Source organism: Medicago truncatula, chromosome 1, assembly GCF_003473485.1.
Source record: "Medicago truncatula cultivar Jemalong A17 chromosome 1, MtrunA17r5.0-ANR, whole genome shotgun sequence".
Lineage (NCBI taxonomy): Eukaryota > Viridiplantae > Streptophyta > Magnoliopsida > Fabales > Fabaceae > Medicago > Medicago truncatula.
This window is the reverse complement of record NC_053042.1, coordinates 32,140,005-32,261,922: the sequence shown is the minus strand read 5'-3', so window position 1 is coordinate 32,261,922 and position 121,918 is coordinate 32,140,005. Positions and strand designations below refer to the sequence as shown.

Sequence of the window (121,918 nt, the reverse complement as noted above, 5' to 3'; positions counted from 1 at the left end):
AAAAAAAGAAGAGGGTTAGAAAATGTGTGTCAAAGAAATATTCATTTTATTATAAATAGGATAAGATAATCACATGATTCGTTAATTTTTTTTTTTTTTTTTATAATTTGTTTTTGAGAAGAGCACACTTTAAAGTCCCAAACCAATATCATTAAACTAATCAAAACGAGTCATTCAAAAACTAAAATTAATTAAGATGATACAATCAGAAAGATCAATAATTGGGACATGTCACATTTCCATTTCGAGATAAATACTAGGTCAACAACACATCTAGAAATATTATGAGACAATATGGTGTTATCATAACCAAATTCAAAACCTTAAAACCAAACTAATTCTTTCAAAATGACTGAATGTTAATGATATTGCAAGATCCAATCGACTTAGATATAGATGGTCTATGAGATGATCAATTGAACCACATGCTAACTTATCTTTGGTGAAGGTAATAATAAACTTTGATCAAGGTTCTCTCGAACAATTCTTTCTTCATGAAGCATACAAGGTGGCGAGTTAAGACTTCATATATATAAGGTGGCGAGTTAAGATCTCTTCATTTAATTAACATTATTATTTGAAGAGAGATCTAATCAGATTTTTTTGTTAACCATCTGTTTCTCAAGAGAAAGAAACACTGAAGTTTGATGGTAAGTACGTAAAGTCTGACAAAAAATTGTTCATCATGAATCAAACTCAGGTTCTCTTTAACAATTCTTTCTTTGTAAAACTCATTAGTCACTTGAGTCAAATTGTTTGATTATATTGTCGTTGAATATATTAACAATATTTTAAAAATATTATTATATGAAAATACTAACAAGTGCTTTTGAGATACTAGTAAAACAAACAAATATATTAAAACTTGTATAATCAAAATTTTAAACGTGTAAAAACTATTTTATTTTCAATGCAAACTATTTATTTTTCCTTAATGACCCTTATTTTTTTTTTCCACCTATATAACTTTCTTTGTTGGACTCATTAAATATAGATCGAAGTTGATTCCAACCCATACATAGCATCATTGAAGAAGAACATTGAAAACACATGCATGTAGGAAGTTGTCTATCGTTCAAACCACCATCACTAAATATAATGCTCATGTTGTGTCTGCATATCGATGCTAACAGATCCTCAAGTTTTTATAACCCTTCAACCTAGGCGAATGAATTTACTCCATTTTAATTTATAGGGAACATTTTCCATCTTCATTGAGGGTGTGTCTGGAGGACTTAATCGAATAGCGGATGTATTGAACAGTGAAGATGTTAAAAGTTTAAGATTTTCACATACTTGGTCACATATTTCTTTCTCCTACTCCCTTTTTCTAAGACACATGTGGACCGGTAAAAATCAAGTAGTATTCAATCGAGACTTTTTAATGATTAATTTAGCAAGTGTACTAAAATATCGTTAAATAGTAAAAATTATAAAAAATTTATACACATGTGTTGTGAAATTCCTACTTAACTAATACGACTACGATCATGATGTGTAGCTTGGGAGTTGCACTTTACAATGATTGGTTTATACTGATGAAGTAAAAACAAATGAGAAAGTGATTAGATCAATATGTTTGATTTTTTTTCTTTTACTACTTAGTAATTGGGTCCAGAGTCTACAATTAATTACTTAGTTTCACGACGTTCTAACAAAAATAGATAAACTCAATGTCTTGGTACTTAACCCACTTCTTTGGTCACAACCCCCTAATATTTCAGGTGAGTCTATAACCATCAAATGTTTGACCGTATGTTAAAATTATTGTCACAAGCGGTAATAGGATATGTCTAAAGCTATTTTGGATTGACGATTAAAGTTTGGTTAAGTGCCAAAAGCTAAGGTTAATAGTATTTCGAGACCAAGATCGATGTATGAACATATATTCGTAAACGCATAATAAAACATTAATAACAAATATTAACCAAATAAAGCTAAGCAAGATCAATTGTATTCAAAGGTAACTCAACGTAATACATGGTTTAATTAGCTGCAGAGAAGGTCATCTACATCACCTAACCTAGGAAACTAACTACTCATGATCCCTAAACATAAACAAAGGAACATGTAAAGAAATGCATGAATAAAGGATCACTGTGTGATGAGTCCTCGCCATCGAGACATTTTTGGTTGCTCCTAAGTCCTAACCTTCTCAAATCGTGATTTCGCTGTGTTTTGATCCCCGAAGAGTCATTTTCCAATGAGGCGGGGATTTTCTATTTATAGGTACGCATTTCCAAACTTTTCGAAATAGTCTATGTGTGACGTGCACATCCTTGTGTACATCACACATGCATGAAGCAGTGTGTTCTTTAGAATTCTACCAAGCTGCGTGACACGCAACTCAATCCACGCATCACACATTTACCAATAGCTGACCACTTCTGAATTATCTTCAGTTGCACGTCGTGCAACTCATAGCATACATCACATATCTACCACTAGCTGAGCCTTCATATTTTTTTTTTTTTTTCATCTTTTGTCCCATTTCTTGTCACCAAAATGTCTGCGGCAACTATACCTTAAGAAATCACTTGACAAAAATTTATAAAAGAAATTACAATACTTAATCACACTTTTAACACTATCATTTTTCTTTAAATTCTATAAAATCTTATGATATAAATCATTTCAAATTCAAATTTTAAATCTTGATAGTCTTTTAAAATTTAAAAGGTCATTAAAATCTAACATAACCTTATAAAATCTACAAGAGTTTGTAAAATAAAAATCAAGACTTTTTCGTACAAAGTTGTCTTTTAAAATTTTAATTCAACACACGCATAATTCTACTAGCTAGTGATTATTTACTTTAACCCATGTTTTTTTCAACCTATGTATTTTTGGGAAATGGTTTACTACATATTTTATTTACTTAACTAATAAGTAATAACATTGGAAAAATATAAACTACACATGTCACAAATAACGTTGACAAAATAAGTGTCTGCGAGCATGACACGGTTGAATTATTAATTTGACAACTACAAGACAACAAAGGGAAGCAGTGCATGGACTGAGAGATGCTACGTTTCATTTCATGTCAATTTTTTTCTTATATCTTTTAATTATTGTGTTTTTGTCTTTGTATTTTTATTGTTGGATGGGATATGTTTGGAGAACAGTGAGTGAAACCAGTTGGAGGTGACAAAACAATCTTCCACGCGTTAGAATAAGGGTGTCCCATATTGAAGCCATTAGCATTCATTCATTTGAAATTATATCAATCTGGGACTTTGATTGTGACCTTTGGTTTTAATGTGAGGCAAGCCAGAAACCTCATATTTGGCAATGTCATTGGCAACAAATTGAAACATATTTTGTCACACAAAAAATAATAATAATTAATGTTTGAGGCAAATATGAGTAATAATATTTTGTAAGTCTTCCTAAGCCAAAATCATCGACAAGTGATGATCAAGATGAGATGAGTGGGAGGAAACCAAGCATTGGTAGGTACAAATGCAATGTTGATGCTTCGTTCTCTCAGTCTTTGAATAAGGTAGGGTTCTGTATATGTATTTGGGACGACGAAGGGCGATTTGTCTTGGTCAAAGTGTAATGGATCTCTCTAGTGCTAGATGTGGACATGGTGAGGCGTTAGGCATGCTCTCGATCAGGCCTCAACCCTTCGATGGGCTCGCGACCTCCAGTTGGTTAACATGGATTTTGTGACGGACTCTAAAACCATAGTTGAAAATATAGATGGTAATATGCAAGGCGTTTCTGATTATAGTGCAATTATCAATGATTATAGATCTTATAGTTTCTGATTTAATAAACTCTGATGTAAAGTTCATTAGAAGTCAAGACATTAAAGTGACCCATAGTTTGTCTAAGGAAGCTCCATACCATATTAGTTTCTGCATCTTTATTAAAATTCCATCGTGTATCTTTACCCTTATCATGAATGAAATGCATTATTTTTCCTTTTGTAAATTTTTTTTTGTTATTATTAAGGCCTCATAATCACAATACAACAACATAACTCCAAAATTGAAGAAAAATTATCAACAGTCCTATAATGACAACCAAAGAATAACAATATGTTTAAAACCACTATAAACATAATTATCATCGTTCTCAAACAAAAAAAAAAATTAGAATATTTATTTTTGTGGCTTCAAGATTTAAGTGAACATAATTTTTGAATTAAGTAAAAAAATCAACTCAGCTTCATTTTTTTACCTAAACATCTTTGTTTTCAAATTCAACTTCTAAAACCAAAAACAAGAAATTTAAAACCACTCTTAACAACCCCTTTTGTGTAAAAAGAACATTTACCTAAATTTGATTATGATTATACAATATCAACTACCAAAGTTTTTACTTCAGGTATAAATTATTCATTTTGCTTATTTATATGGTTAGATGTTGATGTGTGTAATTGACAGTATTGTAATATAGGCAGGTACTACTACTACTACTAGTTATGCAAATTGCAGACACCGCAAATGAAGATGAAGTATGGACCAACCTATAATACCTAAAGACAAGGTGGGTGCAGTAGGTACCACTGACACTCTGGCAGATCCAAAATACTACAATCAAACCCTTTCTCTCTGTACGTTTGTGGATAGTGATACTAGTACATTTCATGCCATAAAATCCCACTGAACAAGAATCTTGTTGTGAGAAGATATTTTAAATGTGTGTCTATGTATAAATGGTCATCAATAGTTTAGGGAATAACTTTTGGGATGTCTTTCATCTTCATCTTACCATTAATCACAGTAATTATTAATAATTTTACTCATGATATGTATACAATATTTTATTTACTCTTTAGTTGTGATTAAATGTAATTTGAACTCAATGATGGGGATTTGTGGCTTTTGTAAAACGTGATGAATCAATGTTTGAACTTTAGATATGAGATGATGTTATAATATATAATGTTTGGTATGTTTGAAATAAGATTATCTCTAGCGGAGAAAACTTGTAAACAAAACAAAAATGATTTTTTTTTTTTTTTTTTTTTATCATTTTCTTTTCAAAAAAAGGGTTAAATATGTTTTTGGTTCCTATAAATATACCAACTTTTCGTTTTAGTCCCTCTAAAATTTTCCTTCAACTTTTCGTCCTCCAAAAATTTTCCATCTTCACTTTTGGCCCCTCTTTTAAAGTAAACTCATATGTAGAATTTACATTTTTGAATAAAAGTTTGCAGAAAAATTATAAGAATCTCTCCTAAAAAAATTTAGAATCTTTTAACAAAATATGAATTTAATATGAATTTTTATATTTTTGATGGTTAAAAATTCATATTAAATTTATGTTTTGTTAAAAAATTCTAATTTTTTTTGGGAAATACTTTTACAATATTCTACACATTTATGTACAATTTTATTAAAAAATACTAAAATTAATTTAAAAATAGGGACTAAAAGTAGTGATTGAAAATTTTATAGGGACTAAAAGTTGAAGGAAAATTTTAGAGGGATTAAAACGAAAAGTTGGTATATTTATAGGGACTAGAAACATATTTAACCCTTAAAAAAATAAATGAAAATGATACATGTTGTGCATTTTTCGGTCTCAACTTTAGTGTAGTTGTGATAATTGATTTTGTTTAAAATTTAGGTGTTCGTAAATTTATTTATGTTTGGATACAGATGAACTAAGGAGCTTCGAGTATTTTTGGGCCCGATAGTTATTATACTTCTTTTTTCTAGTGTAGTCACCCATTGTCTTTTTCACATTTCTTAAGAAAAGTTGTCAGTGTAATTAATGTGTCTGTTTTGTGTGTTACGAAATTGTCCTTTGCTTATATGTGTATTAAATTTGAATTTTCATATTTTAAGGCAAGATAGTGGTATTAATTAGGGGTATGTTTAGGAAAAATAAAAATAAATGCATCTAGTAATTTGAAAAGGGGTTTACATTTAGGGACAAAAGTAAAATCAAATGGGTGTTTACATATAGGGACGGAGGGGAGTACAAGTCGCGGTAATCCTTTTATGTATAGATAGCATAGTTTTAATCCAATTTAATCAATGTTCCAAACAACATTATATGAGAATGATAGCATAGTCAAGTGACTTGGTATCAGACTAAATTGTTTCATATGTTTAAGAGCTGAAATGAAACAACTTCTATATGTTAAGGCTAGAACTTCTAGCCTAGAAGGGGTTTAAAATTCTTTGTATAGAATCCCCAAATATAGAATTTGTCAATGAAAGTAATTGTTTTGGGCAAGTTCTGCAGCTGTAAAAATGAAAATAGGTTGCTCAACTGATCAACTACTAAAGGAATATGAAAGCATTTGATTGCATCATATATCAAAACTTAAACTACACACAAAGAGTTACATTTTATATTCATATGCAGCAGGCATATATAGTACATAAAAAATGACAAAGACTTACTCATATGCCATGCCTCTCAAATCTACAGCAGGATTTCCGATTGATGTGGATCCACGACGAAGAGACCAATGCTTCATCGTCATTATAGCTGAACTTCATACCAATTCCAAACGGACAAGACTATAAACATTTATAAAACCATCGAGTATAACCATTGCAAAAGGATGAAAGGAAAAGAACAAAGCATACCGTCATTCGAGCATCCCCAAATTTCCACTTGTTCATAGATTTTTATTCCACTAGTCGAATAGTGACACTTCTATCTTTTATCATAGTACATAGGGGAATCAGCACTATCTCATAAGTTACAATTCAGATTCAGCTGTTTTTTTATCTGTCTTCAAACCACCTTGCATTACCATCTATATGAAGCTTCTGACCTAATGACGACCCTCGCAAAGCAAAAATTCCTAGCTGAAAAGTAGGTAGATACATACTGAACTATCGGGGCTAGTAATGTCTTGTATTAGTCATTAGACATAGGAAACGTTTCAAAAATACTGGATTCAAGTTTACTCAATAACTCTCAGCTTCAATAAAAAAATCATTATACCTTCAATGCGAGGAAGCACGACAAGTTAAGAACTAGTTATGACTTCTTCTCTCCCAAAGAAATTTCAGATCTGTCTATGACAATTATGTTATGAAATGTGCAAAACGAATAATTCTCATTTCTCATAGTTGAATCAACATGTACAAGAAGTATATATAGTGTTACACTTCTCCTAATCAACAAGCTAATCAAGTAATCTCATAGTTACTTGCAAATCAAGTAATCTGATTAACTGAACTAAACACAGTTACTTGCATATCAAGTAACTGCACTCATATCTTCTTCCTTATTCTCTAATAAATTATGTGCAATGCATAAAACTAAGAAACAATAAAATTTCAAAATAAGCAAAAATGTGAATGAAACATCAACTAAAAAACTCCTCCAAACATGGAGACAGATGCTGTCTAATAAGGTTTAGTTTCCAGAGTTGAACAAGAACGAAGAAAAATACGCTCAAAGCTCCCTGTAAGCTGTTTCTTGAACACATAAACATTAGTATTAAAGTAGGAAAAGGAGAATTGAGGTCACTGCTAGGAACGTGTAAAACTAACTTAGCAACTTGAATGGATAAAACATATATTTTGCAAATTTGTATAAAACGCCAACTACTCTATTGATTGAAAATCCAATTTAAGTTACTGAGGAAAATACTATAACTTAAATTTCCGCATATTACGCCATGATACAAATTTTACCATAAATATCATGTTTTGATGAAAAATTTGAATGTTCTAAAGTTTACCCAGATGCACAAATTAATGACAAGTGAGAAGGTTTAGGAGTCAAATAATTATGAATGGTAATTACAGTGATAGCGAGTTTCCTATGCATACTGAATATTTTGCATTAAAATGTTAAGCTTGCTTCCCAACTAGTACCTTGACTAAGAAGTCTCTATTTCAAGTTTAAACGCAATCTTGGCAGTCAAACTCTATGAAGCATCGATACTCACATGTAAACACCAAGAAGATTTTCTCAATTGAGAAAATTTGGTGAGAAACACAGTTCGGCACATTATTATGATCCTAAATGGGTCGTTATGCATTGAAATCTGGTGAGAAACACATATTTATATTTGACTTAGGATGCAGTATTTTAGCCGAGGTTACACAATTTGGTGAAACATTTTAATAATTCGTAAATTTTGGCATTCCAAAGCCAGATACTTGCAAATCTTGGACCCAATAGTGGTTTACTCTATTTTTTTATCATATAAAAAATTAATCATTAAATAATTTAAGAAATTGTTTAGGGGTGTAAAAGACAAAATCCACAACGTAATCCCTGCATCCTGGCTTTTCAAGCTCAAAACTTCGTTTCATTCAAAATTCAAACGCTTTTTTGACAATTCCATTCACACAAACTCCAAACCTTACCAACATCTTCATCAATGTAATCACGCCGATAGTTACACACACAACGTTTTCTGAGTTTCAGAGGAACACATGCTATTCCTTCGCCAATCATCTTTACCTTTCACTTCTCTGTCTAGGAAATTAGAATTCTAAAAAATTCAAATGGTTCAACTGAATTTTCTTCATTTCTAGTTTTGTTTAACTAGATCAAATATTTCGAATTTGATTCACAAGCAAAATCTATTATAGTACCAATCATTGTGGAACAGATAGTTACTTTCTTGAAATTGGTTGCGACCAAAGTCTGCAGGTTTCAAATCATTCAATTCCTCTACAGAAATTGTAGCCTATCATGCTCGCATTCAACTTCTACTAATTATGCATACTGATTAAGCCGACATTAAACTGGTCTTTTTGGTTTAATTTGGTAGTAAGCTATTATAAGTAAACCTCATTTTGAGACAAAAAGTAGAACACATAAAAGAAGCATCAGGGAAAATATCAGTGACATGAGGGAGTCACAACATATGTTAACAAATGAAAAACCAATTTATCAAAACGTTGTAGAAATCACATTTCAAATCAGAATTGAAGTTTTCCATAGAGTTTGAGTCACAACATATCAATATGGAATGCAAAAACCATGGAGTACAAACAAATTACATTCAAAGTTACCAAATAGGACATCAGACCCAGCAGAGATATACTAAAACTACTAAACTATTAACAGTGTGGTGTTAGTGGGAGTTGGCAAACCCTTTAGCTTCCACAAGCCTAAACATATACTAAGACCCCAAAAACTACTCTTGCAGCAACATCCATCACATGTTTTTGCCATCTTCCATAGACCAATTACTAGAGGAACCCCATACGGCTCATTTCATACACAAGTTTTGTAGCCTTTTCAATCTCATCGTTTTCAAAAAGAGCATACACGATTACTTCATAGATTGCCTTGTTGGGGGTACAACCTTTTTTTTTCATTTTTGACAGTATCTTTATTGCTTCATCAAACATATGATTTTCGCAGAGCCCCTTAAGCATAACATGAAAGACAGCCAAAGTGAGATCATACCCTTTTTTGAAAGCATCCCAAAAAGTGGCCTGTGCAGCTTCAAATCTTCCTGATTTCCAAAAGGCATCGATAAGGATTGTGAATGTGTATGCATCTAGCTGGATGCCCTGGCCACTGATTCTATTTGTTAAAGCAATAGCTTCATCAATTTTTTTCTCTCTACAGAGGGCCTTCAGTAATGGATTGTAGGTTGCTGCATCGGGCTGTATGCCCTTATCAACCATCTCACCAATAAAATCCCAAGCACAGTCCATCCTCGAAAAATTACACATGCCATGAATAATAGTGTTATATGTAATGAGGTCAGGGCTTACCTTTTTTGATTTCATATCTTCAAACAATGGAAGAGTTTCTTCTGGAATATTAAGTCCCTGGCTTAAAAGTCCTTTGAAAAGAATATTGTAGCTGTATATGTCCGGAGTAATTCCTCTTTGAGGCAATGAGTAGAATATTCTTTTAGCCTTTTGCATTTGATGAAGTGAGCAATGCCCTTCCATTAGCGTGTTAAAAATAGCAAGATCAGGCTCAAGTCCATCTTTGATCATTGTGTTAAGCAATGCTTTAGATTCTCTTACCCTCTTCCTTTTGCATAGATAAGCCATTAGTGCACTATAAGTATAAACAGTGGGGTTGATTTCGTTCGAGACCATTTCTTTAAAGAATTCAAATGCGGCCTTAAAATTGTCCGAAATGCAAAGGCCATGAATCAAAGTTGTGTAAGTGAAAACATCTGGAAAAATTCCACTTTCAATCATCTCAGTATACAACTCCAGAGCAGTCTCTACCTTTGAATCCTTACAGAGACAGTCAATTATAGTCTTATATATAATTGCATCAGGAGGAACACATACCTTCATTTTCTTAAGAACCAGCATAGCAGCATCATGACGGTTGATCTTGCAAAGACCACTAATCAGTGTCCCATAACTGACAATGGTTAGGGGAACTCCAGCTTTCTTCAATTTATCATGAAGATCTAACGCCATTTGAACCTCACCATTAAAACACATAGCTTTAAGAAGACTGTTAAAAGTGATAATATTGGGTTCATAACCCAGTTTCAGTAACTTCGCGAACATCGAAAATGCAAGATTAGCCTTCTTTGCTTGAGCGAAACAATTTAGAAGAATGTTGATTGTATGAAAGTTTGGCTTCATGTTGTTAAGTTCCATCGACCTATAATGGGTTACAACACTGTCAAAGTTCTTTTGCATGACCAGAGAGTGTAATCGATTGTTGAACTCGATTATGCGTGGAGAAGAAGACTTAACCGGTAGATTCTTGAAAGAATCAAGATCCTCATTCTGAGGTGATTGAAATTGAGTTGGAGCGGAAGGGCGAGCATGAGAAAACCGAAGAAACAAGGTTGAGATTGGACGGAATGTGTTGAATTTTCTGAGATACAATGTCATCTCGGAAAATGATGATCATTGGACAAGGAAAGGCTAAGTGGTTTCAGTGAGATGCCTCTGAAGAATGAGAGAAAAGAGATTGTTGGATAAGGAATAGCTAAGTGGTTTCAACAAGATGCCTCTGAAGAATGAGAGAAAAGGGAAAAAAGAGAATGTATCTCTTCTTATTTCACTAACTTTTACCAAACTACCATAACAAACTTCTATTATATGCTTCTAACTAACTGTTGAGCTGTCCTCTAACTGTTTGCTTAGCTGGCTTTGTTGTGAATTAATAACTTGCATTCCAAGTTATATGTGCTATGTTTAGTTTCTAATATCTCTTCTTCTGCTTTCTCCTTATGCTTTAATATTCAATTAATTTTTGTTTATAGCACGTATTGAACTGAAGCAATGATTATTTAGCCTGCTCTCAGTGCCTCATTACATTCTCTAAATAAAAAAAGAAAATAAAGTCTATACATATCGGAATAACATAACCTTGTATAAGAAATATCTTACAGAATTTAGGTTATAACCATGTTTACTTGCCATAGTCTCAGTGTCTCAATAAAATTTCAAAATTAGCAAAAATGTGAACGAAACATCAACTAAAAAACTCCTCCAAACATGGAGACAAATGCTGTCTAATAAGGGTTAGTTTCCAGAGTTGAACAAGAACTAAGTAGAATACGCTCAAAGCTCCCTGTAAGCTGTTTCTTGAACACATAAACATTAGTATTAAAGTAGGAAAAGGAGAATTGAGGTCACTGCTAAGAACGTGTAAAACTAACTTAGCAACTTGAATGGATAAAACATTTATTTTGCAAATTTGTATAATACGCCAACTACTCTATTGATTGAAAATCCAATTTAAGTTACTGACGAAAATACTATAACTTAAATTTCCGCATAATACGCTATGATACAAATTTGACCATAAATATCATGTTTTTTTGATGAAAAATTTGAATGTTCTAAAGTTTACCCAGATGCACAAATTAATGACAAGCGAGAAGGTTTAGGAGTCAAATAATTATGAATGGTCATTACAGTGATTGCGAGTTTGCTATACATATTGAATATTTTGCATTAAAATGTTAAGCTTCGATACTCACACGTAAACACCAAGAAGATTTTCTCAATTGAGAAAATTTGGTGAGAAACACAGTTCAGCACATTATTATGATCCTAAATGGGTTGTTATGCATTGAAATCTGGTGAGAAACACAAATTATATTTGACTTAGGATGCAGTATTTTAACCGAGGTTACATAATTTCGGGAAACAATTTAATAATTTGTAAATTTTGACATTCCAAAGCCAGATACTTGCAAATCTAGGGGTGTAAAAGACAAAATCCACAACTTAATCCCTGCATCCTGGCTTTTCAAGCTCAAAATTTCGTTTCATTCAAAATTCAAAAGCTTTTTGACATTCCATTCACACAAACTCCAAAGCTTACCAACATCTTCATCAATGTAATCACGCCGATAATTACACACAACGTTTTCTGAGTTTCAGAGGAACAAATGCTAGTCCTTCGTCAATCATCTCTACCTTTCACTTTTCTGTCTAGGAAATTAGAATTCTTAAAAATTCAAATGTTTCAATTGAACTTGCTTCATTTCTAATTTGCTTCACAAGCAAAATCTATTGTAGTACCAATCATTGTGGAACAGATAGTTACTTTCTTGAATTTGGTTTCGACCAAAGTCTGCAGGTTTCAAATCATTCAATTCCTCTATTGAAATTGTAGCCTATCATGCTCACATTCAACTTCTACTAATTATGCATACTGATTAAGCCGACATTAAACTGGTCTTTTTGGTTTGTTTTGGTAGTACGCTATTATGAGTAAACCTCATTTTGAGACAAAAAGTAGAACGCATAAAAGAAGCATCAGGGAAAATATCAGTAACATGAGGGAGTCTAAACCGTGCCTCAAAATCTTCTTTTAACTTAGTTTTCCAATCAGATCTGAAAAGTGAAGCATCAATCTTCTTTAAAAGGTAGAACGCATGTTAAATAGAAATTGAGAAAATTATGAACATCTCGTCTCAATTTTAAGTAGGTAGTAATTTAAAAGACTAATATTTCTCATTAAAATATAGGAGAAATGTATCATATCAACTCCATTGCAAACAACAATGCTAGAATTGATTCAGGCTTTCAAGAAAATGTCATCACTGGCATAAATAATCAAAGAGCATAAAACAAGAAACATGTGTACCTATCTGTTTGAAGGACACATATTGCCCAAATCCAGACATGAACGAATTAGAATACGCTAAACATTATTATTGTCCGCTCACTTGGCCACTAGCCTATAGAATAGAAGTGCAACTAAAAGCAAAAGCATAGTCCTTTAATTAGCAAACTAAAAAAGCATGTAATCTAAATTTCGCAAACAAATTCACCCTCCTTATTTCCATATATCTTACAGAGAGCCTAATCATCATCTGGAATGCAACCACTGTCTTTCGGTAACGTCAATGCTTCACCAAATAAGTTCATTTTAAATAGTACGGTGTTCATTGTAATCACATATAATCGTAGTAGCCATCGGGAAAAATTTTGGGGCGTACCAATGTATCCACCTTTTGTGCAATCTTATTCATAACTCTTCTTCGTGATTGACCTTTGTACAATCTATCAATAACCGAGTGATAACTAGCAACATTAGGTCTGAGACCACCTTTTATCATGACAGCTACTACACTTTTAGCAGATTTCACCTCTCTTTCGGTAACTGCTATAGTAAGAAGACATGGACGGATGTTTATTGATGCCTTGAACTCTTTAAATAAACGAATTGCTTGTTTAAATTGACCGATGATACAATAGCCAAAGATTAGATGATGATATGTGTGAGAATTAGGTGAGACATTGTTACCATGAAGCTTCATTTCAGAATATAAATCATAAGCTTGGTTTATAAGTCTATCTTTGCAAGCTAGCCTGAATATGATTGTGTTATAACAGCGCATGACAGTAAAAGCATGAAGACTTTCCGTGTCAATCTCAATCTGTAAAGCCTTTCTCAACAACTGGATGGCTGATTGAGTTTCTCCTATCCGACATAATCCAGTGATTAGAATAAGATAACTATGATAGTTCCACTTAAAACCAGCACCATTTTCATTTTTTAGTACGATATAATTGTAAAAGAGCATTGCTTTGTGAATCTGGTGGCGGACACAAAAACCATGGAGAAGAATATTCAAAGTTTCCTCAGCAGTAGGACGGTGACCGTTGTTTATGATTTTATGGAAGAAAGACATGGCGGAAAACATGTTACCATCGAAAGCGTGAGCTTTGATGAGGATTGTCCAAGTATGAATGTCTGGGAGAACACGTTGAAGATGGTTGTTGTGGGATTCCTCCAATTGTTGAGCAAAGGAAAGAACAGTAGGGTGATATCCCATTCTAAGAAGGGAAGATAAAACGGCGTTATATTCGGATATGGAAGCGTAACCATCAGAGAGATTGTTTTCAAACCAAGTAACAGCAGAAATGTACTTGTTGAAGCATAAGTAATCAGGAAGAATAACCCTAGACCCAGAATCATCATCATAGGGAATAGTGTTAGTGTTATTGTTATTGTTAGTGTTAGAGAGTACCTTTGATAACATGCACGTCGAAACGGAACGACCAGGAGGGAGAAACTTGTTGTTGCTGGGAATAATAGAAACAGCACCACCGTATCTTCTTCTTAACATTGATAACAACATTGTATTGCACTGCACAGCACAACAGTTAGAAAAATGTAACCTAAATAAATATATATTCAGTCAGGGATATATTAGGGTAAAAGAAAATTACAAACATAACCTTGTTTCAGTTGTGTTCAAGCGACAGGACAGGACATGACACTTCCCAGTTCACTTGAGTTTGAGTTTAGTTTAGGGCACCTTTAGGGTTTTCCAAAACAAATTAATATTACCCTCTTTCGATGTTTTGAGTTTGAATAACAAGAGTGAAAATAATCAAAAAGGGTGTCCCATATTGAAGCCATTACCATTCATTCATTTGAAATTAGGCTTAATGATGTGTTTCGGCCTTGCAATTAGGCGTCATTTAAAAATTAGTCATGTAATCGTTAATTATGGCAATTTACCCTTGCATTGTTTAATCATTTAAAATTTCGTCTTTTGACCAACTTAATCACTATCAAGTCATCAAATTAGCAAAATGACATAGGAATGGACAAAAATATCCTCGTCTTTATTATGAGAAGAAGATGAAGACAGGGGTAAAAATGTCATTTCACGAATGGATGACGAGGGTATTTTTGTCCATTTCCATGCCATTTTGCTAATTTGATGACGTGGCAGTGATTAAGTTGGTCAAAAGACGAAATTTTAAATGATTAAATAATGCAAGGGTAAATTGTCAGGATTAGCGATTACATGAACTAATTTTAAACGACGCCTAATTGCAAGGAGGAAACACATCATTAAGCCTTGAAATTATATCAATATGCGACTTTGATTGTGACCTTTGGTTGTAATGTGAGGCAAGCCAGAAACCTCATATTTGGCAATGCCATTGACAACAAATTCAAAGGACGTACCTAGGGAATATCGGGTTCGATTCCCCGGGGAAACAACACTTGGTCAGTGCGCATGCCTCTACGCATGAGCCGGATTAGTCACTCACCGGTGCGAAAGCTAAAAAAAAAAAAAATCAAACATATTTTAATTTGTCACACTAAAAATTAATAATTAATGTTTGAGACAAATATGAGTAATAATATTTTGTATGTTTTTAAATTTCACTCTACTCAATAGCTAAAAAAAGGTGAAGGTCATCACAAGCCAAACTCATCTACAAAGTGATGACCGAGATGAGATGAGCCGGGGGAAACCAAGCACCGGTAGATACAAATGCAATGTTGACACCTCGTTTTCTCGGTCTTTGAATAAGGTATACTCGGTATGTGTAGGACTCGGTATGTGTATTCTAGATAACAAATGACGATTTGTTTTTTCTTGGTCAAAACATAATGGATCTCTCTGGTGCTAGATGTGCACATGGGTGAGGCGTTAGGCATGCTCTCAACCATTCAATGGGCTCATGACCACCAGTTGGTTAACATGGATTTCAAGACAGACTTTAAAACTATAGTTGATAGTATATAAGGTAATATGCAAGGCGTTTCTGATTATAGTGCAATTATCAATGATTGTAGACGTCTTCTAGTATCTGATTTAGCGAACTCTAATGTAAAGTTCATTAGGAGTCAAGGCAATAAAGTGGTCCTTAGCTTAGCTAGGGAAGCTCCACACCATGCTAGTTTCCGCATCTTTATTAAAATTACATCATGTATCTCTACGCTTATGATGAATGAAATGTATTAATTTCTAATTTCATTTTACAGGAAAAAAGGAATAATATATGTTGACAATTTGATGAAAAAAAATTATGAGAAATCATTTAACATCTTAATTGTTTTTCATAGATCAAACAACTAAAAATATTGATTAATTTTATTTTTTTGATTAAATATGTTTTTGTCCATATAAAAGTGCAAATCTTTAAGCCTTGTCCCTGCATTGATTTTTTCAATTTTAGTTCTTTTCTTAATTAATTTTTACAACAACAAAAAACATGAACTTAGTCTCTATTTAGTCCTAAAATTATATTCAAAGGATTTTGTTTATATGTGTTTGAGTCATTTGAAAGGAAAATAATTACCGCTGTTTTCATCAAAAGGTGGAGACAATTGTTCATTTGTTTGATAAAGCAAAATTGTTATCATTTTAGTGGTTGAAAGCTAAGAATCTATCTTTTACTTTTGATCTTAGTCACTCGTGGGTAAATCCATTGATGTGCATGGGTTTAGTCCCCTAGGTGATGTGTTGTTTTGGGCAAAAGTTATTATGCATAAGTCATTTTTTTATGCACCCTCCATAAACACTACACAACCATCAGATTTGTGTAATGTTTTACACGTGTAATAATCCTAGGTTTATCAGCTCGCACTCTCACAATCTGATCACACACATGCAGAAGCTCATCGTAGCTCTGACGCCGACGTGATTTTCACCCTTGCTCGCCGCTTCGACGTGATTTATCCGGCCAGGTTCACAGCGACGTGATTTCACCGGCGAGGTTGCACGGATTTCTCCAGGGATTGCGACATGATTTTGTTGTGTTTGTGTTTCTTCGTCTTCTCTTCTTCACGTTCTCTATCGCGGTTTCTTCGTTCACGATCTCGGTTATCTCTGTCTCTTTCCCTTTCCCTTTCCCTTTCCCTATCTCTTTCTCTGTCTCTATCACGTTCTCTTTCTTTGTAACTGTCTCGATCGTGACCACGGTCACGGTCCCGATCCAGGCGGTCGGAATCAGAGGGTTTGGGATCGGAGGAGCGGTTGTTGTTATTAGTGGAAAGGAGAAGTTCTTCTTGGTCGCGTTTGTGACCGGCGACTTGATTGTGGCGGCGTTTGAGTGCTTGATCGAGGCTTGAATCCAAACTTTGGGTTTGGTTTAGGTGACCTTGGCAATAGCCGATGGTGGCCGCCTCCTCTACCCGAGGCTGATTTTCGGCGGTTCTGTTTTCAATTGCACCCTGCTGGATCAAAGAAAACCATTAAGTATATCTAATGGTTTTGGAGTACAACTCACAGAAACCATTTCCACAGCAAAATGGTTTTGGAGTCCAACTCACAGAAACCATTTCCACTGCAAAATGGTTTTGGCATAATGGGCTAGGATTTATGTAGGGTGCATAGGGATTCGTTATGCATGATAACCGCACCCGTTGTTTTGTTCTCTTTGTTTCTTCTAATGGAAATAAAATCAGATTTTGTTACTTTTTAGTTTTTAAATTATGTGATGAAATCAAATTTTGTCAATTTTTTTAATAAGAAGTATACCAAAAAGTGTGGAACCATATGTTTCTGTTATTTCAGTTATGTTAACATAAGACTCGCGATTTGTGTTTAATGTTGTGGACAATAATCATTAATCACAAATCACAATGTAATAATTCCACTATGCTCTCATCTCTCACTCCACAACACAATCTCAACAATTTTCCTAATTCTCTTGCATGCATGTTTTTTCATTTCACCTTTCTGTTCTTGATACAACAATTATATGTCTCAATTTCACTCACATTTCAATCTATGTTAACTAAGCTGCAATAAATGGCATTGTTGAAGCTTGGATCTAAATCTGATATATTTCGTCGTGATGGCCACACATGGTAAGAATTTTTTTTTTGTATGTATATGATATGGTACTTTGTATATCATATTGCTTCAATAGAGAAAAAAAGTTACGTTCAAATAGGTTCAACAAATAGTTTTTCTTAATGGTTCAATTAATGATTATTTGATCATATTTTATCTTGCTACAGGGTTTGTACAACTGGACTTACAAGTGATGTTACCATTGCAGTAGGGGAGACATCATTTTTTCTCCACAAGGTGCATGTTAACATTAAATTTTTATTGAAAATGATTATTTGATGCACAACACTATCTTCTTAGGGTTTTTTCCACACTTTCCTTCTGTGGCCCGTTTGTTGCAATTTTTTTTAAAGAATATCAATAGCTTTTCTTAAAAATTAGTTTCAATGGATGATTCAAAAAAGAAAGATTTTCATTGTGATAAGCAAACACAAAATAGGTTATGTTTTTCTTAGAGAAAAAAAAAACTTTAAATATTCAATACTATGATCTTAATATGTAATTTTGATTTTGATATTGTAGTTTCCATTGCTCTCTAGAAGTGGATTACTAAAGAAACTTTTTGCTGACTCCACAAATGAAGATGGATCAAATTCTATTTTACAACTTCATGATGTACCTGGTGGAGACAAAACATTTGAGATCATAACAAAGTTTTGCTATGGTGTAAAACTAGAAATCACACCATTAAATGTGGTTAGTCTAAGATGTGCAGCAGAATATTTACAAATGAATGAGAATTATGGTGAAAGGAATTTAATAGAAGTGACAAAAAAAATTCTTGATGAAGTTTTCAGCAATTGGCCAGACTCAATAAAAGCACTTCAAACATGTGAAGAAGTTAAATCTTATGCAGAAGATCTTCACATTATTTCAAGATGCATTGATTCCTTAACCATCAAGGCATGTTCCGAGGATTTTTCGGCCGAAACTAAGTCACAAGCTTCAAGTGATGATTGGTGGTATGAAGATTTATGTTTAATAAGTTTGCCATTATATAAAAGACTTATTGTATCAATTGAATCAAAAGGTATGAAACCTGAGAATGTTGCTGCATCATTAATATGTTATCTTAGGAGATATATACCTTTGATGAATAGACAATCAAGTTTCAATGACAAAACTAGTGTTAGTCAAGGGACAACACCAAGTAGAAGTTCAGAAGGAAATCAAAGGGCATTATTGGAAGAAATTGTAGGGTTGATTCCTAATAAAAAAAGTGTAATCCCTTCTAAGTATCTTCTTAGGTTGCTAAGAACAGCTATGATATTACATGCAAGTTCATCATGCATAGAAAATTTGGAGAAAAGGGTTGGTTCACAGCTTGATGAAGTTGAACTTGTGGATATTTTGATACCAAATATGGGATATTCAGTTGAGACACTTTATGATATAGATTGTATTCAAAGAATTATTGATCATTTTATGTCAATGTATAATCCTGGAACAACATCAACTACTCCATTATGTATAACTGGTGAAGGATCCTTGATTGGTGGAGTTGATGCATTGACACCTATGACAATTGTGGCTAATTTGTTGGATGCATATCTTACTGAGGTGGCTCTTGATGTTAATTTGAAGTTGCCTAAGTTTCAATCTCTTGCTGCTTCAATTCCTGATTATGCTAGGCCATTGGATGATGGTTTATATCATGCTATTGATGTATACCTTAAGGTGATGCTTGCTTACTTCAATTTTGAAGAAAATTATCACATATGCCGATATTGTCTGACAGGAGACATGTTTTCAATCTGACGTGTCGCTACTACATATCCTAACCTCGTTTAACTTGTACTCATCTTTTTTTTATATGATGATTTTAATTAATGTAAGAAATTTTATGTCAATTGTAGGCACATCCATGGCTAATAGATTCTGAAAGGGAACAATTTTGTAGACTCATGAACTGCCAAAAGTTGTCATTAGAAGCAAGCACACATGCTGCACAAAATGAACGGATACCACTGAGAGTAATAGTGCAGGTCTTGTTTTTTGAACAACTTCGACTTCGTACATCAATTTCTAGTTGGTTGTTTGTTTCAGACAACCTTGAGACTTCACAAAGTGCAAATTTTGGATTCTCAAGGAGTAATGGAAATGGTCAAGTGGACCCTACACAAGGTGGTGAAAACTTGAGGGATCGTGTATCAGAGCTAGAGAAGGAATGTTCAAGCATTAGAAATGAGCTTAAGAAGCTGACTAAAACTAAGAAAGGTTGGAGCATTTTTCCAAGAATTTTCTTAAGAAGAAAATCATCCTAGTGTTGTAATTTAGTTGTAGCTAGAACATCAATTAATAGGTCCAATTTAATTCACACCATATGAATGGAAAACCAAATCATCGTACTTGTTAATGCTCACTGAAGTATAGATGAAGTTGAACAAAATCTCCACTTGTGATCACATTTCTGAATTACTAATTGTGAATAGCATATTGACGATAAATACCTAATTTGTAGTACTCACCCAGAGATTGAATGAGTGTCTTTGATGTTCTTAGCTAAGATCATAGTTGACCTGACCACAGACCTTAAGTACTAAAGAAATAAAAATAAAAAAATATATGCAGAAAGAAATTTCTTAGTCTACTTTCACATAGTACATTAGATTCAAGGGTGAATTTTTCTTTGGAATAGTAGAGCTATATATGGAGAAACATAGCTTGCTAAGTTGAAAGCATGGCATATGCATATACAGGTTTCACACTTTGGTTAGGATGACTTTTTTGGCATATTTTTCAGTTTCTTGTACAAATTTTACCCTCTTGTTCTTTTTCTTTTTTTTTTTTAAATTAATTTTACCATCTTGTTCTTAAATAATAGCATCTCAAGCTCTCAATAACTTGAATAAGTTCACAAACTTTTAGGAATTGTATATTTAATTAAGGGGTTTACTTTTGTGTATCTACTCTTTAACTTGAAAAGGAGTTCCATTGTTTTTATTCTTCGTAGTTGTTGTTTTGCACAACTCATTGTGCTTCAAGTACTTGGTACTCACAAAACATGTAAAGCTTGCAAAAGGCTCGATAATTTGTGCTTGTTGCTAAGGTAGCAGAAAGAATGAAGTTTGGTCAAGCATTAGTGCTACAACGATCATAATTCCATATATTGTTGCTTCTTTTGTCAATTTTTAGTTCAACGATAATATTTTTTTTTAGATAGACGAATTTGTAATAGTTATTGGAAACTTACACAAGATAAGGTTCGAAAGCCGGTCAAGACGTACAACTTAATAATAATAATTTTGACATTTTTATCTATAATATATGTGGACAATGATATTTTTATTAACAAAGATTAAAGTTAAGGTACTCATGCTCCCCTTTTGATACTTGGTGTGTCTACTTTAAATGAAATCATTAAGCGTCAATATTGAAACAAGAGGGGAGACTGAGCTTCCAAAAAAATTATCCTAGCATCAAAATCCAATGATTTTGAGCAACGAAAATTGAAACAAGACCATCAATTTGTATTAAAAAAAATTGGCTTGTTGACATAGTAAAAGTCATTCCAAACTAAGTTTAAGGAATCTTTGTTCCTTTCATCAATGGAGTATATGTTGGAGATTTTGAAAAATCACGGCACTATTGAAAGCAATCGCGACACAATTTGGTGATGATGGAAGTATGTTTTGATTTGTTAAAAATCGCGTTAAGATTTGGTAAATCGTGACAAGATTTTTCCTGTTGGCAGCAAAATTATTGTACAAATCGAAATCGTGGCGCGATTCGGACAAATTATGGCACGATTTGCTCGGGATCTGGACTCTATATAAGCTACGTTTTCATCATTTTGTTGGGTAATCTCATGAAACCAAAGAATGGAGCTTTTAGGGAACTTGGAGGCTAAAAGTTGAGGATCTTTGGATGAGTTTCAAAGGGGTCAAGATGTGAATTTTGGATAACCAAAAGAGAGGGGTTCTTGGGAAAGGGTTAGTGCATTTTGGGGAGAGATTCATGGGATGAGAAACATATGAGAGGTTAAGTTTTTGTGAGCAACTTGAGTGAATCTATCAAAACCAAAAGAGAAGATTCCTTTTATGGTTAGATTCTAGATATGAAATACTAACGAATGCCCTAAGGGCACTCTTTAACAACCTTTAGATAATAAGTTTTTTTTTTATAGAAATCGATGCATTGAAAATTGAATTATTTAACATTTTCTATAAACATTTTATTAATTAGGAATCATTAAAGAGTGTCATTAGTTAGCAAGACCCAATCTAGATTTGAAAAACAATTGGGAAACACCTTGGGTAGTGAAATCATCTTTTGGTCACAAGAAGAGATTCATGAAAAGGGTAGAAAGTAAGATTGTTTTTTAAGAGTTCGTTGAAGTTAATTTCTTGTAACTATTTATATCTTTTTATAAAGAACTCGTTGATAGGCAAGTGGTGAGATCTCTCTCCTTAAGATGTTGGGTCGAACCAGATAAATAAATTTTTTATTTGTTCTCTATTATGTACTCTCTTTATCATGTTGATTCAATTGTGATTTTGCATTACACTTGATTGTTTGATTAAATTTATATATGTTTTTCTTTACAAATTACTCTTTACACTTGGTTGCTTGTGACTGTATGCACGATAGTGATATGTAATTTTAAAAAACTCAAAATTCTAAAATTGACATTTATTATAAGATAGAGTAATTTTTCTTTGGAATAAAAAAATATTAATGGTGACATGCTGATGAATAAATTTGTTTTATTCCTTTTCTTTATTATGGAGAAAACATAATTTTTTGTTTGTCAAACAGTAGCTCACACGTTTTAATTTTAATTAAATGTGGAGAAGTGGGATGTCCGGGGTTCGAACCCCAACCCCTATATACAATATCTCTACCATTTTTTTTGGTGGCAGTCGGAGTTTGAACTCCGAATCTTACATATTTTATACAATCTCCTTACCATCTGAGTTAAGCTCAAGCTAAGCTCAATTATCCTATGAATTTTAAAATGTTGTCTCTTTGGCTGTTATTTTTAAAACTTTTTAGAATGACTCTTAACATGATTAGGAAGGTATACCGAGCATTCTAATCAAAGTTCATATATCCTTTTATTTCCATATAATAAAATTAAATATGTTTTTTTTATCATGTTATAGGTACGAATTTTCTACATTGTCAACAAAAAAAAACGGTATGAATTTTTTACTGTCATGTACGGCGGCTAATCTTTATTAGAGAACTTGTGAGGCAGATAAAGTAGATCTCCTATGCCAACGATTTTTGTCATACGTTAAAGTCAGATGTCAAACCCCTAATTACTTGTTTAAAGGGTCAAAATCTCTTATCACTTGGATTACAGTAAATAAAATATGTTTTTTAAAGTTCCAAACAAAAACAAAACACCAATTTAATCTTCTACAAAACTAAAAGTAACTATCTGTCCACGAGAATTAAAAAAATGAAACACGTTAGTCCCTTCATTTACTTGTATCTATAAATGATTACTAAGATACTCCATTGGTCATTTCTTTGTTTTCAATATCATATTTATTTAATAAAAAACTATGATACGTGTAGTTAAAAATGTTTATGTTGGTTCTATTAATGATTCACCACCCCTCGTTCATAGAGTAGTCTTCATTGGTTGACCTTAATTGGTTCATGTCCTAGTTTACTTCCTCTTTGTACATGAGATGAAGGGTGTTGTTAGGTTTGAGACTTCACCATTACTCTCCAAGCGTGAAGCAAGTTGGAATGGAAGTGTTTCAAATGTTGATACTTATGAAAGTGCTGCTCCTACATGCAAATGTGGGAAAAAGTGTATCTTATACATCTCAAAAACATCTAAGAATCCTAACACACACTTCTATAGGTGTCCTTATTTTAAGGTAAATCATCACTTGTTTTGAACACTCTCCACGTTATTATTATTTTTTGTTAATGTTGCAATTTTTAAATGTAGTATTTTTGTTAATTTTTACAGCAACAAAGACCACATTGTAACTACTTTGTGCAAAAGGATAAATTTATTGAGTCACAAACTACAATGGTTGATCTCAAGTCAAAAACTACAATGGTTGAGTTGCTTGAAGCCAAGATTAATCAATTGGAGAAAGATGTGAAAATTATGAAAAGTAAGATAGAAGATGATATAGAAGTGAAAATTAATCAATTGGAGAAAGATATGGAAGTCAAAATTAATCAATTTGAGAGGGATATAGAAGTTATTAAAACTCAAATAATTGAAATGCAAGTAAAGATGGAACAAGACAAAAATTGGAAACGATGTGTAAGGGCAGTAGGGGTTGTGATTGTGGTTTGGTTATATCCTTTTGTATTTGGGAGTAGGAAAAGATTGTCTAAGTAATATATGTATTAAACTTGGGTGGTGTGTATTTTTCTGTTGTAATGTTGCTTTTGGGTTGTAATAAATTGTGTTAACTTAATGGTTGAATTGGTTTACTTGTATTTGAGTTTTTAAATGATTAATAAATATATTTTGTCTATCTAACAAAAAATGATTGAATTTGTCTTTTTCTTCTTTTGCATTGTTTTTTTTAGTTTGTTTGGTGTATAACACAATTTACAAAGGAATGATCAAATTGCGTTTGCAGGAAGCCTTCTCTTGTATGCTGAAGCATATATAAGTTGGTCAACCCAAGAGCAAAGAACCTAAGCTAGTATTTTATGTTTCAGAATTTTGTGTTGGATCGTTAATCTAACGTTGACCTATATGTGAATCACTATGTGTCGTGTTGGCTAGGTTCAATTAAAGTGATATAATAAGATATGACTAAAATGAACTAATGAGTATTCAATAAGGTGTGAACGTTTAGTGTGTGAAGACTAATGACTAATTCTATTTTTATGATGGGCTAAAATAGAAATATCAATAGTTAACTCTAGTTTGTGTTCTATAAATAAAAAGTGATGTCGACAAGAATAACAAAGGGTTCTCTACATGATAGTGTAAATCTAGAAGTTCATAATGTTGAAGACAAAATTCTTATTTGAATTTTAAAGATTACAAACATTTAATATTTGTTTTTTAACTTGTTATCTATTAATGAATTTTGTGAGAAATGTTTCATGAGAATGTTCTTAACATAAGAAGAAGGTTCTTTGCTCACAGGACAAGTTAAAAACGTCCTCATCAAAGCAAATAAGGCTGTGTTTGGTAACCCAAAAAAACTAGTTTATAATTTGTTGGATTAACTTATAAGCTCATTAGATAAAAACGTGATGTGTTTGGTAACAAGCTTTTTTCATGAGCTTATAGCGTTTTTTGAAAAGCTATTTCAAGTAGCTTTTTAACTTATAGCTGGTAGCTTTTTATATTTTCTTCCAACTTTAACCTTATTAATTTAAATTAATTATTTTTTTAATTAAACAACTATTCATGTTCATCTTTATAACCGCCCCATTTTTTCGCTTAAAAAAAATGCCACGTTTTTTTTATTTATAAGGAGCACTTTATATATATATTAAGGAAAGGGAAGGGATATTTTGACTCCAAGAGTAACTCAAAAGATTTACTCCAAATCTAAACCCTTCATCTTAATAATAGTTAATAGCTAAGATTAACTCTGAATAATCCCTAGGTGTGGCTAAATCAGGAGCAATGCACATGTGTGGCTTATTCATCCCTTTCAACCTAGCAGTGTTCAATGGCAATGGCAAACGACTTTCTCTACAAATGCCATGCCTTTGATTTTCAATTTCGGATTTCTAAGACTTCTGTTTTTCAATTTTAGAATTTCAATTTTCAATATCGTTTTATTCTTCATTAGAAAATTGATTCATTCATTCTAGGTTTTCTTTTGATCCATTTCTGTATTGATGAAGCACCATCATCCATCAATTTAATATATGAATCGAACCTTTTAACAAAACTGCACCAAATTATTGAAAATATTGTGTTTCAAAACCCGTTGATTGCAAATTAAAAGGTCCTAGTTTGATGAGTGGCTTCCGATTATACATGGAATTTTGATGAAACCGATTCCTTGTGCACAATGATTTGTAGCAGTAAAACAACATAACAAAATTGTGAAACCGTACCTCTAATAATTCTTTTGGATTGAATTCAAGGCAACACATGTATCAGTATGTATCAAAAGCCATTTTCCAAGTGTTTTGCCGTCGGAATTAGGAAGAAAGTATAGAAAGATCATGCTATAGGGATGATTAAGAATCAATTATAGCCATTAATTAATATTAGGATGAAGGGTCAAGATTTGGAGTAACTCTTTTGAGTTACTCTTGGAGTCAAAATATCCCTCTCCTTAAGGAATATATAAATGGACTTTTTGGTACAAAATCAAGAAGCAAAATATTCTCTCTATCTCACCAAAAGAATATACTTTGGACTTATGATGTAACGCCCTAATTGTTATTTAATTATTTTTAGTTGATTTAAAGTCTTTCATATGATTTTAAAATGATTTATGTTGATTTTGTGGTGTGGTGTATTTTATTAAATGGCTATTTTCATTATTTAATAGAATAAGTGGAGAAATAGAATTATTTTGGAGTTTGAGGATTTAAATTAGAATTAAGAGGAGTTAAGAATGTTTTGGAGGTTACAATAGGTTGGAAAAATAGAAACTGAGAGTCAGAACCAGTTTCACGTACAAACAAGGTTTTGGGAGAAAACAAAAGAAAGTTAGGAGAAGAGCCAAAGGGGGAGAATCTGATTGTGTAAGAGTTTGTTCATCAAAACTAAGGTAAGGGTGAAGCTAACATTCAGTAATCATAGCGTATAAATTCTGAATTTGTGATTTAACATGTTGTTGTTCTTAGGTTGGATAATTGGGATTAGGTTTTGATTATTGATTTTTGAATTGAAAAGTGTAAAAACCATCGAAATTGTGTTAAGAATTGATGTTCAGGTTGTGGAATAATCATAGGTTAAGTTTCCTATCAAATTTGAGGTTTGGGTGGATGAAAAATTACGTTTTTGGCTAGAAACTGGTCTGTTCCCGTAGAGTTGTCTGTTGCAACTCGCCACAGCGAGTAAACTTACTCGCCTCGCGAGCTGCCTAGTGACAGCATACCCTGTTTCGCGTTCTTGCGTCTTTTTCACACGTTTCTGTTTTGAATTGGGCTTTGGTGTAAACATGAAAGTTTTAGATAATTTTGCTAGCTTTCCAATGGCTTTGGTTTGACTTGAAAATGACTTTTAGTTTTTGAGTTATGATGGAAATACTCCAAGTAGGTCTTAGTGAAATCTTATGAAAATTCAGCACAACCATTTCTAAGTTAATCCAAAACTTATGGGATAATTTCAAGGCTCAAAACTAGAAGTAATATGAGTTCAATTAAGGTGTTTAAGAGTATTTAACCCATGTTGTGAGTTGACCCTTGGGGTAGGAATGGAGGTTGATTATAGTACTGTTGATGTTGAGTGAGCCAGATATAATATGATTTGATGTTTTTAGTAATGAGATATATTTGTATATACATTATGTGGATTTTATAAGATGTTTAAGTTGATGTTGATTATCATTTGATATTGTTATATCTTGAGATGTTTATGTGCTGTCTATGTTGATGTTGTAAATTGATTAAGCTGCATGTGTCGGTCTAAGATGTAAGATGTCGTTCCAAAGTATTGGAGTCTTAAGTTGTTGATGTTGACCAAGTTGTGGAGTAAGTCATAATTATTTATGCACAGTTGTCGTTGTCTACGTTGTCGTTGATGTTGTCGTTGTTGAGTTGTATGTGGATATACACAGTTTAAGTCCATTGCATACTCATAAATTGTTGAGGGCTCATGCCCTGGAACGCCTTGTCGTTCAAAGCGAGAGGACTCATGTCCTGGAACACTTTGTTGTTCAAAGCGGTGAGGGCTCATGCCTTGGAACGCCTTGTCGTTCAATTGGTGAGGGCTTATGCCCTGTGAATGCTTTAACCATTCAAATCCGGGAGGGCTCATGCCCTGAAATGCTTTGTCATTCAACTGTTGAGGGCTTATGCCTTGGAATGTTTATCATTCAAATTGTTGGGGGCTTTTGCCCCGGAATGCTTAGTCATTCAACACGTTGAAAATGGTGTCACGTGCATATTGTAGTTGTCGTTTTTCTTGAGAGAGGTGTTGTTGTTGTTGTTGATTAAGTTGTTGTTGTTGTTGTTGATTGAGTTGTTGTTGATTAAGTTGTTGTCGTCGTTGTTGAGTGAGTTGTTGTCGTTGTTTTTGAATCTTGTTGTTGTCGTCGTTGTTGGTTGAATTAGTAAGTGTTACTAAAGTTAAAGAAGTAAGAACATTATTGTTGAATATATGTTGTTGTTTATATTATTATGATGTGATGATTATGTTGTCCTTTATATTATTATGATAAGATGTTTATGATATGATGAATTATGTTGTTATGATGTTGTTTATGATATTGATTATGATGTTATGATGACTGTTTATGGTGTTGAATATGAGGTTGTTATGATGTTACATGATGATGATTATGAATGTTGTGATGATGATTACATGATGTTATCTATGAGTTGTTAAATGTACTTGATGATGATTATGCTAAGTTGATAAGTTGTCTTTTATTCATGAATTGCTAATGAAATGTTTGATGAATAATTATTATTATGAAATGATGATGTTACGTATAGTTGCTAAGTTGTCTTCTATTCATGAGTTGTTAATGAGATGCTTGGTGGATAATGTTAATACGAATTAATGATGTTGTTATATTGTATATGAACTATGAATATGATGTTGTTACGTTGTTTATGTCATTGATTATGAAGTTGTTATGTTGTATACGAACTATGAGTATGATGTTATATGATTATGATTAAGATGTTGATTATGATTAAGATGTTGATTATGATGTTAAATGATGTTGTTTATGATATCGAGTTATGACTGTTGATATGATGAGTACATGATATGGTTTAGGACTCGTTAAAAGAATTATTATTACTAATTGATGGAGTTTAAGTTGTTAGATGCATTTGATGAATTATATGCTTATTATTATTGTTTGTGAAATCTCACCCCTTCTGCTTGAAAACGTTGCCCTTCGTATGGGTAACTTGCAGGTAATAAAGATTAGTAGGAGTGGTGGCTCAAGTGTCTTAGGGCTCTGATACATAACGGGATGAGAAATTGTTGCTAAGTTTATTATTCTTTTATGTATCAATTTTGGAACATGTTGTTGAAGCTTTTATTGTCGTTGAATTAATTCCGCTGCAAAGTTTTAATTATTACGTTGTTGAAATTTGAAGGATAATTATTTAATTATTCCATTTGTGATTTTTAAGAAAAGAGGTGTAACATTCCGTTTAAGGTGTTTTACTCTGATTAATTTATGAAATTTTTATGTTGGGAAAACGGGGTGTTACATATGACATAAATGGCAAGAATAACATATGATTACATAAATGCCTTTGCATTTATAAAGGAACTGAAAAAGCATGTGCCTCAAAGAACATGGGTTGTTTTTTACGTACAAGCCAACAGTTGTATGTTCATGTACATTTCAAGTGAGCTTCAAAGACACAAGCCTCTATAAATACAAGCATACCTCAATGGTAATTGGCAAGAGTTTACACACAAAGAATTCAATTCTCTCTCTCTCTCTCTCTCTCTCTCTCTCTCTCTCTCTCTCTCTCTCTCTCTCTCTCTCTCTCTCTCTCTCTCTCTCTCTCTCTCTCTCTCTCTCTCTCTCTCTCTCTCCTCTCTCTCTCTCTCTCTCTCTCTCTCTCTCTCTCTCTCTCTCTCTCTCTCTCTCTCTCTCTCTCTCTCTCTCTCTCTCTCTCTCTCTCTCTCTCTCTCTCTCTCTCTCTCTCTCTCTCTCTCTCTCTCTCTCTCTCTCTCTCTCTCTCTCTCTCATTTAAAATCACTTTGTGATTCCATATTCTACAAACACCCACCACCATACAAAGGTGTAACTAGGTCTCAAGTGCTTAATAGTTTGAGATAGGGTTGTGTTCAACCTTTTTTGAGTGATCAAGAAGCCTGTTAAGGGTAATAATACAGACTGTAACGGACTGATCTGGTGTGATCAACAACTTATAGTGTTATTCGGAAGTTTTTGATAGCAGGATACTATAGTGGATAACCACACGTAGTGTGGAAACCGGAAGTAGCCGGTTAGGTGAATCAGGATAAATCTCTTGTGTTCTTTCTCTTCTCCCATCTCTTATTTTTTGTTTAACACACTTCACACACTATCACTAATAATTAACCGGCTTAATACATGTTTTGGTCCCTTAACTTTAAACCGTCTCAATTTGGTCTCATAACTTTGCCTTCGTTTACCTAAGTGGTCGACCACTTAGGTAAACGAAGGCAAAGTTATGAGACCAAATTGAGACGGTTTAAAGTTAAGGGACCAAAATGAAATTAAAAAATAAGTTAAGGGACCAAAGCATGTATTAAGCCTAATTAACCATATTAATTTATCCAGAGTGTTCTGGTCCCTTAACTAAAATTAATAACTAACATACTACTTAATAACTATCCATAAATTTCTGGTCCTATTTATTTATTTATTAATTTTTTATTCTTAATATTTCTAGAGCTCTCTGGTCTTTTATCGCTTTATTTATTTCAGTTATATATCGAGAGTTTTATGGGGTCTTTTACTGCTTTATTTATTTCAGCTATATATCCAGAGTTCTTTACTGCTTTATTTATTTCAGTTATATATTTTAGAACTTTCAGTATCATAGCCAATCATGTTTAATCATGATCTCTTCCTGGTGTAATGGGTTCAAATATAGCCATGAAAGTGATCTTATAGTAAGTGGTGGATCTTGAAAAAATCTCTTGGGGTACCAAAATTGTATGTAATATAAATTAAACAGTCTCATAAAACAATAATGAGTAATCAATAGTGTAGTGGTTGATCATTTTTTATTTTAGTATGTGGGAGCTTGTTTGATTCCCCCAGGAACGTTTTTTTGAATAAAATATAAAAATTACAGTTGAAATATTAAAAACTAGATGGAGGCAGGACTCGAACCTGCACACTTTCTAAGAAAGTTCAGCACCCCTACCATTGCAACTAAGGTAAATTTGTGATACATTTTTGCCTAATATCATATATGGATGCCATGGCATCTGGGGGGTCTCAAGAAAGATCCGCCATAGGCTATAGATAAGTTTTACTTGCTCGAGTGATTAAGAAGAAGAAAAAAAAAACTGATTTCAAACTTTTTTTTCATCATAGCCGCCATTTAAACCTATTTTGCATCCATGTGTGAAAGTTGAAATAAGTTGCCACTCTCCATAAATACACAAGTGACAACACTGTTTGTCTTCTTTAAACACGAAAGTAACAATGGTTTCTTCTTATTTTTCGATCTCTCTCAGAATCTTCACTATTTCCGTTTCCATTTCTCGCCCCACTCAGGTAAACACCACCACTATCTCTTTCCCGCAAAATGTTGATTAATTATATCACTTTTTATGTTCATGGAATAACAGATGTATCTGGTCTCTATTATAGACGAAATACATATGTTATTCGATGAATATAAAAAATGATTTTTTTTTTATTGTAATAATAGGGAGTATTACCACTTCCACCAATAAGTTATGCCAAGCTTGTTTTCTTGTTTGCATAGTATTTCACATTCAGATTGGTATGTTTTAGAGCATAATTTCTAACAATTAAATTATCGATTTAGTCCTTTTTGGGGTTGGGTTGGGTAGCTCAACTAATTTGAGCTAAGGGATAAAGAGATGGAGGTTTCAAATCCGCATGAATAAGATAAATTAGTTTAACAACTAATTACTAACATTTGTCATTAAAAATAATCAATTTAGTCCCTTTTGCCATTTGGAACAAGAGTTAAGAGACTGAGATGAGGCAGAATTTCTTGCTATTTTATGTTGCGTAATGAGAATGGATCGATATTGCTATGTTCTAAGCTTCGGTTGGTATTAGAGACTCAAATCAGGAAGAATGTTTTGTTATTGTGTTTGCGGTTGCGATATCTTTAGACCATAGAAATGGGCTGCCTCAATCATTGAATCGTACTCTTTAGCCAAATTCGTTAAAAATGCTATATCGTGGGTTTCCAACCTTGATGCTTGCTTGCCCGTTGGAGCTTTGATTTTTCAGAAATAAATTAACTGCAGAATATGCTGCCAGTTTTGGGCCATGTATCTTTTTGTCATATCAACAGAGAAGCTAATGAGATAGCGGACTCTTTAGCCGAATTCGGATCAAGTATGGAGGGTAGATGGATCAGTTGGGATGAGCCATTGTAGCGTTGGTTTTGGTGCTTTATTTGATACTAAAAACTGCTTGCGGCTAGGAGTTTTTCTGGTGTGCCTTAAATCGACAATAATAGTATCAGTGCTGCAGTTTTGTTTTGTGAATGTTTGATTGATTTTGCCTGGCTTTGGTGTCGTTGAGCTTGTTGATTTGCCGCATAATCGGCGGGTGATTCTCTTTATTTTTGCGACTTATTATGTGCTTTGTTTACAGAGGTGTGCGTTAAAGAGTTACCAATAAGCCTTGTTTCTTTTCGATTTAGAATTGAATACTGTGTTAAGTAGAGATGTCATCTGTGTTTGTTGTTTGCGAAATGGTGTTGGCTCGGATTGAGGCATTCGGAATAAGGGGCGGATGGTGGAGTGCACCTTGCTTGGAGTGGAGTTCTATTGTTGGTAAAAGACAATATGGAAGTGTGTTTGGCATGCGGTTCTTTGGTTGTGTTTGGTCTCTATTGTCATCACAGCTGGAGGAAATGTTTCTGGCTTAAAGGGAAGTATAATTTGATTTGATTGGGTCTTCAGTAGCAGAATGTTGGAATGTGTTGCCGCTGCCTGGAATGATATGGATTCTGTGATGCTGCATGTTTGAGGTCTCTTAAGGGGTCTTCCTGAAGGCTTTGGTCCATGTGACTGAATCATCTTTGTGGAGCTTGATTTTGTTTCCTTTCTGTAGTTTATCTTAGGTGTTCTAAACTTTGTTTAGTTTAGACCTCTCTGTTTGTGATGTTGTGTTGTGGTGTATTATGGTTAGATTTGATGGTAGTAGTAGTGTGTTTTCCATCTGAGTGATGTGCATTGGCAGTAGAGTGCCATCACATATCATTGCACTGAGATGTTGTATGGTATAATTTTCTTAGTCCAGCTTTCGAACAGATGATTTGGTGGGGTCTCTGCAACCCTTCATAGAAGGTAGGTAGAGTTCTCTCATTGTGATGCTGGGTCTGGATTCTTTTTTCCAATAAAATTCTAATTATAAAAAAAAATATTATAAGTAGTCCATAAAGTACATGAAATTCATCAATTTATTTGCTAACATATATGAAAATCCATTAATTTAGTCCCTAACATTTTAATATCAGAGACTAATTTGACAGATTTTATATACCTTATGGACCACCTATTGTATTTATATAGTTTAGAGACTAAGTTAAAGAAAAAGAGATAGTTTAGAGACTAAATTGATGGTTTATTTCCGTAACTCATTGATATAGATATTCACACTTCTCTCTTGAATTGGTACATTTTATTCAGGATATTAATTTTGTGTGTTTGACTTTGATATTGATATGCATAATGGTTCAATTATAGAGCACAATTTCTGGAAAGACTTGGGATAGCTTGGTGATTATCAAGTCAGCAAATTTCCGAAAAAATAAACTGTTGTGTGCGAACGACGGGTTCAAGCTCCGTTGCTCGGTTGATAGAGAGATGGATGTGAGAACTTCTGCTTTGATGGATGATGAAGTTGCTGACTGCTTAAATGGTTTGTTTTGTTGTGATCTTCCAAGATGTAGTGGTTTTTGTTTGATGGGTTTATATTCTGCTGATTTTCGCTGTTTGTAGAAGAGGAGCTATGGGAGCCTAGCATTTCAACAATGGTGATGAATTTCGAGTATAAGTTTGATCCTTATGGTGCAGTTAGTATGCCGCTTTACCAGACTGCTACTTTTAAGCAGGTGAAAATTTGTGTGAAAGAATTTTTTCGTTGTTGGACGTGTCTGTTTTTGTGAATTTGAATGATCATTTGGTGCCTAGCACATGTATATTTACTATCTCTGTTGTGTAGTATTTTACAGTATTCATGATAATTTATGTTTCTTGGTGCAGCCTTCTGCAATAGAAAATGGTCCCTATGATTATACCAGGAGTGGAAATCCTACTAGAGAAAGTTTAGAAAGGTTTGATGTGATTTGTTAGTTTATGTTTTGTGTACTGCAATTGTGGATCTGTTTTGTTGAGCATATCGTCTTTAACTTGTCATGTTTTGCATTCTCAGCCTTCTTGCAGAACTTGATAAAGCGGATAGAGCCTTTTGCTTCACCAGTGGAATGGCTGCTTTAAGCACTGTGGTTCACCTTCTTAAAAGCGGTCGGTGCTTTTCTTTCTTATGAGTGATGACACCCAATCTCAATTTGTTGTATTAAATATATGTTTTTGTTTGCTAATAAGTAGTGATGTACATATGCTATGATCAGTTGTTATTTATTCACTGAATGTTTATGAAAAATATCTCTATCTCTTTATGTTAGTTATAGAATTTGGTTTGATTAAATAGTAAGTAGCGCATCTAAATTTATTTCATTTAATGTTATGGTTAATATGTAACTTTACTAGAAAAACAAGTCATGTTAAACAAGTATTAGACTAGTGAATTTACATGAACTAGTGAATTTACATGATTTTATGCTTTTATCATGAAGTTTGGTCGCACCAGCAGTTATGCACATTGTTTTCTGACCAAGCTTACATGTTGCATGGGCTCTATTTTTGACAGAGACTTGATAATTTTTCTTGTTGTTTAATATGTATTCCTAAAATTATACTTATAGGTGACGAAATTCTTGCCGGTGATGATCTTTATGGTGGAGCAGATAGGTTGCTGTCTCAAGTAGTTCCCAGGAGTGGCGTTTTGGTGAAGTTAGTGTGATTTATGTTAGTCATGCATATTTATTTTCTGTACAATGATTAAGTATAGAAACAAACCAGCCAAGTTTCTTGATTCTGTGTAGTGTAAGTTCATCATTGATGGGATTGTAATTTTTTGCATCTGCAGACGGGTAAATACATGTGATTTAAATGAGGTCGCATCTGCTCTTGGACCCAGGACTAAGCTTGTATGGCTGGAGAGTCCAACCAATCCCCGGATACAAATTTCTGATATTCGAGTAAGAATCTCAGTTAATTTATTTTGATTTTGTTTCTCTGTTGATGTTTTCGTTATGGCAATGGTATTGTATCATGTCTTTCTTTTAAAATAGTCCTTCACTAACTAATAAAATATTCTTTTTCTTATTATTTTTAATTAATGTCCAGAGAATAGCAGAGATGGCTCATGCACATGGTGCTCTTGTGTTGGTGGACAATAGTATAATGTCACCTGTATTATCCCAACCATTGGAACTTGGAGCAGGTATATGCATAGTATAGCAATGAAGTATAAACAGATTACACGTCACTTAATTTAATTGCATGCTAAGCTGGCCAAAAATTGAGATGAATGAGGCAGTGTTTTAACTCTTTAGTAGTGAATCAGTACTGTACAATAATGATCTGCATTGGTGAAGTTGCTATAAATACTTCCTTATTTTCAGAAAGGCTATGTTCTGATGTCATAGTTTTGAAATTTGAAATGTGCAGACCATTTTTCAATGGACATGATAGTATATTAGAAGAAAAAAAGGATCAACTCCTTTTAATTCAGGTGTACAATCAAAGGAAAAGATGTCAAGTTACAAATAGTGAAGAGTAACATTTTCGACTTTTGCTTTACATTTGAGTAGAAGTACTTGTCCGTGGAAGATGGATGCAAATTCTCATTTTCTCTCTTCATTGTATGTTCCTTTATGTATAAAGAATTTAAAACTTCCGAAGGTGCTAAGCCTTAATTTCTATGCTAAAGTATACATTACACGGACCCTAAGATTCACCTCCCAGCTGATTCAGCTTTAAATCAAATTTCACCCCGGATTTCTATGTCAACCCGGCACCCACGCACCTCAAAAAAAAATAAAAAATGAAAGTTAAACATTTGTCTTTATCATTATGTCCCAGACTTTACTCAAGCTGGTAAGTTTTTCCTGCAGATATTGTCATGCACTCAGCTACCAAGTTTATTTCTGGACATAGTGATATTATGGCTGGTGTGCTTGCTGTGAAAGGTGAAAGGTTGGAGCTCTTATTTTATATTTATAGGATCTTCAGATTTTAAATATATTAGTATAATTTTGACATTGTTACTATGTAGTCTGAATTTCATTCATCCATTGGAAAGGTGCAATTTAAATTTTGATTCTATGGAAATTTTGGTTGCTGAGTACAATTGCGTACTGTTTTCCGTTCATTTATTGAACAGGTTCAAAAAATTTGACAAGCTCTTCTGTAGCCTATGAAATAATGCATGATTCAATTGCTTGTGAAACTAATGCATGTTTTAATTACTTTTGTGTAAATTACTTGACAAGATTTGTTGTGAAAAAATTCGTGAGCTGACTGTAAACCTTGACTTTGATTATGATCTGCCATCTGCGTATTTTTGATAGAAAATATGACTGGCTTCTTACAAGTAGAGAGAACAGAAACTTGTAGATTTCCTCTGTTAAAGCCATGTCCTTGATTCAAAATTACTCTTGCTGCTCCTTCCTCCTTTCTGTCATAAACTGCGAGTTACTGTACTTAAAGTATATTTTTCATTTTTATATATTCTTTGTTGATTCATTGTTGTACAACAATTTAGATGGTCCATGCAGTTTAAATACATGGTTAATTATGTTTTGTAGATGTTAATGAATATACTGCAGTGTCACAATTCATTAACCGTCCACAGAACATTACCACAATTTTGAATGTTATTAACCACAATTATCATGTGTATATTTGAACACAAATTGTGGTTAATAGATATCATGTATATTTGAAAACTTGAAAATTATATATATTTGAATGTAATTTGGATAGTTATTCTGAAAATCATGGCTGCTGATGTTCAAAATCGTGGATAATTACGCTCAGTGGATAGTTAGTGAGTTGTGACACCTTGTTACATTAAGTAACCACCGACTCACATATTCGAAGCATTGACTTACTTGAATATTCAAATTGTTGCCGATCGTAGTTGTCTAATTTGTGTCAAAATATCATTTATGTTTCACAAATCAAACACGTCTTTCATTTTCCTCCTATTTTCAGTAATCTTGCCCTTGAAATGCTTACCTCCTTTCTTGGTTCTCTTAAGGTTGGCAAAAGAAATATATTTCTTACAAAATGCGGAGGGTTCAGGCTTAGCTCCAAATGACTGTTGGCTATGTTATCGAGGAATCAAGACAATGCCCCTTCGAGTTGAGAAGCAACAGGTGCTCTTTCAAACAATATTTCAAGTGCTGCTATTTATCTAATGACACTGGTGCCATGTCTTGTTTCCCTCTATATGTATATTTTTGTTCAAATAAGATTTAGCGAAAGCACAGATGAAAGAAAGTTGTCTGCCAATGACATTGCGTAGGAATTTGTAAATTTAATTGTCGAGCTGATGTTTTAGGTCCCTTTACTGTGCTCTTAAATCTGTCAAAATATTGTAGCTTTTGTAGTGATATTTGGTTCTTCTTTTGGAGTTTTGAAATTAGATTTTAGTCTTTCACACCATTTCCCTTTTCTGTTATCATTATGCGCAATCTTTTTTGAGCACATACACATTATATATCTGAAGAAGCACGCTACATATATATCTGATCAATAACCATTTATTTAATTCAATTTTTTATTTTAATTTGGGAGCTAAAACCTCTTGCAGGAGAACGCACAGAAGATTGCTCAGTTTCTTGCTTCCCATCCGCGAGTGAAGAAAGTAAACTATGCTGGTTTGCCTGGTCACCCTGGAAGAGATTTACATTATTCTCAGGTGTTTTTTGATAAATTGAAATTTCAGATAATGTTTTAATATGCGTCACATTCATTTTCTCATATATTTATATGGCCCCTTTCCAGGCGAAAGGTGCAGGATCTGTGTTTAGCTTTTTGACAGGTTCACTTGCCCTATCAAAGCATATTGTTGAAACCACCAAATACTTTAGCATAACCGTTAGTTTTGGTAATAATTCTTCTACCCTATGTTCGTTATTTTTAACAACATTACTAGATCTACCTTATGTATGATTAAGAATTACGATTAAAATGTGAAGTTTGACATGTATGTGTATTGGTTAATTTGATTGAACCTATATGAATGTAGGTAAACAAATAACCAAAACACACTAAATATAGATCATATTTGTTGAGTAAGGAGTTAGTAGTGTAAAAAAAAATGTATTTTCTATTGTTAACACTTGTATACTTAACTCTGAAGAGCACATGTTCTTGGGTCATGCTCACTCTTGATCTTTCATTTCACTATGTCACTTTTTCTTATCTACAATGGTGGTAGGAAAAGGCAAGGTAACTTGCTTACAATAGGTTACGTATGCTGGTTACAAACAAACACATTTCCCCAATTCCCTCCAGTAACTATTAGAAGTATGTATAGTCATCAACCACTTTTGTGATTCTTCAATTCTCCCTCTAAGCAACAACTCTTATTCTCATCCCAGCCTGTTTGTAATATTTTGAAAATTTTGTACTGTTTAGTTCTTTTTGCAAACATATTAACTATTTTTTTGTAAGTATTGACTTCTTCTAGTACCAATATCTCATGGGTCCACCCACAGTCTTGATTCATTCCTTCTTCTACAAGGCTTCTTTATATGCCATGGCTGTTTCAGTACTTGTGAAACATTTACATTCTTAGGGCTCTATTTTGTTTGCTTTGTCAATCTTTTGAGTTTGTGTCAATTTGTTTGTATGTTGACACACCTGTTCTCTTTGATATAGTCATATCTTACTTAATTTAAAGTTCTTACTGTTCTACTATCTTTTCTTTAACCCCATCTTTAATCACCTTTGAATTTCGTGAAGTCATTTCATTGTGGTTTCCGCAGAAACATTTCTAGACCACATTGCTCAGCCATACATTCATGACACCCACATCCATTTCTTCAATGTAACACTGAGCTTCTTCCTCGTCAAGGCCATTTTGTAGGGTTTATAAAGGGCTGGATAACTGATTCATAAGTACGAGGGGCTATATTAAACAATACAGACTGCAGAGAACCGAGAGGGAGGGAAATGTTGCCTGCCAATAGAGCACTGCAATAGAATGAAGAGTGTAAAATGTTGTATTTGAATGTTGTCTGTCATATGACTATGCAAGGAGTGTATCTCTAATTACAGGAATGTATCTCTCGGTCAAATCACTAATTATATCCTCAATTATTACCAAGTACTATTTACACAATAAGCATATGTTAAATGTGTTTTCCAACACTCCCCCATCACTTGAGCTTGTTAGAAAAATACCCTTTTATGAGGGGCCTAGGTGTGGCTGGATGTACTGTAGGCACGGCTGCACTGCAACGAAAATTGGGCTTGCTTATGGAGGTGACTGTGGTGGTTGTCGGGGACGGGTCTTACTAGAGAAGGAACAACTAGTTAAATTACAACTGAATGAGGAGAGGAACACATTGACAGCAAAACAAGCACGGGATGAAGCACAATGAATGCACACAGTGGGACAGAAACAATGATAGGAACTGTAGTGGTGATCAAAGCAGTGTAGCACAACCAAGAGTACTATTGTGGTGGTTCGAATGAGTGCTAGTTTGAATGGAGCTGTTTTGGTTAGTGTCATGTGCTGTCATGGATGCACTGGTCATTCTCTCGAGTGCTAGTTTGAATGAGGCAGTTTCTGTTAGTGTCATGTGCTGACATGGATGCACTGGTGTGGGTTAAGGCTGTGGCTATATGCAATTCCATTTCTTTGCACAATCTTGATGAGGTCTTCTTTAGTAGAAAGACTCTTCTTGTTCTCCTGGTTGGGTTGGTCTCCTCCTCATTATGAGTCTCTTGTACTAACCTTATTGCCACACAATACTGGTTTCCTGTTAAGGCTCCACTTCTACAAGATTTTGGACAGTGACTTTTGTCTGTTGAATCCTCCTCTATTAAAGAAAGCTTGGTCATCTTGATTTTTAAGCAATACTCCATCCTTTTTTTTTTTTGGCTAAGACTATTGATCAATCGATAGAATTTCCTAAAGCTTGTGTTGACCAACTTTGTATAATTATTTAGGCTTCAATCCAATTATAATTTCTCTTTTAATTTGATTCTTCAAAAATATTACTTTCAAAATATATATATCAAAAAATCTTGGTAGAGGAGTACTTGCTAAGCCATTTGGCTTTCTCATTATAGCCTACCATCCTCCCTAGGTTTTTAACTTCTGTAACTGAATACGTATTCAACATTTTCTTCATTATTGTTGATCTTTGTTGCTTTGGCCTGATGGTAGGGATTGGGAGTTCTAATTTGGCAGTTAAGATTTCTTAAATAGTGGTAAACATGATGAAGCCTCTATATGTTTTTCTGCTGACCTGGTTATTTTTCTGATTGGCAGGGAGTGTAAAATCCCTAATCAGCCTGCCTAGCTTTATGTCACATGCTAGCATACCTGCTGCAGTCCGCGAGACCAGAGGTTTAACAGAAGATCTTGTTCGTATATCTGTTGGTATTGAGGATGTGAATGATCTGATTGCTGATCTAGACAATGCACTTAGAACTGGACCTCTGTAATTTCATTTTAAGTATCGACCTGTGAGCAATGGGATGAACTATTTGCTTGTTTTAAATGACGAAAAGTATTTATCTGTTATGATGAAAAATATTTATTTGTCACATTTAAAAGTCACCGAATCTGTATCCTCTGTAGTATTGAGATGTAGTTTGATTCTTATGTCTTAACCAAAGCTCTGAACGTTGATTTTTTTCAGAAACACTTTCTGTATCAAATTCCATTTAGGTAGTCAATGCTGGCTGGCTCATAACTTAATAAGGCTCAAAGACTTCTGGATAAGGTTCTACATGCTCATGGGGTTCAATTATCCCCATGATCAAACAGTACCTATTGACGGTCCTTTCTCGTTAAAGAGATTCTGTCTGAGTTGGTCGATTTAAATTTTATAATATTGGATACACTTATTAATTCATATCCAAGTTTCAAATCATTAGATACATTGCTTTTGGGAGAATACTTATGTAAATGTTGTCTGTGCAGGCAAGTTAAATATACTCACCATGAATTGTGGTTCTTTGTGGTTTTGCAAATTTGTTTGTGGTGCTATATGTTTCCCTCTGCCAAACAGTTTTATCTAGATTACATAATTGATTCCTTTATCACAGCTATCTTTGGACAAACGAAAATCCTATTAAAAGGAAAGGAAAATCAATCTTCAATGTATATAAATAGTTTAGAAAATATACTTTTAAGAAAAAGAAAATTCATATTAATTGATCATCAGCCAGACCGATAGGTTTATGGAGGCTAGAATAATGAATGAATCTTTAGTTTATTCTAGGAGATCATTTAGTTTGTTCTAAAAGTGGATTTTTTAGGCATATTCTATTAGTTTGTTTGGTAGCATTGTTATTGTGCGGTATTTTTTTATTTTTTATTTTGACAAAATTTGTTATTGTGTGATTGGCGTAGTTATCTACCATGTTTATGCATCAACTTATATAAGCATTGGATGTCTCATGATTAGAAAACCAAAAAAATGCATGGAAAACTTATTTTATTTCTATAGTTAGTCTCTATCTTCTTGTTCCTTTAACTTAGAATCTTAGTTTCTTATAGTTTCATTAGTGATAGATTTTGAATTCTATCACAGACCGGACCTACGACCATATCACTAGAAATTTATTGAACCGTATATATTTGATAATTGTTTTTTTTTTTTTTTTTAAAGAACGTATTTGATAATTGTTGTTTAGCCCCCCAAATTGCTGGAAAATTGTTGTTTAGCCCTGCATTTATCGGAGGATAGTTTCCGATGAAACAAACATATCAGAACATAAGTTCCGGTCGGTATTTTTTGTACTAAAATGTCTCAGGTTCCTAGATTCCAATAGGTTTTTTTTTCTTTTTTCTGAGCTTGAGCAACATGGGTAAAAAGTAGTCCCCTATTTTTGGCTTGCTAAGGCTAGTAGGCATGTCAACAAAACTCATATCCGTGGTTACCCACCCGAACCAAATCCAATTTGACGGGTTTTCCCTGTTTTGATTGGATTTGGGTATGGGTATGGGTATGGGTATGAGTTTTCCCCGATCTCGAAACACGGGTATGGGACGGGTAACGGGTATATAGGTACCCACCCCGAACCCATACCCAAACCCGTCCCAAATGTAAAAAAACTATTTTATGTTGATATGTTATGTTATTTTGTTTGATAATTGTCATGTTAATAAAAACTACCATTGATATTTAAAGGATCAACTAAATAATTTTGTCTAACAAATGTGAAAGTGAGCTTATTGTTGGACAATGTATTACAACGTTGCTCTTGGGGATGCAAAAAAAACTTATATTTTTTACTAAAAAAATTATTCAATGCGGGGACAGGGATGGGGCGGGGATACCCGAACCCGTCGGGGACGGGGATGGGATTCAATTTCTCATTCCCGTTGGGTATGGGTCGGGTAACGGGTAAGTATATGAGAATCGGGTATGGGGACGGGGAAGGTAAAACCCGTCCCCACCCCGCCTCATTGCCATGCCTAAAGGCTAGCCTTGCCAACCCAGGAGCATCTCAATTGGCATCAAGTTTAACAAAAACAAATGAAGAGCTCTCCTATTCATTTATAGCATTTCAAAGTCACGAACAAGCTCATTAGAAAAATGTTTGATTGTCATGTGAATTTCAAGAGTAAATAGTCAATTACTCCCTGAAATTGTAAGTTTCGTCAATTACCCCCTTAAAATTAACAAAATGTCAATTACCTCCCTGAAATTGCACAACATTAATCAATTTAACCCCTCCGTCAAATTTTTCTGTTAGTAAACATGACGTTTTGCAAATACCCCCTTGAAGTTTTACAGTTATGTGCAAAATGCCCCCTGAACTTGAAAATTTATATATTTTTTTCTTATCCTTAACTCAAAGATATTAAAGACAAGCAATTAACGGTTAACTTTAATACTTTACATGGCTCTTTCATTCTTAAAGGGGTCTGTTATTTTATTTTGTTTATGTTATGCCATTTGGTTGTTCAATTCTCCATAAATTATGACTTATTTAGATAGAGACACGCCAATTCACAACAAAGTAAGCTAGAGACACTCATTCCTCATGAATAATTAATTCTAACAGTTTCTTAAGATAAGTTTGAATAAAATTATTTTATCTTAAAAATTGAACTAAACATGCATTTTGTTAAAGTAATATGAAGTTGTTAATTATGCGTTATTTTTAGAGGATATATTCTTATTTTAAGCTTAAATATTAAAGTTAATTGTTAATTGTTAATTGTTTGTCTTTAATATCTTTTGAATCAAGATAAGAAAAAAAAACATAAATTTTTAAGTTTGGAGGGCATTTTGCACATAAGTGCAAAACTTCAGGGGGGTATTTGTAAAACTTCATGTTCACTGACAGAAGAATTTGACGGAGGGGGTAAATTGATTAACGTTGTGCAATTTCAGTGGGGTAATTGACGTTTTGTTAATTTCAAGGGGGTAATTGACGAAACTTACAATTTCAAGGGGTAATTGACTATTTACTCGAATTTCAAAGATACAAAAAGTGTGGGGTTCCAAATATTATGTATAAGTTTTCTATGCCTCCTTATTATAGATATAAATGTACTTTTATATATAACTCTTATGTAATGAACACTTAATGAAAAAGTGGTTAGTTAAATTATTTATCCAATTATATCTTTCTAAACAAAAGCAATAAGGTGAAAGTAATCTAACTTTAGATCCACTACCTACAAACAACATGATAAAATGTAGAACCGGCAATCCGAGTTCTAAGTGAAACATTACATATAAAAAATTTATTTTTCTAAAAAAAATTTACGATTGTTGTTAAACCAAAGGAAGCCATTTGTATTAACAAACAAAAGGAGGAAGCCATTTATACTTTGGATCTCCATGCAAATAATAAAGTGGTCCTCTCTGCGTTTCCATGAAAAAAAATAAGAATATCATCTCAATCATGATATGGTATGGAAGTAATTGATGAGAATAGTGTAGAGTACGAGTGATATTATCATTTGATGCCACGTGGAAGGACGGGATTGATTGAAGGAAGGATGATGATGATGATGAGAGTATTGGCAAGTTTAAATGCTTACCATTTTCCAATGGCAAAGAGGGAACATAGAGTCATGGGATATGTTTGTGTTGACCTCAAAGTCAAACTACTGGATGCATATGTAGCAGGCTTTTGTCTTTAAAAAATATTTATACGACTATTTTGTGACAATTTTTATATATTTCTCTTACATAAACATAGAGCAACTTGACAGAATGCAAACTTTGGTTTCCCACACAGTCTTTCATCTAAGTTTATAAAGAATGTTCTCTTATATTTAGGGTCAGAGGGAGTACTTAACAGACACATAAACATCCTTGGTGTTTAGAAGGATGAATTTGAGATACATTTAAAAGTGCCAGTGACTAAAGTTGAAATAATCATATTCTCAAGAACAAAATTGATAGTCACTTACAAAGTAATGGACCATTGTGTTTCTCTCCTTCAAATAATATGTGGGGATCGAAAAACTGATGTTCTAGTCTCTTTAACCAACATTAGTATTCAAAAAACGATTGCACAAAATTGATTAATATTACAATTGCAAGAAAAGCCCCACAAGTTTTAACATTAATTCATATCGATTTATCTACTTCTCTTCTTCCCTTTTCCTAGTTGTCCAGATTTGAAAGCATGTTCTTGCTCTTGAAGGAAAGCTTTAGTCCTTCCATACTTCTCAGCTCTTGTTTTCTCCATTAAAGACCTTTCTTTTTCCTTCACATCAAGCAAGAAGTAGTTGTCTTTACGTATTTCACGAGCAGCCCCTTTAGCTTCACGCCTCACCTCTCTCTTCAATTTTTTTCTTTCAGCTCGCACACGGTCTGGATCATAATCTCTACCCTTAACATAGCTGCATCAAGAGAAAAAAAAATGTCATTAGTGCTCAACTCGAGTTCCCTTTCTGATCTGACTGGCTAAGAAAACATATTACCGAATTGAAACATGGAAAACGGAAGGACTTACTTTTCCTCAAACTTAGGATTCAGTAATTTGATTGGAACTAGCTTTTGTTTCCGCATTTGAAGTGGTCGCCTCAAAGTATGATGTTCATCCACTTTCAACTTAATCAGCTCAGCCACATCTTTAATTTTATCCCGTAATGCATTTGGCATATTTTTCTGTTCAGCTATCTCAAGTAGTAATCTCAAAATTGGTAAAAATATTTCTGGGAACGAACTCAAGTTATCATAGGCATTGATATATCCTTGTAGGGTTTCAACAGAGGTAACTAATACACTAGCCCTGTAATCGAAAAATCATAATTAGAATAGATATATGAAACCACAGTATTTGAAAAACATTTCATCGATCAATGCTCTAAAGATAAGCCTCAACATTCGCTGCATCCATATCAGTTATAAGATCATAGCTATGATAACAAATATAAATGGCAGGCTCTTGACAGTACAAATCAAGATAAAACAATACCCCGCTGCTATTTTCTTTGTTCAAATTCAAATACGAAGATTGACTACAAAATATCATGGTAGTAACATTTTTCTTGCAAAAAAGGTGGTAATAAATTGGTTTACCTGAAACTGTCAGTAGTGAAGAATGGAGAGTCTTCAGGCATGTTTATTAACTTAAAGAAATTCAAAGTGCTAATCTTGTCTACTTCCTCATTAATGCGCAATAGTGGCTTGAGATCTTTCAGTTCCATAAGATGATATAACTGGCAGAAAACAAACAATATGGTCACTCATTATCCAACCATAACATTCTGGTGCCATCATGAAGTACAGCAACATATGCATGATATATAATATCATGCAGGAACCAGCTAAGGTTACAGAATTACTCGAGCAAACCTCAAATACAAGAAAGCGAAGAGTTTTTTGTGAACTTAAAGGTACAGACTACAAGCAAAGAAATATCTTATCTGTATTTTAAGGGAAACACATAGACAGACTTGCACGTTTCAAAACAACATTAAAGGTAGGATACACTGTTTTTCATCCAATGAAAGGTTTTATGAAACATTCATCCCTTCATCCTCTTTTTTTTTTTTCGGACATCACTTCATGTAATGAAACACAATTTGTTGGGGTAAAAGTTAATTAGGTTGTATATTTGGAACAGTTTTTTTAATATTAAGTGCGAGGTCTTGGCTACAGCGAAGCGTAAAAAATCAATATAGAATACACTGTCACAAGAAAAGTTGAATCAACTTATCAAAGATACATCATTCAATAGTCAATAAATTTTGTAGAATGAACTTATTATAAAATTCATCATATGACCAGAAGTCCATATCATTAATATTATGTTTATAAAACCAAATTAGTTTGATATTCATCATTTCTTCAAAACCAAATTCCCAAAAACTAACCCGATTGTTTCTTAAAAAAAAAAAAAAAACTAACCCGATTATTTCTTCAAAAAAAAAAAAAAAAAAAAAACTAACCCGATTTAATATTCTAAAATCTTATCCCATTTAAACCTTGCACAGCCTGGCTCTGCTCCCCTTTTTCAGTAATTAGTTTCTCCTTAGCAAAATTTCCATTAGAGACGTAGGTTAAGCAGAGATTAGGTAGTAAGGTACAAATGAGAGAATTCAGCAAGCAAATCAAAGAGGATATTTTTCCCACAATAAGACAATGCACCTTTCCTCATTATTTGCTTCCGTAAACAGCATTTTCTTTTTCTACTGGCTATTTTTAATTTTTATAGTATACATAGTATAGGTTAGTACACATGACAACACTAACGAAAAAGATAAAAGGGGTGCCAGTAGAATATACAAGAAAATGATTGACATTTCTCACCAAGCAGCACCAGTTTGTTCGACAACAATGATTAGCACTAGTGTTAAGGAATTTGGTTTTCTATGAAACATGTGTCATCTCATCCAACTAAGTTTGGAAGACGCTAACACACAAGATGAGGAGGTTAGTATTCACCATACATAAATAAATACAAACATATGAGCATGGAAACAAACAAGAACGTACACACATAGGATTTCAACTGCAAATGATCAATGACAAAATCATACCTGAGAATTTTCGCATGATATATGTTTACTTTCAGTGGTTGCTAGCAGCAAAGTTTGAATAAATACTATTGGTTCTGGACAGAACTTTCGTGACTGTTTAAATACCTGCGTTTTATATTCATTGTGTGAACAAGGTATGTAAATGCCATCAATGAAAAACATAGGTCAAAGGCTATTAGTGAACAGCATAGAAAGCAGATTTAATCACCAATAAAAAAGATCTTAGAAAGCAGAGACCAGAGGCTAAATTCATTAGTAGAAACAAATCAAGCTTATAGATTTACATAAAGAATTGGTAGGATGCCACTTTTTAATGGTAGAAATCAGACATGCTTTCATCAGATCCTTATTGGTGAATGGTGATAACATAAAAAAAAAAAAGGGCCAAATACCATCTGCAGTCCTTTAAGTTAGATGTTTATAACAAGTTAGTCCTTTAAGCTTTTTTGTTACAAATTGGTCCTTTTAAGTCATAAAATATCTGCACCATTATCATATTTTCATCAAACCCAGTTAAAAAGTGTGCATGTGGACATTTAATCTTAAGTTGGCATGTCCAACTAGGGTTCATAGGTGTAATATACAGTTTTGATTTGAAATGAAATTGATCGAACACTTGATTTATAATACTATTAATGAAATATTTATATGTAAAATTAGGCTTCAATTCAAAAATTAGAAGAATAAAATGTGCGTAAGTAATCATGTTTAATAAGGAAAGCACGTTTAGACCTACCACCTTAATGTTAAATGATCCATAAGCACTGTTTAACAAAGTTGGTTGAAAAAATGGGTAACAGTGTAAATATCATACGACTTAAAGAACTAATTTGTAACAGAACAAAACTTAGAGGACCAATTTGAACAAAAAACTTAAAGGACTTATTTGTTATAAACGTCTAACTTAAAGGACCGCAGAAGATATTTGGCCTATAAAAAATTTAAAAGTATAAAACGAGAAAGTAACTTGCCACACGAGGTACTTACAGAGAGAAGCATAGAACATAAGAAAGAACCAATGGCAATATCACGGCCAGATGTTATTGGGCAACGCATCAGATATTCGCACATCAATAGTATCACAGGAGTCATAACTGGATGTCTAAAATCGGAACATGGAAATACCATGGACCACAATCGCAAGAGACACAGCGTCTTTGAAGAAGGCCAACTGCTACTTTCTGTGATAGCAGAAGAATTTTACATCATTTGCTGCTTAAACATCTACCAATTCATAGTTCTTGATAAAAGTTAAGGCAGAGACGGAAAGTATTCAAGTTAAATTCATTCTGACCTGCGTTTTTTATACTCTCAACAAATTGCTTTCTAGTGATTTCTATTCTGCGACGAGCACATATTGCAGCAAAGTATGGGATTTCTGTACTCATCTCAATCAATGGTTTCACTAGCATGTTAATCAATTCAACGTTCAACATTTTCTTATTTGCCAAAACAGCAAAATACTGCAATAATACTCCATAAAATACCTGAAAAGAGAAATAAGGTTATAAATACATATAATTAGAAGTACAAAAATCATGAGCACAAGTGCCTCATAAAATATTTAGGAACAGAATGTAAGAGAGTCGTTCATTAACCAACTAAGCAAATTAGTCTATTAAATCTGAGTATTGCAAACTGGATTGGGCTACAAAAGAATGCAAACAACCACAGGCACGTGCTTTCTACATACTTCTTTACACTCCATGAACTTTTTCAAATTAAACCATGCAATACATCAATGACAACATAACCAGCCTCTATTAACTAAATTATATCAATCTAATGAGTTAGAACTTGTTTTAATTAGTTTTAGGTGCTATATAATGGGATTATTCAGATGTTCTTTATTACAAAATGTTTTCTTGTATTTTATTGGTTGTTAAGCAGGGGAGCAGTCTCCTCCAAAAAGAAAAATAACAGGGGAGCAGTCTCCTAGAAAAAGAAAAAAAACAGGGGAGCAGTAGGTATGAAGCAACAGTAAACAGTCTCCTATAGGGAATAATTGTAGCACCAGCAAAATTGTAAATGGAATATAGTTTGACAGCAATTTTAGAAATTGAAATAAAGATTTTTCAATGATTGTCAAAAATGCCACAAAAAAGTTCAATATAACAGTTAAAACTCGGGTTGAAAAGTCCAAGAGATCACACTTCTCGTGTAAAACAGTCGGTGGATTTAGTAAACATGAATACAAGCACCAAGGAGATATGGATCAAAACAATTAGTTAATATAAATATAAGTTTCTTACTTGTACTTTCTTTCGATTTTCTGCAGCAAGTGTGATCGGATTGCTTTTCCGTATCCGATTGATGATTAAGATAGTGTCAGAATTTGAACGTTTATCCACCAGTGAACATAATTCTTCAAAGGTCTTCGGAGCTTCAATTATATAAGGAATCTCTAACTCTTTCGACATTTTCCCTCCAATGACTATCTTCTTGGTATCTGAAGAACCATTATCTCCCTTTACACTTTCAACAGAATCATTTCTCTTTGCTTTTTTATGAATCCCAACATTCAATCCTTTTACCTTATCAACTTCTTCTGCAGCACTTTCTTCGTCCTCGTCATCATCTTCATCTTCTGAACCAGCACTGATATCATCATCTTCACCTTCTGAACCTGCACTGATATCATCATCATCACTCTGTTCCCAATCTTTCAAAGTAGTATTCTTATCGTTTTCATCAAGATCACCCTCAGATCCTTCACCAGAATCTTCAGACCTTTCCGAATCATCAGAATCTTCACCATCATCATCTTCACTAGAAGAACCCTCCTCCTCATCTCTTCTCTCAAGAATCTCATCAACCCAACCCTTTTTAGTCATAGTTTCTTCATCGACAGAGAAGGAATCTCCAAGGTCATCACCAGAGAGAGATCTTGGTTTCTCTTTTGATGGCTTTTCTGATTCTTCATCGTCTTCTTCACTCGAATCTTCAGCAGCGGCCATTCTCTTCTGCCGTTTTTTCTGAAATTATGGATAAAAGTATTAAGTATCTGACTCATAAAAAATAAGTATTTCCACAATTTTACTCCCATGTGCAGCGGGCCCATTTTCATGACTATCACCAAGATCCACAGGGTTACAAGCCAACAACCCTGCAAGTGACGGCATTGCCGAGGCTCACTCGTTGTCAACATTAGTACACTATACATATTACAATAAAATATGAACATCAATCCTACATTAAGCTAGGTAGTTTTGGGTTCATCCCAGTTTATACACTTTGGCCAAAACAAGTCATCTAAACCATCTTAAAACGAAGCTCAGATATACAACCAAGATTGGAGATCAGTTAATGTTTAAAAAATGTGATAAAATACTAAAAGTAATTTATTAATTGTATAATAACAAACTTATATCTAAAAGTCATGTTATCATACCTCCAACTCCTCTAGACGTTCTCTTTCCTCCTGAGCAATCTCTTCCGTTGTCTTCAGCCTATCTGAAGGACGAGCACGCATTTCAAATCCCATTTGTCTGACAAGTTGGTCATATTCATCTGGCTTTTCCTGCCATAAAGAGAAATTTGGAATATAGGATGTTCTTATAAAAAGAAGATATCAGGGCAAGAAGAATCCCTCGAGGATAAATAATGGTACCTGGACAGAATTATTCATTGTCCGTTTAGCAGACAAGCTATCTTTATCACTTTTTTCATTTGAAATACTACTGTTCACCAGAGCCTTCAAAGCTTTCATCTTGTTTGGTTCAGTCAGAGCCAACAAGGCCTCGGAATGAGCCAGAGAAGTGAAGTCCTTATCTAATCCTTCCAGCAGGTCTTCATCTTTTTCCTTTTCTTTTGCTTTTTCAGCCTGGAAAATATTAGAGTGAAAGAAAAGAAAGTGAACAAGTTGTAGAAGACAAATAAACTAACAGAGCCCTGATTTAAGAAATATCGCACACCTTGTAAAACTTGCTTTTTGCAATAACTTCGTTCATCACTTCCTTCTTGGTTTTATGTCTCTGTAGGATAAGTCACCAGTCAGAAACAGCTTCAAAGCATTTTAAATAAAGTGACATTTGTGAAAAATTTAAAAAGGAATTGATATCGAGACAAGATTACCTATAGTCACTGAAACAGAAATAACTGGTAGATTACAGAAAGCACTCATGATTCATAATGCTTCCCTAAAGTCACAGTAATAGAAGAAAAATATATATAAGAAAATAGTAAGGGAGCCATCATTGACAGCATAACAGGCCTTACATTTTCCCCACCATCAGCTAGGCCAGCTTCCCCTGGACTATGCATACCATGAGCATTATGACGCCGGCCCAAATCTGAAATATCTGCAAAATCAATATTCAACATAACTTACATTACAAAAATAACACAACAGGCACACAAATAAAACTTCAAGATAGAGCAAAATAGAAGACAGCTAAAACAAACAGTATAAACATGGTATGTATGTAGAGCTCAATAGCTAATTAATCATCCAAGTTAATTATCAAATTATCAGGCATCCAATAGCTAATTAGAGTTCAAAACATCCAAGTTCCAATCAGCAAATAAACCATTAACATGTTATATTAGGTAAACAGAAACTAATATGAATTCTACGTACCATCAGTTTCATCATCATCTTCCCCAAGCATCTCATCTTCAAAGTCATCCCTTCCAAGACCATCAATTCCTTCAAATTCATCATCATCTTCTTCTGACAAGTGATACTTGCTTTTCTTACTCGATTTCACATTCAACTACAATTTCAACAACCATAAAACAATCATTAATTCACAAAATTTTCGAGGACAAAAATTCAAAATTAAAGACTGTTTCAATTCTCTTTTCAGAAACAGTTCTTAGTTAACAAAAAATTAAAACTGAAAATTTCTTACTTTATAGTTTTATACTAATGCGCAATGAGAATCAAGTATTTGCATGTATTTTTTAAATTTGGTTACAAAGCAGATATGCAGGTTTATGTTGCAAGATAAATTCTTGTTGGATGTTGATTGAAAGGGCATTCCCATTAAACTCAAAACGATAACAGATAATGCTTGTGATTTTAAAAACTAGTAACAAAAATAGAATCAAACAATCACTTTAGGACCTGTTTTTTTTTTTTTTTTTGAATAAAGTTTAGGACCTGTTTGGATTGGCTTATTAGAGTTTATATATTGGCATAAGCTTTGTGAGACTATTTGGAAACATCTTATGACATTGTTCATAACCTGTTTTCAGATTATTTACATCAATTACCCCGAGATATGTTATGAAAACAACTTATAGCTTATACAAAATAATTTAACTATATTATTGCCCTGATTGGATAAATAGCTTGTTTTGAAGCTCATGCATAGCATAAGCACTTATCATATAAGCGCTTATCAAATAAGATATTTCTATTATACAAGATAAAATAAAGTCAATTTGTTTTCTTATAAGCTTTTTCTATTATACAAGATAAAATGAAGTCAATTAGTTTCCGTATAAGCTATAAACTGTTATCTTGGGAAACTTACGGAAATAAGCTGAAAACATTCTTATGAACATGTTATAAATTGTTTTCATAAGTTATCCCACAAACATTTATACCGGTAGATAAGCTCAAATAAGTGTATGTTTGGTTCCACTTCTAGACTTGATTCTGACAAGGTTGGTTGCTTTTGAGTAGAATTGGTTCTACTTGAAGCAAGGATTTGTAGCTTTTGATTTTAGAATTGATTTTAACACTCAAATTTATTGTTCAACTAACTTTTACTACATAAATATATCTAAACATAAACTAGTTTCCATTCAACTCACTTTTAGCTAGAATCAATTCACTCAAAGTCAATTTTGGTGGATGCAAAAGCAAACATACATTAAGCATGATAAGCTTTTAAGCTATAAGCTGTAAAAAAAATATATGAATATAGCTACTACCTGACGTTCCCGCTGCGATCTCAAAATAGCTTTACCAAAATCATCAAGCCCTTCATCATTCTCACCAATTCTTCTATCAATAAACTCGGAAGATTTCGTACTCTGTTCATACTCTTTAAGCAACGTCTTCTTCCTCTTCTCAATAGCAAGAGAACGTGCCAACCCCATTCGTTTGGTATCTCCTTTCCGCTTCTGACCCATTACATCGAATTTCCTACGTGACCAGATTGACTCGAATGGGTTGCTGTTTGTTTTTTGAGCTTTTGCTTTCATGGCTACCGCTTCGGGACCCATCTTGTTGTTCTTCTTCTTCTTGCTGGTGGTGGTGTTGTTGTTGGTTCCGTTGGCGATGCTGCGTTTCGATGATTTCGCCATTGTTGGGTTTGGTTTTGAGAAGAAAACTAGAAGTGGGAAACAATTGGACGAGGTAGAGAAGAAAGAATTAGGGTTTTTCTCAACAAAAAAAAAAAAGCAAAACTAAAGAAAGAGTGGTTTTTTTATTGGCTAAAACAATTCTTTTTAAAATTTTTGAAAGGAAAAGGTTATGTAATTCATAAAAATGAATCAAGAATATTAAGTGAGATCTTGGTTGAAATTAAAAATTGACTTGAAAGCAAATAAAAAAATTAATGGGGTTCGAATCCAGCCTTGACATGCAGAAATGTGTTAAAATTTTTAGGGAGAGTCTGCCGCCCATTTAAATCCCACAATACCCGATGAATTAGTCTCCGTGTTGAGATACCCAGTTTACACCAATTTTCATTCATCGTCTTCAATCTAATCTTCTTCATGAGGATCATCCACTAGCCTCGACTCTGAATTCCCTGCATTGATTACTTCATATGTTCCTTTCTACTACTTCTGCCAAAAGCTTGTTGCTTTGTTGGTTAACATGTGGTCGCATGTATTTTCACATGTTTTTCTAATAACACGGAAATAATCGGTAAGCATGCGTTGGTGACAAGAGCTTGTTTGTGGATACCACCATACATCAGACCATTCGATAAGAGTTGCGCCATTTCATTAGCTTCTAACTTCTTGGATGTGGTTTTCAATTGGTTGCTGAGAATTTTATTACCTGTAAGCAAAAGCATCATGAGTATCAATATCAATCACACCTTTCTTATTTTGGATATTCACCTAGTTGCTTTGTGGTTTGTAATTGTATTATTAATTGAGAGACATGTTGTCAGTCAGCTCTCTTACTTCCCCAACAGTCTTAATGCATCAAGCAGCATACGATGCAAAATAAAAAGAATTTGCCTTGTTGAAAAGATCAACAATAATTGGCGACGATGCAAAAAAATTGGTGACAAATTTGGCAAGCACGCCAAACTGTTTTAAGTAGTAAGTAGTTTTTCGTCTTCACAAAGATTGTCATTTTAAATTAGGCAATTTACTAAACTTATGAATTAAATTGTACATCGAAGGTAGTTTATAAGTTTTGTTTGATTGCACAAAACAAGTTGATTTGATTGCAGAAATAAATAAAATGGTTTTATTTAGAGTTTTATAGGTGATTAGTATTCTTTGAATCTCCTCAACCTCTTTGCTAAACTAATGCAAATATATCTACCGATGATGAACTTAGGATTATATAATAGTGGTTAACTTTGTGGGATAGAATCTCTAATGATGTCATTTTGAACCTTGCACCTAAAAGTCATACGTGCAATACGAGAAAGGGTCATCGCCCATCCATGCTTTCAGACACATTGATATCGTTATTAAAGTTGGGACTTACACTCTCACAAATAATTGAAACGAAACAAATGTTAAAATTCCTAAATTGTCATAATGTCATCTAGGCTTTCACACACATTAGTATCGTTATTAAAGTTAAGACTTACACTCTCACAAGAAAACTTTACTCACCTTCTGTAAAGGAATGTAAATGACCGAGCCTATCATTTGTTAGAAAATTGGACAATAAAAATACAACAAACAATGTTTACAAACCAAAGCTACTCCATCAATGGAACACACCACCAGATCAAATATCCTAGCCAAAATTACAAACAAAAAAGCCATGGTACAGAGGAGAAAATCTAATCAACTTGGCCAAAAAAGAGAATATTGATAATACATACTCTTATCCTTTTCTCCCTTATTTATTTTACTTAAGCAGTAAACAAGCTTGAGCTTAATCATAGTTAAGACATCAATACAATATCGATAGTTCCGATTCCAAAAAGTAAAATAAAATAAAAAACTTTATTATGATCATTTCTTTTATTTCATTATGATTATTATCTTTCTGCATGGTCTCATAAAGTTGGAGATATGGAAAGGCCCTCCTAATTGTGCCTGTCTCAATATGTAAAAGTCTTTGATTACGCTTACTAACACAACTTATGGTTCTTGTTTAATTTGGACATTAGTTTAGTCCTTTTGGACCTTGTTCCTATCGAATAAGCATGATTCGTAAGTTTAAACTTCCAATTAAGTTGACATGTGAAGCAAAGTAACATGCTGACTTATGGATAGTGAGTGATTTTTCTAATATTAGTTTTGCTTGTTCTCACTTCTCGGCGAGTTTTAGCATAATTGCCCCATCTTAGATCAATTTTGTTTTATTTGCTATTAGCTGTCCACCTTGCATTTTTATATTTCAATTTATAGACATGTTTATTTATAATATATCAATTTTAATTTTAATTTAATGGGGACTAAAATATTTTGAAAGGACAAAAACATGTCACTTTTTATAAGAACTAAAAACAAAATTTATTATATTTATAGGGACAAAAAAATTTAATCCCATTAAATTAAAATTAAAGCTACATGCTAAAAAAATTTAGAGGGACAAAAACATGTCACTTTTTTTATAAGAACTAAAAAAAAAATTCGTTATATTTATAAGGACCAAAAATATATTTAACCCTAATTAATATTAAAAAGTTTTGTGGAAGGATTAATATTACAAAGTTAGATACAAACTAAATTTATGTCATATTTAACCCTAATTTATTTCTTTATAAATAATGTAGTAAATATATATATTTACGTCATATATTTTTTTAGCCCAGATTTAAACATGTCTACGTTTTCAAATTAAAAAAAATTAATGAGTTGGACATATTAGATTTTTAAATGGGAGATTAAAAATAATGTATCTACAGTTCTCGTGGGCATAGCTCAGTTGGCAGAGACATGCATTATTATGTAAGGGTCGGGGTTCAAACCCCAGACTTTCCACTTATTCACCTTGAAAAATCTAAATTATAGTCAGTAGGCAATCTGACAAAAAAATCAAAAATAATGTATTTACAAGTAAATTAATTTGAATCAAATTATAATTGAGTAGAGCTATAAATTGGAATATAAAATGCAGGATGTACATGTAACAACAAATAAAATAAAATTGATCTAAGATGGGACAATTTCACAATTGCCCCATGCTAAAACTCGCCCTTCCTATTCTTACTATATGATCGTAATTACTAAAATTGGAGATACTAATTAAAAATTAAGGGGTTCCATATGTGACTCAATGTAGAGAAGGTAGTTATGTTATGGTTTTTTTTAAGAAGTTAAATTAGACTACATAAATTGACACCAGAGAGAATCGAACCTGAGACATCAAGGAAGAACACACTCTCAAATCTCAAGCTAATACCACTGTAGTTATGTTATGGTTATCAAGCTTTACCTAGTCCACAAGATGGATAAAAAGGACAAATTGATCACTTTTTTATTTAATCCTCGATTCATATTTCTCCAACCCTTTGTTTCTACTTTAAGGTCATACCAATATTTAACTACTTTTGATATGTAAATCAAGACATTTTCTTATTTTAAAATTCTTTGAAATGTAATATATTTTAAGTTCAGTTATAAAAGTTCTAAAATTCAATTGTGTTTGGTTTTTTATATTTTTTCAATGGTATCAATAATAACAATTTGGTTCGGTTCGAAACAGTTTGATTCGGTTCAGTTATTTTGAATTTAGTAAACAATCCAGTTTAACTCGATTCAGTTTTCATCCCGAATCAAACCATATCCACCCTAATTATAGTCTTTTTTCAGTTGATAGAATAACAAATTTGTACGTGTTTTCACTTAGAGTTTTGTTAATCTTAAGTTAATTAGGTGTTTTATGTTTGATAATTATTTTCATAGTTTTAAAACCCGAACCGGATCGGCCGGTCCGACCGGTTTAACCGTGAACCGGTGACATGACCGGTTCGGTCTGCTTATTGGATCGGGCATGCAATTGAACCGGTCAAAACCGGCATGACTCGCTAAAAACCGGTAAAAATCGGCCGCTCGGTTTAATGAACCAAACCGGGTCATTAAAAAAATCAGAAAAACTGGAAAAAAAATCACATATCAGAACGATTGGCAATACAAAATCAGAAAAGTTGGAAGAGAAGAAAATAATAGAGAGATCGACGACGGAAGGAAAGAAGATAAAGATGGCATGAACAGATTGAAACTAATCAACTTGTTTTAGATCTAATATGTGCTTTCTAATTTGATATCTACTTGTTTGGATGAGTGTAGATTTTGATTTAGAGAGAATAGAAGATGAGTGTAAGGGAGGAGCGGCTGCAAGCCTCCAACATAGAAAAGTAGGGTTATGTTTTTAACTTCACCTTTATTTGATATCTAAGGGTACCATTTAAGACCTAGCAAATTTTTATCTCCCTTTCTTTTTTTAATTTAATCGTAAAAGTAAACATATGGGAACTATGTTTGTACAATTAGTGTTACTTGACCTTTTCAATTTTGCTTCAAGAGTCAAGACTTTATTTTTTAAATATTACTTATATTGTACACCTTTCTTCAAAATAATTTTATACACCTATATCTTTTATAATTATTACGTTATTGATTAATCATAAAATATATTAAACAAAACTAACAAAAAGATAGGGAATATTTTACATACTTATGTTATTTTATAATGAGATTGTAAAATTATGTTAATTTGTCAAAAAAAAAAAAAATTTGTATAGATGTCATGAGTTTTTTTTTTTTTTTTTTTAAATAAATTTTTACATGTCAAGTCGCTCAATTTGATGTAGTTTAATATACATATAATTTTTTTTAATGACCGAGTTATAAGACCGAGTCATCCGGTTTAATCAGGTTCTATCATGCGGTTCAACCAGTGACCCAATGGTTCAACCAATGACTCAGTGACCCAGTAACCTCACCGAGTCAATGACCGGTCCGAGTTTTAAAACTATGATTATTTTTCCTAAACCATACAATTCTTGGAGTTTATTTTTATTTTTTTTTATTTCAATTGTTTAGTTAAACAAAAAGTTGATCATTTGGAGTGGAAGGATACAAAAAAAAGTTACATAATCGTTGCCTGCATATGAAGAACACCTCACCAAGTATAAATTTTGTTGTCCATGCCTAGTGTTGATACTTTTATACTTAGCGAACCGTCTTTGCTCCTTTGCTTGTTAAGCACAAGAGTTGTCTTTAGCAAATCAACTTTGGCTCAGATTTTCTAGAGTTCTCTATTTAGACTCGCTTTCACTTTGTGATGCATGCTTAGCGAATTGTGGTTGTCTTCACATTTATTTATGATGATGCTTTGGCATAACTCTAGCGCGTGTGCTCGCCTTTGATTACTCTGCATTAGGTGCGATCACTGTTTTAAACTTATAATTATAAAAGTCTATAGAAACTGGACATGCTTTTCTGGCATACTATACTAATATAAGCAATAATTGTATTAAATTGATGGTTTTTAAGATTGATTTCTTGCAAAAACAAGTCGATAAGTCCTAAAAAAATAACAGTATTTTCAAGCTAGGTATATATGTCCCAATTTTTTTTATCTTCACAGCCTGAAACTTATTTTTATTTTTCCTAGAGACCAAAATAAATTTAAAGTTTTTCTCATAGAATAAAAATGGATCTTCAATCGTAAAACAAAGCCATGGTCTCAATCATATAAATCTTTCTTTTTTATATAGTCGCCAAAAGAAATTGTGGTGCTCACAAACACAGGTGACTTATTTCTTACTATTTTGTATCCTTACCTTTTGTAGTATGGCTGGAGAGTAGTTTAATTAGGCCCTTGACTTCCTATGATATGCATATATATAATTGAAGCAAAAAAGTCATTTCTATCATTTTTTGGAGAAGATTCTCAAATAAATGAGTGGTCATTTTCTGTCCTGTTTCGGTTTTATGTTTGATTTAAGATCTCATAATGTTGTTAGTTTGTGCCACGCAATCCCAACACCGATGTAACTCAAAGATTTCATTGTTCTCCGGCTATGAATTCCACCACCATATTTCCTTAGAAACCTTTGATTGCTTTTGTCACTTTGTGAAATTTCCACAGCACGCCTAGAAAAATATACAGGAACCTCTAAGTCTACAGTGAGTGAGGAAAATATAGGGTTTCCTGAAAAATATTTAGACAAAGATAAGGAATTCGAAAGTTGTTTGGCGAGGGGTGATTGGCATCTACCTAGAGCTGGCACATAATAGATGGGTATAACTATGGTGGTAGCAATGGAAGACCAACCTAAATGATATTTATACAATTATTTTTAAACAATTTTTAAAACAATTATTTATTTCGTACTTTATTATTTTAAAACAAACACAACCAAGAGCTAAAAGAGAAAAGAAAAATATAAATACAATGTAACTGTAAGAGAAATATATAAAAATTGTTACAAAATAGTCGTATAAATATTTTTTAAAGACAAAAGCCTGCTACATATGCATCCAGTAGTTTGACTTTGAGGTCAACACAAACATACCCATGACTCTATGTTCCCTCTTTGCCATTGGAAAATGGTAAGCATTTAAACTTGCCAATACTCTCATCATCATCCTTCCTTCAATCAATCCCGTCCTTCCACGTGGCATCAAATGATAATATCACTCGTACTCTATACTATTCTCATCAATTACTTCCATACCATATACTAATCACCATGATTGATAACATTCTTATTTTTTTTCATGGGAAATGCAGAGAGGACCACCTTATTATTATTTGAATAGAGATCCAGAGTATAAATGGCTCCCTCTTTTTGTTTTTTATTGTTACAATATAACAAAGCAAAAAGAAAAAGGAAAAAAGAGGAAGAATAAAAATTAAGTTTCAAACGTATTTTTTAAGATGAGAGATTCCATGCTAGACGGAGGATAATTTCAGTGAATAGAGCAACTTGCATGTGATCATTTTTAACCATAAAATTGCACACATATTTTGTTCCCTAAGAATTCCTCCTTTTGTTTGTTGATACCCTTTGTTTTTTATGAAAAATGTTATGAGATTTCAATCCTAAAGTTTCATGATTTTTGATTTGGTCACATTTAAAGAGAGAAACTACTCGCATAATAAAGCGAACTATATCGTATGTAATATAGATTTCAATCTCAACTTTGTACAATTTGAAAAACTCAAATTTAAAATTTTTAGAGAGACCAATTTGTACAATTTGAAAAATATAAGGACTAATGTGCAATATTCAAAAAATAAATAGAGACTGTTGTGAATTCGTTAAAAATCACACCAATAAAATACTTGATGTGTGGAGCAAGTTAAACAAACAACCAAATCAACGTGGGTGACAATTATAAACACAAGCGAAAGTAGAAAACAACGAAAAAAAGGGAGAGAGAACACACAAAAATTTGTTTACCCAGTTCGATCTAATACTGACCTAGTCTAGGGGGAAAGAACAACTCTCAATTCCACTATAATGATGAGTAACTTTACAAAAGAGATGCCAATGAGTTACAAGAATTAGTCTTCAAACCTAATTCTACCAAAAGTCCCAATCTCTTCCCGTGACCAAGAAGCTCAATCCTAATAGTGTTTCTCCAAGGGGAATCAATCCCAACCCTAGTGTTTGTTGTCAAGAGCAAACTCTACAAACCCTAATTTTGTTATTGGCTTCTAAACCATGATTTTGTGGCTCTCTACTCGTGTTTACATCTGATACAAGGTTTATATTTATAGTGAAAACATCCTTAAAAAAAGTGGAACAAATCCAGACCCAAAAATACATTTTTGTTTTTCTGCTGTCACGCAAAATCGGGCGCCGTTTTTAGCAAATCAGACACCATTTTTTTACGAAATAGAAATCTCCAAAAGACAGCCAAAATCGGGCGGTGTTGTGCACAAATCGGGCGTCAATTTTGGCCTTCTAGCAAACTTCAATTTTGAATCATTTTCAATAGAGACAATTGTGTAAAATTCTTTATAACATATGAGCACCAATTTGAGATACACATGCAAAGAAGGAATTTTTAAAACATATTCTTGCCCTTTATGTGGTATTTTAAATTCTCCCAATTTGATTTTGATAAAATACTTCGCAAAATCCAAAATATGAAATTTACATTGAAGAAATTAAATTACCCTCTAAAATTACATTACTTTAAAAATTATCTCATTCAAGCACACTCTAAACCAACACGTTTTGGTTGGCAATCACCTCACTCCCCCCATGTCCTTCATGACTCATGATGCAGGCATGATCGGTTGGTAAAATTGTTCATATTCCAAAAGCCTGATTTCAAGGAGTTTTCATGTTCCTCTAAAATGGTAAAGTGATAGCGTAATTGAGCTTGCATTGTTTTTCTGGAGCCACATTGGTCAGTTTTGTCTGTATGTTATAGTGTTTCATGGTGTTTATATATATGGCAAGAAACTATATAAGCTTTTTACTAGTTGATTTTGGTGTCAACCAAAGAGCAAATGTTTAAATTTTGACGGTAAGAGCATTGTAGCTTCTTGGTATTTAAATGTGTATCATGTGTACACATCACTCATTTATAAAAAATTTTAATAGTGATATTTAATAAACATTCAATTTCTTCAACTCAGTATCTCACAATTTTTTTTTTTTTTAAATGAGACTTACTAATATTAAAAGAATGTAGATTCCACTTAAGAATGAGGTTTTAAATGAGACCTTGTGTCCTAAAAGATCCCAAAAATTTATCTCCTCAATGGAGTACTTAATAGATATCGAGTCTTAAAAGGTTAAGACTTCACCATTGGAGATGATCTAAGACCCACTAATCAACTAATAATAATTTTATAGCATTGCATTTCAAATTTTTAATATTAAAATAGTGTGAGTCCCGCTTATGATTGATGGTCTTAAGTGAGTGAGACTACATATCTTATAAGACTTCAAAAAAAAATCTCCCTAATAAGGATACCTAATAGATACCGGGTCTTAAATGTTTAAGGCCATCCATTAGAAATGGTCTAAGATGTGTTCACATTTTGTGGTTAACAATACTTTAAATATGATTATATTCAATTGAGAAAACATGTGAAAAATTAAAAATAAATAAAATAAGATGATTTTTTTTAAGGAAATAAAATAAAATGATTAAAACTAGATTTGCCGATTGCTATACAATAGTACAAGACATAACGCATGCATTTAAAGTTCTTTTTTCACTTTTCCTTAAGGTATTTCAATTTTCTTTTTAAGGTAAATTTTTTCCCAATCGAAATTTTTGTTTCTTTCCTTCTTTGGAAAAAGAATAAAGATCATTAATGCTATCATTATTAGATTATCTTTAAAAAAAGGTCTTGCAAATCATATACATTGGTTAAGGAAATCAAAAGTAACATGTTTGCATTGTTTTCAACAACATTTTAATTTTTAAAAAGTTAAATTTATCACTTTTTATCATTTTTCAATGTTATATTTCTATTTTTATCCTCTTATCCAATACTCCTAAGAATAATGGTTAGCATTCTCCTTAAAAAAAATACCACTTTTTTAACTACAATTTGAGAGTAACTTTTTATTCTTTCTAACAAAATTTACATTGAGTAAAAACAGAACTTACATACGACAAAACAAATAAAAGGTTCTTTAAATTGTGGATAGTATAGGTGGGAACATGTTTTCTTTTCCTTTTTTAATTAACAAAGTAACAACTTCATGAAACTAAAACGTGTTTCCTCCGTTCCATAATAATCGAGTCATTTCCAGAAGAAAAAAAAAAGTCCTAAAATAACTGAGTCATTTCATTTTTTAATACAATATTAATTACTTTTTTCTCTTTATAACTCTAATTAATACCACTTTCATCATTTTCAATTCAATATATTTCACTTTACATTTATGATACTGGAGAATGCACCAATACTTAACAAGTGCACTTAAAACTATTTTTTTTTTCTCTCCTTCATTTATACATTTTTCTTAATGCGTGTGAAATGAGTTTTTGGCTCGGTTAATCCAAAATAGAAAGTAATTGTGAAATGAAATGAGTCTGAATATAGATTACTTTTACCTTATTGCTTTTGTTTAGAAAGATAATTGGGTAAATAATTTAACTAACACTTTTTCATTAAGTGTTCATTACATAAGAATTATATATAAAAAGTACATTTATATCTATAATAGGAGGCATAAAAAACTTATACATAATATTTGGAACCCCAGACTTTTTGTATCTTTGAAATTCACATGACAATCAAACATTTTTCTAATGAGCTTGTTCGTGACTTCGAAATGCTATAAATGAATCGGAGAGCTCTTCTTTGAAATGCTATATAACTAATTAGGTATGACCTGTCCCTTGATCATATACATATGTCTAAAATACCAATTGTAATATACAAAAGGAATGATTGTGTGTGTCCACTGGTCTAATCAACTTGATAGTCACAGGTACGACCTTAGTAACAGATTTACTAAAAAATATCCAAAATACATGACCCCAAAAAGATAAGCTACGTCATAACGAATATAAACAGGTAAGCCAATAACCCTATGTATGTACCTCTAACCAAGTCAATCAACAGAGGTGGTGACTTTGGCTACATAATTGTCATCCTGAAAAATAACTACCATATATTATCTTCAGCAACCTCTCCTATAGATTGATCTACATGTCCTACATCGTCAACATTGATATATTTAGTATCCTTTAAAATTGTAACAGTTGAAGCATATGGTCTGCCATTGCCAGAGGGCAAAGCCCATATATCCACAGGTAAAGTACGTAGCGAGTCATGATCTAAAAACAATTAACATAAGTAAAAGAATACGACACATATGGAGTATTACATGGCATAACATAAACATAACATTTCATTTCACAAATAAATGCAATGCACATTCCGCCTAACAAAGCATAGTCTACATTCCCAAGCTTAATTTGTCACATTCATATGTACAAAAGTAAAAATGTATTTGCCCCAACCCTAATACATGGCTCAAGCCATTCTAGGAGAAAGCTTTCTAACTTTTTTCTTTCTTTCTAGACGTCTATGTCATCAAACTTTTCTGAGTGTGTATATATATATCGTGTCCAAATCTGTGTACACAGAAGACCTCCTTCGATATGTCACCTCCAAATTTACTTAAGTTCCACATACTATCAGTTTGACCAAGTTAATTTAGCTTCACTAATGTTAAAAATATGTGCAGACCAAAACCTAAAAAATAGAGAAGACTGAAGAATAATTTAATAAATCCTAGAGTATATTCCTTGAATACTGTCCCTTGTGTGTATTATCATGATTAAATTAGACAGTTTGAAACTTTGTATTCCTTTTATACTATTATTACCTTAAGGTTAATCATGCATATGTCTATATGAAAAATCACAAACACACAAAAACATGATTTTAAACGCGCATGCAAGCACGCGGGAGGTTCACATGAATTTTTTATATAGATATGAGCTCAATTCCATTATGAAATTGTCATTATTAATTTTGTTTAGTATAATCTCCAAAGACACGTGAGAGGGCAGGAAGGAAGTAGACAAACATAGGTGTTAATTAATCAAAGCTAAACAAAGAAAGCCAGAAAGGCTATATTGGGATTAGAGCTCTCAAACTATCAACTTAAAGGCATGGGTTCAGTGACAGTATAACCCTGACAAAACAGCTACTACTACTAACTTAAACAATTTTGATAGTAATGTACTCCATATTGAATTATAAGCCAAATGACAATTGGCAAAAGAGTTTTTAATATTAAGAATGAACTAAAATTAAAATATATTCACGGGGTTGAATATAAGCTAAATTGTTACGTCATCAGGGTGTTTGGAGGATCATCATATTTGAGTATTGAATAATAATATGAATGAGAAAGACATCACACTTTTTAATTTAAAATCTTAAGACATAATTTACGGGTTCTCTCATTTATAACGTGTTTACCATTTACTTTTCCCCATCCAAGGTGTGACATACTACTCCCATTTGCTATACTAGCAAGAGTAGTGCTAGTAACACTCTCTTTTCAACACTCTCTTAAACACCCACTTTATTATTGGTTTAAATCAAGGTGGGTCTCACACATTGGAAATGGGTTCCACTTAAGGTGATGGGACATACACTAGTTTCATCCAATAAGAGAGTGAGTGTTAGAGAGAGTGTTGAAAAGAGAGTGTCCCTAGTATTACTCATACTAGCAATATCTCATTCAAATGTCAATCCATCCATTCTATATGAGTATGCTACCCTTGAAACATAACCTTTTCCATCCATATCTACTTGCACAGGCGTTGCCACATTCAACTGAACACGTCGCCTTAATACCATTGGGAAGGAAGACTCCGACACATGAAGCCAGTTGCACGATTGCCAAACCTCAACTTTGGTACCACTGTTGGGCATGAGGTGGTCCGGTGGATCATCATATTAGGTCTTGAACAATCATACAAGTGATAAAGACACCACACTTTAACTTACAGAGATAAGACAGTAGACTTCGATATTATATCAAATCAATGTTCAATTCAATTAAGAAATATATTTCTTAAATAGGATAAATACATTATTCGATGAAGAGGACTATGAGAAATCAATATAATAAGAGAATTTTTGGGGAATGAAATATTTGATGGGTGGAGAAAGATGAAATTGAGATGAGGACAAGATGTTTAAGGAATTGTGGAAGAGAGAATATGGGTAATGGTAATGGAAAGGGGCGTGTGAAATAAAAATGATATGTTTCCTATGTGTATAACAAGTGTGTCGAGTAAGTGAAGTTGGATGGATGAAGTGATATAGGGCACTACCAACTTACACTATGTTTTCTTATTTAATCAATCAATACACATTCCTCAACACCACTATAGTATAGACCACCATCTTAACTAGTTTCTGTTTATTATTACCCATAACTTGTTCAGCATAAACAATTTTTTCCAACCCAAATAAAATATAATAATTTGTCAGAATTTCCCATCCACAACGATTATTAATTGATCAATACAACCTCAATTTTTTTTATAAAGTTTGTGATTTTTTTCCTTTGATGGTGGAGGGGGTTTAGTTAAGGTGGAAAGTTTTTGATGAATGATTTGGTTAATGACACATTCCTCTTATGGATAGAAACCTTTTTCTATGATTTGTTGGACACTTTTGAGTAAAGAACCAATACAAAACAAAAGAAGTGGAAAGGAGATGAGGGGAACAAAAATACCAGTGTTGCACTTGTACACATAATTGGCACTATAATGACTAGTGACTGGCCTTGTGTGACAACTTATTTTCTTGGATAAACTCAAATTCTTCTCTTTCATGTTAACTGTCTCAAGACACATTCCTCCCCATTTATCAAAATTTTTAGATATTTTTCAAAAACTTTGGTTGGTGGGTTATTGGCTGTATTCCAATTGTTTCAAAGATTGGTATTCACACGTGTAATAACAAACATCCTTGCATTTTGTCAACACATCTAAAATTAAGAGTTCTATAAGACCTGCTCTTATATGGTTTTTGTATTTGTCCGTAAAAGATATTTGATTCACATAAAAAAAATAAAACAAATTAGATTGTAAAATAGAATCAGTAAAATTTCCCTCCTCCCCTCCAAAATTCACATCAACGTGCATATTTACGTTGTGTGTAGTATGCATCTACGCTAGACGCCCAACCACATTTGAATTGTTTGATTAAGAACATACGGTTCTTTTAATATAGATTTTGGGTTTTCTTAAATATGAAATGTCTAATTGAAAATCTGATAGAATGGATTAAATGTGGCTGATCCTATGAAGCACGGATACGGACATGACAAGGACACTGACATGCTGACACAACTAATCATTTGAAAAAATCATATAATTCAGTGTAATTACAAGTGTCGGTGTCCTATCGATGTCGGACACGACACGTATCTGGGATCAGGACATGTATAATCCGAGGAGTGTTCGTGCTTGATACTGATCTCTTGCACTCATGGGGTTGACATTCAACACAACTCAATCCTCCAAATACACCCTTAACTTAAGCAAAAAGAAAACAATCCCAAAATTTAAAGTCAGTCCTGCCCATGACCATGCTTCACCCGTATCTCTTTCTTTGTTGTTACTACCTTAAGTTTATTTCACTCCACCTAAATCAAAACAAAGAAGTGAGGCAAGTTTATTTTCACCACCATTTAACAATAACTAATTTTCGTCGAAAAATATATAAAATACACAAGGTGGATTCTCCCATTTCAATATAATTTTTCCTATTCGCAAAAGTTGTTTAAAGAGTAAAAAAAAAACTCTTAACATTTAAATATGTCATTGTTGATTATTATTTACCGGTAATATTTAACAACAACAAAAAAAAAAAACTTGATATTGTAATTAAGAGTGTTTAGACGACAAATAGAGTCATTGTTGCATGTATGATTTTATAAACAACAAGAACAAAACGATGATTACGTTACATGTTAGTTAATACTAATTATGTTACTAGCACTAATGTTGTTTGTTACTAGAAAGAAAAGAATGTTGTGACCATGTTGATTAGGCGGAACAGAACACAAGGACATTGTGTAGACCCCACAACAATAGTTGTCTTGTTCGCGCGTGCTTCCAACTCACTCACGTGCGATTGCTTAATGAAATTTTTTGTTGTTTATATAAACCCAATGGCCATTTTGATAGATAGTGTAGCGGTGAAGCAAGAAACAAACCAAGCAATAGCATTTCATTTCAACTAGTTATTAGTCATTGAGTGAAGTGTGTAGTTAGAGTTAGTTCATCTTTCATTTTCATAATATTCATTTTCCCTTTTTATATATATAACATATGCTTATATAATCTTTGAAACCATTGCATCATCACATAGTGTGAGTAGTAGTACAAACTAGTTGATATAGCTATAAGCTTTACTAAGTTGCAAGAAACAAATACAAATGGAGACAAATGGTGAGATAAGAGTGTCAAAGTTCAAGAGGGTTTGTGTCTTTTGTGGAAGTAGTCCTGGCAAGAAAAGTAGTTATCAAGATGCTGCCATTGAACTTGGAAATGAATTGGTATATATTAATATTAATGATTTTCCCTTACATTATGATTTTTTTTCTTCTTTTTTGAGAGAAAAAAAAAAATCTTATTTGTTTTTTGTGGATGGAGTGGAAATGGTTAAACTTTATGATATGACATGTTGAATATTCTAATTCCTTTCTAAATTTCAGTTGGGTCAGTTCCTTGTGTTTATAACATGTTTGTTACTTTGTAACTTGAAACTATGTCTCTCTATTTGATGCAAAATATAATTTTTTTTTGTTTTTTGGATCATTACTTAATCACATGTTCTTAAGTTTAAACTATCCTAAAGTTTTTTTCATATTTTTTTTATACCTATGGTCTTTGACCTTTCTCAGCTTTTTAAAGTATCCATTTTTCATTTCAAACTTTATATTATGACTTATCACAATCAATCATAATGGTTTGTGAAGGTGTCAAGAAATATTGATCTAGTTTATGGAGGAGGAAGCATTGGTCTAATGGGTTTGGTTTCACAAGCTGTTCATGATGGTGGAAGACATGTCATAGGGTATGACCCTTTATCTCTTTTCCTCAAAGTTTTCATTTTTATGAAATAGTAAACCATAATAGTCTATTGTGCTTGATTATGTTGGTCTCTTTGTCCATTCACACTATTTATTTGTCATGTTATTGTCTCTTGCAGAGTTATTCCCAAGACACTCATGCCTAGAGAGGTATGTGAGAAAAGCTTATAGTGTTTTTAATTATTGTCTCTTCTTTAATTTAATTATTTTCCTTTATTATTCACTTTTTTCATTGATACTATATTCTATTCATATATACCTATTTCCCTGTTCTGTATTTTAAGTTAAGCTTCTTGTTAATTACACAGTTTTTTTTTGTTAAAGTTATTTTCTTTTGGGTAGGAAGAAAAAAACAAAGTGAAAGTAAAACAAAGTGTGATAAAAGTAATAATAAACAAATGGATCTTTCACTCTTTTGTTTTACTTCAGTGGCTTCTACTATGCTAGAATTTTTCTTCACTTTTGTGTTTTGTTTTTCTCTTTATTATTATCTCTTCACTTTTTGATTTTTTTTTTTTGTTTTGTTCTTATTTTCTGTTCCATTTTTTGTCCATTGGATCCTTTTTGCAGCTAACTGGTGAAACGGTGGGAGAAGTAAAAGCTGTAGCAGATATGCATCAAAGGAAGGCAGAGATGGCTAAGCATTCAGATGCTTTTATTGCCTTACCAGGTTAGTCTGAGCCTGAGCTAAAGAATAGTACACCTTACTTTGGTTGCATTACAGAAAGTAGTAGAAATTTACTTCAAAAGTGCTTCTAGCTTTCTTTAGTTTTATCATGTAGCATTGACCATATCTCAGTCTTTAATGCTTTCTTCAATAAGCTAACAAACTTGTTTTTTTTTAATCCTTTTGACTTAAAAGGTTTACCATGCCTAATCATGAATATTGTTGCTGCCAAGGTAATTTTGATACACTGTTGGTGTCATATTAAAAAATTGTACACTCTCAACAAATCATAATTAGTCAACTAAATGTGACACTGCTGCTGCAATGTGACTTCATATATCCTAATGCTATGATGATTAGAGAGTCCTTCAAAACTGGCTGATCCTGACTTTGCCTGAGATCCTTAAACATATTTGGCTAAAATGTTGAACTGCTTTGACTCTGAAAAACTATGGTTCTCTTGTTGAAGTACCATTTTTTGCATCTACTTTCCTTGGAATCATGACGTTTTTGTACCAAACTTACTCATGGTTTTGATATAGAAAGGAAAGTAAAGCAAAAGAATAACTGTCACAAGATAATGTTTTCAAATAGCACCTGTACATGTCATGAAATAGTGCTTCTTTTCAAAGACTTTTGTTTCTGGCAGTACTTATCATTCTGAGATGCTGAAAATTAGTGACTGTTGCAGAAGGCAAGGCACACAAAGACAAAACTTGTCATTCACTCTTTCTTGGGATCCCTTGCAAGATAGAGGGAAGAGAGAGGGTGAGAAGGGATCTTAATTTGGTGCAGTATGTAATCAATCTCGGCCATTGATTTGAAATCGGACGATTTAGATTACTCATTCACTATATAAAAAATGATCTGACCATTGGTTTAGATTGAAGGGTCAAGATTAGTAACTGTGTGCCATAATTATTGTAGGGAATCTGTTTCGGATGCGAAGCCAGTTTATTAGATGACCTTAAATGTTTCTGCTCTCCTATGTTTTTTGCATTAAATTCTCGTAAAACTTATGCAAATTGCATGCAGGTGGTTATGGGACTCTAGAGGAGCTTCTTGAAGTCATAACCTGGGCTCAACTTGGGATTCACGACAAACCGGTAATTGACTTGTACTATTTTGTTAAGGAACCTAAATATTATTAAGTAATTCACGTTGTGCTATTACTAGTTTAACTAGATTTGACATTCCACAACTCGCAGGTGGGATTAGTAAATGTTGATGGATACTTTAATTCGTTACTTTCATTCATCGACAAAGCTGTGGAAGAGGGATTTATCAGTCCAAATGCGCGCCACATAATTGTATCAGCACCTACATCAAAAGAGTTGGTGAAGAAATTGGAGGTAAAATCAAAGTGTATATGCAATCACATTTTCTTCTGCAGAATTAAGAAACAAATTATTTATAGTTATTATGTTTGATTCATCTCAGGACTATGTTCCTTGTCATGAAGGCGTTGCTTCGAAGTTGAGCTGGCAGATGGAACAAGAGCTAGCCTATCCTGAAGAGTATAACATCTCAAGGTAGCTGAGAGTTTAGGTTACTTGATGTGCAAGGAAGACGAGACTAGATAGAATTTTGGAGGTGGAAAGAAGCTATTGTGGAATATCCCTATTCTGTTTTTCTTCCTGGAAGAAATTTCATTTGTAAAGTACTGGGATTGACCTGAAAAAAAATGTGAAATTACTTTGTACCCTTCTTTTGAAAACTGATTTCCCTTCTAAGTTGTAAGTACTAGGGGCTTCTGAACTTATTAGTCAATGACAACTAATTTTACCCCTTTAAGTAATCTATTTCTAAATATGTAGCACCGATATTTCAAATTAAAGCATGTCCAATACATGCGGTTACGTTCAATTATCATATCTTCCTAAATTATTATCAATGTTGTGACTCTGTCAATACTTCCTTTGCACACTAAATATTTTATGCCTTTATCCATATACTTTTCAGTGCTATTAGACTGAGCAAAGTAGCAACACACAAAACCAATCAATCATATCATACACATCGTATTCAACATAGCATTTTCAGCAGAACCTATATGACCTTAAACCATTTTTTGAATAGCATGTTCACCTAACATATTATTCCAAAATAAACCTGGGGGAGAGGGGGGCATACTTCAGTTTGTAGGTCCTTTTGTGTTCAATATTGACATGTGTTATAAAGGGACACATGGGATTCAAAGTAGAAGTTAATGGATCATGTGTCACATGCATTTGAGGACAATAGGATAACCAGTATCATGGTCCTGGTGTGGTATCATCTATCAAATGCTAGTGGTTGAAAGAACTCCTTGTGATCCTCGTGGAGAAAAGAGAAGGAGGAGAGCATGAGATGGTAGGGTTAGCACTACTGACAAATTTTGTCCTGAAATTAACGAACTTTTAAAATGATATCTGAAATTAAAATCATTGATCACATTAGTCCATTTAGAACTGTCATAGACAAAATTGATCTATAAAGCACATATACGGACACTAACACATCGACACCACTAAAAATTTGAGAAAATCACATAACTTATTGTAATTATGTCGTGTTTGACACCGGGATACGCCTAATCCGAGGAGTGTATGTATTTCATAGAAATGGATTAATCAAAAAGGAATGTGGTTTCACTTTTAGATGTCTTAGAAGTGTTTTTCAAGTGTCAAAAGCAATTCTAACTCCATAAAATTTTGTTTGGCATTTTTTTAGAAATCAATTTTGGAGACTAAAAGGAATTCTACTTAGGTACTTTTGTAGTTTATGATTCTAGAATTAATTTTAACGCATAAATTTATAATTCAAGTTACTTTTACATGAATGTATTTAATCACGAACTACTTTATCTCCAACTCACTTTAGTCATAATCAATTTTACAAAATTAATTCGCTCGAAATCAATTCTTATTAAAGCAAAACCACTTTAAAATCAATTTTACAAAATCAATTCACTTTAATTTTATGATAATTTTGTTAATTTAAGAGATTAAATTACTTGAGATCAACAATTTGAGAACTAGATCTGTGATTCACTCAATAAAGAATAGTGCCATAATTTTGCACTTTTAACATTTTACTCAAAAACTTAAATACACTTTTGGTTCTCTATTTTCAAAAACTAAGTTTTGATTTCTCTATTTTAAAAATCGTTTTTTTGTCACAGCAGGAAAACAAGATCTTGTTTGGTTCCTTTTTTAATTTTTTCTTCTTCTGAATTTTGGTCTTCTATCTCATTTTTTATCATATGGTCTATTCCCTTATGATGTAATGGCACTTATTAGGCCACACTAAATATCCATGTTAAAAAAAAATGTTAAATAAATGTTCTCACGTTATAAATGAATTTGCATCGTCATAAAAAAACCAAAAAATGAGATGAATTATGACCAAAATTTTGAAAAATATTAACTAGGGAAACAAAAAATGGATTTTTAAATAAGAGGACCATGAGTGCATTTTAAGCAAAATAAAAATAAAAAATTACTCTAAAATGTTTGAGAATAAAGATAGGGTAAGCATGAAGTTGCTTTCTCCAAATCAGTCAACTTATCTTGTAAATAAAAAAAATCTAGTTTTGGCAAATGACTATAGCACAGATTGTTCACTGTATTTGCTAGTTTTGGCTAACATTCACATCATGGACCACTAAACCTTGTAGCAACTTTAGGAAGATATTCATGTTACGTAACATGGTTTGTGAATTTGGACTCACATTTTTCTTTCTTTTAAGTTAAAAGGATCAGTATTATCCAACTTCCATTCCACATAGACAGTTCTTTAGCAATGTTACTGTCTGTTGGATAAGGAAGTTATCAACATCAAATGTTGATCATGAGTGTATGCTTCACCACACCACATACAAGCTTTTGTATGTGAAAGTGTCATATTCCAAGAATAATGTTATTCTATACACTTATGTCATTTTGTAACTATGTAAAATAATAATTTGCATTTTCCTCTAAAAAAAGTAATAAATTGTATTTTGGTTTAGTCAACAAAAAAAACTTGTTCTTTGGTGGTTAATGGGGTACTTTAAGTGGTTAATAAGATATATATGAAATAGGAGGTTAATAACATATATTTTTGTGAGTCGATATGAACTTGACTCAGTTGGTAGGGACCTTGTATATTATATGCATGGGAGGGGTTTAATCCCCGAACACTCCACTTATTCACTTTAAAAAATTAATTTTTAGTACTAGATAAAAAACATATTTTTGTGATTAAAGAAGTAGTCGAAGTGATTAATGACACAACCATGTATGTGTTACAAAAATACTCCTCTTTAAACATATTTTTTAAAATTTAACTCTTAAAAAAAATTAATCAAAAAATAAATTGTTGTTTTACAATGTGAACAATCATTTCTTCCATTTTGCTTTTCTCCTTCTCTGTAAAATTTTGTATTATGAAGAAAATTAAAACCTTCTATTCAAGTTGAGAGACTATCAATCCTTCCATTTTGCTTTTATTCTCCTTTCTTTTATCCAAAATTTCCCCCTCAGAACTCACAAACATAACCTTAACGATTGAAGTTTGACATGCTCTACTTCCAACTTAGAATATATTGTTGAAATGTGTCTCAAAATTGATGTGGAAGTTTGAAAAAATCATGGCACGTTTGCAGGGCAACGTGGCACGATTGAATGGTTCAGATTTTGGGTTGCCACTGGAAAAATCGTGGCACGATCCAAGAGGAACATGGCACGATGCAGGAGCAATGTGGCACCATGCAGGAGATAAGATCAAGTATTGTACTGCTACCAACTCCATCGTGGCACGATGGGCTCAAAACGTGGCACGATGCTGCGTATTCCTGAACACTATTATAAGGCTTCATTCTTCATTTTTTGGGAAGAGCTTCAAGAGAGAGAAACTAGGGAAATCAAAGGAGGTAACTTTAGGGTTGAGGGTCTTTGATTAGGTTCTCTTGAGGGGTTCTCTTAGGTTGGGAAACATTGTAAACACCTTGGGTGAGTGAAAATCATTGAGTGTCTTGTTCATTGGCGAGATTGGGAAAATAGGTAGAAATTAGGGTTGTTCATTGTGAGCTTGTTGAAGCTAATTTCTTGTAACCCATTTGTATCTCTTTGTAAGAACTCTTTGATAGTGGATTGGAGAGATCAATCTCTCCCCCAGATTAGGTCAAGTTGGACCGAACTGGGTCAACAATCTTTGGTGTGTTTGTTTCTCTTCTCTCTTTATCTTTTGGTTGTGGTTTTGAGCTTTTTACTTTGATTACTAGATTAGATCTAGATGTTGTTATTATTGTTGTTGCTTGTGTTCACTTTGATATTGGCTACTATTTTCCTTTACTCCACACATCATAGTTTGTATTGGTGTGATTTTGAGTCCGAATTCCCAACATATATATCCCGCCTTCAAAATCAACTCATTTGTAAAATGAGAAATATAGTCTATTTATAAATACTTTTTCAATTCATATTACATCTAATACAAAACTCTTAATAGCCATTGTCAAATGGTTTATTCATGCAAAAATTTCTCCTAATTCCATCATTGACCCTAGCCTAATATTGATATAAGTTCTGCATAGTTACAAAGTATTACTATAACTAATTTAACTAATAAGCAGAACAAATAATCTGCTACCAATGATGCTAATTAATACTAATCATTAATAAACATTTTCCATACAAACAACTTTTCATTCCTTAATTTCCTTTAATCACCATCATCATTAAAATCTGGTTCAATAGGCTTCCTTAATGTACCAAGCATATCAAGTTCAGAACCATATCTCATGCTTCTTCCTCTCCTTAGACTACCTACTAGTTTTCCAGAATACATTGAATAACTTGATCCTTTTGGCACCTGCAGAGGTGCAGAGAAATATTGAGAATCATCATTTCCATAATATTTCACATTTGACATCATCATAAGATTCTCCTTTTCCTTAACCTCATTTGTCTCTTTCATTCTCTTATACCGAAACCAAGCTGCTTGTATAAAACATGCAGCCCATGTCCTCCACTGATGTGAATAGAATCTAAAGGTTTGTCTCAGTTGTTTGCTATGTAACCGGCGGAATTGTGCTGCTACAAACTTTAAATCCTCGGCAATGAGTGCAAATGCTTCCACTTCGGTGATGGCTCTCACTGTGCGAGTTGATGAAGGAAGCACAGCGGTCGGACGAGGGTCTAAGGCCCATGGTAAAAGCTCTTCACCGCAGAAGTCGCCTGAGCCTATTCTGCAGGTGTTGAAAAAACCAGTTCTTCCACCGTTGGTCGTGCAAGAATCTAAACGTCCTCGAACGATGAAGAGCATTTCGTCGACAGGATCGCCTTCGCGAACTATGCAAGTTCCTGGAGTGCATAGAGTTGGTTTTAGCCTTTCACATATTGCATCTAACATCCTGTCATCCATCTGATCGAATAGTGGTACCTGTGCAAATAGTTTCCAGTTAGTACTTCATTCTTATTTTGTATACTTGTTTCCCAAGCAACATGTCAAAAACATAAAAAAATGTCGCATGCATGGTTTCTAAATAAAAGGTATGTGATTGTCAAGAGTGGAGACATCAAGATTCTTTATTTATCAATGATCACATTTATGCAACCAAAATTGTGATCGCATTGATCAAATTTGACCATGAATTTTTGGAATATCAGAGATTGAGACCACAATTGTTACTGTGAGCGTGATTTTAAAAGTTAAAATCTTATTTGCTCGTAGAGTAGTGCGGAAACAGATTCCCAACATAACCGTCTAATCTAAATCAATTGTCGAGATCGTTTAAAATTGACATAGTGAATGTGTAATCTAAGTCGTTTGATTTCACAATCGCAAACTGCGAAATAAAAAGCACATACAGATGCAAAGATGAAAACAAAGATTTACTTACCTGTCTAACTAGATTAAGGCAAAGGTGGCGTTTAATGTCTCGTCTTAGATCAACAGGAAGGTCTCTAAGAATTGCTTCCTCGTCAACTCCACGAGTAGCTACCCATCTAAATTGGTCATGGCGTCGAACATTTTCCTTCAGGTAATGAGGGAGCTGTCTGTGATGCATCCATCTTTCTGTATCCGTCCTTCTGATTCGCCACTCTTCCAGCCGTATAGTGGTGGATTGAAGGTACGTCTGTTAATGAGAAAAAAAATAAAGTAACATCATGTTTGGACCGAGTTATTTGAGTTTAACACCCGGCATAAACACTTGTAAGACTGTTTAGGAGAGCTTATGAAAGCAGTTTGTAGCATGTCCATAAGCTGTTTTATTTTCATATAACCTCTCTAGTATAGCTTAAGCTGTTTTATCTTTTGTAGTAGAAATTGCTTATGCAAGCACTTATATGATAAACATTTAAGTGAACCGTTTATCTAAGCAGGACATACATATATCACTGAAAGGATCATGACACTAATTAATAGACTGAAATCATTATACATACTTGCATATTTCCTATGAGCAGTGCAAAAAGGACCAATCCAAGAATTGCAACAATCACAGCGAAATTTATCTCTGCAACATGTGTACTTGTTAAGAGATTCTCTCCTGAAGAACTGCAAATTTATCGTAGAATTGGTTAGAATAAATATGGACAAAGTTTTTGCTTCAAGAAATTATCAAACTTTTTTCATCCAAAATTTGAGTTACCTTAGATTCCTTAATCCCCACCAAAGACAATAATAGTACTTGGTTAAGAAGTTTGAGCTAGTTATTTCCAAAGTCACAGCATCATCAAAAATTCCAAACTGAAAGAAATGACTGTTCTGATCACATAGACCTGATAGATTGCTTGATTTAAGCCAAGCATTCCTATTTGGATCACTTAAGCTTTGACAATCAAGATAATGATACTGACAATGTGGATATTGAAGGGTACATGCTTTCTTCCAACATTCATCTTGTCTTTCAATTGATAACAGGTACCAAGTAGATCCTAAAACCTTTTTGAAATAAAGAAAAGGTTAAGAAATGAATCAGAAGCAAGGAAGTGCGTATAGCATAAGTGTGTATGTATCATCTAAGTGCTTATGTATACACTATTAAACTCAAATTGTTTTCATCTAATTCTAAGCTGTTTTCATAAGTTATCCTATAGAACTTATGGAAATAAGCTAAAAACAATTTATGGACATGTTATAAGTTTTGGTAAATTCTCCCAAATAATCGCAAAAATACTGATGTTAGTAAATAAGCTCAAATAAGTACATCAAACAGTATCACAAATGCTCGTACCAGTACGTAAGCTCAAATAAGTCAATCCAAACAGACACAATGTCCATTTTGATCACAAGTATTATGAAAAACATTTTTCGGAAGAGTGACTTACATGACTAGCAAGCATATAGAGTGTCAAATAATAAGCTGCACCAGCCCAAGCTTTTTCCATCATTACTCCACTTGCCTTGGTTATCTTAGATGATAGAGGATAAATAAGATACAGCCTCAATAGGTACTGGAAAATGGACACCAGGCGAACTACATGCCTTGATGCAATCATTTCTGACCCCTTTATATTTGGAATTACAGCCCAAATGAGTACCTAACGTTATATATGAATTATCAAATTGTTAGCCATGTTTGGAAACCATAAAATTCATATTTTAATTATGCGAAGAACGGCTAATACATTCTTTCAGGATTTACAACTGTCCCTACAAACAAACACATAACATTTAAACATGTTTTGTACTCACTCGCACTTTATGGACGTTTTCAAACATATTAACTATTTCTTCAATGAATAAACACGATTTCCGAATTTAAGGTGTAACTTAGGCATTATTGCGACATTCTTTGGCTGGTTTACTATAAGTAAAGATAGAAGTGTAGAAAACCACTTGTGACGATGCCCTTTGAGGGTGAAATGATTCATATTGATAATTAAAAATGAATATCAGGAATATACCTGAGGAAGTGGTAGTGCTGCAACAAGATCAGACCAAAGTTCTTTTTTCATGTAGTTTGATGCAATCTTTGAGGAATCAATAATGAGTTCTCCTCGACCAGAAACACGAGATGAAGGAGCAATATAAGCAGTTTGAAACCTAATATAGATATGAATAATGTAAAATGCATCAACAAATGTTCTAATTATAGTAAGTGAAACTTCAAGACCAATTGACATATCAATACACTTTTCTTTCTTAGCAACTGGTAAGTAAAAGAAAAGTGGATCCACAAACAATGAAATCAAACAAGCTGCTAAGAATATTTTGTTCCATAAATTTATTCTTGGTCCTCTAGGATCGAATACTAAAATCTCTCCTGCATCATAATCTTCAGAAAAAACTCTTGAAAGTCCTCTTCCATTTGATGATGGCTTGTTTATTGCATCTTTTCCATGCTTGTATTCACTACTCATCTCATATGCCCTCATTTCCATGTGACTTTCTTCACCTTCTTGTAATTTCTCTTTTTCAAGATCATCATGAAACCTGATCGAGTTCACAATAACACTCAACTTTAGCACCAAACAAATTTTTTTTGGAAAAAGAGATATTGAAACATAGTTTCTTTAATAGGCAAATGTATGTGGTTTATTCGTTCGGAGAGAGTAAAACATTAGAAGCAATGATCAAACCCTAGACCGTCTATATAGAACTCATTCGATGTATCAACTCATACCACTGGGCTACTTCATCGGAATTAGAAATAAGGAAACGAAGTTGAAAATAAATGATATAGTACAATAGAAATATAATTTCTTAAGCTGATAAGTCATATTAATTACAATGTTAAAGGGAAGATTATGCAAACCTTACGGCTCTTGATATAACAGAAGCCATTTTTGTTGTATAGCTCAAGTTTTACCCTGCAAGGAAAGTAGGAGATATAAGAAAACTTATATACAAGTGCAAAAAAACACTATTTGAAAAGGGTTTAATTTAAGAGCTCAACCACAAAATCTCAAAGCTAATTTTCTGTACCATATTTTTTTTTGCCGGAATTCATGTGACTGAAAAGTGTGACAACTACTAAACTATAGGTACCATAGTCTTTTTGCTAAAACCTGTGAATTTGACACTATATTCAAAGTCACAGTTCCTTGGACTTCATGGTTAATTTGATATATGGACATTATTTTTTGTGGAGTTAAAAAGATGAAACTAATGAAAAAAATAATATGGTCAATTTGATTTATCGGTGGGAAACGTATCTGATGTAGGCAAACTGGCTCCACGATTCGAAGATGAAGTGGTGCGTAAGAAAGACTCAATGAGAATAGTGCAGATTTGACATCCGGTGTCACCTTTTCGAAAAGGAAATTCTCTCACAAGCATAACTCATCTTTTTGCCATGATGTAGGCATTTCTATTATTTCAACAACTTTATTATTTTTCTGGTTTGTTTCGGTTTGTTATTTTCGGTCCATTAGGGTTTGTTCTTTCCCTAGTATTTAAACTAAACTTTCGTAGCCTAAAAGGCAGTTTTGCATTCAATAAAAATATCGAGAACTTTTTTCAATTCTAGTGGATTCCGAAAACCTCTTTTGACGGGTTTGTCGCTTTCAACTTGTTTATTTATCTTTTAGATGTAGTGCTTACTAATCCTTGCTTCCGTTCTGCATTAGCATCAATGAAAAAGGAAGATCACATTCTGGTTTAGTAGAAATATTTATGTATAAGGGAGATATAAGAAAATAAATTTAACAAGAAAAAGTTTAAGTGATGTTCAATATTTGATTTGTTTTGTTTGAAATATAGATAGTCTTGGTCATTTAGCTAGTTATAAGATAAAGGGTTAATTAAGTTTTTAATCCTATAAATATTTACAGTTTTGTTTTTAGTTCCTACAAAATAAAATCATACTTTTTAGTCCTCGTGACATTTTCTTAAGCATTTTAGGGACCAAAACTGTTGATGGAAATTTTTGACAGGGACTAAAAGTGCTGATGGAAAAATTTATAGGGACTAAAAATGCTGATGGAAAATGTTATAGGGACTAAAAAATATGATTTTATTTTGTAGAATTAAAAACAAAACTGCGAATATTTATAAGGACTAAAAACTTAATTAACTCTAAGATAAATAGATAAATGATACTCTTCTGTAACAATCAATCATTCATTAATATCTTTCCCTATTATTAATTATTCATCTGTGGCCATTAAGAACATAATCTGCAGTTCGCCACTATTTTTAAGTTGAAACTCTTGTTGTTTCAATCAATGGACAAAAATTAACGTTGTTTATAGAATATGCTTTCATTCATTGTGACTATTGATACTGGTGTTCACGTGTATAATCTGATAGCTTATAACTCAACGCAGTGTTTGGTCTTTTTCTTAAAACCAAACCGACCAAATCCAAACAGCGTTTTGTTTCGGATAACAGAGTTCAATTCTTTTTGACAAGAAACAGGTTTACCATTTTAAATCCAATATTTCACAAATCCGAACTGTATAAACAATAAGCTCTTTTTTCATATATTTTCTTCGTCGGAGATGATTTTATTCAAGACACGACACTAAATGTGGTAAGAGTCTAACACATTTCGGAATACCTAACTCTTGTTGCTTTGTTTCCAAGTAATATATGTTTAATACAATTCTAATTCTTCTATTTCTAGTTCAATTTTTTTTTGTAAGTTATAAATACCATTTAAAACTAAAACACGATTGCACCGAAAAGAAACTCAGTTGTGACAAAATAAAATAAAAAGTAGTTGTCAAGAAAATTGCAATATGTAGAGTCGGATTTGAACGGATAATAATTCATCTTAAGGAGTGAAATTTTGACTACTTGATCAAAAAAACTCAATAATAATGCATGCAAATTAAGTTAAAAAATTGGTAATAATTGATTAATGAGTCTGGTTATTTGGCATTAAGCTTGTCATTTTATCCAAGTTAAACATTAGATTACCTTTACTTTCAATTTAATCCCGACGGAGAGATTAATTGATATATAAATCAATTTTACACTAACATTCAATAGAAGTCTTCTATTTATTTCATATAAAAACATGAATTTTGAGGACCATTTTCATTAGATAGATCATAGACATATTACTAATATAAAACCGACTTATACCTACAATGTGTAGACTAGGCTTTAAATCCCTATTCCAAATATCATTAATTATTTATGCAGCTGAGGAGTTATAAAGCCAAGCAGAATAACCGTGACTAGGCTGAGACAAAATTAAGGGTGAATTTAGAGGTTAATGGTATAGGGGAAGATTACAAAGGCTGTATTACAGCATTGAAAGCATAGCTGGACTTGCATCATCATAGTACAATACAACTACCCTAACCAAACATTTGTATGACTCAGAAACTATCACAAATAAATGCATAAATGCGTACGAGACCAGCCACACACAAGACAAGTGTACAAAACTCAAGTTTGAGTTCGATCTTACAAAAAAAATTGTTTGGTGATTTATACAGTACTATCACATTTCTTTTCAATTATTGTCTTCGGTCTCTTTTATAAGAAACAATTTATTTTTTTAAGTTTATTGAATTGTTTCTTGTATAAAGAACCTGGAATATCTACTAAAGTTTTGTTTGAATAGAACCAGGGAAAAAAATATTATTTAGATATTTTAAAATCTTAATGGCAATAGATTGATGTAGAATTGTACCCAAAAAATAGGACGAAGCGGAATGCCTAATGGAATAAGTATCTATTATTTTGGATTTTCTTTTTCTTCATATAACCTAATGACTAAAAATACACTCTTAAGATGAATAAGTACCTAAAGTTTCACTCTTAAGATGAATAAGTAGAAAATATAGGAGTCGAATTCAGACATCCCTACCAACTATATGCTCACACGGACATTTTGGTACTTTACCATGGAATAACTTTTAAAAAAATTATTATGAATGAAAAATCGAATAGATGTATGCAGAGCATGGCTTAATATTCAATCTTATATTTTTAAAAATGTTAAGCAAATGTGTACAGATTCAACATTGAACATCAGCCATTGTTTTTTTAATATCTTTTTAATATCGTTATTTATTTTTTTGATGGTGAAACCCCGAACCTTACATATATTATGCATTGTCAAACATGGTGAAGAATTATCAAACATTTCATTTACAAAACATTTAATATCAAACATGATGCAAGCAGCAGGGCAAAGAACATTCCTTGCTGCATGAAGAAGTTGGATGCGATGGAAGCACACGATGAAGAATTGAAGAAGAACTAGATGAAAAACAATTTGGAAGGTAACAAAAAAACCAAAGGTAAAACAGTATTTAAGATGATTCCATTTCTCTCAAATTGGATGGGTCATGGAACAAAAAATGATGGTAAGAAACCAAAAAAAAAAAATGATGGTAAGCAATGGAATGTGATGGAATGCATTCCATAATTTATTTAAAATAAAATAAAATAAACAATGGAATACAACAACAAATCAAAACTAGCCAATTTCATTTCATTCTCTTACATTCTATCCCATACCACCACCAATCAAAAAACTAGCCTAAAATGACATTAAAAATATAATTATTTGCTTGGTTATGTTAATATTATTTTTCCCTTCAAACATTGTTAAATTGGTGTTGCATAACCTAAAAGCATAGTTTCAGAAATACATTGTTTGGGGCGGGGGAAAATTATCATGGAAACATATGAAAACTGCAAACACACAAGTACTCAACTTGTAAACAGAACTAAAAACATCACCAAAATCCATGCATAATATTTTCCAACATAATGAGTAATCCATAACATAATACTGGTTGATGATTTTCCAGGCACATTCGCAATGGTAAAATCATTCCACAATATCGTTGCAAAATTGAATCACGGTAACTACTGAACATCGAACGGTCTACTCTAATAAAGCAGTAAAATACAGACTACAACAACAAATCAGTTTAAAATAAAATCTATTTAATCTAGAGCACACGATCAAATTTCAAGAGAGTATTATCTCTTCTACAGAATGAAGCTTGTTAGGTACTGCTACTGTGTGTAGATACCAAGTATGAAGTGCATTCTTTCACAAACAGTTGGAAAACATAGATGAATTGCAGCCACATACTCCCAACTACCTGCTAACAACAACAAGTTAGAACATTCGGTCCAATTCATGAGGAAAATAAACACCATGATTCTAAGATGTCCTGCATTAGAACATTGCATATTATATAGGTAAAGGATGGTACCAAGTCCTCTCTTGATCAGGTATAGATGAAAGGCAAAATCCTCAAAATTGACGCTTTGGTCTACTATCTGCCGGTGAGACTCGGATAGCTCTGCCATTCAAGTCCTACAAAAAAAAAAACCAGATGATACAAGATTTCGGTGGTTAAATACATAATTGAAGATACATAATATAGCTTTACATAACACCAATTCACACATGAAGAGTCAAAGACACAAAATTACAACTCAATGACTTTGAAACCTCCAAGGGACTTAACCCCTTCATAATTAAAAAATTAGGGTCCCAGAATTCTAACTCATAATCTAAAAGTAACATAAAACTAATTTGAATTATGAAATTAAAAAGTGCATCATGTTGCATAGAGGAGGGATTTGCATGCATACCGCGCCATCTAAGGTTCGAATAGCACTGTCGACCTCATCAGCGCTACTGAAAGTCACAAAGCCAAATCCTCTAGATCTTCCACTTTCCCTGTCATAGATTACCTTTGCTTCCAAAACCTGTCCTTGTTCACCAAACAATGACTCAAGTGCCAAGTTGTCAACACCCCAAGCAAGGTTACCAACATGAACACGGTTGTCACCATCTGAAGAACCACCTCTTGGAGGACCTCTTGGACGATCACCACCAAAACGAGGATTCTCACCAAAACGGGAGTTCTCACTACGAGGAGGAGGTGGTGGTCCAGCATTCACTCTCAATTCTCTTCCATCCACCACCTGTAAATTTCAAAAAATGTTTCCTTAGATGTTATAAACAAAACGGCCAAAACCATTCATAACACAGCAAAGAATAACAAACAATAGCAAAACATATTCACTTTTCACATCATGCAAACTCAGATATAGGAGTTACAATGGGTAGATGTGGATAAGGTACTACCATAGTTATCACCTTATCCACATTTTGATAAAATACCTATACAAGGGGTATGCCTAATTACTTGTAACTATTTAAATTCATCAATACATAATTAAACCATTGATTAAATTAAATTAAAACATGTTTGTGTGAGCAAATTGTGTACTATTATGGTACTGCAGTCACATTCATACCCAATAACATTTGAACTTAATTTAATTACTCATACACACACAACAATTACCATACTCAATTTCAAACAACTAACAAAAACTGAAATTCTAAAAACAAAACATCTAAATAATCATCAAACAAATGATGAAAAATAAACTCACATAGCCATTCAACTGCTGAGCAGCCGCTTCAACTTCAGCTGCAGAAGACATAGTAACAAAACCAAATCCTCTGCTTCTTCCAGTACTCTTATCATAAATCACCTAGAAAAAACACAAATTTCAAAATTTAACACCAATCCAATTAAATTCACCACAAGCCCATTATTTTTCATCCAAAAGGGTGCTCAATTAAACAATAAAAAACCAAACTTTGTAATAAATTAACCTTTACCCAATAATTTTCATCCAAAAGGGTATCCAGTTAAACCATAAAAAACCAAACTTTATAAGAAATTATCACAAACCCAATCATTTTCATCCAAAAGGGTATCTAATTAAGCAAGTTACCTCGACCATTTCAACATCCCCAGCGTTTTCAAAAATCTCAGCAAGTTGAGCACTGTCAACACTGAAAGGAAGGTTACCAACAAACAACCTCTGGTTAGGAGAATAACTAGGGGTATCATCACCATCATCAAAGGTATCTTCTTCCTGGTCAAATTCAGAAGAAACAGCGACACGAGAAATGAAACGATGGGAAATAGACAAAGATGGACGAAGAGAAACAGAGGAAAAGGAAAAGGGTTTGAAATTAGGGTTGAGGGAAAGAGAAGGGAGTGAAGAGAAACATTGAGGGGAGTTTTTGGTGAAGAGAGATGGAAGTACTAAGGATGTTGCAGAGGTAGACATGGTTTAAGGAAATGGATAAGGTTTTGAGAGAATGAGGAAATTAGGGTTTATTGAAGAAGAGAGTGAGTGAGGGTTTGGAAAAGGGTTGAGGAGTGTGATATTTATGGAAGTGAGAGGAACGGTTGCAAAATGAAAGGGTGCATGATGATAAGGTAGGATATGATTTTTTGGTGGCATTTTACTAATTCATCCTTAGTAATCATAAGATATTTATCTCTCTTCCATTTTTTTTTTCCGGTAAATAAATGCAGTTTTGTTTTTAGTCCATATAAAAATAAATAACACTTTTTTAGTTTCTGTTAAATTAAAATTTGTTTAATTATGCTTAAACTTTTAAATTTTTGAAAGATTTTTTACATAGATGTTCATAACATCGTAAGACACTCTTTTGTAATATTTTTTTTGTTTTTTAACATATAATGAATTAAATATGAATTTTTCTAAAAGTCAAATTTTCAATATTATATTAATGAAAATTTGGACCTAATAATAAAATTTTAAGTTACTTTTTTGCAGAGGAACTTTGTATACTATTCTAAGTAAGTATGTGAAAAATATGTTACAAATTTAAAATTTTAAGCACAATTAAGTAAATTTAAATTTTACACGGACCAAAAGTATGTGTTGGTCCCTGTTAAATTGAAATTTGTTTAATTATACTAGAATTTTTTAACATGTAATGAATTAAATATAATTTTTTTAATATACCAAAAATTCAAGATAAAACTAACGAAAATTTGGACCTAAAAATAATTTTTTGAGCTAATTTATTGTGGCAGAACCTTTTATAATGTTTTAAACAAGTATGTATAAAATCATTAAAAATTTTAAAATTTTAAGCATAATTAAACAAATTTTAATTTAACAAGGACTAAAAACACTAACGGAAAATTCTATAGGGACTAAAAAGTGTGATTTATTTTTATAAGGACTAAAAACAAAACTGCAGATATTTATAGGGACCAAAAACTTAATTAACCCTTTTTTTTATCCAATTTTGAGTGGAATCACCTAATAACGTGGAGTTCGGTCATGAAAAGCTTAAATATGTAAAAGGTTCATATAATTTAGCGTATTTTTTGTTTTCGTCCCAATAAGTTTTTTTTTTTCTAAAACAACCCTTGTATTTTCGATTCCTTTTGAAAATCGTCCCAGCCGTCAGATTCCGTCAACAAAAACGCTTTGGTGGATAACGGAGGCACGCATGACATGTTATGAGTTGGCAAAATTTGCTGAGATGGCATGAGAGATGATAAGTAGTGTTAGTAGAGGGACTAAAATCAAAAACGTAAATTTACATAGGGATGAAATTAAAAAAAGGTAAACATCAAATTTTGAATTTTAAAAACCAAACTTTTCATCTTCTTCCTGTCACTATTCTTTATTTTTTCTTCTTCTCAACCTTTCCCCAATTCCCCATAACAATTATACCATTTTTCTTTCGAACCAAATAAATTCATTAATCAAAAGTTGTTGCCTTGCATAATGATTTTTGACCATTGACATTTTAATGGTTCAATAGAGATAAAATACTTAAGAGTGGTGTTATTTGAACAACCATATGAGACAACTTTTGTAACAACTTCTTTTCTCTCTCTTTTCATTGGTCAAAAACAATGGAGAGAGAAAAAGGAAGAGAGAGAATAAGAGGATAATGTGAGTATGAGAGAGAAAATTGTCAAAAAGTTGTGAGAAAGTGGTTGTACAAATATCATTTCTCAATACTTAAACATAGATCCTAATTTAAAGACATAAACAACGAGAAGGCCATAGCCATAACATAAACAGAATTAAAAAGGTAATAGCCCTAGCATAACATAATAATTAAAAAGAAACATCATTTGACCTAAAAAAACCATCAGAATATCATAATTAATTCCCCCCTTTGGAACATCAAACTCGTATGGAATCAAGCACCATCAACAGAGATTGGAAGTGCGTTGTAGCCAAAAACAAAAGGAGGTGGATCAAGACCAATTTTGGCACATAACTCTTCTACAATCCATTTTCGCAAATTTCAACTATGAAGCATGAGATAGTAGTTCATGGTTTGAATTGTTTGCAAAGGTAAAATCAGTTTTAAGCACAATCATTATGTTTCATTTCTGTAATTTATATAATTTAACATGTACTAATTAAATGATTTGGATTTTGTTATGGTATGTTGTTATTGTTTTAGAATCAGGCTCAACCATTACCTCAACTATATACATTTTGTTGAGATTGATCACGTTGCTACTGCATATTTATGGATAAGTTTAAGCTCATGATAAGAGTGGGTTATTTGTCTCTTAATGGGAATGTGTTGCCCTTCACATCAATGGTGGGAGACTTGTGTTTTGAATCATGATCGAATTACCATAAAGAACACCATTCTGAAGCGTTTTCAACCCACTATATAAGCTTTGTTCTTAATTTAAATCAATAATGGAGCTCATATGCAAAAAGTTTTTCAAGGTATTGGATGGAACATCTCAAGGTATAAGAAGAAACAAAGAATAGTGAGAGGAAGAAGATGGAAAATTTGGTTTTTAAAATTCAAAATTTGATGTATACATTTTTTAATTTTATCCATGTACTAACACTACTTATCATCTCTCTTGCCATCTCAGCAAATTTTGCCAACTTATAACCTGCCACGTGTGCCTCCGTTACCCACAAAGTGTTTTTGTTGACGGAACCTGACGGCAGGGACGATTTTCAAATGGAATCAAAAATACAAGGGTTGTTTTAGAACAAAAAAACTTACAGGGACGAAAACCAAAAATGCGCTAAATTACAGGGACCTTTTGCATATTTAAGCCTTGATTAAAATTTGTTCCATCAAAAAATAAAACTGGGGTTTTTTTTTTGAACAAATTTTCAAATAATTCGTCTTTTAGTGGAGCCATTAATCAATTAAACACAATTATTTGGTTTCTCTTTTGCATTGTCTAAGGAGTTATATAATAATTTTTTCCCTTCAAAAAATATTATTTTAACATGAAATAAACTCATACGAGTTTCAATTCGATTTCACCAAGGCAAAACGATTTGAGGTATAAACTCGAGTTTGACAACCCCCAACCTTACAAAAATGACTTATGAAGTGACAATTGTCATCGGTTATAAACACCATTGATATTATATCACTTTAAATGTAAAACTCTTAAAAATAGGACGTGCACCGTCTAGGAGTGTTCATGGGTTGGGTCAACCCAGAAAACCCGGTCAAACCCATCCAGAAAACCCAAAAAAATGGGTTGGGTTGGATAATTGGGTGGGTGTGGTTTCTAAAATGGAAAATCCATAAAAATAAATGGGTCTCGGGTAAAATCAAACCCAGACCCAAAAAACCCACTTATCCAATAATGTTAATATTTTTTATCTTTATTTTCATAGGGTAGAAGAAAGTTATATTTTCAAAACATACACATTGTACCATATATATTAAAAATCAAAACATACTACAGTTACAAATTAATATGTTGTCCTTTTTGGTTATTTTGATACTAATGCAATTTTATGTCATGCAATTTATGTTTGTTGCAAGTATTTTATGATGGAGTTTCTTATTTGATATTCTAAGTTAAACATTTTTTTAAGAAAATTAAAAAGTAAAGTACTATTTTAAAACAAAATTATGAGGACTTATCATTTAGTCATTTAATGTTAAAAAAATAGAAAAATAAGTTGGGCAACCCATTATCCAATCCAACCCAACCCAAAAATTAGAGGGTTTGCCCAAACCCACCCAATAGTATAACGGGTGGTTATTTTACCTCACCCAAATCGAAGTATCTTATTTAATTTGGTTTTGGATTTGGCCAAACCCAACTTAAACCCACCCACGCACACCCCTAGCACCGTCATTTACATGATGTCCATTAAAAACTTGAGTATGATAGGTATTTCCAAAATAAAATAAAGTAGATTTTTGTAAAGAATTTGGGAAGGACCTTCTCAATTGTTTTTAATTCGTGTATCTCAATTGTCAATCTCACCCTTGAATGTAAAAGGGTAAAATTGGTTTTTAATACAAAAAATGAGAGTAAAAATATTTAATGGTAAGATTGATAACAATCACGAGACACGATAGTAAAACAATTGAGAGGATTCATTCCTTATGAGCATGTCTGGATGGAGTAATTTTTAAGGTAATATAATTTTTTTGAGGGAATTCAAATTATTTTGGGTAAATTTTATTGTTTGGATCATAATTTAGTACATTTTTAAAATTATAAAAATATATGAAATATTTTGTCCAAGTTAAATTTATAGAATTTTAAATGATAATCTAGCTTTAGGTATTTCAAATTTCTTTCTTTTTAGGGTTAATTAAGTTTTTTGTCCCTATAAATATTCACAGTTTTGTTTTTAGTCCGTACAAAATAAAATCACACTTTTTAGTCTCTGTGACATTTTCCTTAAGCATTTTAGGGACCAAAAATGTTGATGGATATTTTTGACAGGGACTAAAAAAGTTGATGGAAAAGTTTTATAGGAACTAAAAATGCCGATGGAAAATTTTATAGGAACTAAAAATGCCGATGGAAAATTTTATAGGAACTAAAAAGTATAATTTTATTTTGTAGGGACTAAATACAAAATTCTGAATATTTATAGGACCATTTACTTAATTAACCCTTCTTTTTATAATATTTTTAAATTTTACATTTTGATGTTCATATTTAAAAAAATAATAATCAAAGAGCTGCAAATTGACCCCTCAAAATACAATTAAATTGCTTAAAACTTTAATTTCTTTTTTGAACAAGTTAAAACTTTAATTTCTCTAAAATTTATATCACTTCATCAAAACATACTCTAAAAATTTGATGAATTTTTCGAGGTAAGGTAATTGAAGGTGTATTTTATCTTATCATTATTATTTTTGACGAGTGTTATGACACTCTCTTTTTAACATTATTTTTTTATTGAAGGAAATTCATGTGTTCTATATTTTGTTTTTAAGAATATGTGTTCCATATTGTAAAATATGGTGAGATAAAAATGAATTTCACTCAATAAAATAAACAATATTAGAGCTAGTTTTAGAATAAAAGTGTCCAACCATTTATCTTACGGCAACATATTTGTACACGCGTATATATGATTGTGAGAAACTGCAAAGAATGGGTTGTAGTCTAATGGGTGAAATCTGTACAGAGATGTTTTTATTTTTCAAAATGGATGGATATTGGCATGTGGTATGCACAAGTGGGTAAAATGATTTTGTTTTATTCTTTGTTGTGAACAAAATGAAAGTTGGTTTTCTTCCATTTGGTTGGCAAGTGGCGAGTGAAGTTTGGTTCGTCTTTAACCATGCACAAACAATTTATTGGATGATAGAAAGAAGATCTTTGGGAGAGTTTGAGTCTGATTATTATATAATTATTGGCTAGAGTTTAATTACCTCTCATCAAACTCTGAATTATTAAGATTGTCTTACTTTAAAAATATGAGTTAAAAAAAAAACACGAGAGAATGATTGATATGTGAAGGACAAATTTTATTCTACATTCCTACATTTATATCTTTACCATTAAATTTTTCATGAACTTTCCATTTTGCTCTCGTACCCACTTTTACATTTCTCTCATAATTACACTCGATTATGTGGTGAGCTTAATCGTCATTTCGCCAAATGATATATGAAATGACAATGTTTCAGCATGCCACCTCTCCACAAATGCATATATAAGGTTGGTGTCAATCATCTTCAGATTGGTGAAGTGCACTTAATACAAAACCTTCCGTCCAACCATTTACCAACAAAGAACGATATTTAGGTACCTAAATCAGCAACTTTTTCCACTGAGACGTCATCTTTAACAACTTTACTACTACAATTCCTACATAAATTTAAAATAAAACATTATTATATAAATGAAGTAATTATATAGGATGGTTGGTCGGGCCAACCATCATTATAAGGGCCCAACAAGAGAACGAGGAGGCCAATGGTTTGATCCTTAAGGCGACGTTGCTTGGGGGTTAAGTCTACACCGACTCTAGGCAAATCTTGATAAACAAGTAGCTGCCACTAACATCGAGCCAAACTGCAAAGATGCCAAGGGGGGGAAACCTTAATCCTTCTTTATATATAGTGGCCTTATGCCAAACACTAACTCATTCACTTTTGATCCCCCGAAAAGGCTAAACATTGACAACTTAGTACATGGCGCCCTTCCTACTAGTTTTGACCTAAAGTTCACTAGCAAGAACATCTTGAACCCACTGTGGGGGCCATAATATAGATATTCCCCAATATCGCTTTGTCAATATAAATTAGATGGTGCGATCAATTGACAATGAAACTATGTCAACCATCTAGGTCACGGTTGAAGATTTGTGGCACCAGAACAAGACCTTACACACACAAATACATGGAATGCAATAATAATTACATGCCAACGAGGACTTCAGTGACAGAGATGTCGAGAACCATCAACCTTTAAGTCAACGCCTTTGATCTAGTAACCATCAAACCTCTAAACCTGGAGAAGTTTGACGGAAAAGGGACCCTTTAGAACAACTGATGGCTTTGGGCACCCATATGAAAATCCTTGCAGCAGTCGAACCCTTGAAGTGCAAACTCTTATCCGACACATTGAAAGATGCAACTCTCATGGTACATGAACCTTCCAAGTCATTCCATACTCAGTATGTAGATTTCCATCGCAAATTAGTCAGTCAATTCGCGGAGAGCAAGCATCAAAAGGTCACCACAACAGGCTTGTTCAATATTCGGTAAGGTGATATCACCGCAAGTGCACAATTTTGTCGTTGTAATAAGACATTGATCCCACATGGACTTTTAAAAATCAAGGTATCCCTTTTTATCTCTTGCATATCAAAATAAATAAAATATTTTTTGTATTTTTTATAAAGGATGTAAGGTGATTCAAAAATGATTTGATGTTTGTTTTAAAAATATGCAATAATGAAAGTGCCTCACATTCACCGGAGTTCATCGTTATAACAAATTATCAAAATCTTATTCATTCCTTTTACCTCGGAAATATATGTCTAAGGATGATATATTATCTATTGTTTTATTTACTCTATCTCAGGTAATAAAGAATTGCCTTAACAACAAGATTACATATTCTTATGTCTAACTTTAAAGGAGAATAAGAGAACACGTGACAGAGAAGGAGTGAAATAGAAAACGCGCGCTAACCCTTCTGCTTCCTCCTTCCACTTCAAAACAAACTCACTCACTCACCATCATCATCATCAGTTTTCCGTCCACCGTCGATCACCGCCGCCGCCGTCAACCTACCATGACTGTGGCATCATAAGGTTTTTTTTTTTCTTTTATCTTTTTCTTTAGAATGATTGAAATGTTCATAGAAATGAGATTAACCCGTAATAAAAATCAAAATTTCTATGAAAATAGAGAATAACAACAGTTGATCAAGAGATAAAACAATTGTTTTTGAACTAGTTTCAATTTATTAGGATTTGATTTTAGGAAATTTAGGGTTTTATTTAAGGATGTATATAACCCATTGCAATGTTTACTAAACTCTGTTTCTTTTTTTAAAAAGCTTGACTCATGTTGTTGTTGTTTTGAAAAAAGGCAAAGGGTTTTGATTGATCCTTGAATTTTTTTGTTCTTATCATTCATTCTGTTTTAATGTTTTCTTTCTTAATGTTTTGTATGAATTGTTTTTTATGCCTTATGTTCTTTATTTACTTTTTAGGTTCTTTGGATAGTTTGATCAAATATGGCATCTTCAGATGTTGATTGGAAACCAAAGATTGGAATGGGATTTGATTCTATGGAAGAGGCTAATAAGTTTTGGCTTGCTTATAGTTTCCGTGTGGGCTTTGGAGTTAGAGTACGTTTCGCAAACAAAAGAGAAGATGGTAGTGTATCGTCATGTCGCATGTTATATGAAGGGAGTGTTAACACTTGGTATGTGAAGTACACAAGTTGGTGAAAGTTTGAATGCTCACTTCAAGTCTTGTATGAAACCGAATGTGAATATCCTAGAATTCTTCAACCATTTTGAAATAGTTGTTGAGGAGAAGAGAGCAAAAGAATTGAGTTGTGTGTATGAATCCTCCCATAAGCTTGCAAGGTTAGCATATGAAACTGCACCAATACTAATCCAAATGGGAAAAACATACACACACACACACACACACACACACACACACTGTATTTGAATTGTTTCAAGATGAGTTTAAGTTATTCTTAACTTTATCTGTACCAATTAGACATGAATCTGACTCTCTTTGTGAATATGTCATCACAAAGGCAAAACATGAAGGATCTTGAAGAGTTTCATTTAACCGTGTTTCAAATTCCATCACTTGTAGTTGTAGGAAATTTGATACTTTTGGCATACTTTGTTCACATGCTTTAAAAGTGTTTGAATTGAATGATGTTAAGGTAATTCCTGAGAACTATATTTTAAAAAGGTGGACAAGAGAAGCCCGTTATGGCGTTGTGCAAGATTTTAGGGGAAAGGAGATTGAAGGAGATCCTAACTTGTCTAGAAATCGAATGTTCAGACAAGTTGTCTCTAAGTTCATTAAAGCGGCAACTGAAGCATCACCCAAGGAAGAATGGCTCAAGTTTCTTGATAATGGTGTAGAGGACATGTTCAAGAAAATAATTGAACTTCGGGCACAAGCTATGGACAATAACGGTGATAATGGTGCTCGTCCAGAAGTTGTGAGTTTGGATTTTATGCAAGCAAAGGGGTTCAGGGTACAACCCGGTTCAAAGCGAATTAAGCGACACAAAAGTTGTCTGGAAAAACAGCATAGTCGCGCTCCACCTAAAGAAAAAAGTTCACAGGTATATGAGTTGTTATTTAAAGTACTTGTTTTAGTTTTACTTGTTTTGGTGACTGCCATAATTTTACATGTATCTTAGCTTAATAATTTGACATAATCATTTTAGGTTGATGGAGTATCTTGTTTTGCGCCTACAACTTATGAGCCCCCACAAGCACATGAGTCTCAAGTCAATTACACAACCATGCTAATGGTAATTTCAAAAACAAATTCATAATGAACTATTCATACATTCAACAAGTATCGTGATGCTAATTTTTAAGTTGTTATTAATGTAGGAAATAGAGGGGCCAACCTATTTGAATGGAATGAATGCATAGGGGGCACTGGCGTTGCTGCATTTTTGTTGTTATTAAGTTTTCTGGTTTGATACCTGGGGGGTTCCGCTGCAGGTGCCTGGGGGTTCCCGTTTGCATGTTGTTTTTTGCTGTTCAGGCGCGGTTTTTTGGAGCATGGGAACTGTGTTTTTGCTGTTAAAACCACTTAGTAATGTTATTTTGGATCCTGTTAGTGTGCTGTCTTAGGATTGTGCAGCCACACCTCTGCTAAGTTGTTATAGCAGCAACTTTAGTTCCCCATGGTGGGTATTTTTTGGGGTTTGTCCCATTTTTTTCCTGCTGAATTATAGCAGTAGTTTTATAGCAGCTTCTGCCATACATTGACTTTGTATTTTGAATGGAATATACAATATTTTGTTAGCCTAATTGTGTTATAGCAGCCTCTGTCATTTGTTTGTTTCTATTTATGCGTTTTTTTCGCTTATGCATTTTTTCGCTTATTGAGTTGTTTCAATTGCACATCCATATTGAATTAAATATTAACAATTATATTGAGTTGTTTTATAATACATGTACATTGTGTCAATGATCCAATTTTCTGCATGTACATTGTGTTGTCAACAACTTTCTCTGTTTCATCTTTCACCAATTTGATATTGGTTTCCATTGATGTCTTTGAAACATTACACTTCATCATATTGAACATTTTTAGCACCTCATATATATGCACACTATAATTGAGGATGTTTATCATTTAGAAAAGAATAACATTTGTTAAACAGATTCATTAGAAAGGAGTATATTTTATTATTCCAAGATGCTTCAAGCCATAACAGATGCTCATAACAGATGCTCAAGCCATAAAGAGCATTGTTCATAATAGATGCTCAATTCAAAAAATAAACCATTGTAATTGTGCACCATGCACAAACTGCTTTTCACTTCCCTCTGCACCATTGTAACAGATGCTCATCTCCCTCTCCAACATCATTGTAACCCTCTTTTCACTATTTTTGTCACAATTCAAAAAATCACAAATCAACCCACCTCTTAAGAGACAATTGAAAGGATATTTGTTGTTATTAGTCTACTGATCTTTACAATAACAACCCTCAATGAATCCCTTAATGAATCTCAAAATTAATTCCAAATCAAATTCATCAAATTTGAAAAAGAGTGTCGCAGGAGAGAAAGTGAAGAGGAACGATGGCCGTTGGCGGAGAGGACAGCGGCGACGGAGGGAAGTGTCGGCGGTGGCGGAGAAAAGTTGATGGTGGGTGGGTGGTGGGTTCGTCGTACTGGAGAAGAGAAGAGGAATGCGTTTTTGATTTTTCACTCTTCTCTCAGTCACGTGTTCTCTCTTATTCTCCTTTAATTGATTTTTTTTTTAAAAAGGGTGTGCCATACGTGGCACACCCTGATTGGACAATGTTATATAACTTAAAATACCCAATGTTACACAAGTGGAACCCGTTCTACTGGTTCTGTTTATGCAATAGTTCTTGCTATTTTTTTTAATCTATTGTATTAAAGAAAAGGAAAAAACTTCGGTACAATTTCTTATATGTTTTTTGTATAATTCTTAACTAAATTCATTTCCTTAAATCCATAATTTTCTCAAAGTTTGTTATATCCAAAAAAGATGTATTTTTAGTTAAGAACCAAACCATACAAAAAGCACATAGAGAATTGTACCTAAGTTTTGTCCATTATGTTTTATAAGCTGTTCAGTTTACATGATTTTGGAGACTCAAATGAGAAGAATTATGCTCTATTTAGTAGATATATTGCACCCTTGGTAGACCTGCATATCTCATAATTTGTTCTTAGATTTATTTCTTGAATGTGAAAATGTCACACATGTGTACAGTCATTTTTACAATTGGCTTAAGTTAGTTATTACTTCCCACTTTCATTCGTTACAGACCGAAGTGAGGAAAAGAGAGGAGAAAGAAGCTGCTGAAGCTTTGAGACGTGATCAGGAGCTTCGTGAAGCTAAGAGACTGTAGCAAAGGCTTAATTTTCTGATACAACAAACTGAGCTCTACAGCCACTTTATACAGAACAAATCAGATTTACTATCTTCGGAAGCTTTACCCATGGTAGAGGAAAAATCAAATGTGGCTAATGAAGAGGTGATTATACATCTGTACTATATGCTTCAGCAATATTTTCCTATAGGTGATTGAGATAAGCGTTTTAAGATTTTAGCATTGGTTCATATGCTTTAACACACTATCCCAGTTTTGGTGTCGGCCACTCCGTGCTGCTATCCAGGATTTACAAGATAAAAATCATGGATAATCATAACAAAGAATTCATTTTTTCAAATCCTCTAACATATGTATAAGATGTTATATAAACTCATGCAATTATTTTGCAACCTATAAAGTAACCTTGTTTAGTGGCCATGCAACTACATGGTTCAATGATTAACAACTTTTTAAGCATTCAAATAGCAGAACAGTTGGGTTACCATTGGTCTTTTCCGGTAATCCCACAAGCCATGCTAAACATTCTTCAAACCACGGAATGCTTTCCGTCCTCATGGAGAATTCACATGCTCACAAATAGAGCATAACACCCAATACCTCCATAGTCGTACCATTCCCGGTGTCACTAACTCCACCTCTAGTTGAGCTTTCTCTACCTCAACTTCCAAATGTGTACACACACTATGCTTTCACCTTGCCACTCCACCTCAAAGGTTGATCACGAGTATTATTCACACCGCCTCTTCAAGCTGAACTTACCCATTGGGAACACACACATCACCGCCATCATCATGACCTCCTCTCTTCACACTTAACCTTCTTTGATTGTGCTAGGTTGACCAACATCACCGTCTCAACCTTCAATGCTTCCATACACTTTCATTGAACCATGCTTGTTTCCACCTCCAAGATGTAACCTTTGGTACCCATGGTGCACACTTGACAAACTTCTCCCCTTGCTCCACGGTGGGCGCCAATTGTTGTGAATTCGGTCTCAAATTCCAAACCTCACATCAATGAAATTTAGATTCGTGGAGCAAGTATCAATGACAACCAATAACCAAATGTAAATAACCTCAAGCAACAACAACAATCTAGATCTAATTTAGAAACCAAGTGAATAGCAAAAACCACAATCTAACAAAATGATAAACAAGATAAAGAGAGTAGAGAAAAGATAACAACACCAAGAAATGTTCACCCAGTTCGGTCCAACAATGACCTACTCTGGAGGAGAGATTGATCTCTCCAATCCACTATAATGAGTTCTTACAAAGAGATACAAGACACTCAAGAATTTTCACTCTCCCAAGGTGTTTACAATTGTTTTCCAACTCTAGAATCTAACCCCTAAAAGAGAACCAACCCATAGCCTTTGATTTCACTAAGGATATTCTCTTTTGGTTTCACAAGACTCACCCAAGTTGCTCACAAATGACTCTCCACTCATGTGTTTCCCAACCTTATGAATCTTCCCAAAAGGCACCAACCCTTTTCCCAAGAGCCCCCTCTTTTGGTTCTCCAAGATTCACATTTTGAAGCTTTGAACCTCACCCAAAGACCCTCAACCTTTAGTATCTACATACCCTAAAAGTTCCCTCCTTTGGTTTTCATGAGATTCACCAAACTTTTTAACAAATGGGTCATAGAGTGCTTAATAGTGTGACAAATCTGTCAAAATCGTGCCGCGCGAGCCAAAATCGCGCCACTGTTCATTGTGTACGACCCAAGGTACAACGGCCTTATCCAGAAATCGTGTCACGCTGCACAAAATTGCGCCATGATTTGCTTCAGCAGAAACCATCCATTCTGCAAGCAAAATCGCGCCACGCCTCTGAAAATCGCACCACAATTTTCAGCTTTCACATCATCACAATTTTGAGTCATTTCTCAACAATAGAAATACAATATTGTTCATGATAAAATAATATATGTCGTTTGATCTATTTAGCCGACACCACTTAGTATCCCACACTTAGTCATTGGTATGTAACATTGATTTTTCATGTTCTAATTTTGGTCTATAACGTCACGTATTCTTCCCAATTCTTACAAATGTATATGCTCTTATCTTTAACTTCTAGCATACCGATCATACATATTGCATCAGAACTTTATCAAGACTTTGAAAATACCCTCCATATAGCCTTACCTGTGTTTAACAGTTTAGGAATACAACAACATGCATTAATGCACAAAGTTCCAATACACCTTTATATGAACAACGCCGGCATCAATATTCCTGTTATTTAGTCTACGACATTATTACCTTATTGGTACATAATTTTCACCACTCTCAAAAATTTCCAGCTACATTGTCAATTCTTTTGTTGGTGAGTGAGAGGGGGACGAGCCCCAACCACAGAAAAACTAGATTAAAATCCTCTCAGGCAGCAAAGTTACATGATGAGCATCCCCGATGAGGGAGTTCGAACTAAAGGCAGTAACATAATTAAAAAAATCTACAAGTTAGAGAAAGGCCAAACTTTGCAAGACTATCTGCAATTTCGTCAGCCTCTCTAAGAACATAGTTAATATGAGAGGTATCAGAACTTTTTGTCCTCTCTTCAATTCTTTGAACAATCCCAAATCAATCGTGGGACTGAACACATCAATTGTTAATGACACTGACAGCAAGCAATAACCCAGAGTTCTGCTTGAATAGAGGAAACAACCATTTGCATCTCTAGACTCTAGCAATGCCTCCACATGCTACCGGAACTCCTTACAAGACACAAAAGCATCACAATTAATTTTAATCATTCCATCTAGGGCCGGTCTGCAACCAAAAAATTGATTCACCTTATGGACTGCTAGTTGAGGGCTTATAGGAGTGCATTCCACCATAGTAACGTGGATCTCATTGACCAAATTTACTCTCCACTTGCCAAATTATGCTGCCACTGGTATGAGTTTTGTTATCAAAGGCAAACTCATTTTGAGGTGACCAAATACGATCAAGGACAGCACCAAGAACAAATTTCTAGATAACTGGTTTCGCAACATCCCTTCTACAACTACTGGAGATGTAACTGAATGTTCCTATTCACAAACTAATCTTGCATCGATTAAAAATCCAATTTGAGTTAATGAGGAAAATACCATACCTTTAAATTTTAGCACAATACATTGTGGTAAAATTTTACCATAAAACTCATGTTTTGATGAAAATTTTGGTTGTTCTAATGTGTAAATGTAACTAGATGCACAAAAGGTCATACCGTGATTGTGAGTTTGCTATCCAACACTGAATTTTTGCATGAAAATATTAAGTTTGCTTCACGACTAGAACTTCTGATGGGAAAGTAACTACAAAGTCCCTATTTAAAGGCAATCTTTGTGGTCAAATGCTATGAAGCATTGACACTGGCACGTAAACACCAATTATAAATTGTGAAAATAGCAGTAATTAGATGTAATTACTTGTGAGTGTCAGGCATTGGACACGCCTTCAACTTGAAGTGTCGGTGCTACATAGATCAAGTATAATTTTTGTTCCTCGCCAGATTTCAATGCATGAACACCCAATTAAGGTTCGTAATATTGTGGAGAGCATTATATTGCTAAAACTATTATCCTAAAGTAATTGAGAAAATACTGAACATCTCATCTCAGTTTTGAGCATGTATAGGAGAAATGTATAAGCTCATTGCAGACTACAATGCTATAATTGATTCAGACTTTCAAGAAAATGTCACAAACAATCATAGGCATATTTATATAATCAAAGAGCATAAAACAAGAAACATGAGTATCTCCTATCACATCCAGACATTATTAAAAATAAATTAAACACAATTATTGTCCACTCACTGGGAGACTAATCAGCTAATGAATAGAAGTGCAATTAAAAGCAAAAACAAAGTCCTTAAATTAGCAAACTAGAAAGCATGTAATCTACATTGCACAAACAAGTTCTTTTGTGCCATCCTTGTTGCCATATATCTTACACATGAGAGAGAGAGACTCTTTATTATTGTTTCACCATCATCATCAACTGGAACACAACCAACTTGTCTTTCGATGTTTTACCAAACAATCCCACTATAAATAGTTTGTTGTAGTTCAATCATAAGAAATACCGTTAAACTCGTAAGGTACGGAAAGTAGCAGTTTTTTGACCTTTTTTTCAATCTTATTCATAAGGTTGCTTTTTGATCCACCTTGGCCTTTGTATAGTCCATCATAAACTGAGCGATAACAAGCAACATTAGGTTTGACACCACCTTTTATCATCACAGCTGCCACACTTCTAGCAGATTTCACATCTCGTTCGGTAACTAAAGTAGGAGGGGTTGGAGAGGCCGCGGTTCTTGATGCCTCCAATTCTATTATTAATAAGTCAAGTGCTTCTTTAAATTGACCGATAGCAGATTTCACGTCTCGTTCGGCGGTAACTAAAGTAGGAGGGTGGGTTGGTGAGCCGGTTCTTAATGCCTCCAATTCTATAAAGAAGTCAATTGCCTGTTTAAATTGACCGAGGATGCAATAACCATAGACTAGATGACTATATGTGCAAGAATCAGGGCTGATGTTGTTAACATGAATCATTTCAGAATACAAATCATAGGCTTGGTTTACAAGTCTATCTTTGCAGAGCCTGTATATGATTTAATTATAACACCGCAGGAGAGTAAAGTCACCTTCCTCATCAGTCTGGAGTGCACGCCTCAACAACTGTATTGCTGTGTGCGTTTCTCCTATCTTACATAATCCTTTGATTAGAACAAGATAACACTTATGGTCCAACTGAAAACCCTTTTTAAGTATGATGTAATTGTAAAAGTGCATTGCCTTGTGAATCTGATGTCTATCACAAAAACCATATAAAAGAGAATACAAAGTACCAGCAGTAGGATGATGACCGGTGTCGATGATCTTATGGAAAAGAGAGATAGCTGAAGACATGTTACCATCGACAGAATGACATTTGATGAGGATAGCCCAAGTGTGAATGTCTTGGGTAGACTCATCCAATTTATTAAAAAGGGAAAAAACAGTGGGGTAAGACCCAACTTTAACAAGGGATTCTAAAACAAAGTTATAATTGGATATGGGAGCCATACCGTTAGAGAGCATGATATTGAAACATAAAACAGCACATGAGCAAGTATGCGATGATTCCCGAGGATAAGTCACAGGCAAAGGACCGCTCCAAATTGTGTTAGGATAAGAAGCTAGTTGGGAGGCGTACGCAGAGGCGAAGGACGAAACAAAACGAGTACGAGGAGTAAACTTGTTGGGAATAATAGAAGAAACAGAAACTGTACTACCAACATATATCTTCTCAACATTGACAACATTGTTGCGCAGCAAAATCTATGTCAGACACCGATTGTTTTTTGTTTTTTATATCAGGAACACTTTCTTCACAAGCGATCTTAGGGTTTCAAAATCCGTTACTCTTTAATCTTATCTTATTAGGTTGCAACAACTTAACCTTAGAAATTTGGCTCCAAAATTGCAGCATTAAATGCTAAGTGAGATAACCCTAAAAAAATTTGGCCCTAAAGTGTTTGGAAATTTAAATTTCAAATTATTTTATTGGAACAAACCTACTAGCATTTACCAATATATGTTATTAATAACAATGATATTTTCAAAGCAAAAATTTGACCCATATATGCTATTTGAAATTCAATTTCTCCCTCATTCACTCCTTATTTTGTGTATTTCGAAATTAGCAATTAGCCTAGCTATTGTTGTGTCCCTTCCTATTTTCATGCAGCATTTAGTGCATTCTTTACTGAATAATTGGACGGTTCCATGATATCAGACTTTTAGAATGCATTGAAATTCCTCAGCTTTTAATATTACGGTTCCAGCTAAAAACGAATTATCCCTCTTCTTCCTCATCACTCACCACTCTGTAGTCTCTCTCTTCCTACTAATATTCTTTCATTTGCTTCTACAATAATTTCTCAGCAACGAGCAACTCACCATTTTCTCATCGGAAATCTGTCCCTCCACCTTTTCATCTGTGTCGTTGAACTCAGTGGCGGGTTGAGGTAATGCTAGATATGCTTCTCTAATGGTAGCAGATCATTTGCTGTTAAATTGGAGAAATTGAACCGTTTATTTTTCTTTGATATTTATTGTTCTTACTAATTTGTATTTTCTTTTCTTTTCTTTTCTTTTTTCGATTTTGATTTGAACTGAAGTACCTGTAACTTTTGATTTGAACGGAAGTCACAATATATCATGGACGACTTTGTGATTTTTTAGTTAACAAAAATAGATTTTTTTTCAAAAACCAACGGGTCCCATATTGCAACATATTACCTTCTCCTTTGTTTATGACCCGGGTGGTAGCACGGGTAAAAATTCTAGTTTATTCTTAATATTTGTTTTCCAAGGAACCCTAGTGCTCAGAATAGTATGCGTTTAGGCAGTAAAAAAAAATCAATAATAGTCTTAACCAAAAAATATAATAAAAAAAATCAATAATATTACTCCCTTTGGTTGTTAATTATAAGCAAATTTAATTTTTAGGTTCATTCAATTAATGATGTATGTGGTCCATAATATGACCCACATACATCATTAATAAAATGAATCTAAAAAGTCAAATTTATTTATAATTAGTAAAGAGGGAGTATGTGTTTGCCATTTTTTTTTTTGTTGTGTTTGGTGAATTATTGAGCTTAATTGCATTTTTTCTAGGGAAGTTTAATTGCATGTTTGGTACTTATTTTTATTTAAGTTGTTATGTTGTTTTATGTTTTAAAAGTATTAAGTTGGTTTAAAATTTTGGCAACATTGAAATAAGTTCGTCTCTTTGATGATTTGATCATTTGAGAGGGACAATTGACAAACGAAATACACTTTTTTTTTTATTTTTTTTTATGATGGAGTAGAACGAAATTTGAATTGATGAAACATATTGTAGCAGAGAGAAATAAAACAGAGTGGAATGAAGCGGAATGAAATAAAAATTTCATTCCATTGTATGGTTATTTTATGATGGAGTAAAGCAAATTTGTCATTCCATTATTTGAAAGTGGATGAAATAAAATCAATTATAAATTTTTCATTCCATTTTTAATAGTATATTTATTTCATCGTATCGATTTGCTCATATATATATATTTTGCTATTTTATATGTATATTAAAATTTATTTAAATAATTTATTTACATTTTAAAAAATTGCATCACTGTTCAACCATTTAAAAAGTGAACAATTGAAACTATGATGAAACATAACATGGCATCCATAAGCAAGAGGGTCTCAAAAGTGGGGTATAAAAACATGATAATTTTACTAAAGGGTTAAATATATTATTGTTCTTTATAAATATATCAATTTTTAGTTTTGTCCCTCTAAAAAATTTCTTTAACTTTTAGTCCTTCAAAAGTTGTTCATCTTTACTGTTGGTCCCTCCTTTAAAGTAAATTCATATGTAGAATTCATATTTTTGAATAAAATTTTGCAGAAAAGTTGATAAAATTATAAGAATCTCTAAAAAAAAAATTAGAATTTTTTAACAAAACATGAATTAAATATAAATACGACCAGTTTAATTTTTTTTTCTTTTTTTCATTTTAATTAGAATTAGAAGCAACAAAATAGAACACAAGAAAACACAATATGAACAAGCAAGGACAAAATGAAAACATAGAAGAAGAAAGAAACATGGATAAGATGAAGAAGGTATGACTGACGAGAAAAAGAACGGTACATGATCAAATTAAAAATATCGATAATAGAGTAATTATGTGTTTAATATATTCTATTCCATTGTATACATTTAAATTGCGGAATAAAAAATAAGTCATTTAAAAAAAAACGTCGTTGCACTAAGAACCACATACAAAAAAGTCATTTATTATACAAGTCATATGCTATATATTCTTAGAGGAATGATAAGTGGACACAAAGTATAGAACACATACATGCATAGTTTTAAAAACCGGACCGGACCGGCCGGTCGAACCGGTCCGACCGTGAATCGGTGGTGTGGCCGGTTCGAGCTACATGATGGATCGGACATGCATTCAACCCGGTGAGAACCGGTGTGACTCGGCCAAAACCGGTCAAAATCGGTGACTCGGCCGGTTTGGTGAACCGGACCGGGTCAATGCATCAGTCTTGATTTAAAAATAAAAAAAACTGAAAAATAGAAGAAAGGGAGACAATGAAGAGCAGTGCAGCAGTAGATCTGAAGCAGTCGTGTGAATTTGTTTGATAACATCAAATTTAATGGAAGCAACTCAATCCAAAATATTAAAGAGGTGATGAGATGGGTAGAAATTTAATAACAGAAACTTAAAAAATGAGTAATAAGTATGTGAGATGGATGGGAAGAAGAGAGAACGGCGGCACTGCAAGACCTAATCCTTCATGTTGTTGTTTTCGGGTCAGCATACAACCATGAGCCAAAAGCCCATTTGCTTTTGTTAATTCAGCACACAAATATCTTCTTTTTCTTTCTATATACACGTGCCACTAACATATAATAATAATAATAATATTCTTTCAAAAACTAATAATAATAATATCATCTATCCACTAAAAAAAATACACATTGTATGTTTTTTTAGGAAATCTATAGATTATATTAATATTAATATTAATTGATATGCAAAACAAAATTTATTTCATGCAAACAAATATAACTGTACTCTTTAAAAAAAACACTCATTAATTATTTTAGTTTCTAAAGTGACCGAGTCACCGATTCAATCCGAGTTAATCCGGTTAAATAACTATATAAATTTAATCTAAGGACCGAGTTATCTAACCGAGTCATCCGAGTGGTTCCGATTCAGTCATGCGGTTCGACCAATGACTCAGTGGTTCGACCATTGACCCATTGACCCAGTACCCCCGCCGAGTCAATGACCGAGCCGAGTTTTAAAACTATGCATACATGGCACCGTACTATTGCATTGTTGTTCAATACATCTATTATTATTTTTTTATTTCCTTTTCTTCTTTCTCCTTCAACAATTGAGTTCTCTCTCTTCTTTTTAAGAAAACTGACTTCTCTCTCTTACGCCATGACTTCACTCTCAAAGGCTTCTGTTCATCGGATATCCGCCGGACTTCCTACGTCGGCCACCCACCACCGGAGACGCGTCACTTCAACCATCGCTCCTTGTCCTCTCTCTCCTTGTAACTGACATGCCTCGAATGTAACAACACCATCACAACCGCCACCGTCCACCATAAATTAGGACGCGTCCGGTGGCCGGATCTTAGGTCGTCTCAGATCCGGACGTTCCCCATCGCCTCAGATTCGATCGTTACTTCGCTTCGGTAGCCTCAGATCCAAAGTCTTTTCTCCGATTATATTTTCATGTCGGTCTGTGCAGTGGGTTTAATGTTGCAGATCTGTTTTAGGTGAAAGGAAGGTGGTGAGGAGAAAAGAAGTTAGAGAGAGAAGGGAGAACTTACAGTTAAAGGAGGAAGAAGAAGAGAGAAAATGACATGCACTTCTAACTAAAGTTGAAATGACACAATTACCCATGGTGTCTTTATTGTGTCTGTCAATAAAAATATGTTCAGTTATCATTTCTGATAGTGAAAATGCTTGTTCATTTTCACTATCCACCAAAATAGGATTGTCCTTTTTATTGCTTTGTGTGGTGGTCGTTCTCCTTTTTCAATTTTCATGAGTTCTTGAAACATAAATTGCCTCTCAACAAATGTATTATCTCATGCCTCGGCTTCATTTTCGATTTTTCGTATTGTTTCCACTCCACACATGGGGGGAGACAATGGACACCCGTTCTACAAAAAAACATGAACAACATAATCGGGATTAAACCAATGCACATGATGTTTGAAAATTAATTATGTGGCAAATGACCTCAAATTGGAAAAAATGTTTCCGAAACTGCGTTTTAAGGTTTTGTCCACCTAACTACAACTTTAATATACGAAGTTGCAATAACCCATATCTAGAAACATCAACAATTTCTCTTTCAGTAGATTTCACCCTCCTTTTTGGAACCCTTTATATCTACTTTCAAGAAAGACATAGTCAGTGACGTTGTTTCTGAATATGGTATCAAACAACAATCTTACTATATATATCCCATGTAACCTTCGTTAATCAAACATGATATAATTTTATAAGTGTATTCGTAGTGTAATGATTTATAGTGTATGAATTTGTTAATGAATGTATGTTTAACTGAAATAAGGCTAAAAATTGATTTTTGATTATGAAAAAAAAAATTGTTGTATTGTTTTTTAAAAAGAAACTTATTGTTAAAAGCTAAATTTAGGATACAACTTTTAAAAAAAAATATGGAATACAAAAATAGCCACTTAAGAAAACTATCTCCATTTTAAGATACAATATTAACATTTCATTTATTTAAACATCAATGGTTTAATTATAAGTGTAATGACTTCCAAGTATGTAAATACTATAATGACTTTCAAGTACACAGCCGCTCCTTGCTATATGTTTGACAGGTTACTGCATAGCCACTCCTTACTATATATCATTCTCAGTGAAAATTTTCCCAAAAGAATCGCCAAACATGTATGTATGAATTTGTAGATAACTGGTTTCACAAAATCCTTATACAACTATTGGAGATGTTCTATCATATCCCACAAACTATTTTTGTATCGATTGAAAATCCCAATTTGAGTTACTGAGGAAATACTATACCTTCAAATTTCGGCAGAATACATTGTGCTAAATTTTACCATAAAACTCATGTTTTGATGAAAATTTTGGTTGTTCTAAAGTGTAACTATAGACGCACAAACTACTGAAATGGCTTAGGAGTAAAATAATCACAAAAGCAAGCTCATACCGGTGATTGCGAACACTAGATTCTTTGCATGAAAATATTAAGTTTGCTTCCCTACTAGTAACTTAAGATGGGAAACAGATTACAAAAGTCCCTATTTCAAGGAAATCATGTTGGTCAAACACTATGAAGCATTGATACAGAAACAAACACGACACTAACACGTAAACTCCAATAATAAATTACGAAAGTTGAAGCAATTAACGGCATAGAAAAAAAAATTGAATGTAATTGTATGTGTCGATGTTGGATATCAGACACTCCTTCGATTTGAAGTGTTGGACTGTTGGTGCTACGTAGGTCAAATATAATTTTTGTTCCTTGCCAGATTTTAATGCATGAAGCCCCGATTAAGGTTTCATAATATTGTGCTGTCCTTCCAGCACATAGTCAAAAGAAATGTGGAAAAAGTTATATGGCTGTAACTATTGTCCCGAAAAAATTGAGAAAATTCTGAACATCACATCTCAATTATGAATATGCACATAGGAGAAACATGTCAACTCCATTGCAGACTACAATGCTATAACTGATTCAGGCTTTCAAGAAAATGTCACAAGGAGAGACAACATAGGCATATTTATATAATCAAAGAGCATAAAACAAGAAACATGGATACCTCCTATCTGTTTGAAGGACATACATATATATTGCCCAAATTCAGACATTATTAAAATTAGAATACATTAAACACAATTGTTATCCACTCACTTGGCAGCTGATTACCTATAGAATAGAAGTGAAACTAAAACTAAAAGCAAAAGCAAAAGCAAAAACATGGTCATTTAACTAGAAAACTAGAAAGCATTTAATTAATGTACATTTCACAAACAAGTTCTTTTGTGACATCCTTATTGCCATATATCTTACACACACACACACAGAGAGAGACTCCTTATTGTTTCAGCATCATCAACTAGAATGCAACCAACTTGTCTTTGGATGTTTCACCAAACACGCCCACTTTAAATAGTTTGTTTGTTGTTCAATCATAATTAACAGTAAGCATGCTAGGTTTGGAAAGTAGCAACGTTTCGACCTTTTGTGCAATCTTATCCATGACAACACTTCTTGATCCACCTTGGCTTTTGTATAGTCCATCAATAACTGAGTGGTAACTAGCAACGTTAGGTTTGACACCACCTTTTATCATCATAGCTGCTACACTTTTAGCAGATCTCACCTCTCCTTCGGTAACTAAAGTAGGATGGGTTGGAGACAAGGTTTTTGATGCCTCGAATTCAATAAAGAAGCGAAGTGCTTCTTTAAATTGACCGAGGATGCAATAACCATAGATTAGATGTCTATATGTGTGACAACCAGGCTTGATGTTGTTAACATAAATCATTTCAGAATATAATTCATAGGCTTGGTTAACAAGTCTATCTTTGCAGAGTCTGAATATAATTGAATTATAACACCACATGAAATTAGAAATGCGATATTTTGGTTTCTTGTCAATCTCTAGTGCCTTTCTCAACAACTGGATTGCTGTTTGAGTTTCTCCTATCTCACATAATCCATTGCTTAGAATATAATAACTTTCATCGTTCAACTGAAAACCCTTTTTAAGTATGATACCATTGTAAAAGAGCAATGCATTATGAATCTCATGTTTGTCACGAAAACCTCGTAGAAGATGATTCAAATTTTGTGTAGTAGGATGATAACCGGTGTCGATGATTTTATTGAATAGAGAGAAAGCTGAAGATGTTACCTCGTTTACTGTGGCATTCGATGAGGATATCCCAAGTATGAACGTCTGGGAAAACAATAGGTCTATGACAAAGTTCCTTGATTCCGAATGGTTTTTCCAATTCTTTGATTAACTTCAAAACAGTGGGGAAAGCCCCTATTCTAGTAAGGGTAGAGAAAACACGGTTATAATCGGATATGGAAGTGACACCATTATAGTTCAAGTCATAGTACACATCAAGAGCATCCAATTCGATCAACAGCGGATCATAATCAAAGTCAGGATATACTATTGATGATGAAATAAAACGAGTTAGAGAAGGAAACTTGTTCTTGTTGTTGTTGTTGTTGAGAATAACAGCAGTACCATATGATCTTAAAATTGAGAACAACATTGTTGCACAGACGCAGAACAAAACCAAATTCTATGTTCGCCGCCGGTTGTTTTTTTATTTGTTTTTGTTTACTTACGAAAGGAAGAAAATAGATTACAAGCACCATAATGGTAACCCTAAAAAAAAAACAATGTCTGTCATAATCTATTAAGAAAAACAAAACTAAAAGTATTAGTTTTGCGGTGGAAATTAGAATTTTTAAATTTTCAAAAAGTTAAATTCATATTATTCCTTGCTCAAAAAATTCATATTATTTCATTTCAAAAAAAAAAAAAAATCATCATTTTCACCTTTCAAAATAATATTTTTATTTTTGTTCTTTTAACCAACGCTCTAAGGACATTCAAAACATCCATGTATCTATACAACTTCCGCTAAAGTTGCTCTTGGCAGTATTACAGAAACAGATGAGGTAAAGTAACAACTTGAAAAGGAAAATTGTAGATGTATATGTATATAATCGGCTCATGAATCAATTGAGTTGAGCTATACACAAGTTCTATTCATTTTTTTTTTTGAAGGAGACACTTTTATTTAAATAGTTTAATTTTCCATTCAAGTTCAACTCATGTGATCTATGAACTAAGTCCAACGAATTAATTACTAAAATAAATTTTAAACTATTTTCGAGTTGATTCGATTTATTTTCAATTTTAGTTGAAAATAAAAAAGATAATTGAATTATAGAACTCAAATTTAAAGTGACATTAATAAAAGCGTGTAATTTTAGATAACTTGAAGTAAAAGATGTCAAAGATGTTTCCCGGATTCCTCTTTTGTATCACACACACATCACACAATTTTTCGAAGAGTCCGGATGCAACACGTTACGAATTGCAAGGTTTACTCGCGTTGGAATTCTGTCAAGTAGTAAAGACCATATGGGGAATTTTGTTCCCACCATTGTTTTATAGAAGCACAAAACTCCTAAAGAACCTTCAACACATAACAATTTTCGCTTGTATACTTTAGGTTAATTTGCTGATGTGAAGTTGGCTTATGAACGTGAGTTAAAGTCTGTTGGTCTTGGGGAAGTTAAATGGAAGATGTCTAATGGTACAAAGTTAACTCTCAAGGATGTGAATTATGTTCCAGACATCCGATTGAATTTGCTTTCAGTGGCTAAACTGCGTGATGAGGGTTATGACAGATTGTTCTCACAGTACTCATGGAAACTTTCCAAGGGATCTATGATCGTTGCACTACTAAAAAAACAAAAATTAGTGAGGGAAAACGTAAAATCCCTCTCTAATTCCATCACTAAATTTTGCGACCAAGGAATTTGTGAGGAATTTCATTTTTTCCGTCACTAATTTCCCTCGCTAATTTTGCTTTTTCTAGTAGTGTTGCTAGAGGTATGAAATGTTCTAACCTCTATTGTCACATGCAAAAATTAATAAAGATAAACATGTCGTTGAATCAACTGAGAAGTTGATTTGTGGCATAAGAGGTTATGTCACATGAGTGAGAAAGACATGGTTAAACTAAGGAATCTAAATATGTTGTTTGACATGAGAAATCCACACATGAAGAGATCACTGTCTTGTTAAAAATAAGAGCAAAGTTTCTTTTAGGATTCACTCACCTAGAAGACCATAAATTTTTTATTTGGTGCATTGTCCTTTATGCGGTCCTTTGAAGACAATAATAATTGGCAGAAGTTCATATTTTCTGACTTTTGTTGATGATCATTCAAAAAAAGACTTGGGTTTAAACCTTGAAGAGTAAAATTGATGTTTTGGGCATCTTCAAGAAGTTTAAGGTCTTAATTTGACGTGAAACTGAGAAGCTGAAGCGCATAAGCACAGGAGACTTTTGACAAAAATTTATGCTTATTGTAGAGAGAATTGGATTAGACATCAGATGTCTCTATGTTTAAATGGTGTTGTTGAGAGCATTAATATAACATTGGTGGAAAGGGTTAAATGCTTTTTGTTCGAGACAAATCTTCCAAAATCGTTTTAGGGTGAAGCATTGAGCACAATTGTGCATGTCTTGAATCTTTCACCAAGCGTGTCCTTGCAATATGAAGTACGAGATAAGATTTGGTTGCGTAAGAATATTTCTTATGACCACTTATGTGTTTTCGGATGCAAAACATATGTGAAGAGTCAACATTGTATGTTTCTTTGCTATGACTTAGATGGAGCTGATTACAGGTTTTATGATTGTGATATGAAGAAACTTATCGGATGTTGAGATTATATAAGATCATCGGTTGAAAGATATGATAGAGTTAATAGTGATGATCCAACTCGTGATGAAGGCCAAGAAAATTGTCACGCCTTTTGTACAGAGAAATTTCACCAAAGTAAGAAAGTCTTTGACGAGGTACACTATTGAAGGAGTTGATGTTGCAATTGAATATGGATCACTTGTTCTGGAGTCTTATGTAATGGAAAAATGTTTAGGCTTGCAACATGGTTGTTGGAAAGAGAATTGATAGTCCCTGTTGAGTCATGATAAAGAGATTTGTTAGGTGGATCCCTCCTCAAGTGGGGACCTCACACTTGTTGGTGAGTGAAGTTGTGGGCAGCGCACAACGTGAAGAGGGAGATAGAGAGAAGCACGAGAGCAAGAGGAAGATTTGGGTTCATTGAGAAAAATGTTTTAGGCAAACGATCTTTATTTTGATTGAAATTTGAATATGTTGTTTTTGTTGCCTACGTAGATATTTTTAAGTAGTTTTGTCTTCTCGGTGTGTGTTTGAGATATCCATTTGGAGTTTGCTATCTTGTTATTATAATCACCATAGTTGGTGAATATTTAATGTTTGTCCGATAGATTCTAGAGATATATGAAGACTTTGTTTTTCACGTTAAAAATTTTGGTGTTCTCATCTACAGCTTCTACTCCTTTTATTGTTGTTATTGTAGTTGTTGGTTGTGTCCGATAAATTGGGTTGTTTAAATTCTACACGAAAAAAGATAATTTACAGCTTCTGTGTATTCCGTTTGCACACTCTGGTTCCAACAGAAATTCAGGTCGACAATATAAAAGGAGTTGCCAATCGACAATTATGAGTCCATCAATGATTCAATAGAGGAAAGACCGACAACGAGTGGTCCTCCTATAGAATATGAGGCAAATATAAAGAAACTCTTTAGTTATTCTATTGAAGTCTCACATTAAAAAAAATTGTCTCTCTTACACTTTCTTCTTCCCCTCCATAAGAAGTATCACTTGATAAGAAGCATCTAAGAGTAAAGAGAATTTTTTTTATCTAAGAATTGATCATTGGACCAAGAAACACATGCGATCCTTATTTTATTTTATTTTATTTTTTTATATTGGTTCATTTGATTCAAATTTTTGAGTTGAACTGAGTTGTTTATAAGTTTGAATCGAGTCAAGCTCGAACTAAAAAAAAAGATTGAGTTGATCCAACTCTTTTCACGTCAACTTGAACCAGTTCGAATCAACTCCATCATTTCAAACACTAATTTTAATGCATTTACTTTCAATTTAATCACCATCACTTTTTGTTCAATTCTCCTTTAAAACCTAAACTTGTTTCGGAGATATTTTCAAAACGACTATCTACACTTGAGATTATCCATTAACTTGTTCAGACTCATGCAATCTCAATGATTAAACATTTATTTACGTTTCTGACTTGATTGACCTTATACAAATCATCGCAAGCATCATGTTATAAAATAGGTTGAATAGTACCAATGGTTCTTTAAGTTAGTTGTTTTTAACAAGTTAGTCCTTTAATTTATTTTACAATAAATTAGTCTTCTAAGTTGGTTGTTTTTAACAAGTTAATCCTTTAATTTATTTTGCAATAAATTAGTCTTCTACGTTAGTTGTTTTTAACAAGTTAGTCTTCTAATTTATTTTACAACTTAGTCCTTTAATTTATTTTGCAATAAATTAGTCTTCTAATTTATTTATTTTTTGCAACAAATATGTCCTCTTAGTCATAAAATAATTAAAATGTTACCATTTTTTTCATTCAACTTCTTTAAAAAGAGTTTATCTTACAATTTAACATCGAAGTGATAAGTCCAAAAAGTGTTTATTACTCTAAACATGATCAGTTACACACATTTTCTCCTTCTTGTTTTCGAATTCAAACTCAATTTTACAAATAAATGTTTCATTACACTTATGAAGCTTAATTTTGAGAGCAATGAGTCTGAACCTACCAACATAGGATTAATCATTCACATAAACACTTTTAACCGATTGTGATGAAAAAAAAGGTAGTGAAAATATTTTATAACTTAAAAGAATCAATTTGCAGCAAAAAAAAAAAACTTAAATAACTAAGTTATTACAAACGGCTAATTTAAGACTGGTGCTAATCACACCCCAAAAAAAATAAGTTACACCTAAATTTATTTAAAATTTTACAATAATACCAAAATTGCCCTCTTCATGTAAATTTTTAAAAACCCATCTTTTATGATTATTCTGAACCCTTACCCCCTTTCATCCACAAATCACCATAGATGTGCAACCAATATCTGAATCAACATCTTTGTTATTGATTTGTACTATATTCATAAAGGTTAGTGAATTTCATGAATTTCATTTTCGATGAGTTTCTATTTGTTTATTGTTTGTTTTGGTATGAGATATGCCTGTCAATTTGATTTTAAGTGAAAGGTTAGTGTAAATTAAGTTTACGTGTATGTATATAAAAGGGGTTAGTGTAGTTTACGTATGTAGGTTAATGTAAATTCAAGTTTACGTATGTTCAATTTAGGTTAGTGTAAATTCAGTTTACTTACGTTCAATCTAGGTTAATGTAAATTAAGTTTACTTATGTTCAATTTAGGTTAATGTAAATTTAGTTTACTTATGTATACAAGAGGTTAGTGTAAATTCAGTTTACTTACGTTCAATCTAGGTTAATGTAAATTCAGTTTACTTACGTTCAATCTAGGTTAATGTAAATTAACTTTACTTATGTTCAATCTAGGTTAATGTAAATTCAGTTTGTAAATTCAGTTTACTTACGTTCAATCTTGGTTAATGTAAATTAAATTTACTTACGTTCAATCTAGTTTACTTACGTTCAATCTAGGTTAATGTAAATTAAGTTTACTTACGTTCAATATAGGTTAATGTAAATTAAGTTTACTTACGTTCAATCTAGGTTAATGTAAATTAACTTTACTTATGTTCAATTTAGGTTAATGTAAATTAAGTTAATTTAAAATTTTTATTTTAATTAAAGGATATATTAGTCATTCTAGGGTGTAACTTGTTATTTTTGGAGTGTGACTAACACCGGTCCTAATTTAAAAGATCACGTAAGATATTTAGCCTATAAAATACTAGTCCATTTATCAGATCATGAAAAAGCATTGTATTATATGAATCAATAAAATAACATAAAATAGTGAGATTGTAAATGGAAACAAGCAGTCAACCAAGACGTTCTAATTTAGTAACTTGAACTGCAAGTGAGCGTAGTTGATAGTTTGCATACATATTGAATTGAAGCAGCCCATGCACCCACGTGATCACATCCACCACATGCATATCATATATATGATCATATGACAGGCTTATTATTATTACTTAACCTACTTCCCTCCCTCCGGTCCATATTTTTATTCATTTGCCATCTTGAAATTGAATGGTAGTATTCAAGAGATTCGAACCAACAACTCAAAAACAATTAATCAAAAAACAGTTTATATGTAAAATAATCCAAAAAAAAAAAAAATGGTCTGGCCCATTTGTTAATGCGTATGTATGAGACTCAACAATAATTAAAAACAATTACTTAACATAAATCCTAATAAATTAGTAAATGCATATGTATAAGACTCAACAATAATTAAAAATAGAAGGCAAACGGACAACAAACTACGCCCTTAGCCACAATAGATGAGATACCTTTAATTTTTTTTTTTAAAGATAGATGAGAAACCTTATAATTAAACATTCTTTTCTTTCAAAAGCGTGTTAAAGACGTGCAATTTTTCACTTCGTCAGTTCCCCAACTTCAAGAATACCAACCAAGCCCATTGAAAACGAACTTCCAAATATCCTTCGACATTTGACATAAAAAAAATGATTTGTATGATTTAATTTTCTTAAAACATAACACACAACATTGTTGATGGATGTCTCCAATCACCCCTCTTTGCCAAAACTCCACCCTTAACCTTTCTTTGAAGCAATCTCCACCCAAACACGGCCATTTTTTATGCGATAGCAGGGTCGGCCTAAGGGAGCTATCACTAAAGCAAGGGTTTTAGGCCTCATATTTGGTCTCCAAATTTTATTTTTTTTGCTTTAAATATATTTCTATGAGTCAAATTCATCAAACATGTGTGCTTCTAGCTTGAGTGGTAGTTAAATGAAGAGTTGTAGACTTGTAGTTAACATTGTAAGTTTGATCCCAAAAATAACTATTTGTAGAGTTAACATTTCAGTTCAATGTTCAAACGATAACTTTAAGAGATACTCATATTGAGTGTTCGACATGTCTCAAATAAAATTACACATTTAAGATACTTAATTTTTATGTTTGTCAGTTAACATATTTAAAAAATCTCAACTTAAAATTTGCTTTAGGCATAAAAATACATATGATAGATATTGCCCAAAATCTGCTTATCGTCGCCATGAAATTGTTGTGCACTCTTATAGCAGGTCGTGGACTAGTAAATGGTGTAGAAGGAGCAGACGGTGCACTGCTATGTTTGGGGATCCAGCAAAGTGTCATTAATAAATATGGTCTTGCGCCGTAAGAGTATATAAGTTAAAGAAAAAGATATAAATTTTATCTTTTTTTTTTTTTTGAAGATAAAAAACAATTGTTGAAAATTGACTTCAAATTGTGATTTGGGGAAAATCACAATCGTGACACGAATTGGCAAACGTGTCATGATTTTCTTGGCAGTGAGAACTGTTTTGCAGGGTGCCCAATCGTGACACGATTTTGGGAAAACGTGACACGATTTTCGGCTTTGCACGACAAGTATTTAAGATAAGGTTGGTCGTACCTTGGGTCGTACGCACAAAACGTGTCACAATTTGGGAAAACGTGACACGATTTTGACAGCTGAAGACTGCTATATAAGTGTTCTTTGCAGATTTTGAAGGTGAGCTTGAAGAGAGAGAAACTTGGGAAATCAAAGGAGGTAACTTTAGGGTTGAGGGTCTTTGATTAGAGTTCTCTTGGGTTGGGAAACATTGAAGACACCTTGGGTGAGTGAAAATCATTGAGTGTCTTGTTCATTGGTGAGATTGGGAAAATGGGTAGAAATTATGGTTGATCTTTCTGAACTTGTTGAAGCTAATTTCTTGTAACCCATTTGTATCTCTTTGTAAGAACTCATTGATAGTGGATTGGAGAGATCAATCTCTCCCCCATATTAGGTCAAGTTGGACCGAACTGGGTCAACAATCTTTGGTGTGTTTGTCCCTCTCTTCTCTCCCTTTATCTTTTGCTTGTGATTTTGTGTTTTTCACTTTGATTACTAGATTAGATCTAGGTGTTGTTATTATTGTTGTTGCTTGTGTTCACTTTGATATTGGTTACTACTTTCGTTTGCTCCACACATCATAGTTTGTATTGGTCTGAGTTTTGAGTCCGAATTCACAACAATTGGCGTCCACCGTGGGGCAAAGGAGTGAATTGGTTCAGTGAGTACCATGAGTTCAAAGTGGGATATTGAGAAGTTTACCGGAAGTAACGATTTTGGGTTATGGAAGGTGAAGATGCAAGCGGTGTTGATACAACAAAAGTATGAGAAAGCTTTGAAGGGTGAAAGTGCGTTGCCGGGCACCATGACACAAGCGGAGAAGACCGAGATAGTGGACAAGGCTAGGAATTTCATTGTCTTGTGCCTCGGTGACAAAGTTTTGAGGGATGTCGCGAAGGAACCAACCGCAGCATCGATGTGGTCAAAGTTGGTGTCATTGTATATGACCAAATCTTTGGCTCATAGGCAATTCCTTAAGCAACAACTCTATTCATTCAAGATGGTGGAGTCAAAGACCGTGACAGAGCAATTGACAGAGTTCAACAAAATCCTTGATGATTTGGAGAACATTGAGGTGAAACTTGAGGACAAAGACAAAGCAATACTTTTGTTGTGTGCTCTACCGAGATCATTTGAATCCTTCAAGGATACCATGCTATATGGAAAAGAAGGCACTGTCACCTTGGAAGAAGTTCAGGCGGCTTTAAGAACCAAGGAGTTGACCAAGTCCAAAGACTTGAGAGCGGATGAAAACAGTGAAGGCCTTAGTGTTTCAAGAGGAAATGGTGGACGTAGAGATAACCGAGGAAGCTCAAAGAGCAGTAACAAGGATAAGTATAAGTGCTTCAAATGTCACAAGTTTGGTCACTTCAAGAGGTATTGTCCGGAGGACAATGAGAACTCCGCGCAAGTTGTGTCCGAGGAGTATGAGGATGTGGGTGCTTTGGTGGTGTGTTGTTGGGAGGATGAAGGTGAGGTTTCTCACCTTGGTACTGATGCCTTGTAGAGTGGTGGTCGTTTGGAGAGACGTTAAACACTCAACATCAGCCTAGAGAGGCAGTGTGAAGAATACTCATTGGTTAGCCTGGATAGGCGGTGTGAAGAGTACTCGTGATCAACCTTTGAGGTGGAGTTGCAAGGTGAAGGCATAGTGTGTGTACGCATTTGGAAGTTGAGGTAGAGAAAGCTCAACTTGAGGTGGAGTTGATGACACCGGGAATGGTATAACTATGGAGGCCTTAGGTGTTTATGCTCTAGTTGTGAGCATGTGAATTCTTCATGAGGACAGAAGCCATTCCGGGGTTTGAATAATGTATAGTGTGACTTGTGTGATTACCTAAAAGACCAAGGGTGATTGGATGCAAGGTGATCTTCAAGGAAGTGGGAGACGTTCCATGGTTAAAGAGGGTTTGGTGTATACTAGAGAGGCAGTGTGAAGAATACTCATTGGTTAGCCTGGATAGGCGGTGTGAAGAGTACTCGTGATCAACCTTTGAGGTGGAGTTGCAAGGTGAAGGCATAGTGTGTGTATGCATTTGGAAGTTGAGGTAGAGAAAGCTCAACTTGAGGTGGAGTTGATGACACCGGGAATGGTATAACTATGGAGGCCTTTGGTGTTTATGCTCTAGTTGTGAGCATGTGAATTCTTCATGAGGACAGAAGGCATTACGGGGTTTGAATAATGTATTGTGTGACTTGTGTGATTACCTAAAAGACCAAGGGTGATTGGATGCAAGGTGATCTTCAAGGAAGCGGGAGACGTTCCGTGGTTAAAGAGGGTTTGGTGTATACTTGTGGAGCTACTTGGTGTAGTTGGATGCAAGGGAAAAGAAAAGGATCATGGTGGTTGATGGTTAAATTGTAGGGATGGCAATTGGACCCAGGCCCAATGGATACCCGCATAAAATAGCCACAATGGGTAGGGTAAAACCCCGCTATCATGGGTCTGGGGACGGGTCCGGGTAATACCCACAAATTTAAATGGGTATGGGCACGAGTAAGGGTACTATACTGCCCAGCCCCGCAACCCCGCATATACATATTTATTTAATATCATAAGTAATTTATTTATTTTTATTGTATAATTAAATAATTAATTTAGCTATTTAAGCCTAAACTAAAACCTAAACCAATAAACTGCTTAATACAGTAACAACTCCATTCTGCCAATGTACAATTTTTTAGAGATATTTTGGATGTTTTTAATTTGATTAAATACTACAATTCGTATTATTTCATTAGTTCATTTTAAAAGATTTTGATCATAATTTATTTCAATTGTGATGTTTTCATTGTTTTTTCATAGTTAAAGTGCGGGTAATGGGTGCGGGTATGGGCACTTAGATACCCATAGGGTATGGGAAAGGGCACTAAAGTTGTTGCCCACGAGGGTACGGGCACGGATACGGGTAATTTTTAAAAATGCGGGTATGGGGATGGGCATTGTAGTACCCTACCCATTGGGTACCCATTGCCATCCCTATTAAATTGGCATCATCACCAATTAGAAGTCAAGGTGGAGAAATGTTGAAAATTGACTTCAAATTGTGATTTGGGGAAAATCACAATCGTGACACGAATTGGCAAACGTGTCATGATTTTCTTGGCAGTGAGCACTGTTTTGCAGGGTGCCCAATCGTGACACGATTTTGGGAAAACGTGACACGATTTTCGGCTTTGCACGACAAGTATTTAAGATAAGGTTGGTCGTACCTTGGGTCGTACGCACAAAACGTGTCACGATTTGGGAAAACGTGACACGATTTTGACAGCTGAAGACTGCTATATAAGTGTTCTTTGCAGATTTTGAAGGTGAGCTTGAAGAGAGAGAAACTTGGGAAATCAAAGGAGGTAACTTTAGGGTTGAGGGTCTTTGATTAGAGTTCTCTTGGGTTGGGAAGCATTGAAAACACCTTGGGTGAGTGAAAATCATTGAGTGTCTTATTCATTGGTGAGATTCGGAAAATGGGTAGAAATTAGGGTTGTTCTTTGTGAACTTGTTGAAGCTAATTTCTTGTAACCCATTTGTATCTCTTTGTAAGAACTCATTGATAGTGGATTGGAGAGATCAATCTCTCCCCCAGATTAGGTCAAGTTGGACCGAACTGGGTCAACAATCTTTGGTGTGTTTGTCCCTCTCTTCTCTCCCTTTATCTTTTGCTTGTGGTTTTGTGCTTTTCACTTTGATTACTAGATTAGATCTAGGTGTTGTTATTATTGTTGTTGTTTGTGTTCACTTTAATATTGGTTACTAATTTTCTTTGTTCCACACATCATAGTTTGTATTGGTGTGAGTTTTGAGTCCGAATTCACAACAAAATTTTTGAACAAGCCAAAATGAAACTCCACGCACAACATGTGCAACGAAGAAACACCCAAAAAACAGTTACAACTTACAATGTCACCGGTGCCTAACACACAAGCACTGCCAACAAAGCAAATAAGATGATGAAAGCGCTAAATAACAACACTCATACAAAGCAGAGGGTGTCACCACCAATCATAATAAGCAAAAGCGAAAGATGGCAAATGTGATTTTAGCCACAAAAATGAAACAAGCTTTGCTTTGTCTAGGATGGTGAGAGGATCAGATGTCTTGTTGTTGAAGACTCGGTTGTTCCTTTCATTCCAAATGATCCAGACACAAGCGAATCAAATAACCTTAAAGAATGAATGAGATAATCGTGACATGCCCGCCATGTAACAAAACTGATAAAAGTGGTCACGAATCATACAAAGGGAATTTCTATCTCTGATTCCTTGATTTATATTCTTAGGGAATTTGTCATCTTTTTTCTAATAAATAATAAGAGAGAGCATGGGGCATTGCTTTTATCATTGCCAATATTTTCATAGGGATTATTTAATTTTGGTGACCAATCATAGTCTCCAACTTCAAACAATCATCCTCGTTGACCTCATGTGTTGTGTTTGCAAGACATGACACTAGGTTGGATACTTTCACCTATTTTGTGTTATTCAAATTTCTGACCCACAACAAGCCTTCAGAATTACTGGCAGTCTAAAACCACCACTAAACACCATAAGACTAATAGGATGAAAGTCCGCAAAACAACTTTAGGAATAAGAACAATTAGAGTCTCAACCAACTCAGGAGAGATAATAAGATTTGAATAAAATAAATTAAAAAACATCAGACCCTCGAAGCTTTATACGGAGACATAACCATGGTTCAAACTTAATTCAATTCAATTGATAATAGGATATGTCTTCTTGAACTTAATTCAATTGATAGGGACAATGTATAATATATGTAAGGTCCAAGGTTTAAACCATAGTCACCACAAAAAAATTAAAAAAAAAAAGAAGGAAATCATAAAAATCTAGTTAATTTGAGGGATATTATGATGTTGAAGACCCTGAGGAGCACGTCTTCAACCTCATTGTTTTGTATCACCAAAAGAGGAAATTTTTAGGGAAACTTAAGGACTAATGGTTGAGAGCTTTTGAGTGAGAAATTAGGATTGGAAAACACGTTTTAAACATCTCTTTAGTGGAGACATTTCATTAGAGTAATGATTCGAGCTTTCTCTCTTGTCTTTTGAGGAGATCTTTGTGGGTTGAGAAAAGGAACACACATAGGTAAAAATTAGGGTTTTCTTTTGAAACTAACTTCTTGTAAATTCTTCGTATCTCTTGTAAAGACTTATTGATTGTGATTGAAGAAATTCTCTCTTGTCTAGATGTAGGTTAATTTAGACCGAACAAGAGTATGTTTTTTTAATAAATAAACAACAATCTTGGCATGTTATCTATTCATCTACTTCCTTTATCTCTATTATTTGCTTTGATTTGACATGAACTTAGGTTGCTCTAGGTTTGTTTTGATTGAATATTGTTGGTGGGATTGTTTGATTGTTGGTGATCGTTGTTATTTGCTCCAAATATTGTCTTGTTGATTTTGCGCAAAGGTTAAAATTAACAACAATGTTTGAGTTTGTTTTACGGTGCATGTTCCTCCATCAATATCTAGACGCTCAATAAACGCTGGTTGTTGCTGCGATTTTCTAGACGATTTTGCTGCTAAGCACCATTAAGAATAAAGATTATTGAACTTTTTTATTTGCAATTGGATAAGAATTATACGAGAGAGGAAGGTTAGCAACACTCATTTTTCAACCCTCTCTTTAGCATTCACTCTTTTATTGGATGAAATCAATG

At 33.3% G+C, this 121,918-nt stretch overlaps 12 protein-coding genes across 17 annotated transcripts; 4 read left to right on the top strand and 8 right to left on the bottom strand.

Annotated features, from left to right (window-relative positions):
* Positions 1 to 9,137: 9,137 nt before the first annotated feature.
* On the bottom strand, positions 9,138 to 10,769 carry LOC25483999 (pentatricopeptide repeat-containing protein At1g62910). The gene has a single exon (XM_013612737.1). It carries the CDS (start codon positions 10,767 to 10,769, stop codon positions 9,138 to 9,140), a length of 1,632 nt encoding a protein of 543 aa, XP_013468191.1.
* A 2,522-nt stretch (positions 10,770 to 13,291) lies between these two features.
* On the bottom strand, positions 13,292 to 14,470 carry LOC25483998 (pentatricopeptide repeat-containing protein At1g12775, mitochondrial). Its single transcript, XM_013612736.2, has one exon. The coding sequence runs from the start codon at positions 14,468 to 14,470 to the stop codon at positions 13,292 to 13,294; it is 1,179 nt and encodes a 392-aa protein (XP_013468190.2).
* Positions 14,471 to 16,854: 2,384 nt separating this feature from the next.
* Positions 16,855 to 17,647, bottom strand: LOC25483997 (negative elongation factor E). Its single transcript, XM_024775015.1, has 2 exons — positions 17,630 to 17,647; positions 16,855 to 17,322 (listed from the first exon to the last, which is right to left on the bottom strand). The coding sequence occupies exons 1-2, from the start codon at positions 17,645 to 17,647 to the stop codon at positions 16,855 to 16,857; spliced, it is 486 nt and encodes a 161-aa protein (XP_024630783.1).
* Positions 17,648 to 17,902: 255 nt separating this feature from the next.
* LOC25483996 (BTB/POZ domain-containing protein At5g03250) lies at positions 17,903 to 20,211 on the top strand. Its single transcript, XM_013612734.3, has 4 exons — positions 17,903 to 17,961; positions 18,115 to 18,184; positions 18,470 to 19,624; positions 19,804 to 20,211. The coding sequence occupies exons 1-4, from the start codon at positions 17,903 to 17,905 to the stop codon at positions 20,209 to 20,211; spliced, it is 1,692 nt and encodes a 563-aa protein (XP_013468188.1).
* A 3,262-nt stretch (positions 20,212 to 23,473) lies between these two features.
* Positions 23,474 to 24,414, top strand: LOC25483995 (uncharacterized protein At4g04775). The gene is made up of 2 exons (XM_013612733.3): positions 23,474 to 23,784; positions 23,880 to 24,414. Exons 1-2 carry the CDS (start codon positions 23,590 to 23,592, stop codon positions 24,261 to 24,263), a joined length of 579 nt encoding a protein of 192 aa, XP_013468187.1. The 5' UTR covers positions 23,474 to 23,589; the 3' UTR covers positions 24,264 to 24,414.
* A 6,611-nt stretch (positions 24,415 to 31,025) lies between these two features.
* LOC25483994 (cystathionine beta-lyase, chloroplastic) lies at positions 31,026 to 40,745 on the top strand. Of its 2 annotated transcripts, none has more exons than XM_013612732.3 (13): positions 31,026 to 31,263; positions 33,444 to 33,618; positions 33,699 to 33,811; positions 33,963 to 34,033; positions 34,132 to 34,223; positions 34,685 to 34,772; positions 34,909 to 35,020; positions 35,169 to 35,265; positions 35,939 to 36,020; positions 37,087 to 37,204; positions 37,642 to 37,749; positions 37,836 to 37,938; positions 40,336 to 40,745. In XM_013612732.3, exons 1-13 carry the CDS (start codon positions 31,192 to 31,194, stop codon positions 40,509 to 40,511), a joined length of 1,407 nt encoding a protein of 468 aa, XP_013468186.1. In that variant the 5' UTR covers positions 31,026 to 31,191; the 3' UTR covers positions 40,512 to 40,745. The 2 variants fall into 2 exon arrangements, with proteins under 2 accessions (XP_013468186.1, XP_024634254.1); XM_024778486.2 differs by lacking the exon at positions 31,026 to 31,263 and adding an exon at positions 31,681 to 33,044.
* Positions 40,746 to 44,389: 3,644 nt separating this feature from the next.
* Positions 44,390 to 53,393, bottom strand: LOC25483992 (nucleolar protein 14). The gene is made up of 13 exons (XM_013612729.3): positions 52,912 to 53,393; positions 51,608 to 51,743; positions 51,247 to 51,329; positions 50,943 to 51,002; positions 50,639 to 50,851; positions 50,420 to 50,548; positions 49,281 to 50,003; positions 48,323 to 48,515; positions 48,016 to 48,209; positions 47,029 to 47,133; positions 45,566 to 45,705; positions 44,997 to 45,275; positions 44,390 to 44,883 (listed from the first exon to the last, which is right to left on the bottom strand). The coding sequence occupies exons 1-13, from the start codon at positions 53,284 to 53,286 to the stop codon at positions 44,619 to 44,621; spliced, it is 2,895 nt and encodes a 964-aa protein (XP_013468183.1). The 5' UTR covers positions 53,287 to 53,393; the 3' UTR covers positions 44,390 to 44,618.
* A 14,381-nt stretch (positions 53,394 to 67,774) lies between these two features.
* Positions 67,775 to 71,223, top strand: LOC11421325 (cytokinin riboside 5'-monophosphate phosphoribohydrolase LOG3). Of its 3 annotated transcripts, none has more exons than XM_003590436.4 (7): positions 67,775 to 68,153; positions 68,577 to 68,674; positions 68,810 to 68,840; positions 69,261 to 69,360; positions 70,393 to 70,463; positions 70,566 to 70,709; positions 70,798 to 71,223. In XM_003590436.4, exons 1-7 carry the CDS (start codon positions 68,034 to 68,036, stop codon positions 70,891 to 70,893), a joined length of 660 nt encoding a protein of 219 aa, XP_003590484.1. In that variant the 5' UTR covers positions 67,775 to 68,033; the 3' UTR covers positions 70,894 to 71,223. The 3 variants fall into 3 exon arrangements, with proteins under 3 accessions (XP_003590484.1, XP_003590485.1, XP_039683503.1); XM_003590437.4 differs by lacking the exon at positions 67,775 to 68,153 and adding an exon at positions 68,218 to 68,316; XM_039827569.1 differs by lacking the exon at positions 67,775 to 68,153 and adding an exon at positions 68,321 to 68,340.
* A 3,538-nt stretch (positions 71,224 to 74,761) lies between these two features.
* LOC11433273 (protein CNGC15a) lies at positions 74,762 to 79,319 on the bottom strand. Of its 2 annotated transcripts, XM_039827563.1 has the most exons (8): positions 79,255 to 79,319; positions 79,085 to 79,139; positions 78,234 to 78,762; positions 77,655 to 77,867; positions 76,976 to 77,268; positions 76,770 to 76,881; positions 76,223 to 76,459; positions 74,762 to 75,762 (listed from the first exon to the last, which is right to left on the bottom strand). In XM_039827563.1, exons 2-8 carry the CDS (start codon positions 79,111 to 79,113, stop codon positions 75,043 to 75,045), a joined length of 2,133 nt encoding a protein of 710 aa, XP_039683497.1. In that variant the 5' UTR covers positions 79,114 to 79,139; positions 79,255 to 79,319; the 3' UTR covers positions 74,762 to 75,042. The 2 variants fall into 2 exon arrangements, with proteins under 2 accessions (XP_039683497.1, NP_001411842.1); NM_001424913.1 differs by lacking the exon at positions 79,255 to 79,319 and having other exon boundaries at positions 75,011 to 75,762; positions 79,085 to 79,126.
* A 3,633-nt stretch (positions 79,320 to 82,952) lies between these two features.
* Positions 82,953 to 85,474, bottom strand: LOC11433272 (29 kDa ribonucleoprotein A, chloroplastic). 2 transcript variants are annotated; one of them, XM_024778449.2, is made up of 5 exons: positions 85,006 to 85,474; positions 84,658 to 84,759; positions 83,845 to 84,180; positions 83,460 to 83,563; positions 82,953 to 83,348 (listed from the first exon to the last, which is right to left on the bottom strand). In XM_024778449.2, the coding sequence occupies exons 1-4, from the start codon at positions 85,345 to 85,347 to the stop codon at positions 83,501 to 83,503; spliced, it is 843 nt and encodes a 280-aa protein (XP_024634217.1). In that variant the 5' UTR covers positions 85,348 to 85,474; the 3' UTR covers positions 82,953 to 83,348; positions 83,460 to 83,500. The 2 variants fall into 2 exon arrangements, with proteins under 2 accessions (XP_024634217.1, XP_003590481.1); XM_003590433.4 differs by having other exon boundaries at positions 82,953 to 83,345; positions 85,006 to 85,473.
* A 15,006-nt stretch (positions 85,475 to 100,480) lies between these two features.
* LOC11431261 (pentatricopeptide repeat-containing protein At1g12620) lies at positions 100,481 to 101,479 on the bottom strand. The gene is made up of 2 exons (XM_024775013.1): positions 101,040 to 101,479; positions 100,481 to 100,943 (listed from the first exon to the last, which is right to left on the bottom strand). The coding sequence occupies exons 1-2, from the start codon at positions 101,477 to 101,479 to the stop codon at positions 100,481 to 100,483; spliced, it is 903 nt and encodes a 300-aa protein (XP_024630781.1).
* Positions 101,480 to 108,175: 6,696 nt separating this feature from the next.
* LOC11429555 (pentatricopeptide repeat-containing protein At1g12775, mitochondrial) lies at positions 108,176 to 109,280 on the bottom strand. Its single transcript, XM_003590426.1, has 2 exons — positions 108,908 to 109,280; positions 108,176 to 108,819 (listed from the first exon to the last, which is right to left on the bottom strand). Exons 1-2 carry the CDS (start codon positions 109,278 to 109,280, stop codon positions 108,176 to 108,178), a joined length of 1,017 nt encoding a protein of 338 aa, XP_003590474.1.
* Between the last annotated feature and the right edge of the window lie 12,638 nt (positions 109,281 to 121,918).

Excerpts from the sequence above, each read along its gene's own strand:
- LOC25483998 (XM_013612736.2), bottom strand. The coding sequence starts at position 14,470 with ATGTTAAGAAGAAGATACGGTGGTGCTGTTTCTATTATTCCCAGCAAC.
- LOC25483995 (XM_013612733.3), top strand. The coding sequence starts at position 23,590 with ATGAAGGGTGTTGTTAGGTTTGAGACTTCACCATTACTCTCCAAGCGT. Across the intron at positions 23,785-23,879 it reads ATAGGTGTCCTTATTTTAAG|CAACAAAGACCACATTGTAA; the intron begins GTAAATCATCAC and ends TAATTTTTACAG.
- LOC25483999 (XM_013612737.1), bottom strand. The coding sequence starts at position 10,769 with ATGACATTGTATCTCAGAAAATTCAACACATTCCGTCCAATCTCAACC.
- LOC11421325 (XM_003590436.4), top strand. The coding sequence starts at position 68,034 with ATGGAGACAAATGGTGAGATAAGAGTGTCAAAGTTCAAGAGGGTTTGT. Across the intron at positions 68,675-68,809 it reads GGTGGAAGACATGTCATAGG|AGTTATTCCCAAGACACTCA; the intron begins GTATGACCCTTT and ends TGTCTCTTGCAG. Across the intron at positions 68,841-69,260 it reads AGACACTCATGCCTAGAGAG|CTAACTGGTGAAACGGTGGG; the intron begins GTATGTGAGAAA and ends TCCTTTTTGCAG.
- LOC11431261 (XM_024775013.1), bottom strand. The coding sequence starts at position 101,479 with ATGGCTCCCATATCCAATTATAACTTTGTTTTAGAATCCCTTGTTAAA. Across the intron at positions 100,944-101,039 it reads GGTGACTTTACTCTCCTGCG|CCCTGATTCTTGCACATATA; the intron begins GTGTTATAATTA and ends TAACAACATCAG.
- LOC25483992 (XM_013612729.3), bottom strand. The coding sequence starts at position 53,286 with ATGGCGAAATCATCGAAACGCAGCATCGCCAACGGAACCAACAACAAC. Across the intron at positions 51,330-51,607 it reads AGATGATGATGAAACTGATG|ATATTTCAGATTTGGGCCGG; the intron begins GTACGTAGAATT and ends TTGATTTTGCAG. Across the intron at positions 47,134-48,015 it reads TATGTTCTATGCTTCTCTCT|GTATTTAAACAGTCACGAAA; the intron begins GTAAGTACCTCG and ends TATAAAACGCAG.
- LOC25483994 (XM_013612732.3), top strand. The coding sequence starts at position 31,192 with ATGGTTTCTTCTTATTTTTCGATCTCTCTCAGAATCTTCACTATTTCC. Across the intron at positions 34,224-34,684 it reads GGTTCACCTTCTTAAAAGCG|GTGACGAAATTCTTGCCGGT; the intron begins GTCGGTGCTTTT and ends TTATACTTATAG. Across the intron at positions 37,939-40,335 it reads TAGCATAACCGTTAGTTTTG|GGAGTGTAAAATCCCTAATC; the intron begins GTAATAATTCTT and ends TCTGATTGGCAG.
- LOC11433272 (XM_024778449.2), bottom strand. The coding sequence starts at position 85,347 with ATGTCTACCTCTGCAACATCCTTAGTACTTCCATCTCTCTTCACCAAA. Across the intron at positions 84,181-84,657 it reads CTCAGCAGTTGAATGGCTAT|GTGGTGGATGGAAGAGAATT; the intron begins GTGAGTTTATTT and ends TGAAATTTACAG. Across the intron at positions 83,564-83,844 it reads TTCGAACCTTAGATGGCGCG|GACTTGAATGGCAGAGCTAT; the intron begins GTATGCATGCAA and ends TTTTTTTTGTAG.
- LOC25483996 (XM_013612734.3), top strand. The coding sequence starts at position 17,903 with ATGGCATTGTTGAAGCTTGGATCTAAATCTGATATATTTCGTCGTGAT. Across the intron at positions 18,185-18,469 it reads CATCATTTTTTCTCCACAAG|TTTCCATTGCTCTCTAGAAG; the intron begins GTGCATGTTAAC and ends TTGATATTGTAG. Across the intron at positions 19,625-19,803 it reads CTATTGATGTATACCTTAAG|GCACATCCATGGCTAATAGA; the intron begins GTGATGCTTGCT and ends TGTCAATTGTAG.
- LOC11429555 (XM_003590426.1), bottom strand. The coding sequence starts at position 109,280 with ATGTTGTTCTCAATTTTAAGATCATATGGTACTGCTGTTATTCTCAAC. Across the intron at positions 108,820-108,907 it reads CGAATGCCACAGTAAACGAG|GTTTTCGTGACAAACATGAG; the intron begins GTAACATCTTCA and ends ATCTTCTACGAG.
- LOC11433273 (XM_039827563.1), bottom strand. The coding sequence starts at position 79,113 with ATGGCTTCTGTTATATCAAGAGCCGTAAG. Across the intron at positions 77,868-78,233 it reads CAGCACTACCACTTCCTCAG|GTACTCATTTGGGCTGTAAT; the intron begins GTATATTCCTGA and ends ATATAACGTTAG. Across the intron at positions 75,763-76,222 it reads GCCTTAATCTAGTTAGACAG|GTACCACTATTCGATCAGAT; the intron begins GTAAGTAAATCT and ends CTATTTGCACAG.